General features: G+C 39.8%; 1 protein-coding gene and 1 pseudogene across 4 annotated transcripts; both read left to right on the top strand.

The window, feature by feature from the left end:
• Window positions 1-12347: 12347 nt before the first annotated feature.
• Window positions 12348-62003, top strand: ZNF112 (zinc finger protein 112). 4 transcript variants are annotated; one of them, XM_057314439.1, is made up of 6 exons: window positions 12348-12426; window positions 34326-34379; window positions 38061-38108; window positions 41856-41982; window positions 45735-45830; window positions 58589-62003. In XM_057314439.1, exons 3-6 carry the CDS (start codon window positions 38094-38096, stop codon window positions 61084-61086), a joined length of 2736 nt encoding a protein of 911 aa, XP_057170422.1. In that variant the 5' UTR covers window positions 12348-12426; window positions 34326-34379; window positions 38061-38093; the 3' UTR covers window positions 61087-62003. The 4 variants fall into 4 exon arrangements, with proteins under 4 accessions (XP_057170422.1, XP_044234103.3, XP_048079908.2 ...); XM_048223951.2 differs by lacking the exon at window positions 34326-34379 and adding an exon at window positions 37810-37948 and having other exon boundaries at window positions 12356-12426; XM_044378168.3 differs by lacking the exon at window positions 34326-34379.
• Window positions 34394-36332, top strand: LOC130544136 (60S ribosomal protein L10a-like; annotated as a pseudogene).
• Window positions 62004-105844: the final 43841 nt, after the last annotated feature.

Below are 105844 nucleotides of genomic sequence, written 5' to 3'. Positions count from 1 at the left end.
CCTGAGCCGAAGGCAGACGCTTAACCGCTGTGCCACCCAGGCGCCCCTGCATCATACATTTCTGTTGGGAATTTCTTTGGAAAGAATTTTGACAGTTCCTTAAAGAGCTAAACATGTACTTACCATACACCCCATCTACTGCAGTCCTGGACATTTACCACCGAGAAATAAAAAATTAATGTACAGACACACGTAAAAAATCTGTACATGAATGTTAATATTTATTTATAATAGCAAAAAAGAAACAATCAAAATATTCCTCAATAGGTAAACGGTTAAACAAACTCTGGCACGTCCACATTAGGGAATACCACTCAGCAATAAAAAGCAGTGGATTGTTGATACATGCAACTACTTGGATGGATCTTGAGATCATTTTGCTGAGTGAAAAAGCCAACCTACTGTATCATTTCAATTATATAACATTCTCAAAATGACCAAATTACAGAGGTGGAAAATGGAGTTGCGGCATGCTGCTACCATCCAGCATCCCGAGAGAGTGTCTTATTGCATATTGCTAGCCTGGGAAAAGATCAAAATTCAAAGTATGGTTTCTACTCAGTGGGTACTGCTTTCACACCATTGTAAATGGAACCACTGTAAGTCAGAGCATGTCTGTACTTATTAGGTGAACAGTGGGCTGGCTGGATGGCTACTGTGGGCTCTGCCGCCTCCCATTGCATATAAGAATTCTTTTACTCTGAAAAATCTTTGCTTTTATCTTATTCTAATATATGTGAAACTTCAAAACTGACATTACTAAATATTCTTTTTCCTTTCATGGAGAGAGCATCTGTTATATAAGAGATCATATAGTCTGATTTGTGGTAATGGTTTCCTTGTTTTAAGCCCTGTTTTTACATATTTGCTGTTATTTCTTTTTGTTTCCTTCTCCAAAGGGAAACTAATCCAGGATTTTTGCTGTGGTTTAATTTAAGGGAATATGGTTTCTTGTTCAAATATTTCCAGTCCCTTCTATGAAGTATTCTTGCCCCCCCCATGACCCTGTATCCAACCTAGGCTTCAAATAATAATTCTACTTTACAGGAAATTTAGAAGATTGGGGGAGAAAGTGTAAGAAGGCCATTAGACAAATGCAGACTTGGATACCTAAGGTGACATCTTGACTTCTACAACAGCCCAAGAACATGAAAAGTGATGGTGGTGTGTGTTGGGGAGGGTAGATACGGTTTTAGAATAAATAAGTTTCAGGTAAGATGATCAAATACAATTAATCTGTTTGGATATTGATTGGAATAAACTAGCTGTAAAAAGCATTTTTTTCAATAAACAGGGACTTAAACTGGCATACAGATTAGATAATACTAAGACTTGTTCATTTTGTTTCATAAAGTAATGATTTTTGTGTACATAAGAAAATATTGTTATTTTTTAGTGATATATATATATCACTAAAAAAAATATATATATATAGTGTTTGGAAGGAAATAATAATGTCAAGGACTAGCTTTAAAATACTTAAGAAAAAAAATTAAAAAATGGTAAGTGAAGCCAGTGTGGGAAATATTTTTTAAGTGTTGAATTTAAGGTATATGCATTTGGTGTTTCATGTTACTATCCTCAATACTTTTTTATTATTATTTCAATTAAAAAATTGTTTTCTGCCCAGAAGGAAAGCGGTAAGTAAGTACTTTCTGTTTCACCTGTCACAGTTATCTGGACTCCCATCTCCCACCTCAACCTACCTCTCCTCCTGAATAAAAGAAAAATACTCATAGCAAATATATAATATCAAAGAGCAACACAGGAGTAGTCAAAGCGAAGCCTGAGTTTGAACTAAAAAAATTTAAAGGAAATAGCCTTTTTCCCTATTAAAATATCTTCTCCAACTCCTTGCCAGTGCAGTTCCTTTCACTTGTCAAATACAACACTGCTGTCTCTGTTTTATAGCCTAATCTGTGTTTGGAATTCCTTGTGGATTCTTGGCATCTTGAAATAAACAGTTCATGCCAGATAGCAGTCAGAGGTAGATGAATACAGGCACATGTAAAGAGGCAATCAAGTCAAACCAAGTCTGAGATAAATATTCCTTATGCAGCTCAGACCAAGCCCTTTACAATCTTGTCTTTTGTCATACACATCACTTTTCTGCTAAAAAGGGTTAATTTCTTTTCATATGAAAAGCTTCGCTTTTTTCCCACGTACTAGTTCTTGGGGGAAAAAATTACCCCCCCCAAATAATAATAATAATAATAATAATAATAATAATAATAATAATAATAATAATAATAAATCAAAGACTAATAGCTCCGGAGAAGAGTCTCAGGTAGAATTTAATTAAGGAAAAGAAATATAGGCGGGCCCGCGGAGGATTCTGGGAGTTGTAGTCGGAAGCACTTCCACTCCAGGGAGGCGGGGCTGTAGTTCTAAACCGCTTTAGGATTCTGGGAAGTGTAGTCCAGAAATTCCGCGCAGGGGACGACAGATCCTCTCCAGCAGTGTGGGTTGTGTCCCTCGTGTGAGGCTAGGCGTTCTGGAAAGGGAGTCGCAGGAACTTCCGCTCCAGGGTTGGTCGCGGCCATTAGTCCCCATGTAGTGGTGAGACTTGAGTCCTAGCAGCGATTCTAGGCCTCCTCAGCCTAGGCGAGGGACGAGTGGTGTCCCAGCCTTCTGCCTTAAAGGCGAAAAGTAATGTCGGACGGAGGATAAGGGGTAGAGGTATTTGCGTTTCCCTCTGATTAGGCAGAGCTTCCTAGACTTTGGGGCGGATCGCGCGCCCCAGCTTGGCGGCGGGCTAGGGTTGTGAATCACTGTTTGGTGGTCTCCTGGGTGCTGAGCCCCTGCAGCCCTGTCCTGGACTAGCCAATCAGCGTTGACTTTTCCTAGCGCTGTAATGTTGGGCGAGTTGCTCTCTGTGAATAAGTTTCCTGGGTGTAATTATAGCACTAACCTAGTGGTCTTGTGAGAGTTAAATGAAGTTACTTCTAAAACGCGGGAGAACAGTGATGGCACACAGAAAAGCTTGCTTCTGGTTACGGGTGCACAGTGCTCCAGCCAAAGTAAATGTAACAATTAGCAAGTGTGTATGAAAAATTTTAAATTTCCCTATATTAAAAAGACACCATACATAACGGGTGTAATGGACGTACAGTAAACTGGGCTGAAAATATGAACAACATATATGCTAGAAAGTGGCTCAATAATCTTGGAGATTCATAAGATAATGAAACTCCAAAAGAAATATGGATATGAACACAAAAGATGTGACTAGTCAGCTTGTAGCTCAACACCCTGACTGCACAACCTGTGGTCTCCAAGCTGATACTAGAGTGGAATCTACAATGCTGGCCTTTCCAGTGGAAATCTACAATGGAATCTACAATGCTGGCCTTTCCAGCATTCTGTAAGATCCCTGTGTCTGAAAGACAGGAAGACTAGGAAAATCAGTGGATCCCATTAGGGTTCACTGAACACACTGCTGTTCTTTTCTCAAGTTTATAAGAAGCAGTACAGTATATTTGCATATGAACAAAGAATGCAAGGACAACTTAAATATAAGTAATTAGATGGACTGCCTGGCAGCAGTCCATAGTCTATATGTTGTATAATTGGAGTAAGCATAGTGGGCTGAAAGGTAAATTCAGGTCCAGAGAGACCTACAGATGATTCAAATTGTATTGGGAATGCACACACTTTGCATATTTTTTCTACCCTCTTTTAGAGGTCTGAACACAATATATCCATAGGATAGGATCTGAGTTCTTATCTTCTGCCAATTATTTCATGAAGTGCTTTCTCAGTTTCATTTTTACCATTTAGAAATTGATCTTTAACTAGTTAATTGTCCTATTTAGGAATAAAACCTTTGCCCAAAACACAGATCCTTGGTGCCACTACATTGTCAAGCCACTCAAACTGCTCCCAGCCTTTGGCAACCATGAGTTTGATTTCTTTTCCTATAGTTTTTTTCTTTAGCAGTATACCATACCAGTAGAATTGTAAAATGTACACATTTTTGTCTCAATTCTTACACTTAGCATAATACTTGTGAAATTCATCCTTATTTTTGCATAAATCTAGTAATTACTTCTAGTTTATTTCTTTTTAATGGTTGACTAGTACTTCCATTGTATGGATATACCAAAAAAAAATTTTTTTTTAAGTTATTGATGGGATTTTGATTAGGAAAAAATGAGAAAGTAATCTTTTGCTTTATATTTCCCTGGTGACATATAATGCAGAGTATCTTTTCATATGCTTATTTGTCATGTGTATATCTTCTTTGGTGAGGCGTCACAAAGTCTTTGACCCACTGTTAAAATGGATTGTTTGTCTTCTTGTTGAATGTTGAGAGTTCTTTGTATATTTTGGATAAAGGTCCTTTATCAAACGTCTTTTGCAAATATTTTCTCCCAGTCTGTGGTTTATCTTCCCATTTGTCTTGAGGTTGTCTTTTGCAGAGCAGAAGTTTTAATGAAGTCCAGTTTGTCAACTATTTCTTTCATGGATCATGCCCTTGGTATTGTATCTACAAAGGTACAGCCATCTCCAAGATCATCTAGATTTTCCCCTGTATTATATTCTAGGAGTTTTACATTTGGATTTTACAGTTAAGTTTGATCCATTTTGAGTTAATTTATGTGAAGGATGCAAGGTCTGTCTAGATTCTCCTTTTTTTTTTTTCTTTTTGCATTAGGACACCCGATTGTTCCAGAACATTTGTTGAAGACTATTTCTGAATCATTGTTTTGCCTTTTCTCCCTTGTCAAAGGTCAGTTGAGTGTTTTTGTATGAGTCTATTTCTGGGCTCTCTATTGTGGTTATTGATCTATTTATTCTTTTTTTAAAGATTTATTTATTTATTTATTTATTTGAGAGAGGGAGAGAGAGAGAGAGAACAAGCAGGAGGTGCAGAGGGAGAGAGAATCTCAAGCAGACTCTGCACAGAGCATGGAGCCTGACACAGGGCTTGATCTTATGACCCTGAGATCACAACATGAGCTGAAACCAAGAGTCAGATTCTCAACCAACTGCACCACCCAGGCACCCCTGTCTATTCTTTCGTCAATACTTCCACTGTCTTCATCACTGTAGCTACACTGTAGCATAGTAAGTAAGTCTTGAAGAAAAGCAGTGTCAGTACTCCAACCTTTTTTATTCTTCAATATTGTTTTGGCTATTCTGGGTCTTTTCCTCTCCATATAAAATTTAGAATAAGTTTTTCAATATCCACAAAATAACTTGCTAGGATTGTGACTGATATTGCATTGAATCTACAGATGAAATTGGGAAGAACCGACATCTTGACTATATTGAGTCTTCTTATCCATGAATATGGAATATCTTTCCATTTATTTAGTTATTCTTTGATTTCTTTCATTAGAGTTTTGTAGTTTTCCTTATATAGATCTTGTACACATTTTGTTAGATTTGTAATTAAGTATTTCATTTAGGGGGTTGCTAATGGTATTATGTTTTAATTTCAAATTATACTTCCTCATTGTTGGTATATAGGAAAACGATTGACTTTTGTATTTGTATCCTGCAACCTTGCTATGATGGCTTATTAATTCTGGGAATTTTTTGTCAATTCTTTAGGACTTTCTACATAGATGATCATATCATCTGTGAACAATGACAGTTTTATTTCTTCCTTCCCAACCTGTATATTTTTAATTTCCTTTTCCTGTCTTAATGCTTTAGCTACAACTTCCATTGTGGTGTTGAAAAGAGTGTTGAATGGAAACATCCTTGTCCTATTTCTCATCTTAGTGGGAAACCTTCTAGATTCTCCACATTAAGTATGATATTAGCTGTGGGGTTTTTTCATGGCAGTAAGTGCCTACATCAAGAGACAAGCAAAATCTCAAATAAACAACCTAACTTTACACCTCAAGGAACTAAAAAAAGAAGAACAAAGCCCAAAGTTAGTAGAAGGAAGGAAATAACAAAGATGAGAGCAGAAATAAATGAAATAGAGACTAAAAAGGCAAATAGAAAAGATCAATGAAACTAAGAGCTGGTTCTTTGAAAAAAGGATAGACAAAATTGACAACCTTTAGCTAGGCTCACCAAGACAGAGGGAGGACTCAAATAAAATTATAAATGAAAGAGAAGAAGTTATAACTGATACCACAGAAATATGAAGGATCATAAGAGACTATGAATAATTATATGCCAACAAAATTGACAACCTAGAAAAAATAGATAAATCCTTAGAAACATATAACCTACCAAGACCAAATCACGAGGAAATAGAAAATCTGAATAGACAAATTACTAGGAAGGAGATTGAAATAGTAAACAAAAACCTCCCAACAAACAAACGTCCAGCAGCAGAAGGCTTCATTGGTGAGTTCTACCAAACACTGAAAGTATTAATACTCATCCTTCTCAGACTCTTACCAAAAAAAGAAGATAAGGGAACACTTCCAAACTCATTTTTCAAGGCCAACATTACCCTGATACCAAAACCAGGCAAGGAGGCCACAAAAATAAAATAAAATAAAATAAAAAAATAAAATAAAATAAAATAAAATAAAATAAAATAACAGGCTGATATCCCTGATTAACATAGATGCAAAAATCCTCAACAAAATATTAACAAACCAAATTCAATAATACATTAAAAGGATCACACACTGTAATCAGGTGAGATTTATTCCAGGGATGCAAAGATGGTTTAACATCTGCAAATCAATCGGTGTGATATACCACATTAATAAAATGAAAGATAAAGATCATATAATTTCAATAGATGCAGAAAAGAACATTTGATAAAATTCAAGATGCATTTGTGTTAAAAAGTCTCAACAACATTTCTAAAAGATTTTGCCTGCTGGCTCATTGTCACTTGTCTAACACTATACCTGTCATATAATTCTTGCTCATTTCAGTATCCACATTCACAACCTTGGTTCCTTGACATTCACACCACCTGTGATCTTGTCTTTCATCCTACCTGGGGAACTCACTTCCATGGTCATACTCTAACCCTTAAATCACCAGTAGCTATAATCCTTCCAGGATCTCTGTTCAAAGCATCATCCTCTGACCAACATATCTTCCCAGATTTTTCTATTCTGTTTTACCCTGACTTTGACCTCACCAATTTCTACAATTTATTGATCCTACTACCTTTTCAGTCTCCCTTATTCTCCTCATATCCTAATTTTTGAAGTATACATGGAAATATTAGGGTGAAAATAATGCACTGTGATGGTTTGCTTTAAAGTATTAAAGACAAAAAGAAAGATAAAATTGATAGATCAAAGAAGCGTGGCAAATGCTGATAATAATTGTTGAATCTGGGGGATGAGGGATTAGGTTATGGAATATTTCACCCTCTTCTGTACTTCTGTATATGTTTGAAATTTTTCATAATAAAAAGAAAAGGTGGAAAGCAGAAGTGCATTTTTGTTGTCTTTGGATTTTCTGGATTTGAGTTTAACCCTCACCAGCTCACCTTAATGAAAAATCATGGTCTCACTAGTTTCCATATTTTTAAGACACTTTATTGTATTTACAATATTAAGAGTAGGATGGAGATAGGTTATGTGATGCTTGAACTTGAACAAAAAGTTAATTCAAATTTTATGCAGTATTTATCTGCTCATATTAAAATAATGTCTCTGTATCAATGCAGTTCCTTTCGTTTGACTGACAACCCACATTTCATAATGAGCCATTAAAGTCAAGGAAAAGCCGAAAGTTATTGCTGCTTCTACTTTATACTTCGCTAAAACTTGCATTACTTTGTTACCCCAGACCCTGGGGTGGTTGCTGCTTGCTGCAGTTGTTACCTGCATTATGCCTCAGAGTCCTTTGTTTGCCCTTCCAGTAATCTAGTCACTAACGCTACATGTACAGATTCCTCTTCCAGAAGGCCAAGGACATGTTCCAGCTGACCCTGTGCCAAGAGGGAAGGCACAGCTGCTCACGCCTGACTCGGCTCCCTCGGAGGAAACTCCACCACCGCCACCCTTCTCCGGAGCGGAAGTGACTCTGGCCACAGAGCTTGGAATGTGCTCCCAGAATTCCCGAGGAGACTAGGGTCACGGCCATGCCCCCCGGAACGGAAGCTCCCCGAATACCCGGTGCTCTTAGAAGAACCAGATGGCGTAGAGGAAAGATTTGATGCAGATTTTCCATTCCACCGCCATAAAACAGAGTAAAGAAAGTAGTGAGAGACAATACTTTATTAGATGCGCATATGGCAGTTTTTAAATTATCTTTTTGTTATTGAGTTCTGGCTGAATTACACTCAGAAAGCATGTTCAGTATTTTTTTTTTTTAAGATTTTATTTATTTATTTGACAGAGATAGAGACAGCCACCCAGAGAGGGAACACAAGCAGGGGGAGTGGGAGAGGAAGAAGCAGGCTCATAGCGGAGGAGCCTGATGTGGGGCTCGATCCCATAACGCCGGGATCACGCCCTGAGCCAAAGGCAGACGCTTAACCGCTGTGCCACCCAGGCGCCCCGGGAAAGCATGTTCAGTATTATTTCAGAAATGTGAAATTCACTGTTATCCCTTTATGGCTCATCATGTGATCCCTTTTTGTAAATATTTTATGTGCTTTTGAAAAGATGTGTAGTTTGTAGTTGTTGCCAGAACCTTTTGTTCCCCTACCCTCAAATGGGTGTCAAAAATGGTACAGAGCTTCTAGGCTTTTCGGCTCTTTGACTAGACCATCACCCCAAGAGAAAAGTTGCCCCAAGCGCATGATTCCTCCACTTTTTCTGAATTTTAGCCCACTAATTCATCATCTTGTCTTTTTTTTTTTTTTAAAGATTTTATTTATTCGACAGAGAGAGAGACAGCCAGCGAGAGAGAGAACACAAGCAGGGGGAGTGGGAGAGGGAGAAGCAGGCTTCCAGCAGAGGAGCCTGATGTGGGGCTCGATCCCAGAACGCCGGGATCACGCCCTGAGCCGAAGGCAGATGCTTAACGACTGTGCCATCCAGGTGCCCCCATCTTGTCTTTTGATCCTCTCAACAGTTTTAAAAATGTGTCTACCCATAATCCGCCAGATGTTTATTCCAAATTACCTATTTTGTTATCATTGGAAGTGTATGTGTACTAAAACATTCCTTGTCTATTGCATTTTAAAATTTTCCTGTAATTTTATCCAAAACTACCTTATTATCAGATTGATCCTCCTTAATATATAAACTATTAGATAAGTATTTTAAAAAACATTTCCTTTTGGAAGAGGTTAAGTTAATCACATGGTATGATTCTTTTCTTCCAAGGTTTTATTTAAATTCCAGTTAATTAACAGTCAGTATAATATTAGTTCCAGGTGTAGGATTTAGTGATTCATCACTTACATACCACACCCAGTGCTCATCACAAGTGCCCTCTTTAATACCCATCACCCATTTAACCCATCCCCTGCCCACTCCCCTCCAGAAATCCTCAATTTGTTCTCTATAGTTAAGAGTCTGTTTTATGGTTTGTCTGTCTTTTCCCTCTGCTCATCTGTTTTGTTTCTTAAATTCCCATATGAGTGAAATCTTAGGTATTTGTCTTTCTCTGACTGACTTATTTTGCTTGGCATAATACAGCTTGAATGTTGCAAACATGAACATGAATGTAGCAACATGAATGTTGTAAATGGCAAGATTTTGTTCTTTATAATGGCTGAGTAATATTCCATTGTATATATATATACCAGACCTCTTTATCCATTCATCAGTTGATGGACATTTGGGCTCTTTCCATAATTTGGCTATAATTGGTAATGTTGCTATAAACATTGGGGTGCATGTGTCCCATCGAATCAGTATTTTTGTATTCTTTGGGTAAATACCTAGTAGTGCAATTGCTGGGTCTAGCGTAGTTCTATTTTTAACTTTTTGAATTCTATTTTTAACTTTTTAACTTTTTTTTTCTCCAGAGTGGCTGCACCAGTTTGCATTCCCACCAACACCATAAGAGGGTTCCCCTTTCTCTTCATCATCACCAGCATCTGTTGTTTCTTGTTGTTTCCAGTTTGGCACCCTGTATGATTTCTTAAATTGGTTCTGGTCCTTTAAACCACTGACCATTTTCATATAATGGACTTGATGAGAGAAGAAAGTCTCTAAGGTCCTGAGATAATAAGAGAAGCCAGTTTAGATTTCTTTCTAAGTCAGCATGACAGTACATAAACTTTGTTTAAACCTGAAGCCTGGGGCACCTGGGTGGCTCAGTCATTAAGCGCCTGCCTTCGGCTCAGGGCGTGATCCTGGCGTTCTGGGATCGAGCCCCACGTCAGGCTTCTCCGCTGGGAGCCTGCTTCTTCCTCTCCCACTCCCCTTGCTTGTGTTCCCTCTCTCGCTGGCTGTCTCTCTCTCTCTCTGTCAAATAAATAAATAAAATCTTTTAAAAAAATAAAAAAGTAAACCCAAAGCCTGACTTATGGCCCACTGAGCATACATCGTGCACCAGCTTTCTAAATGAGTGGCTTAAAGGAAAACCATCTTGTCCTTAAGATACCAATCAGTGTTCCTATTCTCTGAATTCCTTGACGTTAAAACTTGTGATTCCTGCATATATGCTATCTATAACCTTTTGAGCTTCCACAAGATGTAAAAAAGTATAATAATCCTCTGAAAACTGTTCATTCTCCAGAACACTTTATTCCCTGTAAAGAGCGTGTTTCCTGGGCAGCTATCCTAATTTGGCCTTAAATAAAACTCTCTTTCTTATCTTTAGAGATTGTAAAGAGTTTCTTCATTTTGTATCAACAGCTGTTACATCATTTTTCTTTCACTCCTGAGAGTACTTGCCCAGCATTTGAGATAGTTTCAGTTGGACATGATACTGGACCTTGTTCAGCTATTTTTAGCACCACATTGTGCTTATTATTACCACAAATCTAGGCTTTGACTTACAGTTTACAGGAAATATTGACATTTCAGGACAATAAATGCCAGAAGAGCCGTCAGACAAATCCAGAATGTGAGCAATCCTACATGACAGCTCAGCTAGTTATTTCAGCAGGTCAAGGGCAAACAAAAAAGGGGAAAGGGAGCTGTTCTAGATTACAAGAGGCTCAAGTGACATAACATCAAATACAGTTAATGTACCAGCATAAAGGAAAACAACATATATTTCTTTCTCAGGAGAAAACCGGGCAATTAAACTTTCTCTTCTCTTTTTCTCTTTCTGCTAATTTTCTGGATGAAGCCATTACCTCATCCCCTGTCCTCCCTGAATCACATCCTCCATAAGACAACTTAGTTTTTATATGAGGGGGAAAATAAGTGATGGGATACTAAAAGTTCAAAAAAGAAAAAAAAAATGTCAAGATCTTATAAAGGTCTTAATTCCTTCCCATATTACAATGTTTTGTCTCTATCAATGCAGTTCCTTCCATTTGCCTTATGACTCACGTTTCATAATCAGCAATTAAAGTGAAGGAAATGTGGGAAACATTTGTGGCTTCTGCTTTAAGGCCTGATCAATGGTTGCATCTGTTTCTTGTGGATTCTTGGCATCCACATCCATTCTTGTGGATCTTGGGATGAACAGTTCAGGAACAGAGCACTGTCAGTTCTAGATGCATGCACGCCCATAAAGAATAAAAAAAAGGCAGTCCAGTCAAAGTAAGGTTGAGGCTCTGTATTTGTCAAATTCAGTACTCAGTACAGGTCAGCACAATTTCCTTGTAGTATCTGCATTCTGGCCCTCCCAAACCCTGCATCCATGGCTTCCTTTCTATAATCTGTTTCCCTTCCCTCCTTCCTCTCTTCCTTTCCTTTCATCTTTCTCATTTCAAGGTTCTCTAGTCTCTATAAAGTAGTTTCTTAGAATAGGTGGATGGTTTGCTTTGGTTGAGGGTTTTTTTGTTTTGCTTTGTTTTTTGTTTTGTGTGTGTCTTAGTTTTTGTCACGTCTGGAAGAACAATATTCAAGAAATCAACGGGGGAGGGGGCGGCCAACCTCGACTAACAGTATAGAATTAATTCAGGCTGACTATCCAAAAGAGAATACCGACTATCTAAATACTGACTATCCCAGGGAGGCTCTCCTGCCTTGAGGAAAAGGCCACTCCACAGGAGATTCCGGGACTTGTAGTCCACAAGATTCACAAGGTCAGACGCATTATGCTCCGGAAGGACGCCCTGAATGCATGGTTGGCTGGAGAAAATACAGAAGTACATAAAAGAGTTCTGTACATTTGGCAGCATGCCCGGGCTGCGGAATTCGCTCCGGACCCGCACGCTGTGAAATACAACCCAGGCTCTCGGTGCAACAGCCGACACGTCCGCCCTAGGAAGGCGGCGGGGTTCCCTGGGAATTCTGGGAAGTGTAGTCCGGGAGCACAGTGCAGCAGGATAACTTCCGCCGCAGGAGGCGGAGGCTGCGTTCCTGCTCCCGGCGGGAATTCTGGGAAGCGTAGTCCAGGAGGTTTCTGTAGGCAGAATCGCTTCCGCTCCAGGTACGCGAGGCCGCGGCCTTCATTCCTCTGCGAAAGGTGAGCCTTCTGTCCCTGGGCGCCGTCTCCGCGGCCGCACTGACCTGGCCTCACTTTGCCGTGGGCCCGTGGTCATCAGGCCCTCGACCCTGGGGGAGAGAATCTGCCTGCGGCGAAGGGCGGGGTTTGTGTTCCCTCTGAATGAGCTCTGTGGACTGCGGGGTGGTGGGTGCATCCCCGGCTCAGGGCTCGGGCCGGGCTCCCACGTCGCTGGGAGTGAGGGTCTCCTGGGTCCTGCCCTTCCCCGGCCCTTTCCCCGACCACCAGCCAGTGGTGCCGCTTCCCAGCTGTATAATAGTCGGAGAGAATCTTCGTGTCTCTGCCTCTTTCATCTTCTTTAAGTTGATACTAGTGTCCACCTGATAAGAGTTATTTTGAGAGTTAAATGAGGATGTAGAAGCGAAAGACTTACAGTCTGGCTTGGGGTGAAAAAAAAAATAGGTCTCTTGATAGCAGTACTTTTTAATTTCTGGAGAAGCGCTCAGTTCCCTGAAAGCATCTGTGAACCTGGGATGGGGTCAGAGCTCCTGCTGCAGTGTCCCTGGCCCTTCTCTGATCCCTGAAGGAAGTGAGGCTGCACCCAGATTCCCAATTTTTTTTTTTAAATCTAAATTTAAGTTTTTGTAGAGGGTCATTCCTGGGTGTTGTCTGGGACGTCCACTGTAATTTATGCGGGAGTTCTAATGAAGTGGTGATTTCTCTCAGCCTCCTTTCCTTCCCCAGCCTGGACTTCTTGAAAAAGGCCGCTGGGAGGAGGGAACGGCACTTTGGCTCCTGGAGGCAGAGCCTCACCTGAGTGGGATTTAGCGTCTCTCTTTCTCTTATGTTACCTCCTCTCAGGGGAGAAGATATTTCCTTAACTCATCTGCAAATTCTTCTACGGTGGAGATGCCCTGACTTTTGTTGCGTAAATAAATACAGGAAGGGATGGGGGAGTACTTGGGCATGGATAATAACGATTATATTTACTTTTTAAAGCTTTTATTTAAATTCCAGTTAGTTAACATAGAGCATAATATTAGTTTCAGGTGTCCAGTGTGGTTGGCGATTCAACCCTTCTATAATATCACCCAGTGCTCATCACAACAAGTGCACTCCTTCGTCCCCATCTCCTGTTTCACCCATCCCTCCACCAACCTCCATTCTGGTAACCGTCAGTTTGTTCTGTATAGTTGAGAGTCTGTTTTTTGGTTTGCCTCTCTCTTTTTTCCTTTGCTCTTTTGTTTCTTTAATTCCACATACGAGTGAGATCATATGGTGTTTATCATTCTCTGACTGACTTATTGCACTTAGCATAATATTCTCTAGCTGCATCCACATCGTTGCAAATGGCAATATTTCATTCTTTTTCATGGCTAAGTAATATTCCATTGTGTATTTACACCATATCTTCCTTATGCATTCATCAGTCGGTGGACACTTGGACTGTTTCCATAATATGGCTGTTGTAGACAATCCTGCCATAAACATCAGGTGCCTGTTCCCCTTTGAATCACTATTTTTTATCCTTTGTGTAAATAGCCAGTAGTGCAATTGCTAGATATAGGGTAGTTCTGTTTTTAACTTTTTGAGGAATCTCCATGTATTTTCCACATTGGCTGCACCAGTCTGCATTCCCACCAACAGTGTAAGAGGGTTCCCCTTTCTCCACTTCCTCACCAACAATTGTTGTTTCTTGTGTTGTTGATTTTAGCCATTCTGACAGATGTGAGGTGGTAGCTCATTGTAGTTTTGATTTGCATTTCCCTGATAATAAGTGATGTTGAGCGTCTTCCCATGTGTCCATTGGGCATCTGGATGTCTTATTTGGAGACAGGTCTGTTCATGTCTTCTGCCCATTTTTAAATTGTATTATTTGTTTTTTGGGTGTTAATTTTGTGTAAGTTCTTTATGTATTTGGATACTAACCTTTTATCAGGTACGTAATTTGCAAATATCTTCTCCCATTCCATAGGTTGCCTTTTAGTTTTGTTGATTGTATCCTTCACTGTGCAGAAGCTTTTTATTTTGTTGTAGTCCCAATAGTTTATTTTTGCTTATGTTTCCCTTGCTTCAGGAGACATATCTAGAAAGAAGTTGCTATGAATGATGTCAAAGACATTACTGCCTGTGTTCTCCTCTAGAATTTTGATGGTTTCCTGTCTCACATTTAGGTCTTTCATCCATTTTGGATTTATTTTTGTGTATGGTGTAAGAAAGTGGTCCAGTTTCATTCTTTTGCATGGTGCTGTCCAGTTTTTCCAACACCATTTGTTGAAAAAAACTTTTCCCCATTGGATATTCTTTCCTACTCTGTCATAGATTAACTGACCATATAATTGTGGCTTCATTTCTGGGTTTTTAATTCTGTTTTATTGACCTGCGTGTCTATTTTTGTGCCAGTACCATACAGTTTTGATGTCTACAGCTTTGTAATGTAACTTGAAGTCTGGAATTGTGATGCCTCCAGCTTTGCTTTCTTTTTCAAGGTTGCTTTGGTTCCATACGAATTTTAGGATCGTTTGTTCTAGCTCTATGAAAAATATTGTTGGTATTTTGATAGGGATTGCATTAAATGTGTAGGTTGCTTTGGGTAGTATAGACATTTTAACAATATTTGTTCTTCCAGTCCGTGAGCATGGAATGTCTTTCCACTTCTTTGTTTCCTCTTCGATTTCTTTCATCATTTTTTTTCTAGTTTTTAGAGTACAGGTCTTTCGCTTCTTTGGTTAGGTTTTTTCCTAGGTATCTTATAGTTTTTGGTGCAGTTGTAAATGGGATTGATTCCTTGATTTCTCTTTCTGCTGTTTCATTGTTGGTGTATAGAACGCAACAGATTTCCATACATTGATTTTGTATCCTGTGACATTACTGAATTCATATGTCTCTTGTAGAAATTTTTCGGTGGGGTCCTTTGGGTTTTCTAGAGAGTATCATGTCATCTGGGAATAGTGAAAGTTTGACTGCTTCCTTACAAATTTGGATCCCTTTTATTTCTTTTTGTTGTTGGATTGCGGAGGCTAGGACTTCCAGGACCATGTTAAATAACAGTGGTGTGAGTGAACATCCCTGTCTTGTTCCTGATCATACAGGAAAAGCCCTCAGGTTTTCTCCATTGAGGATGATATTAGCTGTGGGTTTTTGTATATGACCTTTATTATGTTGAGGTATGTTCCCTCTATCCCTGCTTTGTGGAAGGTTGTTTTTTAATCTTTTTTTTTTTTTATCGTGAATGGATGTTGTACATTGTCAAATGCTTTTTCTGCATCCACTAAGATATCATATGGTTCTTATCTTTTCTTTTATTGATGTGGTGTTTCACATTGGTTGATTTGCAAATATTATACCACCCTTGCAGCCCAGGAGTAAATCCCACTTGATCGTGGTGAATGTTTCTTTTAAGCTGCTGATGGATTTGATTTGCTATTATTTTATTGAGAATTTTTGCATCCCATGTTCGTCAGGGATACTGGCCTGTAATTCTCCTTTTTAATGGATTCATTGTCTGGTTTTGGAATCAAGGTAATGCTGGCTTTGTAGAATGAGTTTGGAAGTTTTCCTTCCTTTTCTATTTTTTGAGAAGAATAGTATTAACTCTTTAAATGTTTGGTAGAATTCCCCTGTGAAGCCATCTGGCCCTGAACTTTTGTTTGTTGGGAGACTTTTGGTTACTGATTCAATTTCTTTGCTGGTTATTGGTCTGTTCAAGTTTTCGATTTCTTCCTGTTTCAGTTTTGGTAGTTAATATGTTTCTAGGAACTCATCCATTTCTTCCAGACTGTCCAATTTGTTGGCATATACTTTTTCATAATGTTCTCTTATAATTATTTGTATTTTTGTGGTGTTGGTTGTTATTTCTCCTCTCTCATTTGTTTATTTATTTGGGTCCCTTCTCTTTTCTTTTTGATAAGTCTGACTGGAGGTTTATCAATTTTATTAATTTTTTCAAAGAAGCACCTCCTGGTTTCATTGATCTGTTCTGTTGTTTTTTAGTTTCTATATCATTTATTTCTGCTTTAATCTTTATTATTTCCTTCTGCTGGCTTTAGGCTTTGTTTGGTTGTTTATTTGACATTTTTCTTGCTCCTTAAGGTAGGCCTGTATTGTTATATACTTCCCTCTTATGACTGCTATTGATGCATCCTGAAGGTTTTGGACCATCATGTTTTCATTTTTATTTGTTTCCATGTATTTTTAAATTTCTTTATTTTCTGGTTGACCCATTCATTGTTTAGTAGCATGTTACTTAACCTCCATGTATTTGTGGTCTCTCAAGATTTTTTCTTGTGGTTGACTTTAAGTTTCATAGCGTTGTGGTCAGAAAGTATGCGTGGTATGATCTCAGTTTTTTGTATTCGTTGATGGCTGATTTGTGACCTAATATGTGATCTCTTCTGGAGAATATTCCATGTGTACTTGTCAGGAATGTGTATTCTGCTGTTTTAGGATGGAATGTTCTGAATATATCTGTTAAGTTCATCTGGTCCAGTGTGTCATTCAAGCCATTGTTTCCTTGTTGATTTTCTGCTTAGATGAGCTGTCCATTGATATAAGTGGGGTGTTAAAGTCCCCTACTATTATTGTATTATTATCAATTAGTTCCTTTATGTTTATTATTGTTTTATATATTTGAGTCATAATTGGGGTCAGACATATTTACAATTGCTGTATCTTCTTGTTGGATTGTCCCCTTTATTATATATGTCCTTCTTTGTCTCTTGTTACAGTCTTTGTTTTAAAGTCTAGTTTGTCTGTTATAAGTATTACTACTCCAGTTTTCTCTTGACATCTATTTGCATGGTAAATGTTTCTCCATCCCCTCACTTTTTTTTTTAAGGTTTTATTTATTTATTTGTCAGAGAGAGAGAGTGCGCACAAGCAGGGGGAGCAGCAGGCAGAGGGAGAAGCAGGCTCCCCACTGAGCAAGGAGCCTGATGCAGGACTCAATCCTAGGACTCTGGGATCGTGAGCTGAGCCAAAGGCAGACATTTAACTGACTGAGCCACCCAGGAAGCCCTTCATCCCCTCACTTTCAATCTACAGGTGTCATTAGGTCAAAAATGGGTCTTTTGTAGGCAACATATAGATGGGTCTTTTTTTTTTTTTTTATCCATTCTGATACCCTTAAGTTTTTTTATTGGAGCATTTAGTCCATTTACATTCAAAGTAATTATTGATAGATACGTATTTATTGCCATTTTATTACTTGTTTTGTGGTTGTTTCTGGAGATTGTCTCTGAGCCATTCTTGTCTTTCTCTCTTTCATGGTTTGCTGATTTTCCTTAGTGATATATTTGGATTTCTTTCTCTTTATTTTTTACTTGTTTATTAGTGGCTTGTGATATATGGTTACCATTAAGTTTGTATATGACCTCTTCTGCATATAGCAGTCTGTATTAACTAGATAGTTGTTTAAATTTGAACACATTCTTTTCTCCTTTCCTCCCCATGTTTTAGGTGTATGTTACTATATTTTTATTTCCTTTTTGTGTATGTGTGAGTTCCTTGACTGATTTTTTATAGAAATATTCATTTTTACTGCTTTTGTTTTTCCTACATTCATATTGTCACTTTTGGTCTCTCCTTTCCTTTTTTTTTTTTTTTATTAATAATGATTTTTTATTATATTATGTTAGTCACCATACAGTACATCCCCGGTTTTCGATGTAAGGCTCGATGATTCATTAGTTGTGTATAACACCCAGTGCACCATGCAATATGTGCCCTCCTTACTACCCATCACCGGTCTATCCCATTCCCCCACCCCCCTCCCCTCTGTAGCCCTCAGTTTGTTTCTCATAGTCCATAGTCTCTCATGTTTCATTCCCCCTTCTGATTACCCCCCCTTTCTTTATCCCTTTCTTCCCCTACTGATCATTCTAGTTCTTATGTTCCATAGATGAGAGAAATCATATGATAGTTGTCTTTCTCTGCTTGACTTATTTCACTAAGCATTATCTCCTCCAGTGCCGTCCATGTTGTAGCAAATGTTGAGAACTCATTCTTTCTGATTGCTGAGTAATATTCCATTGTATATATGGACCACAACTTCTTAATCCAGTCATCTGTTGCAGGGCATCTCGGCTCCTTCCACGATTTAGCTATTGTGGACATTGCTGCTATGAACATTGGGGTGCATATGGCCCTTCTCTTCACTACGTCTGTATCTTTGGGGTAAACACCCAGTAGTGCAATGGCTGGATCATAGGGTAGCTCAATTTTTAACTTTTTAAGGGACCTCCACACGGTTTTCCAGAGTGGCTGTACCAACTTGCATTCCCACCAACAATGTAGGAGGGATCCCCTTTCTCCACATCCTCTCCAACAATTGTTGTTTCTTGCCTTGTCTATTTTTGCCATTCTAACTGGCGTAAGGTGGTATCTCAGTGTGGTTTTGATTTGAATTTCCTTGATGGCTAATGATTTTGAACATTTTTTCATGTGTCTGTTAGCCATTTGTATGTCTTCATTGGAAAAGTGTCTGTTCATATCTTCTGCCCATTTTTTGATTTGTTTATTTGTTTCTCGTGTATTGAGTTTGAGAAGTTCTTTGTAGATCTTGGATACCAGTCCTTTATCTGTAGTGTCATTTGCAAATATATTCTCCCATTCCGTGGGCTGCCTCTTAGTTTTTCTGACTGTTTCCTTGGCTGTGCAGAAACTTTTAATCTTGATGAAGTCCCATAAATTCATTTTATCTTTTGTTTCTCTTGCCTTTGGGGATGTGTCATGAAAAAGGTTGCTTTGGCCAATGTCGTAGAGGTTGCTGCCTATGTTCTCCTCTAGAATTTTGATGGATTCCTGTCTCACATCGAGGTCTTTCATCCATTTGGAGTTTATTTTTGTGTATGGTGTGAGATAGTGGTCAAGTTTCATTCTTTTGCATGTAGCTGTCCAATTTTCCCAGCACCATTTATTGAAGAGACTGTCTTTTTCCCACCGGATGTTTTTTCCTGCTTTATCAAATATTAGTTGCCCAAAGAGCTGAGGGTCCATTTCTGGGCTCTCTATTCTGTTCCATTGGTCTATGTGTCTGTTTTTGTGCCAGTACCATGCTGTCTTTGTGATCACAGCTTTGTAGTACAGCTCGAAATCCGGCATTGTGATGCCCCCAGCTTTGTTTTTCCTTTTCAACAGTTCCTTGGAGATTCGGGGTCTTTTCTGGTTCCATACAAATTTAAGGACTATTTGTTCCAGTTCTTTGAAAAACGTTCTCGGTATTTTGATCGGGATAGCATTGAAAGTGTAGATTGCTCTGGGTAGCATGGACATTTTAACTATGTTAATTCTTCCGATCCATGAGCATGGAATATCTTTCCATCTTTTTATGTCTTCCTCAATGTCTTTTAAGAGTGATTTATAGTTTCTAGAATAAAGATCCTTTACGTCTCTGGTTAAGTTAATTCCAAGGTAACGTATGGTTTTTGGTGCTATTGTAAATGGGATGGATTCCCTGATTTCTCTTTCTTCGTTCTCGTTATTCGTGTACAGAAATGCAACTGATTTCTGAGCATTGATTTTGTATCCCGCCACGTTACTGAATTGCTCTATAACTTCTAATAGTTTGGGAGTGGCTTCTTTTGGGTTTTCCATATAGAGTATCATGTCGTCTGCGAAGAGAGACATTTTGACTTCTTCTTTGCCGATTTGAATACCTTTGATCCCTTTTTGTTGTCTGATTGCTGTTGCAAGGACTTCTAGTACTATGTTGAATAATAGTGGCGAGAGTGGGCATCCTTGTCGTGTTCCTGATCTTAAGGGAAAGGCTTCCAGCTTTTCCCCATTGAGAATAATATTTGCAGTAGGCTTTTCATAGATGGCTTTTATGAGATTGAGAAATGTACCTTCTATTCCTACACTCTGAAGGGTTTTAATCAGGAAAGGATGCTGTATTTTGTCAAATGCTTTTTCGGCATCGATTGAGAGGATCATATGGTTCTTGAGTCTTTTCTTGTTGATATGATGTATCACGCTGATTGATTTGCGAATATTGAACCACGCTTGCATCCCAGGTATGAATCCCACTTGATCGTGGTGGATAATCCTTTTAATGAACTGTTGGATTCTATTAGCAAGTATCTTGTTGAGGATTTTGGCGTCCATATTCATTAGGGAAATCGGTCTGTAATTCTCCTTTTTGAGGGGGTCTTTGCCTGGTTTGGGGATCAAGGTAATATTGGCCTCATAGAATGAGTTTGGTAGCTTTCCTTCTGTTTCTATTTTTTGAAATAGCTTTAGGAGAATAGGTATTATTTCTTCTTTGAATGTTTGGTAGAATTCCCCAGGAAAACCGTCCGGGCCTGGAGTTTTGTTATTTGGAAGGTTGTTTATCACTGACTCAATTTCTTCATAATTAATTGGCCTGTTTAAGAAATCAATTTCTTCCTTTTTCAATCTTGGTAGTTTATAGGTTTCCAGGAAGGATTCCATCTCTTCCAGATTGCTTAGTTTATTGGCATATAGCTGTTGATAAAAATTTCTAATAATCCTTCCAATTTCAATGGTGTTCGTCGTGACCTCTCCTTTTTCTTTTTTTTTTTTTTTTTTAAAGATTTTATTTATTTATTTGACAGAGATAGAGACAGCCAGCGAGAGAGGGAACACAGCAGGGGGAGTGGGAGAGGAAGAAGCAGGCTCATAGCAGAGGAGCCTGATGTGGGACTCGATCCCGGTACGCCGGGATCACGCCCTGAGCCGAAGGCAGACGCTTTAACGACTGCGCTACCCAGGCGCCCCAATGACCTCTCCTTTTTCATTCATAATTTTAATAATCTGGGTCCTTTCTCTTTTCTTTTGGATAAGTCTTGCCAGTGGTCTGTCAATTTTATTGATTCTCTCCAAGAACCAGCTTCTAGTCCTGTTGATCTGCTCTACTGTACTTCTGGTTTCTGCTTGATTGATTTCAGCTTTAATTTTGGTCAACTGCTTCCTTGTGTGTGGATTAGGCCTGTCCCTCTGTTGCTGTTCCAGCTTCTTGAGGTGAGAATATAAAAACTGCATTTTAGATTTTTCTATTCTTTTGAGTGAGGCTTGGATGGCTATGTATTTCCCCCTTAGGACTGCCTTTGCAGTATCCCATAGGTTTTGGACTGTTGTATTTTCATTCTCATTGGTCTCCATAAATTGTTTAATTTGATTTTTGATTTCCTGGTTTATCGAGTCATTCCTGAGCAGGATGGTTCTTAGTCTCCAAGTGTTTGAGTTTCTTCCAAATTTTTCCTTGTGGTTGAGTTCCAATTTCAGAGCGTTGTGGTCTGAGAATATGCAGGGGATAATTTCAATCTTTTGGTATCGGCTGAGACCTGTTTTGTGTCCCAGAACATGGTCTATTCTTGAAAATGTTCCATGGGCATTAGAATAGAATGAGTATTCTTTGGTTCTGGGGTGTAGTGTTCTATATATATCTAAGAGGTCCAACTCGTCGAGTATGGCATTCAAAGCCTTTGATTCTTTGCTTAGTTTTTGCCAGGGTGTTCTGTCTATTTCTGAGAGTGGAGTGTTGAGGTCCCCTACTATTAATGTATTTTTATCTATATGTCTCTTTATTCTGGTTAAGAGTTGGCTTGTGTATCTTGCTGCTCCCCTGTTGGGGGCATATATATTTATAATTGTCATATCCACTTGTTGAATACTTCCTTTAAGAATAATATAGTGCCCTTCTGCATCTCTAACTATAGTCTGTAGTTTAAAATCCAATTTATCTGATATGAGAATTGCTACCCCAGCTTTCTTTTGAGGTCCATTTGCGTGAAAGATGGTACTCCATCCCCTTACTCTCAGTCTGAATGCATCTTTGGGTTCGAAATGAGTCTCTTGTAGACAGCAAATGGATGGGTCATTTCTTTTTATCCAATCTGCAACCCTGTGGCGTTTGAAGCCAGAATTTAAACCATTAATGTTCAGGCTGAGTACTGAGAGATATGCTTTTAATTCTGCCATGTTGTCAGTAAAGTCTTTGTTTGTATTGGCTGTGACTTTCTGTTTTGTATCACTCTTGGGGCCTTTTTACTTTTATAGAACCCCCCGTAATACCTCCTGTAGGGCCGGTTTCGTGGTTACGAAATTGGCTAGTGACTGTCGATTCTGAAATGTCTTTATTTCTCCATCAATTCTGAATGACAGCCTTGCTGGATAAAGGATCCTTGGCTGCATGTTTTTCTCTGAAAGAGCTTTAAAAATGCTCCCCCAACCCTTTCTCTCATTCCAGGTCTGTGTAGACAGGTCTGATGTAATTCTGATGCCTTTGCCTTGGTACGTGAGAAATTTCTTTGCCCTGGCCGCTTTCAATACTGTTTCCTTGGATCTCATATTTGCGAATTGCACTATGACGTGACGTGGTGTAGGTCTGTCATGGTTGAGCTTGGGAGGGGTCCTCTCTGCCTCTTGGACACGAATTTTTGTTTCCCTTGCTAGATTAGGGAAGTTTTCAGCTACAATTTGTTCAAATATCTCTTCTAGACCTCTGTTTTTCTCCACCCCCTCGGGGATGCCGATGATTCTAACATTGGATCGTTTCGTTGAGTCAGTAATCTCCCGTAGCCAACATTCGTGGGCGTGGATTTTTTTAAGACCATCTTCTATTTTTATTTTTTCCTCTATTAACCCATCCTCCAATTCACTAACCCTTTCCTCCACTTCCGTGACCCTGGCCGTCAGAGCCTCTAGTTTTGCCTGCATTTGGCTCATAGAATTTTTAATTTCTGTCAAATCGCTCTCATTTCTGCCCTTAGGGATTGTATATTCTCAGTAATATTTTCCTGAATACTTTTTTCAAGTCTACTCATTATCTTGACCATTGTTACTCTGAATTCCATTTCTGATAATTTGGTTACATCCATATCCGTTACTTCTGTGGCAGAGGCCACTGACTCACTGTCTTTTCTTTGCTGGGGGGGGCTTCTCCTTCTTGTCATTCTGATGAAGAGAGGTTGCGGGGTTTCCAGAGCCCAAAATTATTGACTGGGTCCCAGGCCGTGCCCCTTGTTTTATAGGGATCTTAGAGATGTGGGCTTCTTCTTTAAAGATTTTATTTATTTACTTATCTGAGAGAGGGAGACAGACAGTCAGCAAGAACGAAACAGAAGCAGGGGAGTGAGAGAGGAAGAAGCAGGCTCCCAGCGGAGGAGCCCGATGAGGGACTCCTTTCCGGAACGCTGGGATCACGCCCTAAGCCGAAGACAGGCGCTCAATGACGGCGCCACCCAGGCGCCCCGGGTTGTGGGCTTCTTGATTTTTCAGCCTGCCTTCTGTGTTCTGGGGGAGGGGCCTGCCGCGCCGGTACTCAGGCAACCCTGTTTGGTTAGAGTCTCCGTGTCCCCTGCGAGGGAGGATGGGGATGGGCACTCTCTGAGCCGGTATTTCCAGGCTTTTGTTCTCTGGCGGCTTTCCCTGACGGCCGGCTATGCCTCTTCTGAGGGTCAGAGCAGCAGAGGCTGCATTGTCGCAGAACAGAGGGATTGCGGCCCGTTCTCCACTGATGTTCTGGCCACTTTAACTCTGTTACTGTTGGTGCTGCTCAACCCTGCAGCGTCCGGGGATGTGCGCCCCACACCCGGCGTCCCTGCCCTCACTTCCAGGGCCGGCGCGTCTCTGTCCTTTGTGTTTCTAATGCCGCCAGCCACCGGCCGCCCCGCGCGCTCCCGGGTCTCCCGGTCTCAGTCTATGCCCGGTGAGCACACCTCGATTCCGGAGTTTCGTGAGAAGCCTGGTGGCGCGCGCACCCGGTTCAGGGTCTCAGTCTGCTGTTTTGCGGGTGCCGACCGCGAGTCCGCCCGCTCCCCCGTGCAGGTGGCCCGCCAGCCGCCAGCCGCCCTGCGTGCGCGCTCCGGGAGCTCCCGGTCTCAGTCTGGATCCCGTGAGCACACCGGGATTCCGGTGTTCCGGGAGATGCCTGGTGGCGCGCGCGTTCACGGCTCACCGGTCTCAGTCCGCTCTCTCGCGGGTGCCCTCTGTGAGTCCGCCCGCTCCCCCATGCAGGTGGCTGCCGCTTCCCGGCGCCCAAACGCGGCGGCTCCCTCCCCCTTCCTTTTATCTTCCGATATCCGTGCACGGTTTACAGCTCCCCTCTTCGTACCTCAATACTCAGCGCTGGAGATGTTCATTTGTAGAGATCCAGATGCATCATCCTGCGTCTCAGGCTGATTCCGTGGTTATTTAGGCTGGTCTGGTACCTATCCAGCTCGACTCAGGGGACCGGCTGAAAAAGGGGTCCCCTACTTCTCCGCCATCTTAACTCCTCCCTTGTCCGTTGCTCCTTTGCTCTGTGCCGTGCCTGCACTTGGTCTCTCCTTTCCATTCAAAGAGTCCTCTTTGATATTTCTTGCAGGGCTTGGCACTTCAGGGAGTGTCTCCAGTGTGTGCTGCATGCACTCTGCTGTTGCATTCTAGTTGCTCTATCCTTCAGGCCAGTTGTCTGCAGATGCTCTCCTTGCCTGCTGTGGGCAATGATTGGTCCATGGCCTGAATGTGGCAAGTTTTATCTGGGTGTGCTGTGATCTGCTTGTGAAATGAGACTTTTCATCACCTCCACCAGAACTGAGGGCCTGTAAAACTCCCTGGTTGGAAGATGTGGTGTGGGCAGGTTTTGTGTTGGTCTTCTGGGGGAGGGGCCTGCCATGCTGGGACTGAGGTAAGCATGAATGAGAAAGGCAGTTCTATTGGAGCACAGTGGGGTGGGGCTTGGTGTAAGCAAATTAGGGAGTCAGTGTCTGCATTGCACTGTTTCCCGCAGGTGGTTCTGTGTTTATGCTGAGAGGTGAGGGAGGTAAATGGCACCAGCCAGCTCCTTTGTTCCCAGAGAAGTATCTCCATGAATGCTGCCTCTCAGGGACACACTCTGAGAAGAGCAAATTATCTCCCTACTGTGTGCCGTAGGTGCTCTTCAGATCACTGTTTCCACACTGTATGCCCCCGGGGCTGTTTACCTGCCTTTTCTTCAAGAGCAGCACAGTGCTGCTGGGCTTTATCCCAGCCAAGCCTGCTGACTTTTCAAACTCCAGGCTTTCAAAGTAGAGGGTGCACAGGCCTAGGGAAGTCTTCTAAAGAATTTGTTCCAACCTTATAGGTCACCCCAAGTATTATATTTTGTCATCCAGAAATCCAAGGTACTCATATATTATTATAATCTGGTATTACAGCATTTGAGGTTGTACTTTTATCTTAAGGGCAGTAGTTTGCCCTAAAATTCTTATGTAAGGATCACTGGATAAATGTCTTAGACATGGAATTTATGAATGGCCGTTTATCATTTCCTTAACCCTTTTCTTGGCATCCCAGGCTTGCCTCCAGTTTAGGTCCTTTAGTTTGTTTCTGCAAGCAGAGAGAACACCTACCTGAGGGGGCTCATTTCCCTCACGTACAGTTCAAGGAAAGATCAGGAATTTTTTGTAAAACTATGGAAGTTTACTATGTAAATGCTTGATGGAATATTTCCCTGCTAGTGTAACTTTTGGAAGCTGCTTTCTCCATTTATTTAAAACTACCTGTGCAATTAAAAAGTGCAATGCAAACAAAACAAACAAACAAACCCACCAAAAAACTCCAGGCTTTAAGCTCTGCTGATTGTAAGAACTCAGAAAATTCAGCCCCTCTCACTTTCCAAGCCAATGGCAACGGGGAAATGTTCTTCTTGTGCATTTCTCTGTGTGCTCCCCTCTCTCACCCTTCTCTGCAACCATGGCGTCCTTCCCTCCACAGCAGCCAGGATCTGTTTCTCCCCTAAACCACATCTCCACATTTCCTACTTTCTTCGACGTAGCCTCTTCTCTTTGTTTAGTTGTAGAGTTTGTTCTATCAGTCTTCAGGTCAATTTCTGGGTATTTAAGATGATTTGAATGATTTGATAGTTACCTAGTTGTATTTGTGGGATGAGGCAAGCCTAGGGTACTTCTACTCTGCTGCCATCTTCCTGTCTCTTAGTGATTATATTTAAACATTTAGTGCTAAATATTATTCTAGGGGTTTTACATGAATTAACCTATTCAATCCTAACAAGAGCCCTCTGGGGTCCCATGGATACTGTTATTCCCATGTTGTAGATGAGAAAAGGGAGGCACAGAGTGCATAAGTTGTTTATCCTAGGTTCACACAGCTAGTAAGAGGCTAAGCTGGGATTTAAATTCAGGTTTCAGTCTGTTGCCTTAATTCTTACCGTGTTTAGTATCAGGTTGAGAAGTCATGTTTTAGATTTTTGTAGAAAGCCATGAAAGCTATGTCAATGAGATATTTTCAGTTTTTTTTAAGATATTTTCAGTTATCTGCAATTTAATTGTATTTTATCTGAAATAATATTTATAGTTCAAAGTGAAATAAGTCTGAGAAAGACAGATACCATGATTTCCCCTATATGGGGAATCTAAAAAACAAAAGGAAACAAAAATAACAAAACAGAGAGACTCATAAATACAGAGAACAAACTGGTGGTTGCCAGAGGGGAGAGGGGTGGGGGCAATGGGTGAAATAGGTGAAGGGCATTAAGAGGTACAAACTTCCGGTTATAAATAAGTCACAGGGATGAAAAGTACAGAATAGAGTCAAGAATACTGTATTAATTTTGTGTGGTGACAGATGGTAACTATACTTATGGGGAGCACTGCATAATGTAGAGAATTGTCGAATCATTGTATCATACCTGAAACTAATATGTCAACTATACTTTAATTAAAATAGGCTCAACCCTAGAAAGAAATTTATGGTTCATATTCTGATTATAGAAATGATTATAGATTGCATGTTGTAGAGAATTTAGAAGATATACAAAGTCTAAACAGAAAACGGCCCATAACCACAGGTTGTAGAGTTAACGATATTAATGTTTTAATATTTTCCTGGTCTGTCTCTCTCTCTATATATACTTGGATTTTTTAACTGAAGTTTTACAAAATCCCCCTTAAGCTTTTACTGTGGAAATTTATAAACATAGATGTAATAAAAGTAAACTGATGAACCCCAGTGGAAGCATCGATGATCCACATCTAACCCTTGGTGCCATTTGTCAGTCTTGTACTAACCACACCCCCTGCCGGTCTTTTTGTTTTAGTATTTTAATGCAAATTCCCAACACTGAGTCAGTATGATAGTGCTTGGTTTGTTGTCATAATTGCCGAAAATTGATTATCAAACATTTTTTTTTATATCCAAAACCAAGAAAGGGAGATGTTAGCAGCTACCCTAAGGTTTTTATTGTTTGCAGCTTGGAGAATGGTACTTACTTGAGAAGGCTACAGGACACAAGTGTATTGTATTTTGGAGACGGATGGTGATGAATTTTGTTTTCCCATGTGGAATGTGACTTACCTATGGCTTCTTGTTCTTTGTATGTTATCCCTCTCTTCCCATACACTTGAAGTTCTTGTGTTTCTGGGACCATGTCATATTTTTCTCTGTGTGTCCAGTACTCAGTATAAGATTGGCAAGGATCTGTGTTTAGAATGGCTACTCAGCAGAGAGCTGGCATCGAGCATTTGCAGTGCAGAATTCCTGAAATTGGAGTTAGGTAGCAAAACAGAATAGAAATAGCCCATGGAGATATTCCTTAATCTCAGTTAATATTTTTTTTTAAGATTTTATTTATTTATTTATTTGTTTATTTATTTATTCATTCATTCATTCATTCATTCATTCGACAGAGAGAGAGACAGCCAGCGAGAGAGGGAACACAAGCAGGGGGAGTGGGAGAGGAAGAAGCAGGCTCATAGCGGAAGAGCCTGATGTGGGGCTCGATCCCAGAACGCCAGGATCACTCCCTGAGCTGAAGGCAGACGCTTAACCGCTGTGCCACCCAGGCGCCCCTTAATCTCAATTAATATTGGTGAGCTATCAAATCCACCAGCTGTTTCAGAGTATTGAAAAGTTGATGAGCAATTATTTTGATGATTTAAAACACATTTCCTGGGGCGCCTGGGTGGCACAGCGGTTAAGCGTCAGCTTTCGGCTCAGGGTGTGATCCCGGCGTTATGGGAGTTATGGGATCGAGCCCCACATCAGGCTCCTTCGCTATGAGCCTGCTTCTTCCTCTCCCACTCCCCCTGCTTGTGTTCCCTCTCTCGCTGGCTGTCTCTATCTCTGTCAAATAAATAAATAAAATCTTTAAAAAAAAATAAAAAAAATAAAACACATTTCCTAAGAATCACTATGTTGTACACCTGAAACTCAGTAACATTGTGTGTCAACTGTACTTCAATTAAAAAAAAAAAAACCCACATTTCCTAAGAAATACATTGGTAGAAATGATGATAGGAAATATTTGTAGACTGTTATGACTGGAGGCTGTGTTTCCAATAGTTTATGTATACTAACTTATTTCTCATAACAAGCCTATTACCCTTATTTTACAGATGAGGAAATGGATTTTTAAAAAAACAATGGTTGTATAGTAAAATTTTCTACTTCTTTCTTTTTGGGGTACAATTTTATTAATTTTAATGCAGGTATGGACTTGTATAATCACCACCATCATCAGATGTGGAGAAGTCCCATCAGCCCCCAAAACTTTCCTCCTGTATTCCCTTTATAATCACTCTTCACCACATCTGTAACTACCAGCAACCACTATAACCCTATATAGGTTTGTCTTTTTGAGAATGTCATATAAATGAACTCATACCATAGGTAAACTTTTTTTTCCCCATATGTAAACTGTTGAGGCTCGATTCTTTCACTCAGCATAATGCCTTTGACATTGTATGCATCAATACTTAATCTGTTTTATTGCTGGTTAGTACTACACTTATGGATATACCATAGTTTATCCATTCATCCATTGAAGGATATTTGGGTTGTTTCCAGTTCTTGGCAGTTATGAATAAGCTGCTAGAAACATTTGTGTACAGGCTTTTGTGCTTACTTCCCTGGTGTATATAACCAGGAATGGGAATGTTGGGTCCTATGGAAAGTGTATATTTTACATTGTAAGAAACTACCCAGCTGTTCTCCAGAATATCTACCATCCTACATTTTACTAATGATGTATGAGAGTTCCAGTTGCTCCACATCTCTGTCATCACTTAGCATTGTCTGTATTTTATTTTTAATTTGAGCCGTTCTAATAAGTATGTATTGCTATCTCATTGTGACTTTAATTTACATTTCCCTAAAGACTAATGTTACTCAGCAGATACAGCATTTCTTTAGCTTATTTGCCATCCTTATATCTTCTGTGCTGAAGTGTGTGTTTGTATGTTTTGTTCAGTTCTAATTTGGGTAATTGGGTTGTGTTTTCTTTGTTGATTTTTGAGAGTTATTTATATATTGTGGATAGAAGTCCTTTGTTAAATATGTGATTTGCAGATATTTCTCTTCTGCCTGTAGCTTTGTCTTTTCATGCTCTTTTTTTTTTTTAAGATTTATTTATTTTTTGAGAGAGAGAGAGTGCACTCAGGGTAGGGAAGAGGGAGAGAGAGAATCTCAAGCAGACTCCACATTGAGCGTGGAGCCTGACAGGGGCTCGATCTCACGACCCTGAGATCATGACCTGAGCCAAAACCAAGAGTTGGGTGCCCAACCGACTGCGCCACCCAGGTACCCCTCTTTCATGCTCTTAACAGCATCTTTTGCATAAACTAATGAATCATCGAACTTTACATTGAAAACCAGGGATGTACTGTATGGTGACTAACAATATAATAAAAAAATATCATAATAATAAAAAAAACCCAGCATCTTTTGCAGAGCAAAAGTTTTTAATTTTGGTTTCTCTCAATATTTTGTATTTTGTATCTTTTAAGGAATTAAATAATTTCATCTACCATATTGAATTGATGAATGCAAAGTTTCTTGTAACATTCCCTTATTACTCTTCTAATGTCTGTTGAGTCTATAGTGATATCTCTTCTTTCATTCTTGATTTTGGTAATTTATGACTTTTCTCTTTTGTTCTTTGTCGGTCTGGCAAGAAGTTTAATTTCATTGATCTTTTCAAAGAACTCTGTGGGTTTAATTGGTTTTGTCCAGGGGTTCACAGTCTTTTTCTATGAAGACCCAAATTGTAAATATTTTCAGCTTTTCCAGTCAAGCAGCAGAATCAAGAATACTGTTTAGGTCTGTGTATAACAAGAGAGCAAAATCCACAGAATTTTTATTAACAAAATCCAAAATATAATGATTGAGTACATTTTTTTTGTAATACAGATGTACTAATGAGAAGAATGGAAATTTTTTGGGGGGATAACATTTCACTTAACTGACCCTCAAGATTAGTATTCCCCTGTCATCACAATTGACTACAAATGTTTGTCTGTTTATGCTGCTCTGTAATGAGGTTTTATACATTTTATCACTCACTGGAAATGACCTTTTAAACAAATAAGTGCTACTAAATACTGATATCAGTCCAGAAGCTTGTGATTTTAATTCTGCATTTACATGGTAGAAGAGACTTTGCAGATGTGAGTTATGGATCTTGGGATGGCAAGATTATCCAGGTGGGCACACTGTAATCACAACAGTCCCTATAGGAGGAACGCGGGAGATCAGTGTCAGGAGAAGCAATGGGATGACAGAAGCAGAGACTGGAGTGATTTAACCATGAACCAAGGAATGCAGGTGCCTGTAGAAGTTGGAAAAGGCAGGGAAAGTACAAAGAACTGAGAGTGGCACATACAGTCTCTCTTACAACTACACAACTTTGCTGTTGTGGTATGAAAGCAAATAATACCTAAACAAATGAGCATGCCTGTGTTCCCGTAATACCTTATAGAATTCGTGGAATAATACCATTTGATCATTTTCACATGCCATAAAAGAATAGTCTTTTTTAAAAAGTTTTTCCAACCACACAAAAAAAAATCAGTGTTAGTCCCATTGTTAGGTCACAGCCTAAACAAAAACAAGCAGGGGGCCTGTATTGTGGCCACATTTTGCTAAACCTCTGATTTTCTCTAGTGTTCTTATGTTTTCAATTGCATTGATTTATGCTTTATGTTTATTGGATTTATTGATTTCTGTCTAGTTTTTTATTATTTCCTCTTTTTCTATTTAAGTGTAATTTATTTGCCCTTTCCTAGTTGTTAGCTTCAATTGATTTAAGACTCCTCTTTTCTAACACATGAATACATTTCTCTGTAATACCCGCTTTACCTGTATCTCGCACATTTTGATATGTTGTTTCTTCATTTTGATTCCATTCAAAGTGTGCTCTCTTGGTTGCCTTTTTGTTGCTTAGAAGTATGCTGTTTAATTTCCAAATGGAGATTTCCAAATAGCTTTTTGTTATTCATCTCTAGTTTATCTCTATTATAGTTTGAGAAAAGACATTATACAATTTTATAGCAGACTGGAGATGACAAAGGAAAGAATAATGAACTTGAAGATAAAGGAATAGAAATATTTCCATCTGAGCCACAGAGAGGAAAAAATATTGAAAATATGAGCAGAACCTTAGAGCCTTGTGGGACAATATCAAAAGTCTAGTATTCATGTCATTGGAGTCTCAGGAGAGAAGGAGAGGAATATTTGTGTGGAAGTACTGGGTGAAAACCCCCCAAATTTGGTGAGATACATACATTTACAGATTCAAGAAGCTTGGTGAATACCAAATACAAGAAACTCAGAATCACTTCTGGATACATCATAAAGTTCTGGAAATTACAGATAAAAATTCTTGACTACAGCTAGAGAAAATAGCACATTAAATGTGGCACAACAATGATTCAAATATCTGCGGATTTCTCAGGAGAAACCATGGAGGCCAGAAGACAGAACAACATCTTTCAAGTGCTTAAAGAAAGAAATTGCCTACTCAAAATTATATATCCAGTGACAATTTCCTCTGGGAATGAAGGAGGGAAATGTCACATCTGTGCTAAAATGGAGTACTAAAAGAGGTTCTTTAGGCTGAATAGAAATGATACCAAATGGAAACTAGGAACTTAAGAAATGAAGAAAGAGCAACAGAAATAGTAAGTTTTTTGATAAAGATCGTTTTTCTCCTCTTAAAAATATACATGACTGTTTAAAGTAAAAATTGTAACTTGGTTAGAGTATTTTATATAGAGTAATAGATACAACTGCTACATGATGGGGGTAGAGTTAAGGGAACTATTTGATGGTAAGGCTTCTGCATTTTAGTGGAGGTGGTAAAACAATAACACTGAGTACACTGTGAAAGACTAGATATGTATATTGCAACCCTAGAGGAAAAAAAATCCCAAGAGCTATAGCCATAGGTTAATAGGTAAATTAAAATGAATGGAATCCTAAAATATTTTTTTCAAATAACCCCAAAGAAGGCAGGAAATGGGTAATTGGGGAAGAAAATCAGGGAGGAAATGTTTATAGCAGCAATGTTCACAATAGCCAGACTATGGAAAGAGCCGAGATGTCCATCGACAGATGAATGGATAACGAAGATGTGGTGTATATATAATGGAATATTACTGAGCCATCATAAAGGATGAATACTTATCATTTACCCTGATATGGTTAGAACTGGAGGGTATTCTGTTATGAACGAAATAAGTCAATCAGAAAGACAATGATATGGTTTCACTCATGTGTGGGATATAAGAAACAGCACAGAGGGTCATAGGGGAAGGGAGGGAAAACTGGGAACAAATCAGAGAGGGAGACAAACCTCTTATAGGAAACAAACAGGGTTGCTGGGGGGGAGGTGAGTGGGGGTGGGGAGATGGAGTAATTGGGTGATGGGCATTAAGGAGGGCACATGATGTGATGAGCACTGGGTGTTATATGCAGCTGATGAGTTATTGAACTCTACATCTGAAACGAATGATGTACTATATGTTGGCTAATTGAATCTAAATTTAAAAAAAAAGAAAATCAGGGAGGAAAAACAGGGGAAAATGGTAGACTTAAATCCAACCATATTAAAAATTACATTAAATGCTAATGTCCTAAATGCATTGATTAAGAGATTATAAAATTGGATAAAAAACAAGAGCCAAGTATATGCTATTCTAAAGAGCCCATTTTACATATAAGGACATAGATAGGTTAAAAGTTAAAGGGATTATCCAAAAAAGGTATACCATGGAAACACCAATCAAAAGAAAGCTGGAATGGCTATAGTAATATCAGAGAAAGTAGACTTCAGACCAAGGACTATTACCAGGGACAAAGAGGGACACTTACACCAAGGGTCAGTTTACCAAGTAGACCTAATAGTCCTAAATGTGCATTCATAAGACAACATAGCTTCAAACTACATGAAGAAAACTGGACAGAACGGAAAAAAGAAATGGAGAAATCCCCAATTTCATTAGGATATTTCAATACTCTTCTCAGTAACTGATAAAGCAAGCAGACTTGTTCAATAAGAATACAAAAGACCTGAACATACTATTAACATTTCCAGAACACATCATGAAATAAACAACAGAATGCACATGATTTTCATGAGCTTCAGTTCTGATCATTTCTGTTGACCTGTCTTTGAGTTCACTGGTGTTTCTGCTCTGTCTCTCCCACTCAGTTGCAGGTTTCTAAGTAGTCGGGACTATGTCAAATTCTCTGTGCTTATTGCCAAGTATAGGTATTGGCAGAGAAGAGTTATTCAGTAGCTGTGGTTGATAGAGCTTTCCGAGAGGCATCAAGGAAGGGGACCTTCAGCTCAGTGAGGTTGTATTCACATTTTCTGAAGATGGATGTGGGAGAAACAAACAACATAAATATTTCCTGTCCTTTATCTAAATCAGATTGGGTAGGATGCTGAAGCCACCCACTTTTTCAGAATGTTCAAAGGATGATATACACCTATTGATAATGACTGACCTAAAATAAATATGCTTAAAAGCAAACTAGTGTGTGGCTTCTATATTTATTTCATGGTGACAACAACAAGGATGATTGTAATAACAGCTAACATTTGTTGGGTGCTTATTATGAACTATACTGACTTTCTAACACTTGGATGCATTAACTCATTTGTTCCTCATAATAACCCTACTTTTATCTTCATTTTACAGATGAAGAAACAGAAGCATCAAGAGGTTAATTAACTTGCAAAGTTTACTCTGTTAGTAAGTGGCAGAATCTTGACTGAAGCTTGGCAGCCTGATTTTATAGCCTAGGCTCTTGGCCGAAACACTCTGCTTTCATTGGACTGGCAAAGTGGGTTTTAGGAGTTATAAGGCTGTAGCAAAGCCTGTTACAGGGTATCCTAGAACAGGGGACATATAAGCTGATGTAAAAAGGTAAGAGGATCCAGGATGCAGGTGGGCAAACTGCCCATACTTCTCTTTGTAAATCCTCTCTTCACATACAAAATCCTGGAGGCTTTCCTGTGAGATCAAGTGATTTATACAGCTGGAGTTTACAGAGGAGAGCAGACATGGAAGATTCCTCTATGGATGGCTTGCTAAGAATCTAGACTTTCTTCTAAAGGCACTGGGCAGCCATGCACATGTTTTAACCAAGAAGACATAATCAGACTAACTCTTTCCAACAAATAAAGAAACAAGAACACTCTGTGGGATGACCACTGTTTAAATATCTGTGTAACATGAATTGCTTTACGTTCTGAATTCTTAAAGTCCCTTGGATGATTAGTGACTCCTATTGCTTGATAAATCTGATCAGGCAAGTCGAAACTGGAAGCCTGTATTCATGCTGAGTGCGTGCCTGAAGAAACATCCACAACTCACAATACTGCTCTTGCCCCTTAGAGACAGCTCCAGGAGCACCTTATAATGGGGAGCAGTGGGGCACTGGGAGTCGCAAGGCCTGAGTCCCAGGCCCTGCTCTGCTCCTGGCTTATGTCTCCTCTAGTCATTCCCTGTGCTCATTGAGAGGCTGAATGGTCTAATGGTTGATTGCATAGGCTCAGCTTGCAAACTTCTTCTCTTAATCTCAGAATCTCTGTTTGCAACCTTCTCTGCAAACTGTAGTCACCTGAGGGGAAGGGGTTTAATTTTCATGAAAACTCTTCCTCCACAGATACCAATTTATAGACCCTGGACTGGGGCTGGGCATTGGTTTTGTCGTGTTTCATTTTTTTATTAACTTCCCAACGATAACAAGTGAGCTAGCTGGTAGACTGTGACCCACCATCCTAGTAATTAAGACCATGGACTCTGGGATGATAATCCTGGCTGCTCTGCTGACTGAATGGATAATCATGAATAAATAACTTAAAATCTCGATGCTTCAGCTTTTCCAGTTACTGCAGCGCATGGCAGCATGAGCTGCGACAGCTCCTGGGATGGGCTGTACGAAGCAATGCGGTGGGAAGTCCTGCCCAGCAGCCAGCAGAAAGCACTGGAAGTTTTCAGACACTGTGGAGCTGCAAATCAGCTTGAAGAACTATGACCCTCGGAAGGACAAACGGTCCTTGGGCACCATCAGGCTTAAGTCTCCTCCCTGCCCCAAGTTCTCCATGTGTGACTTAGGGGACCAGCAGTACTGTGATGAGGCCAAAGCTGTGGATATCTCCCACGTGAGCACAGAGGCACTGAAGACTCAACAACAATAAAAAATTAGTCAAGAAGTTGTCCAAGAGGTATGATACTTCTCGGCTTCAGAATCTCTGATCGAGCAGATCCCATGAATTCTGGGCCTGGGCCTGAATATGGCTGGCAAGTTCCCTTGTTGCTGACCCACAATGAGATCATGGTGGCCAAAAGTGGATGAAGTGAAGTCCACAATCGAATTCAAGATGAAGAAGGTGCTGTGTCTGGCAGTGGCCGTTTTCCACGTGAAGATGACAGATAATGGGCTTGTGTACAACATCCACTTAGCTGTCAGTTTCCTGGTGTCATTGCTCAAGAGGAACTGGCAGAACATCCGGGCTTTATACATCAAGAGCATCGTGGGCAAGCCCCAGCGCCTGTACTAAGGCACAGCTTAATAAACCTTAGTGCTACCATTAAAAAAAAACAAGAACAAAAAACCTCAATGCTTCAATATTCTCAACAGTAAAAATTGTCTTAATCCTTTAGGTTGTTGGGAGGATTAAATGGGGCAATTCCTCTAAAGCATGTGATTTGGCTCTTGACTTCTTACCACCTTTGCGGCTTCTTATTTGCCCCAGGTACCCTCCCTTTGAGTACTGTTCTGTTCGAGTACCCTGTTGAGCTTTGAGTGGCTAATACGGCACTGTCATCCTCCAGGGCTAACCTCAGGCCTCATTTTCTTCATTGAGCCCATCTAACTCTCTCCCTTATCCAGTCTAGGTTTGGGGACCCATTCCATGTTCCCCCAAGGGACCCTGTTTACACTCTACTCCGGCATCTGTCAGTGTGTTTTAGCTCATTTCCTAATTGGCCTCCCACACTTAGGCTCTGAGCAACTAGAGATCTAGGAACTATATCCCTTTGAGGAGGTAATCCATAAATATTGGGTACGTGAAAGAAAACTCAGCACTTTGACTGCTAATTATGAAGCCAAGTCAACATTTGTTCTTGGTAGTTGTGCGTACCTTCTGTGGATTCTTCAGCTGGGGGCTGTGTGGGCAGGGACTTGGGAGGAGAGGGGTGCTCTGCTGGAGGAGGAGAAACGCTCTCTCTAAGGTGGTGCAAAAAGGCTCTACCTTATTCACAACCCACGACCAGCCCTTTTTTGAATTCTTTCTCTTCCACAAATGATCTTGAAGTTGCTTGAAAACAGCAAATAACAATAAATACCTGTTGAAAACAATAAATAACCTTGCCCAAGACATTAAACTCCTGGTCCCCAAGACCTTGCAAGTATTGAGTGCTGAGCCAACACTTTACACAGATAGGAGAAATATAGTGGCATCACAGGCCTCTTTGATCTTTCATTATATCCATGTGGGAAGAGGGATGCCTTCTCTGGCTTCGAGAAGAATATGGGGACAGATGGTGGTGAAATAAAATAATGTATAAACTTGTAGAATCACTGTGTTGTACACCTGAAATAAATGTAACGTGTCAACTATACTAAAAAAAAACTAAATAAAATTAAAAATAAATTAATTAAAAAAAGAACATCCATCATTAAACTTTTCAGAAGGGTGGTCTCAATGTCTAATGAAGTGTTATTATTGGGGCAATAGGTTATTAAGAAGCCATCCTTGCCACCCAGGTGTCTTCCAAGACACATTTATAAGGACAGTTTTATGGTAGAGAATAGTACCCAATTTAACATTGGGATGATTACAGGGTTTTTCTGCTATTCACATGTCATCCTAATAGCAATCTCGTAATGTTGGTTCTATTATGGTCCTGATGCTTCAGATGATAGAAATGAAGCCTGGAGAGGTTAATTAATTAACCATGGTTAAATATATGTGTATACGATATGTTATATGTACTATCATATGTTATATATGTCTTATCCCTTATATGTTACATATGTGTGTTCTGTAGCAGTGCCAACATATTGCAAATGTACAGCAAATACACCACAATGCCAGGTTTTGAAACAGTTTTGTGCCCAGAGTCCACTTTTAACCAGCACCTTCCACTGCCTCTCCTTTTCCACATTTTCCAGGATCAGAGTGAGTTCCTTAGGAGCAGAGAGGTGTGTGAGGAGTGCTGAGTATCACTGTGCAGACTGTCCCATGCTTGAGGGCATCCTGCCAGGATAACCTCATGGTAGCTGGACTCCAGCCCACACCCGGCCTGCCAAGGTGTGTGTGGCAGCATGTGCTGGGGCAAGGGACACCTTTGTCTGTTTTACACAAAGCTACATTTCCCTTTCCCTCATGGCTTCTTTCTTATTGCCTTGTTTTGCCTTCTCAGGTCGCTGCCTTTCCCCAGGAAAAGGAGGAGAAAATGATCGAGTTCCAGGTGAGTTGGATTTTTATTTCTGTCACTGAACATTTTATTTCACTTCTCAGTTAGGTGGACACCTTTTTTCCCTTACTTGCCAGGAATAAAGAATTTCAGCAGATGTTAACCGTTTATGTGCCATGCTCTTTGTTTCTCTTTAAAACCTTTTTCCATATATACAATGGAATATTACTCAGCCATCAAAAAGAACGATTTCACAACATTTGCAGCAACATGGACGGGACTGGAGGAGATAATGCTAAGCGAGATAACTCAAGGAGAGAAAGACAGTTATCATATGGTTTCACTCATTTATGGAACATAAGAAGTAGGAAGCTCGGTAGGAGAAGAAAGGGAAGAAGGGGGGGGGTAAAAAGAAGGGGGAATGAACCACGAGAGACTATGGACTCTGGGAAACAAACTGAGGGCTTCAGAGGGGGGAGGTGGGGGAATGGGATAGGCTCGTGATGGGTATTAAGGAGGGCACGTATTGCATGGTGCACTGGGTGTTATACGCAAGTAATGAATCATGGAAATTTACATCAAAAACTTGGGATGTACTGTATGGTGACTAACAGCGTAATAAAAAGATTTTATATTAAAAATAAATAAATAAAACCTTTTTCCTGAGGCGCCTGGGTGGCTCAGTCGTTAAGCGTCTGCCTTTGGCTCAGGTCATGATCCCAGGGTCTTGGGATTGAGCCCTGCATCGGGTTCCCTGCTTGGTGGGGGCCTGCTTCTCCCCGTCCCCTTCCCCCTGCTTGTGTTCCCGCTCTCGCTGTCTCTCTCTCTGTCAAATAAATACAAATTTCCTTTCAGTTTTTGTCTTGTTATCATTTTATTTTTACAAATAATAGTGTAAAAGAGAATAGAAAATTTTTAAATGGGGGCGCCTGGCTGGCTCAGTCAGTGGAGCATATGACTCTTGATCTCGGGGTTCTGAGTTCGAGCCCCACATTGGTGTGAGATTACTTAAAAATAAGATCTTAAAAAAAAAGAAATTTAAAAAATGAAAAAGGCCACACATTACTCTGCTTATAAATTACTTGTTTTTTCACAGTCATTTTATATGTATTATATACAATAATAGATATAATTTTGAATTTTTTTTTATAAAGATTTTATTTATTTATTTGACAGAGAGAGAGACAGCCAGTGAGAGAGGGAACACAGGCAGGGGTAGTGGGAGAGGAAGAAGCAGGCTCCCAGCAGAGGAGCCTGATGTGGGACTCGATCCCAGAACGCCAGGATCACACCCTGAGCCGAAGGCAGACGCTCAACGACTGCGCCACCCAGGCGCCCCTTGATTTTTTTTTACTTAAAATTATAGCACTTAATATTATTTTAGTGGACGCTGTCCCCCCCGCCCCAGTTTTTACTATTCCTCATCAGTTTTGCTACATACAATCTTTACTCAAAAAGCAATTTTTTAAAAAAGATTTATTTATTTGAGAGCAGGGGGAGGAACAGAGGGAGAGGGAGAGAATCTCAAGCAGACCCCACACTGAGTGTGGGGCCCGACGTGGGGCTTGAGCTCATGACCCTGAGAGCAGAACCTGAGCTGAAACCAAGAGTTGGATGCTTAACGAACTGAGCCGCCCAGGTGCCCCACAAAAAGCAATTCTGAGAGAATTCTAATATAATTTGTCCTTCTGTTGTAGGGACTCAAAACTAAAAAAAAATTTTTTTTTCTCCCAAGAGGTGCCTGAAGTACTTTACAAAAAGAATACCTAGAAGATGGTTTTGTCTAACAGGATCATACTGAAAGTGACCTCAGGAAAAAATTGTGAGATGTTTTCAATATAAAGAGCTAGATTTTTTTCTTCCCAAGACCTGAAGCTTTTTGTGTGTGTCTGTGTACGTTTGTGTACTTTTGTGTGTTTCACCCTTAATGTATTAATTTATTTTATTGGAGCGATACAGATACTTAATTTAAAAATTATAGTCATACTGTAGGACATGCAGGCACTTTCCATCTGTCGCTTTATTCACTGCTCCAAGGGGCATTTAGAATAATCTGCACTGTTAACATGAAGCTAAGAGGTTCATGGAAGTTCAAGTCCCGCTCAAGTTCCTGCAGCAGACAAGGGTCCAGCCAACTCCAAAGCCTTTCCCTTCTGGATAAAGAGTATCAGGAAAGAGCTACCGGAGGGAGGAAGTGCAAAACAAAACAAAATCCAAAACCAAGTCAGAGTTTTCATTCAGAAACCAAGGCCTGACGTTGTGCCATTCAGAGCCGCAGCCAGAACAAAGGTCTTTGTGCAAAACATTTACATTTCCCTATAGTAAAAAGTTACAAGACAAATCACCAAGTAGAATGAAAAATATTTGCAACATATTTGGAAGAAAGGACTTAATGTCCCCAAAATGAATATTTTGAATGCAACAAGAGTAAGAGATGGCCAGCAAATACATGAAAAGGGGATGGTCTTCATTACTAATCAACTTTGTGAAAATTTTTCTAGGTAACTGGTTTTTACTTCCCAAATTTACTTCTGAGATTATCAGAGATTTTTTTTTTTTAAGTATTCATATCTGGTGTTGGCCAGGGTGTAGAGGTTTAGGGATTTATACTTGGAAGAAAAATAAGCTGGAAAACTCTTTCGAAGGAAACACCTGTCGTGAAGCAAAATGCTGAAAGTTGTCATTCAGCATTACCATTTCTACTTTTTGGAATTTATTTTAAGGAGATAACCCAAGGTCTATGCAAAACGATTTTTGGGGTCACCTGGGTGGCTCAGTCGTTAAGCGTCTGCCTTCGGCTCAGGGCGTGATCCTAGAGTCCTGGGATCGAGCCCCGCATCGGGCTCCTCCGTTGGGAGCCTGCTTCTTCCTCTCCCACTCCCCCTGCTTGTGTTCCCTCTCTCGCTGGCTGTCTTTCTTTCTGTCAAATAAATAAATAAAATCTTTTTAAAAAACAACAAAACAAAAAAAACAATTTTTTTGCGACATCGTTTATGATAGATAATCTAAAACAGAGCATGCATTATTTGGATGAGTTAATCATCTCCTAGATCATTGACTTACTTTACAGCACTGCAGTGGGATGACGGACACGATCACAGTAATAATCGTAATAATAGCTAACATTTACTGGGTACTGTGTGCCAGGCACTGCTTCGAAGTGCTTTACTTACAGTCGCTCACGTTGTTATCATACCCTATGGTACAGATATCCGCAGGCCAAGGAGAGAATGAAGAACTTCTCCAAGGTCACGTAGCTAGCACAAGGCAGAACATTCCAGGTTATGTACAGGCAGCCAGGCTCTGGAGCTGTGCCCACGCCACAGCTGCACACCCCAGATGGGGCACAGAGCGTGAACTACATACTCCAAGAGTATGTAGAAGAGCGATACCTGTAAGTCTGGCAAATTACAGAAGTGGAATGTGTGTGTATGTGTAAAAGGGAGAACAGCGACGCCATCACACACTATTGGAACGAAAGCAATGGGGCAAATGGCGTTCTTAATAAAAAAAGATAAAATAAAATTTAAAATTATAGTGGCCTATGATGCAGCAAGAGTTGCAGGGACTTACCTATAGGAGTGCTAACAAAAAGCAGCCATTTATTTATTTGTTTGTTTGACAACAATATAACGTGCAAGAATTTCTTCTCTTGCAGCCCTTTTGGTGGATGGAATGAGTGGTGTAGAGGGCAGCACTTCGATTGGGTCCCCCAGATTCTAGAACAGCTTCCCATCCTTGGCACTTTCTCAGCGCTGCCGCTCTTCCATAAACATAGTCTGCCTGTGCTTGGTGTTGTAGGAGCCGGTGACGTTCAAGGACGTGGCGGTGGTCTTCAGTGAGGAGGAGCTGGGGCTGCTGGACTCCACCCAGAGGAAGCTGTACCGAGACGTGATGCTGGAGAACTTCGGGAACCTGGTCTCTGTGGGTGAGGACAGGCGCTCGGTGACTGAAAGTCAGCCCCCTGGGGTGGCTCAGCTGTTTGAAGCTCTGAGACTCTTGAAATCATCCCCTGAGCTTGGGCAAATAAGAGTCCTAATAATCCCCGTACAACAGCAAGATGTTTCTGTCCTTCGATCTATGGAACTGGGCAAATTGTGGTCCTGCCCTGTGTTTGTCATGAAGTCAGTTTAGGGAGTTGCTCCAGCTTTTTTTTTTTTTTCCCCAGAGTGCCAGTAACAGTAACTGTTTATTAACTTGATTTTTCAGAGGTATTTTGTTTTTTGCTTTAACAGTGTATTTGTAAATAACTTCAAACTTACAGAACATTTGCAAAAGTAAAGAATAAGAACACCCCTATAGCTTTTACCTCGATTCACCTACAGTAATATTTTTCCCCATTTATTTTTTTTATTTATGTGCATCTTCTTTCTCTCTCCATATATATTTGTGTGTATATATGAAAACATGTATATTCATAATATTTTTTTCTGAACCATTTGAGAGTAATATATGTACAACATGGCCCTTTATCTCTAAATACTTCAGTGTGTATGCAGAGTTTGGGAGTCCCCCAGACTGCTCTTACTGTGACACCAGTTGTAAGCTCAGGGGTCCCCAAGATAACCCTCAGCCTCAATAATTCACTAGAAGGACTCCCAGAAGGCACTGAAAGCTGTTATACTCATGGTTACACTTCATTACATGAAAAGCGTACAAGTTAAAATCAGCCAAGGGAAGAGGCACCTGGGGCAGAATCCAGGGAATTTCCAGCACCAACTTCTAGTTGTCTCTCCCAGAGGAGTCGTAGACAGCACTGACTCTTCCCAGCAATGACGAGTCATAGTACACATGGAGTATTGCCAACCAGGGAGGCTCACACGAGCCCTGGTGTCCAGAGCTTTTACTGTGGTTTGGCTATATAGATATGGTTGGACACCTGTGTGTCTGACCTTAGTTTCCAGCCCCTCTGGAAATCCGGCTGATAGCAGGTGGCCCAAAGGCCCCACCATAAATCACATTGGTAAGCAATCTGGTGTGGTCCAAAGCCTCTACGTGAGAAGGACGCTCTTACCAGACAGGAAATGCCAAGGACTTAGAGATCACTTCCCAAGAGCTGAGGACAAAGGCCAGACCTCTCTTCAAGCAAGCTTAATTCTTCACTGAAGAAATAGGAATGTAGGAATAGGAATATTCTCTTACATATTCCCAGTGCAAATATCATACTTTTATCCAGTCTTTCATTTATGCTCTGATTTTATCAGTAGAGCCAGTTATATTTCTAAAAGCATATTTTTCTTTCTCCAGAGTAAGGCCTAGTCTTGAGTCTAGTCTAACTGTCATGTCTGTTTGGCCTCCTTTCATTCGGAGCATTTCCGCAGCAATTTCTTTTCTTTTAGGACAGTGACATTTGGGAAGAATACTGTTCTTCCCCTCCCCACCCCCACATCTACTTCCTTGTAATTAGGTTCAGATGATCCATTCTGGCTGGAACTCCGCATCGGTAGTCCTTCTGAGCATTTCACACGCACAGGCACGCCATCTGTCCCGCATTGGTGGTGCTGATGTTGATCACCCAATCAAGATGTCCGCTTTGTCCACTATAAAATTACTGCTTTGTTTCTCTTGCAATCATAGGGCAACACTCTTTAAGACCACGCAAATATTTCCCTATAGATTTAGCATCTAGTGACGATCCTTGCCTTATGCGGTCTTTACCATGGTCATTACAAAATGATTTTCTGACTTAGTACCTCCTTCACAGTTAGCAGTCAGCTCTTGGCATTCTACAGTGAGCAAGAGCCCCACATGCCTTGGTCGTTTATTTATTTATTTGTAGGGACTTGTGAATTCTTCTTCTTCTTCTTCTTCTTCTTCTTCTTCTTCTTCTTCTTCTCCTTTTTCTTCTTCTTCTTTAAAGATTTTATTTATTTATTCGACAGAGATAGAGACAGCCAGCGAGAGAGGGAACACAAGCAGGGGGAGTGGGAGAGGAAGAAGCAGGCTCATAGCGGAGGAGCCTGATGTGGGGCTTGATCCCATAACGCCAGGATCACGCCCTGAGCCAAAGGCAGATGCTTAACTGCTGTGCCACCCAGGCGCCCCTCTTCTTCTTCTTTTTAAATGGCTTCTAATATTACTGTAATTATTTTGGTACTAAAATTCTTCCAGATTTGGCTTTTTGTAATATGCCTCCACCATTTTTTTTTTTTTTTTTTTGAGCATTTCCTTACTTCATGGCATAGATGCCGTTCTGTGTTCATCTTTTACTTCATACCCCAGCTCTGGAATCATCCATTTCTTGGAGAATGGTATTTAACAACAAGGTCTGAATGCTAGGTACTGTCAATACCACTGTGGTGGCTTTGTATCCCCTTTGTATCTCAAGGGATAGAACTAGCAGGTGGGCGTGTGTGTGCGCGTGCGCATATATTCACATACATATACGTACACACATGTGAGTAGATGTTCAGTTTCATTAAATATAAGGCAGATGTTAAGTAAAATTATGCTGAAATACTATTTCTCACCCGTGAGATTAGCAAAAATTCAAACACTCAACACCGTACTTTTTTGGGCAAAGTTGAGGGAAATAAAGCACTCTCATGCATTGAAAGTAGGAAAGCAAAATGAAACAGTCCTAAAGGAGGGGAATTTGCCAATTATCCAGCAAAGTTCCCAGCAATTCCCTTCTAGGAATTTTTCCCTAAAGATAGCAAAGTGCAAAAGAGCGTTAGTTGTATACTACAACTCATGTAAGAAAGAAGGGAAATAAGGAAACCTACGTATATCTGCTTGTCTTTTAAGAAGAAACCCAAAAAGGATTAATTAGAGATTCATGAAGTTAGTCTCATACAGTGGGTGGGAGGTAAGAGTGTGGAAGGTATGTGTCACACTCCTTTGAGTGTGCCTTTCTGTCTGGTTTGGACTTTTGAAAATCCATTAGTTCAATGCATTATACAAATTAAATAAGAAGAAAAAAGTAAGAGGGCTACTGGGTGATGGACATTAAGGAGGGTACTTGGTGTAATGAGCGCTGGGTGTTACCTGCAACCGATGAATCACTAATTCTACCCCGAAACTACTACTACACTATATGTTCACTAAGTAGAATTTAAACAAAATCTTGAAAGAAAAAAAAAGAAGAATGCAGAAGTATGGCAATCTAAAACTAAAAGAAAAATGAAACAAATGAAATTGATTATATTTGAAACTAATACCATAACCTCACTGAAGAGAGAAAAGAAAGAACGAACTTACGGAAATAGCTAGGGAACACAGCACGTAACTATATCCCCTTAAGTGTTAGGTACGGTGGGGGGGGGGGGTGGGAAAACAAACTGCAATCCTGAACAATTTTCAGTGGGTTTGTTTATTGTGGTGAGATGGAAGAAGCCATCCTGAAACTATTTTAGATGTATTACAGGTGCCACGGCAATTTACTGGAGAAAGTATAGTCTTTTCACCCTTTTATAGAGGGTGCTGGAACATTTAGACTTCTGTATGCATCTATACCCATGCCTCGCATCTCACTAAGTAATTGACTCAAAATGGATAATAGACCTAATGGAAAATGTAAAAGTAGGAAACTTCTAGAAGGAAGCACAGGAGAAAATCTTCATGACCTTGGGTTAGGCAAACAGTTCTTAGATACCAAAAGCATGATTCAGAAAAGAAAAAAAAAAGATCAGTTGGACTTCATCAAAACTTAAAACTTCTGCCCTCTTTGCCTTTCTGCAGGGAATCAGCCCTTCAAACCAGAGCTTATATTCCAGCTGGAGAGAGAAGAAAAGCTTTTGATGATGGAGGCAGAAACCCAGAGAGAAGGGTATTTAGGTAAGAACCGTCCTGCAGTAACACGGCAGCTAGAGAGCCTCTCCTAAGACGTGAGTCAGAACATTCCAGGCCCTAAGTGTCTAACCCCTTAGCCTCCTCTGGCTGTCCATATTTATCTGTAATTGTTTGTTTCTGCCCGTTCATTCAGTTCTGTACTGCCCATGGCTGCCCATCAGACCCGTCAGAGTTATGCTTCTGCTTCAGGTTCCTTGACTCGCTTTTCTCTTTGCCTTGAATGAACGAATTGCTTAATAGACTGTCTTCAGTCATCCGTGGGACAGCTGGTAGTCACAGAGTAAATCAGCACAATGGAAGGATACTCTAGAATGTTGTTTGTTTTCTGATGAAGGCCTGTCCTAATTCTAATTGTGTAGGGGTCCTTGAGCATAGATAGGCAGCCATTGTTCTCAAAAGATTAAGAATAGCCAGTCAACTAAAGTCAGTATCAAAAGTGCTGAGTGCCAACATCATACGTAATTGGTCCTTCCCATGCAGCAATTTCAACTGAGACATTCTTACATTAACTTCCTTATTCAGATGCCCGGCTCTTCATCTTCCCATTCTGTCCTCTCTTTTCATCCTCTTATCCTCTAACACCTGAAGGGTCTCTTGACCTAGCTACAGTTTTCTTAAAATTCTTATTCAATTTCTTTAAACTTAAAAAAAAAAAGGCCAACAACACCAAAACCATCAGTTCACCCATTTCTCCCACCCCAACCCCTTCCTCTCGAAACCACCAGTCTGTTCTCTGTATCTGTAAGCTTGGTATCTTGTTGTATTTTAATCTACATATAAGAGAGATCATGTGGTGTTTGTCTTTCTCTGTCTGACTTGTTTCACGTAACATAATGCCCTTGAGGTCCATCCTTGTTGTTGCAAATGGCAAGATTTCATTCTTGTGGCAAATAATATTACACTATATATATATATATATATATATATATACACACACACACACACATACATACACACATATATATACATGTATATATATATACGTATGTATGTACTATATATACTAGATACGTATATATATATGCATACACACACTATATACAGTTTTATATATATAAATATATATATATAGTTTTATATATAAAACCTATATATACTATATATACACATAGTACATATATACCAGTGTATGTGTGTATATATATGTGTGTGTATATATATATATATACTACAGTTTCTTTATCCATTCATCTATTGATGGACACTTAGGTTGTTTCCGTATCTTGGCTATTGTAAATAATGCTGCAATGAACATGAGGGTGTGTATATCTTTTTGAATTAATGTTTTCATTTTCTTCAGATAAGTACCCAGAAGTGGAATCACTAGATCATATGGTAGTTCTCTTTTTAATTTTTTGAGGAACCTCCTTACTGTTTTCTGTAGTGGTGGCACAAATTTCCCTTCCCACCAACAGTGCACGAGGGTTCCCTTTACTCTGCATCCTGGCCAACACTTTTTCTCTTTTGTCTTTTTGATACTGGCCGTTGTGACAGGTGTGAGGGGATATCTCATTATGGTTTTGATTTGCACTTCCCTGATTATGAGTGATGTTGCATATCTTCTCGTGTCTGTTGGCCATCTGGATGTCTTTTTTGAAAAATGTCTATTCAGTTCGTCTGCCCATTTTCTATTTGGATTGTGTGGGGGGTTTTGCTATTGAGTTGTAGGCGTTATTCATATATTTTGTATATTAGCCCCTTATCAGCTATATGATTTACAATTATTTTCTTCCATTCAGTAGGTGGCCTTTTTATTTTGTTGATGGTTTACTTTGCTGTGCAGAAGCTTTTTAGTTTGATGCAGTCCCACTTTTTATTTTTGCTTTTGTTGCTTTTCCTTTTGGTGTCAGGTAAAAAAAATAATCACCAAGACCGATGTCAAGGAGCTTACTCCCTGTGTTTCCTTCTGGGAGTTTTATGGTTTTAATCTATGGTCAAGTCTTTAATCCATTTTGAGTTAATTTTTGTTTGTGGTATAAGAAAGGGGTCCAGTTTTATTCTTTTGCATGTGGCTGTCCAGTTTTCCCAGCACCACTTGTTGAGGAGACTTCTTTTCCTCACTGTATATTCTTGCTCCTTTGTTGTAAATTAATTGGCCATATAAGCATGGATTTATTTCTGGGCTCTATTCTGTTCCATTGATCTATGTGTCTGTTTTTATGCCAATACCGTACTATTATTTATTTATTTAAATTCAATTAGCCAACGTATAGTACATCATTAGTTTCAGATGTAATGTTCAATAATTTATCAGTTATGTATAACACCCAGTGCTCATCACTATTTTAATTACTGTTGTGTTGTAATATTGTTTGAGATAAGGGAGTATGATACATCTAGCTTTGTTCTTTCTCAAGATTGCTTTAGCTATTTGGGGTCTTTTGCCATACAAATTTGAGGGTTGTTTGTTCTATTTCTGTGGAAAATTGGAATTTTGATAGGGATTGCATTGAATTTATAGATCGCTTTGGGTAGTATGGACATTTTAACAATATTAATTCTTCCAATCCATGAGCATGAATATATTTCCATTTATTTGTGTCTTCTTCAATTTCTTTCATTAATTCTTGTTTTCATTAATTTTGTGTCTTTTAATTTTTCCAACATATAGGTCTTTCACTTCCTTGGTTAAGTTTATTCCTAGATATTTTATTCTTTTTGATGCAATTGTAAATGGGATTGTGTTCTTAATTTCTCTTAGTTTGTTGTTAGATTGAAGAAATGCCCAGATTTTTGTGTATTGGTATTTTATTCTGCAACTTTACTGAATTCATTTATTCTAACAGTGTGTGTGTGTGTGTGGGTGTGGGTGTGTGTGTGTGTGGTCTTTAGGCTTCTATACATAATATGTCATCTGCAAGTAGTGACAGCCTTACTTCTTCTTTTCCAATTTGGATGCCTTTTCTTTCTTTTTCTTGCCTAATTTCTCTAAATCTGTATGAAATGGGTGAGAGTGGACATCCTTGTCTTGTTCCTGAGTTTTGTTTCACCATCTGATTTTATCTATGGGCTTTTTATATAAATGGCTTTTATTATGTTGAGGTACATTCCCTTTATACTCACTGAGAATTTTTATAATGAATGGATGTTGAATTTTGTTAGATTCTTGTTCTGCATCCATTAAGATGATCATATGATTTTTGTCCTTTATTTTGTTAATGTGGTGTATCATACTGATTTTTGAGAATGTCAAACCATCCTTGCATTCCTGGAATAAATCCTGCTTGATCATGGTGTATGATCCTTTTAATGTATTGTTGAATTCAGTTTGATAATATTTTGTTAAGGATATTTGCATCTATGTTCATCAGGGATATTGGCCTGTATATTTTCTCTTTTTTTATTTAGCCAACGTATAGTCCATCATTCATTTTTGGTGTAATGTTCAATGATTCATCAGTTGCATATAACACCCTGTGGCCTGTAATTTTCTTTTCGAAGTAGAATTTTCAAGTTAGACATTTATGTGAATCCAAACATGTTAGTAATATTTCTGGAGTCCATAAGACTCTGACAACTGTGTAGCTAAGGGTGCTCCTGGGTAGGCAAGAGTCAGTAAAAATTTTCAAAGGAAACTCTTTCACTTCTATAATGTTTTGCTGCCATCTCAGTTAAGATTCAAGGTCACACATGATACAATATATTCTTTAGATATGATACATTCTTTAGATACAACATGTTCTTTGTATTTTTAATATATTAATGTTTAATTTAATTTAATTAACTAATATTAATACACTGATTTTTCTCTTCAATGATACCTTGGAGAAATCCCACCTACTCAGAGATTATAACTTTTTTTAAAGTCATGGCTATATAATACAATATGTGGCTATAACATGCATCATTTTGCCATTTTTTAATTGATGGGCATTAGTTTATCCCCTTCTTTTTTTACTAATATGAAAGTACAGCAATAAAAACCCCAATCTAAATGTCTTTGGATACTAGTGATTTTATTTCTGTGGAATAAATTACCTAGTGATTCAGAGATTCAAAGAGAAAACCCATCCCTTACTAAGCTTTAACTTTGGAATTATAACCCAAAGAGACATAATTATCCTCCATTGGCTTTCTTGCAGCCTGTAGCGACTGATTTAATTGATTTGGGTAAAGAAACATTTTTAAAATTAGTATTCTTACAACCACTCTCTTGGCAGGTCCCTCATAGAAGAAATCTCTCCATTTACAGTAGGAAAGAGAAAGATGTCAATAAATAACAGTTTCTAAACTATTCATTTCCTTGCAAGATTTTCTAACTTACAAACCATCCATCTTGTCCAAAGTTGGCATCCACACAGATTCCCTAGATTCCCTTTTTCTGTGTCAGGCAACGAATATTCAAGATGAGAAAAACTATACTTATAAAATGAGTATGTATTCAAAATGCATTCAAAGATGAGTATGTATTTCCTCATCTTTACTCCCTCCAGGTTAACCATTAAATAAACAACTGTTAAAGTAGATATCAGACGGTTTTCAAATCTTCATTCTCTTGAGGATCTAATGTATAACTTCCACGGGTGACCACTGTAAACTGAGAAAAAGAAGAAGTGGTAGTCTCAGGGTTCACGTATCCTGAGGGAGAGAAAGAATCTGTTTCAGGTGGTAATTTGTTCCTTGTATTTTGAAACTTTAGCCCATGTAGGCATGAAACCTACCCGTTGATATTTTTCCACGTTTCTTTGAACTTTGCATCTGAGCCTTGCTGTTGTTTCATTTTGAAGTTAATACCTTCCTCAAATACTTAGACAAGTGGTTTTTCATACTTTCTCAGTCACGGCCCCCAGTCTGTAATGTGACCCAGTACAGACGTATGTATACTCGCATATCTGCACATCTGAAATAAGCATTTCACGCAGTGATATCTGGACATGCAGTGCACCTCTGATATTTTCTGGGTTTTTTTTTTTAATTGCATGCGTAATCTACTAAATTGATTTTAAGCCTCACAAATGGTGTCTCACCATCAGTGTTCTCATGCTCTTCGAGGTCATACGTTCTAATTATATCCAACAGTATCTCATAATCTATTTTCAAAAGTACAGCCTTCCCTGCTGGTCACCAGATTGTGTCTTCTATATGGAAAGTTGATAAGCATAAATACTTAGAGTAAAACCAGTGATTTGTGATCCATGTCTACATAAAGTCAACTTATCAACCCACATAAGTAAACAAAATCTGTTTCATGGAATTGCCTGGTTAATTCTGTCAGAGGTAGAGAGTCAGCGGCCTGTTAGAGCCACCTGCAGCCCTTGCTGCCGTGAGGCGCCAGTCCCCAGGGGCTCTGAAAGATGACCTTTAACCAGCCCTGTGCCTTAGCAGTGCTAATGAAATCTGAAACTCCCAACAGGGATGGAAAGAAGTTTCTGGTCTGTAGGGCCAGGCAGGCATCATGGTTCCACAAACCAAGGGCTTCTGGGCTTTTCTTTCTTCCTTTCCTTTCCTTTTCTTTTCTTTTTTTTCTTTTCTTTTCTTTCTTTGATTTGCAGTGTCATCTCTAATAATATCCAAACCATTCACTTCACTAACCATGAGATCCTTACTTTTAGTAATCTCCATCTTTTTTTTTTTTATTTTTACATTTTATTTATTTGAAAGAGTGAGAGAGAGAGAGCACCATCAGGGGTGGGGGCAGAGAGAGAGGCAGACTCCCCGCTGAGCAGGGAGCCTGACGTGGGGCTCGATCCCAGGACCCTGGAATCATGACCTGAGCTGAAGGCAGACGCTTGACTGAGCCAACCAGGCGCCCCTTCATCTTTCAAGTGATAAGGTGCTCCCTGAAAATTATCTTGCTCTTCTCTCTCCTTTTGGTAATTTGCTGGCTACAGCTAGATCTGAATCCACTAAACTTTTCAGAAAAATATTTGGCAATTTTTATTTTCTCTGTGGGAAGAGACTGGAAGGCAGCAACTCTGTGCATCAATGAGCACAATACCTGGCAAGGGGCCACACCAAATCCACAGGGAAGCAGTGCTCCCTCTCACCAGGGATACATTTTCATGTTCTTGATAGCAAATTCTTGTGGCCCAACTTTTCTTATTTCTCAAAGGCACTAAACATACCTCAGTCCTTCCCAGTTTATATTCCTAGCTACTGTCCAGCCTCCTAGAAAGTCTGGGGATGGAATGACAAACTCCATAGCACACGTCAAGGATGTCAGATACACCAGGAGGAGTGTTGTGAGATTTTTATATCTGTCGACAACTGGAGAGAAACTTCCATGTACGCATTACCAGGAGCAGCTTGGGCATGAGTGTACATGTGTGTGTTTTATACACACACACACACACACACACACACACACACCAAAGGGGCACAACTCTTTTGGTTCTAATGACTCTTCTGGTGTCCTAAGGGACCCTGGGGCCAGAACCAGCATTTGAGCACCTTGAGGAAACCCAGAAACAAACTTCCCCATCAGTTAAGACCACAGTATTTTCAGAATACATATTAAGCTCTTTCAGTATTGAAGCTTCTCTGGCTTCATAGCACTAATTCATTTTTTTTAATTTTTAATTTTTATTTATTTAAAAAAATTTTTAATAATATTTTTTATTATGTTAGTCACCATACAGTACGTCCCTAGTTTTGATGTAAAGTTCCATGATTGATTACTTGCGTATAACACCAGGTGCACCATGCAATACGTGCCCTCCTTACTACCCATCGCCAGCCTATCCTTCCTTTTTTTAAAAAATTAAGTTCAGTTAGCCAACGTATAGTACGTTATTAGTTTTTGATGCAGTGTTCAACGGTTGATTAGTTTTGTATAACACCCGGTGCTCTTCAGATCACGTGCCCTCCTTAATGCCCATCACCCAGTTACCCCATCCCCTCCCCTGTTCTGCAACCCTCAGTTTGTTTCCTGGGGTCCAGAGTCTCTCATGGTTTGTCTCCCTCTCTGATTTCTTCCCTTTTTTTTTTTTTTTTTTTAATGCCATGAGGGGCGCCTGGGTGGCTCAGTTGGTGAAGCATCTGCCTTTGGCTCAGGTCATGATCCCGGGGTCCTGGGATTGAGCCCCTCGTTGAGCTCCCTGCTCAGTGGGGAGTCTACTTTTCCCTCTGCCCCTCCCCCTACTCTCTCTCTCTCTCTCAAAGAAATAAATAAAATTTAAAAATAAAAATAAAATGCCATGCGTCTACTGATGGGCCAGATTTCTTCAGCATTATCTTTAAATAATCTCTTATAGATATTTTCTTGCACTCTAATCTCCTTCTCTGTCCCAACCTGATTGTCACTCCCACAGTGAAAAAGAACAGCTGAGAAGTTGGTGCTTTTCTTGAGACAGTCCCTAAGAATTCCTCATCTTTAATTCTGCTTCAGTTTATTATTATCTGGTACTGAACAAAGACACTTCCCATTCCTGTCAGTGGGTCTCAGCTGTTCTCAGCGTTTGCTTCAATGATTTTCATTCCCTTACGGCGTACTAGGGTATCACACATCACTGCGTTAATAATCGCGGCAACTGTAGTTTAACTTCACGTGTTAACCTTAACTAAACCTCAAGGGTTTTTTTTAAAGATTTCATTTATTTGGGAAAGAGGAGAGCACACAAGCAGGGTGAGGGGCCGAGGGGAGAGGGAGAAGCAGACTCCCCACTGAGTGCTGAGCCCAATGCGGGGATCAATCCCAGCACCCTGAGATCATGGTCTGAGCCAAAGTCAGATGCTTAACTGACAGAGCCACCCAGACGCCCCTAAACCTCAAGTTTTGTGGTTTTTTTAAAATAATTTTTTATTATGTTAGTCACCATACAGTACATCATTAGTTTTTTTTTTTTTTTTAAAGATTTTATTTATTTATTTGACAGAGATAGAGACAGCTAGCGAGAGAGGGAACACAAGCAGGGGGAGTGGGAGAGGAAGAAGCAGGCTCATAGCAGAGGAGCCTGATGTGGGTGGGGCTCGATCCCATAACGCCGGGATCACGCCCTGAGCCGAAGGCAGACGCTCAACTGCTGTGCCACCCAGGCGCCCCCATCATTAGTTTTTGATGTAATGTTCCATGATTCATTGTTTGCGTATAACAGCCAGTGCTCCATGCAATACGTGCCCTCCTTACTACCCATCACCAGTCTATCCCATTCCCCCACCCCCTCCCCCCTGAAGCCCTCAGTTTGTTTCCCAGAGTCCACAGTCTGTCGTGGTTCATTCCCCCTTCTGTTTACCCTCCCTTCATTCCTCTTTCCTTCTCCTACCGATCCAGTTTTAACACAACCTTTCATAAATATTTAGTGACACCAAACAGATGCTTATCTGGAATTACAATTCCCGGCCAAAATTTACATTTGCCTTACCTAACTTCAGACATAAGGAAGATGTGGAGAAAATGGCCTGTTGCTAATAAAATATACAAATCTGCTTTTTAAATTACACGTATGTTTAGTCTGTTTTTCCTTATAACTTTTTTGATCGTTAATAGTGGTTCTGATATCAGATCTCAGGTTGTGATAGGCCGGCCAGTTTTATGCTCTAATATAAAGGGGTGTGTTTGTTTTCTGCATTTTGCCCCTCTGCTCCCACTCTATATAACCTGTTCTTGTTTTCATACATTATATGTTTCCCCCTGCAGACTGAATTGAAACTGTGATTCTAAAATTATAGCCTCCTGGCATGGAGTAGGGGTGGCAGAGCCATTTTTAACATGGATGATTAGAAAGTTAGAATTCTTCTCAAGCTCACATGGGACTTTCACCAAGAGAGACCGCAGTCTGAGCCGTAAGACACACCTTACCAAATTTAAAAGAATAGAAATCATACAATGTCTCTCTCAGACCACCATTGAATTATACTAGAAATCAATAAACTAAATAACTGGAAAATCTTAAAATATATGGAGATTCAACAACACATGTCTAAATAACACATCGATTAAAGTAGAATCTCGAGAGAAATTTAAAGATATTTTGAACTAAATGAAAATTAAAACACAACTTACCAAAATTTGTGGGATGCAGAGAAAGCGGTGCTAGGAGGGAAATTTAAAGCACTAAAGGTATATATATTAGAAGAGAAGAAAGATCTAAAATCAACCATCTAAGCTCCTACCTTAGAAAATAGAAAAAGAAGAGCAAATTAAATCCAAAGTCAGCAGAAGAAAAGAAATAATAAAAATTAGAGCAGAAATCATATTGAAAACAGGGAAGCAATAGAGAAAAAAAATGAAAACAAGGTCTGGTTCTTTGAAAAATTAAAATCAGTAAAGCATCTAGCCAGGCCAACTAAGAAAAGAGAGGATACAAATTACTAATACAAAACATGGAAGAGGGGACATCACCCAGGTCCTATGGGCATTAAAAGGATAATAAAGGAATACTGTGGACTAACTCTAAGCCCACAGATTTGATAACCAAGATGAAATGGACCAATTCCGTGAAAAGCCTAATTTGCCAAAATTTAAACAAGAAGAAATCGACCATCTGTTAAGGAAATTGAATGGATGACTGATAACCTTCCAAAACAGAAAGATAGAACTCTTTCAATTGTGAGGAAAAGCAGTGGAGACACAAGAAATCCTCCAAAGTTTAAATATACTCTCCCAGAGCTAAGTCTCAGTTGTGGTGAGGAGAGGAGCCAGCTGTGTATTTGTCTGTATCCTCTACTGCCCGCAAGTGCCTTCTTCTCTCTTACTATCTAAAAGGTCAGTAAGACTCCGGGAAACAAGCTGAGGGTTGTGGAAAGGGAGGTGGGTGAGGGATGGGGTAACTGGGTGACGGGCATGGAGGAGGACACGTGATGTGATGAGCTCTGGGTGTTATATGCAATTAATGAATCGTTGACTACTACACCAAAAAAAAAAAAAATGTCAGTAAGAATGAAGGGTCATCTCAGCCTGGGTCACCTGAATTGATATTCTCGACTAACTTCTATCAAAAGAGGAGAGAAAAAGAAAATATAAATTGAGATTTTTTTCCCTCTTAATTCATTATTATTAACTATTACTAACTAGCTAACTATTAAATTTAAAGGACTTGGGGCGCCTGGGTGGCACAGCGGTTAAGCATCTGCCTTCGGCTCAGGGCGTGATCCTGGCGTTATGGGATCGAGCCCCACATCAGGCTCTTCCGCTATGAGCCTGCTTCTTCCACTCCCACTCCCCCTGCTTGTGTTCCCTCTCTCTCTGGCTGTCTCTATCTCTGTCGAATAAATAAATAAATAAATAAATAAATAAATAAATAAATAAATTTAAAGGACTTGTTTGGTATTTACAACACCTATAACATTTTTGTTGTTGAATTCGTTCATAGAGGATGCTGGCATGATTGACTTTCTCCAGCTCTAAAGCAGAATAACTAAGAAGATGAGATAAATTCTCAGCTTTCCTACTTGAAATGAGGTCTTTTAGTGCTCTTTTGCAGTGCATATTTTCTCCATCAGATAAGTTCATTTATGAATTTGACTTAACACAATTTCTCATCAGCACCCTGCTTTTGGTACTAAGATAGAACTTAAATGTTGAGAGAAGGAAAGGAAGTGTCGAGGTGTTTAGGTACGCACCACTGGCTAAAGGAAGTTCAGGTTGCTCTTGTTAAATGTGTGATTTTTCCATAGAGCCTGAAACTAAGTGAAATTACTTTTTTTCCCCTTCCTGTATTGCTTTAGCATTGTAAAGCCACTGGTCAAAAGGGAATTTTAATCTCTTAAATATTTGAGAGGGGGTCATGTCATAAATGATGTACAAATTCTGTTGAAACTGGGTTTTGACCAGCAAGCCGCCATCATGTCCTCAAGCACCATGTCAGTCCCAAAAGATAGAACATATTAAACTGTATCTCTATGGACGTATACTGAGTGTTTCTGAGGATACCAAACAAAACTGTAAGCATTATGATGAACTCTAGCTGGAGGCCAAACTTCTCATGCATAAGCTATTTACTTTATCTACCTCCTGTAGTATGGCCCTTCACTTCATCTTTAGGTGATAAAATATTAATGTAATAATTGGAAGCTTGGCTTTTGAGAATCCAGAGACATCACTAAGTGGTTTGTTGTTGTTGTTTGTTTGTTGGTTTTTGGCGAGGGAGGAGATTGACAAGGGTGGGGAGAGAGACAGAGAGAGAGAGAGACTCTTAAGCAGACTCCAGCGCCCAGCCTGGAGCTGACTCGGGGCTCGATCTCACAACCCTGAGATCATGACCTGAGGTGAAATCAAGAGTTGGACACTTGGGGCGCCTGGGTGGCGCAGTCGTTAGGTGTCTGCCTTTGGCTCAGGGCGTGATCCCGGCGTTCTGGGATCGAGCCCCACATCAGGCTTCTCCGCTAGAAGCCTGCTTCTTCCTCTCCCACTCTCCCTGCCTGTGTTCCCTCTCTTGCTGGCTGTCTCTCTCTGTCAAATAAATAAAATATTAAGAAAAAAAAAGAGTTGGACACTTAACCAACTGAGCCACTCAGGCACCCCACTAGCATTTTCTTTTAAAGTACCGAGAGGAACACGTATGGATGTGCCATCAAGTGTTACCCTGCAGTCACTGCAGTGCCCTGGAGCCTAGTGCCACCCAGTCATCAGTGGCATTTTCTTTTTTTCTTTTTTCTTTTTTTTAAGTTGGGGATAATAGGGGGTTACCCATAAGATTTTATACAAGAAAAAATACAGTATTTTAGGTTATTTTAAAAATTAAAAAGACTCAATCCACAAGAGATTCCTGTGACCTTGGCTTTTCCCATCAGCAGGTGATCCCCTAAGTGTAGCCCTGCCTCTTATACAGCTTTTCAACTTTGTGGCAAAACTGCCATCACCAGTTTCTTTCCCATGAATAACACATATACGTGCCCTTTTAGTTCTGAGAGTGAGAATGACTCACCCTGGGATCTATTCATTATATGCTGTCTGCTTGTAAGCTGAGTGTTAATAACTAAGTGACAGACCATTTCCACCCAAATATGCCTGTCCTCAACTCTTCTGGTACTTCAGATTTCCTAAACATCGAAGTATTTTTCCAGTAAAAGGACACAAGCCAAAGTCAGTGTTCATTGAGTTTTGGTTTTTGATGATTTGCCTCAAAGGACACCTAAAGGTGCTAGGGAACTTTGCTGTGCTCCCTCCCTCCACCTCCATTTTTTTTTCTGTCTTTGGAGTTGAATTCTGTCACAGTGTTTCACATTCTGACCAAACAATGGCCTTTACTAATTGTGAAATACCTTTTTTTTTTTTAGATCAGTTGAAACTTATGGCATACAGTGACTTAGAAGAGTTTATTATTCTCATGAAGATAAATAGCTTATTAGAGAGAGGCCATATGATGCCTCGGGCATAGAGATCTGTGCTTACTTTCCTCTGCACAGCATTTAACGCTTTCTCCTAACACAAACTAAAACATTGCCATACCCACATGCCAGAGAAAACAAAAGTTATTATCAGAATAAAAAGCATTTGTCCACTTGAATCCTATTCTTTCTAATTTCAGAATACCCCCTTCTATTTTGTCCTTGGGATCTCCAGGCAACCCATGATAAAACTTACATGGTTTTACTAGGCCTTTTGAATAGGGCTACCATGTTTGATGTTTCCAGGTTGTGTTGCAAAGCCCTGATTTTGAGGCATACAGATAGCCTGAATTATGTGGAACCCGGAATATGATACAACCAAAGAAGAGCCATTTTCTAAGTACTCTTAGAAGTAGTAACATGAATTTTCCCGTAGTTCATCGAAGTTTCATGTCATGACCTAAGTGCCAAATCTTGAAATCTCTGAATAAAAACATTCACTTGTGCACATGTCTAAATTTTCTTTATCATTATAGGAACCAAGAGTCAACACAATATGGATAGGAATCAAGAAGTGGGATTAGGCTACATTTCTCCCAAAGAGCTTTCTTCCCAGAAGACCTGGCAACAAGGTGCAGGAGGGTTAACCAGGTGTCAAGATTCCATGAAAAATTTTCAAGGGAATATTTCTCAGTTGCACAAACAAGGTGATTTCCCCTGCCAGCTTTGGGCAGGAGTACCAATTCATATTTCTGAAGATGAGAACTGTATATTGACTCATACAGAGGATGTTTCCAATTGCCTAAAAAGTCAAGAATTTCCATCTTGGAGATCCCAGCATTCTTGGAGGAAAATGTATCTGACCGAGTCACATAATTATCAATGTAGATGTCAGCAAATTTTGATGAAGAATAATTTCTGTAAGTGTGACCGCACCAGTTGGATATCACATCACAATGATAATGTGAGAGTACACAGAAAAGAAAAAAACTACAGCTGCCATGACTGTGGAGGGAACATGAAGGTTTCATTGCTTAATCAAGACTTAATTCAAACAGGGCAAAAGCCCTACCCCTGTAATGAGTACAGAAGAGCCTTCAGTGATGATTCCAGCTCAGAAGTTTATCAGCAGTTACACTTAGAAGGGAAGACCTATTCCTACAGTCCATGTAGAAAGGGCTGTAGTTATAGTTCAGCTCTTCATACTCATCAGAGTGTTCATAGAGGAGATGATTGTGCTTTTGAGAGTTCACATCTGCAATCCCATCAGAGAGAACATACAGAGGAGAAGCCATGTAAATGTGGATATGGTGAGAACTTCGATCAGTGCTCCTCTCTCAACACTTGTGAACTTAATCACACAGGGGCGGCATCCTATAGATGCAATATTTATGAGAAAGACTTCAGTCATAGCTTAGACCTTAATAGTATTTTTAGAGTCTGTACTGTGGAGAAACCCCATGAATATGAGGAGAATGGGAATGTCTTTAATCAGAGTTCTTGTCTTCAAGTCCACCAGAAGATCCACACTGAAGAGAAACTATACACAGATGTGGAATATGAGAAGGGTTTTATTTGTAGCTCAAATCTTAACATTCAGCATAGAGTTCGCATGGAAGAGATTCCTTATAATTCCAAGGAATGTGGTAATGACTTCAGTCTGGTCTCACATTTTCAGGACCTTCAGATAGTCCACACTAGGGAACAACCGTATAAACATTATGCATGTGGTAAGAGCTTCAGCCAAAATTCATATCTTCAAGATCATCAGAAAATTCACATTGGAGAGAAAGCTTACAAGGACTGTGGGAATGGCTTCAATTGGAGTTCAAAACTTAAAGATCGTCAGAGAGTCCACGCTGGAGAGAAGCCATACAAATGCAATGCATGTGGTAAAGGCTTCAGTCATAGATCAGTTCTTAATGTTCATCAGAGAGTCCACACAGGAGAGAAACCTTATAAATGTGAGGAGTGTGACAAGGGATTTAGTCGGAGTTCATACCTTCAAGCCCATCAGAGAGTCCACACTGGAGAAAAACCATACAAATGTGAAGAGTGTGGGAAGGGCTTTAGTCGCAATTCATACCTTCAAGGCCATCAGAGAGTTCACACTGGAGAGAAACCATACAAGTGTGAGGAGTGTGGGAAGGGCTTCAGTCGAAGTTCACACCTTCAAGGCCATCAGAGAGTCCACACTGGCGAAAAACCATTCAAATGTGAAGAGTGTGGGAAGGGCTTTAGTTGGAGCTTTAATCTTCAAATTCATCAGCGAGTTCACACAGGAGAGAAACCCTATAAATGTGGAGAATGTGGTAAGGGCTTCAGTAAGGCTTCAACTCTTCTGGCCCATCAGAGAGTCCACACAGGAGAGAAGCCATACCAATGTGACGAGTGTGGTAAGAGCTTCAGTCAGCGATCATACCTTCAAAGCCATCAGAGTGTCCACACTGGAGAGAGACCATATATATGTGAGGTATGTGGGAAGGGCTTCAGTCAGAGAGCATATCTTCAAGGTCATCAGAGAGTCCACACTAGAGTGAAACCATACAAATGTGAGATGTGTGGGAAGGGCTTTAGTCAGAGTTCACGCCTTGAAGCACATCGGAGGGTCCACACAGGAGGGAAACCGTACAAATGTGAGGTATGCACAAAGGGCTTCAGTGAGAGTTCACGCCTTCAAGCACATCAGAGGGTTCACACCGAAGGGAGGCCCTATAAATGTGAGCAGTGTGGTAAGGGTTTCAGTGGGTTTTCAAGTCTTCAAGCTCATCACAGAGTCCACACTGGGGAAAAACCATACAAATGTGAGGTGTGTGGAAAGGGCTTCAGTCAGAGATCAAACCTTCAAGCTCATCAGAGAGTCCACACAGGAGAGAAACCATACAAATGTGATGCGTGTGGTAAGGGTTTCCGTTGGAGCTCAGGTCTACTTATTCATCAGAGAGTCCACAGTAGTGATAAATTCTATAAAAGTGAAGAGTACGGTAAGGATTATCCTTCATCAGAGAATCCATACAGAAATGAAGTTCTATAAAATATTTCTATTTGTTTTGAAGTCCTCAAATAGGAACTGAAATTTTCCATTCACTAGAGTTATTATAGTAGAAAAAATTTCTTTAATGAAAATTTAATGTTTCTGCCCAGCCTCAACATGCACAATAGTCAGACCACACAGCAGAGACATCTAACAAGAGAGTTTCCATAAGGGATTCTGTCATAACAGGCATTGCACGTAACTTTTAACTATCATTGTACTAGCGCTTATAAAAGGTAAGAGTAACAAAGGTACAATGATGAGTGTGCCTAAATCCATGTCCACTATCATGTAAGCTTAGTGAGGGAAGGGGCTTCATTCATTGCTGAGTTTACAGAACCATGACATTGCATAACTCAGTGTAGGTGTTCAGTATGTTTTGCCTAATGACTAAAAATGTATAAAAGTATCATGCTTAAAATTTTTATGAAGCTCATTCCCCCCCCCCAAGAAAAACCCATTTAAAAATGTATTTGGAGGAGGAATCCTGCAAGTAACCTTAATATAAGCACTTCAAGTGGGAAAATATTCCTTGAAATGTAGGATATCAAGCAATATTGCCATCTGAAATTACATGAATTTGGCTGTAACTCTGTGGGGATTGGTTCCCATCCTTTGTCCTGTCTTAAATAGGATGAGCTGAATTCTTACCATTTGGTCTCTTTCTATACAGTATACCATCAGTTTAAGTTTAGCACTGTGTGTGTGTGTGTGTGTGTGTGTGTGTGTGTATACACGTATGTGCACTTTAAATGACAATACAAACTGATAAACAATGTTTTTGGTTAAACTACATTTTACACAATTGACTTTTTACTCCTGCCTTGTGTGTTAAGGCAGTTTTACTGTAATATTTGCAAAGTGTCAGAAATGGTTACTAATGAAAAATACTTTCTTAATAAATGTCGAAATCACAATACTTTGGTTCATTAGTCTCCATATTAATGTCAAAGTTCTTTTGATCTGACTGATTTCTAAGAGTTATAGCCTTTGTCCAATTCAAACCTCCTTAGGCAGAATCTTTGATGCTTTTGTAGGGCTTTAATTTTATCAGGTTCTCCATCCCTGTCCTCCCACTCACACAAAGAAAGGAAAAATCTTGAGTTTTTCTAAACATCTTGTCAAATGTATTGGTTATTAAGATAGAAGTGTCTTTTACTTGCTAGTCTCTATCTTCCAAAAACAATGCATTCTGTTGGTGGGATTAAAAAATACACAAGTTTGTTAGAGTATATATATAGTGTACACGTACTATATATAGTATGTATAGTATTTCTAGGTGGGTATGCATATTTTACTGTATACATATGTATGGAAATTATATATATAAAATATGCATAGCCCCCTGGAAACATAGAATAATACATACATACATATATATGTAAAATGTGCATACCCACCTGGAAACAGATTAATAATTTATGATAAAACAGTTTTAATAGAAATAATTTGTACAATGAGGGTAATTTTTTAAACTGGAAATAAATAGGGGTTTGAATAAATTTCTCCAAGTTCCTATAAAATGGAGTTACAGAAAGTAAGGAAACAATCTAAAATGACAAGAATCGTGCCTATTGTGTAGTGAAAATGTGGATTGTACCCTCATAATATCCAGTTAATTTAAGTCTGTATACATATATGTTCAAATACATGCTTCATAGATGATGTATGAAAGATTATTCATCATCATATATACAACAGTTTTCTCTGAGAAGCAGGATCTTGGCTTAGTCTTTTCTTTTTTGTACTTCATTTAAAGTTTTTTTCAACTAACATTTACCAATTTTATTGAAGTAGTAAAGTACTGGGATATCATCCTCTATAGTTAGGAACTCATAATGTGATTGCTCTATTTCACTAGATAGCATTATGGCCAAAACTAAAGAATAAAATTCCTGAAGTTAATTTTCAAAATTCCCTGGGTTTTTGAGGATAAAGATAAATTAGGTGTCAGCACCTTTATCTTTCTGTGAAATTTCTTTAGGTCTCAAAAACCATGCAGCCTAGAATGCCCTAGTACAATTCGGTAGTGTTATAAATTGGTGCATTATCATTTTTCTATTTCCCTCCTTGGATGATCAAGGTGACCAAAGTACCCACTTAACCTGGCTTCCAAGGTGCTATTTCAAGTTGCACAGTATCATCAGAAATCAGGGCTTTTAGTGCATTTCTTTACTGTCATCACCTACAAGGGAAGATCATGAGAGCTCCTGGTGGTTTTATCATTTAGGGTGCTTTTAGTTGTAAGTGATAACAAATGTAACTTAGAGTTGCTTGAACCAAACATATTTCTCCAGTTCATATAAATGAAAAGATACAGGTAGGTAAGACTTGGGTCTGGGTCAGCCAAGGAGGTTTTGTATTGCTTTTCTTGAATTCTCTCACATCTGTTCTTTTGTGTGAACTCTTGTCTTTAGATTGGTCACAAGATGGCAGTATCACCTTTTTTGCTCACAGATGAGGGAAGAGGACTCTGTCTCATTTTTAGGGTTATGTAGTCCTACTCCCCCAAATGTATAAGATCTCTGTCCTCTCCAGTCCCCACTCAAAACTGAGACTGATCCAAGACAATAAAGAATATCCCTCTTTCCCGTAAATAGGCTAGCTTGCTCCTAGTATTAAGCAATAGCAGGCTACATCAGGAAAATGGCAAGAACATGGACAGAGAATCCTGTGGCACAGGTACACAGGGATGGGCAAAAGCTGAGGGTGAAGAAGGAATATTGAGAAAAATCCTCCAGCACTCCAGCCCCTATGCTAAGCACCAGGTAACATTATAAAAATTTGAAGTGGTGTACTGAAGATAAACTATTGCAACAACAGAATTTAATTCCAACTTCATTCCTGACCAGATTGGTTCACCCTAACATCCATGCAGAATAGCAGTACCCAGTTGCAAGCAAAAAAAAAAAAAAAAAAAAAAAAAAAGTATTTACTTTCAGTCCCCACTGTTTCATACATGTTGTTTGGCATGCAATCAAAAAATTACAAGATGAAAAGAACAAACAATCCTCTGCCAAGCAACAGCAGACTAATTAATAAACCACACATTAAGATGAGCATATTTTGGAAATATTAGAGAATTTTACATAACTGATTGATGTGTTGAGTGCTTTTGTGAGAAGGGGAGATAATATACATGAATAGGTGGGGGATTTCAGTGGAAATTAACAAAGATTCAAATAGGAAACGCTGGAAAAGAAAATTTGTCACAAAGGATGCTTTGAAGTACTCGTGAGTAGGCTCAACAAAGCTGGGAAAAGCATCAGAACTTGAATATAGGTCAATTGAAATCATCCAAACTAAAGCAAAAAATGAAGAACACAGACTATCAAAGAACTGTGGGAAAACTTTTGTATGGTCTAATATATATAATTGGGAATCTAGGAAGAGAGGAGAGAAAGAATGAGAAGAAAAATATTTGCAGAGGTAATAGCTGAGAATTTTCTGAAAATAATAAAAGACCTCTACCAGATTCAAGAACCTCAAGAGTACCCAAGCAGGATTTAAAAACAAACAAAAACTTGATCTATTATTGCCAAATAGCTGAAAATGAACAAGGCAAAGGAAATATTGACAGCAGAGAAAAAGGACACATTACATACAAGGAACAGAGATGAGTAAGAAAGCAGACTTCTTATCAAAAACCATTCAAGCCAGAAGTCAACGGAGTGATATCTTTAACATTCTGAAACAAAATACTGTTAATCAAAAATTCCTAGCCCAATGAAAATGTTTTTCAAAAAAAATGCAAAATAAAGATTTTCAGATTAATAAAAGCTAATAGATTTCACTACCAGCAGATCAGCACTATAAAAAATATTAAAGGAATTTTTATAGACAGAAAGTATATACCAGAAGTAAATCTGGACCAAGAGACGGAAGAAAGAAAAAAAAAAGAAAAGAGAAAAGGAAAAGAAAGAAGGAGAAAGAAAGGAAAGAAGAGGGAGGGAGGGAGAAGGAAGGAAGGAAAGAAGGAAGGAAAAGAGAAAACAAGAAAGAAGGAAAGAAAAAGGCGGGAGAGAGGAAGGAAGAAAGAAGGAAGGAGGAAGTAATGGAAAGAAATGGAAAGAAAGAGAATGAACGAACTTGGAAAATGCTTAAAATTGAGGCAAATATAAAATAGTTTTTCTTATTTTTAATCACTTGAAAATACTCATTAAAGCAAAAATGTGAGCAAAGTTCTGTGAGTTTATAGCATATATAAGAAGTAAAATTTAACAATACCATAAAACAGCAGAGAGAAATTGGAAGTATGCTGTTCTACACTACATGAATCGGCATAATATTAGAAGGTAGACTGTGAAAAATTACAGGTGCATATTATAAGCCCCAGAGCGACCATTAAAAAAATTTAAACTGGTATATGGCTAATAAGGCAATAGTAGAGACAAAATGGAATTATTAAAAAAAAAACAAACCTCAATCCAAAAGCAGGAAAATTAAATAAATAAGACATGGTAGAAATAGTAAACATTAGCATGATGGTAGGTTCAAATCCTGTGATATCAATAATTACATTAAATGTAAATGTTCTAAATATACCACTTAAAACAGAGATTGTCAGATTGGATAAAAAAGCAAAACCTAACATATGCCATATGTTTTCTGTAAGAAACACTTTTTAAATATAAAGAGGTAAGTAGGCTAAAAGACTAAGGATGAAAAAAGGTATGCCATGCTAAAACTAATCAGAAGAAAGCTGGACTATCTATATTCATATCAACAAAGAATTCATACAAGGATTATTACCAAGTTTACAGCAGGTAACGTACAATTCTAAATGTGTATGCACCTAACAACAGAGTTTCAAGATTCATGATGCAAAAACTGATAGACAACCAGAAGTATATTTGGAAAACTAAATAGTTCTCTTAGTAACTGACAAAACAAGATGACAGAAAATCATTAAGGATGTAGGAGACTTGACCAACACTACCACCCAGCTTGACTTCTTTGCCATTTAGAGAAGACTTCATCCAACAGTGGTTGAATACACTTTACTTTCAAGTGCATTTGGAACATTTGCCAAGATAAATCATATTCTGGGACATAAAGCAAACTATTCCAAATTTAAAAGTAAAATCATGCAAAGTACGTTCTCTAAACCAAATGGAATTAAACTGTATCAAGCAAGTGATACCTGTTGCCAACCATGAAGAGCAGCAGTTCCAGAATGTCAACCCATTGCATGGCTTGCAGGTGTCAAGGTCCCTGTAAATATTAGGGACAACTTCACGAGAAGATTAGGGACACCTTTATGCCTATAAAATTAACAATTTCAGCAAAATGTATGAATTCCTTGAAAGACACAAATTACCAAAGCATACACAAGAAATGGACAGCCTGGATAGTCCTATATCTCCTAAACAAGTTGAATGTGTAGATAAAAACCATCTAGCGCTGAGTGTTACATGCTACTGATGAATCACTAAATTCTACCCCTGAAACTAATAATACAGTATACGTTAATAAAATTGAATTTAAATTTTAAAACAGTCTAGCAAAGAAAATCTAGGGGCAAATGACCTTACTGGCAAATTCTAGCCAAAGGGCATGAGGGAAATTTTTGGACTGATGAAGTGTCTCGTATCTTGATTTCAGTGACGTATATGTTAGTCAAAATTCACAGAACTGTATACTAAAAAGAATAAATACCATATGTAAATTCACCTCAATAAACTGCCTTGAAATGAATGCCTGGACATTGCAAATAAAATTGTATAGAAAAACTCAATGTGTAAGTGAAAATATTTGAAAATTCAAACTCACCACTCAAATACATACTGTGAATACTTTGATCTATGCCTCATGTTACACAGGTAAATACCTCTGTATAATATTTTTCAAAACTACAATTACAACATGCATACTACTTTTTAACTTTTTTTTAAAAGATTTTATTTATTTATTTGACAGAGAGAGAGAGACAGCCAGCGAGAGAGGGAACACAAGCAGGGAGAGTGGGAGAGGAAGAAGCAGGCTCTCAGCAGAGGAGCCTGACGTGGGGCTCGATCCCAGAACGCTGGGATCACGCCCTGAGCCGAAGGCAGACGCTCAACGATTGAGCCACCCAGGCGCCCCTACTTTTTAACTTTTAAAAATTCATCAATATACTAAAAACATTTACCCTATCAACAAATTAATCTACACATCCTTTTATTGGCTACACAGTATTCCACTATGCTTATGTATCAATTTTGACTTATTTCTTACTGATGAATATTTTTCACTCTCCAAAAAGTCAATGGAAAATTGAGAACCACAAAATTTATATTCTTTCAATTCTCCTATTAACTCCTGCAGTCACACAAAGTAATCAGTTGTCATAGCAGACTCACATGAATCATAGTCCTTACACAACAATATTATTAATGATTCAAAGCATATACAAAAAATCACATCCAAATGCAGCTTTCCTTTAGGAGGGCCTCAAAAACATGTAACATACAGCTTCCTCACAAGTCCTGTTTCTTGCACAGGAAAGCATTTTGGGTAATAACAGAGGAACACTAAAAATGTGTGTCAATATTTGCCCATATCAGGCCCAGATGTAGCGTTGCTTTTTTGAACAGCCTGGAATGATGAAGCACAGCTTGTAATTATGCATGAGGTAGCATCTTGGCTTCATAGTAACAGCTGAACATCAACAATGTGTGTGATGCATGTCAGCTCAGAGGAAGCTGTTTGGTTTGGGAACTCCTAGATTTTATATTTGACTACTCATTCATGTAAGGATAAAGAGATTGCATTATGGACTTTATTTCTGCAGCAAACCATATTCCAAATAAACATAAATTCTGAGTTTATTTGCAATAGGCAATTTGGATAGACCAGGTATACCCAGTTAAAACCTTACTTTTAAATTAGAATTTAAATTTATTGATTATCTTCATGCTAGTAAATACTACTAGCATTTTTACATGGTGGTCTGATTGAAGTCACCATTCCTCGGATATTCCAGGGAGAGGTGGTACGTTACTGGACCAATATTAATTATTTTCATTTTTGTGGGAGGAATTTTTAAGAGAAAGATTGGGCCTAAAGATATATATTTTAAGTTTGATTCCCAAACACCTTCCTTCCAAAAAGTGTATAAAAGTATCCACTTTCCCCACACCCTCATGAACAATGGATATCCATTCCCCATCAAATAAAGGTGATCTGCTTTACCCACCTGCGCCCAGAAAATTAATTCTTTATGAAACATGATAAAATCATCCAGAACCTTCATAATTGTTCATACAAAATATCTGGCATTCAAAAAATTATCAGGTTTGCTAGGAATCAGGACCAGATGAACAAAAACAATTTGGGTGATCTCGATATTAGAGTCATCTGACAGACTTAAAAATAATATTGATTAAAACATTCAAGAAGACAGATGAAAGGATGGAAAGTTTCACCAGAGAATTTGAACTCCTATGGAAACCCTAGAACCAAAAAATGCAATAACTAAAACTAACAAATGATAACTAAACTTATTGTGGTGATCATTTTGCAATATATACAAATACTGAATCATCATGTTGTACACCTGAAGCAAATATAGTATGTCAATTATGCATCATTGTTTTAAAAATGTGGTTCTTCATCACCCAAAGAAACCTGGATTCCATGGAACATCTCAGTCTCCATGCAGGGGCTTCAGAGAGCCAGGGAATCTTCCAAAATTACCTGTAAAATTGTTTGAGTATGTTTATTTGGGGGAGGAAAAGGGTCTATAACTTTCATCAGCTGCTAGAAAGGGATTTCTGACTCCAAACCCCCCAGAAGCTTCAGAATCAGTGAAAGTCCTTGCTTTCTTAGCATGGCTTCTGCTGTACTCATGACCTAGCCTGTTCCCACTTCTGGACATCTTCCAAAAATAAAAATAAATATAAAAACAAACAAAAGCTACCTTCTTTATTGCCTACCTGTATTAGTGGGGATAGGCCAGCTGCTGTAAATCAACCCCCACATCTCAGGAGCTTAACACAATAGGATTTTTTTTTCTGGCTCATTGTCCAGTAGAGAACAACTGGTTAATGGGAAGCTTCCCTGTGATGAATCTGAGACCCAGGATCTGTCATCCTTTTGGCTCCAGCCTCCTCAGTGCCCTTTTCATTCTGTTGCAAACATGGGAAGAACAAAGAGGATCAAGCATTGGGGTTTCCCTGGACCAGGCTTGCAAATGGTGTCCAAGGCTTCCCTTCACACTCCACTAGCCTGAACCCAGTCATGTGACCACATCTAACTGTAAGGGAACCTGGGAGATGTGGTCCAGCCCCAAAGGAATAAGTGGGTGTGGGGAGCAGACAGCAATCTCTGCCACACCTGTCAAAAAAAGAAAAAAGAGGGCGCCTGGGTGGCACAGCGGTTAAGCGTCTGCCTTCAGCTCAGGGCGTGATCCCAGCGTTCTGGGATCGAGTCCCACATCGGGCTCCTCCGTTATGAGCCTGCTTCTTCCTCTCCCACTCCCCCTGCTTGTGTTCCCTCTCTCGCTGGCTGTCTCTATCTCTGTCAAATAAATAAAAACAAAAATCTTTAAAAAAAAAAAGAAAAAAGAAATTGGTGCACTTAATAGTACGTTAAGTACAGTTTACACTCTTGTCGTTGTGAGTGTAAACATTTCTAGGAAGTTAATAGCTCAGTAACTCAAGCTTCTCCAGGCCAGACAATCTACCTCAAATGCACTATGTATGTAGTCAGTGTTTCCAGAACAAATGGGCAAAACAAATCATATTTTTGGTGGAGAGAGACTTTTGGAAACCAAGATTTAAGATTTCAACTAACTTAAGCAATAGTAGAGTTCTAGAAAATGAAAACAGGAGAAGCCCCCCGCTCCTCGATAATAGGAATTTTCCCTAAGATATCCCCGAGGAAGCAGTTATGTAGCCTCCTATTCCAGTCAGTAAGGACCTACGTGATGTCATTGCATTTAGGAAATTGAGAAAAAGGAAAACTGCATGATGTGTGAAGAAATCATGCAGGTGAGAGAGACTCAATAGTCACAGCTAGTTAAATGTTATCATCCTGGGGCCCTGTACACCCCACCAAACTTATCCATGTAGAGCAGGCAACAGTGATGTCATGGGCTTTTCCTTCTCCCTCAACTATGGCTTGTTATTACACTGCTTTTCTTCAAAAATAGGATATATTATCTAGGTTCCACATAATTTGAGATTTCCATTATTTCTCCTAAAAGTTGTGTTTCTATTCTGATGAAGTGGACACATCCTAATTGCAGAAATGAAAAAAAAAAAAAAGAGGCTCAGGGAGGTTAAGGTGCTGCTTTATTTCACAAAAATAGCAGAAACTGAAATGATTAGGCTATGATTACTTTTGGATTTTGCTGTAAAATTTTCAAATACTCAAAAAGAGTAGTAAAATGGACTCCTCTGCTCCCATCTGATTCCACGACAATAAAGATTTTGCCGTATTTGCTTTATTTGTTTATTCATTTTTGCTGAGGTATGTTAAGTTCCTTTTTTTCAGCTCCCTCCTCTCTGAAATCTGTCTCCCATTCTCTAGTTGGGGTGGGGTGCAGTGCTGCCTCTTTGCTGACATTCACTCAGTTCAAGGGGCAGGGATAGTCAATAGGGCTCCTCCTCACAGTCCCTGAAGCTCCTGGGAGAAGAAGGCAGCCCCTCATTGGTCAGGGGAGGAATGGACAGCAAGGCTCTGCCCACAGCCTCCCAGACAGCCAGGCTGAATGAGGTGGGGGAGAAGTTTGGCTTTTTTGTGGCATTATAGGAGAAAGGATTTAGTTAAAAGGGCTCTGTCCAGCAAGGCACACACATACATCAGGGAGCTCACCTTTAGATTATGCCTCAAGTTCTGATGTCTTAGTTTACCTGCCATCTTCTTTCCACTTTTCAGAATTTTATTAGTTTCCCTATGTTTTGTGTGTGTGTAGGAGTTTTTCTTGTAAATAACAGGAGGAATAGGCTAGAATGTGCTTAGTGCATCTTGTTCAGAACTGGAAGCCCACAGCTATCTTTTTTAAATTTCTTGAGATGGATATGTGTCTTACTGGTTTTCAGCATTTATTCTTTTCCAATATACGTATTTAATTATTTATATTTCCTTTAAAGTATGGCTCTGGTTGCATTCCATAAATGTTTATATGTGTTATTTTTATTACCACTTAGTTTAAAATATATTCCAGATTCCACTGAGCCCATCCACTGAGCTCTCAAGGATGGAGAATCCATGGTTAAGATTGATTTTCTTAATTTTCAGACATGCTATAATTGTCTAATAAGGATTTTATTAGTGATTTTTAGCTTTATTGAATTTTGGCCCGAGAATATGCTTACATCATTCAAGTGTTTTGAAATCTTCTGCTATTGCTTTATGCTCCAGCATGTGGTCAAATTTTGTAAACATCCTATATACGCCCAACTAGATGTGTACTCTGCATAAAAGTATTAGATCAGATTTCCTGATAATGCCAGTTCTTCCATATACTTAATGTTTTTACTGTTTTTATGCATGTATTTATTCTATTAGGTATTTGGAGAGTATTTCTCCGTGTAGTTGTGCCAATTATTTTTAAAAAATATTTGAAGATATTTATTACATGTATAAAATACACATTTGTGTGATGTTCTTGGAAGGTTTAATCTCTTTATCATTATGATGAATCCATTAGTAATTCCAGCATAGTGCTTTTGCCTTAAAGTTTATTTTGCCTGTTATTTATATTGTAGTTTTAAATGTAGTAATAATTCGTAGCCAAGGATTATAATGTCTTTCTTCCACAGAAAATTTTATTTGCTTCTGCCAGTTAGCTGTGAGGCCATCAGCAATCCAAGATCAGCTCAAAACACTCTTGTGGATAGAGATGACTTGGAACCGGGCTCAAGGTCTACTTCCCTTTCACTATGACTCTCAGTGTGTATCGCTTTGGAGACCTCTACATAAAACAACAATTGAGGGAAAAGTTAAATGCCAGATTTGTCAGGAAACTGTCAGACAAATCCAGTATATGGGACTCCTATATGACAATTGATATAGATTCTTCAGCAGGTCAAGAGGATTACGAAAAGGAGGGACAGAGGTCAGTTCTAGATTGCAACAGACTCATGAGACATATACAATGATCATGCAATGAACAGACAGGTTTCGATATTGATTCAAGCAAACCAAGTGTAAAGGACTTTAGAGAGAATCTGGAACTTCAAATAAGGATTATTTGAAATTAATATTAAGGAAGCATGCTTAATTTTCATTCAGTGCATTATGGTTGTGTAAGGAAGTGCCCTTATATTTTTTGAGAAATATATGACAAAAAAATTTGATGAAATGTTATGGATTTGTATTTAATTTAATTTGGTAATTAAAAAAGAAGAAAATTAAATGAGATAAAGCAAGTGGGGCAATGTGTCAATAATTATTGAATATGGAAGATGAATTTACAGACATTTAATTATTTTTTCCTCAATGTGTTTTTTAAAGCTTTCATAATAGAAGAATATTGCATTGTCTGAAAAAAAGCAGGCAAGACAATCTTTCTGGGTTTTGTGTGTGTGTGTGTGTGTGTATGTGTGTGTCTGTGTGTGTTTTCTTTTAGTGGTGATTGTTCTACAATTTTTCTGGACTTCAGTCCATATGTCACAAAATAAATCATGGCCACTCTGATTTCAATTGGTTTGTGGAATAATTAGGCATGGTATTGATTTATTGTATTTATTATTAAGAATTGATTAGAAATAGGTGATGTTAGGGCACCTGGGTGGCTCAGTTGGTTAAATCTCTGCCTTTGGCTCAGGTCATGATCCCAGGGTCCTGGGATAGAGTCCTGCATAGGGCTCTCTGCTCAGCGGGGAGCCTGCTTCTCCCTCTTCCTCTCCCCCTGCTCATGCTCTCTCTTTGTCTCTCTCTCACAAAAATAAATAAAATCTTTTTTTTTTAAAAAAGAAGTAGGTGATGTGATACCTAAAGATGAACTCAAAGAAGAAATATTTTCAAGGTTTTATATAGGATTTACTCCTTTAGATACTGCAATGCTTTCTCCAATCCTCTGCCAGTGAAGCTTTCATTCATTTAAAGAGACCATATTTCTTTAGAGCAAATAAAACCAAGAACATTCAAGAAGTTTTTGCTGCTTCCACATTATGACCTGATTAACATTTGTATTTTTGTCATTTCTTGGTACCTTCGAATCCACAACTCATGCCAGCTAACGTTATTAGAGTTCCAGATGCATCCAGGTACACATGGAACAAAGAAAGTCCAGGTGAGATTGACACTGCGTTCCTTAAATTTGTTGTCCAGTGCAGTTCAGGCCAATCCTCCTTCAAGATCCCCATTTTTAACTCACATATGGCTTCCACCTTATCATCATTTTATTTTCTTTGTGTATTTCAAACTTCACTTTTCTCTCCTATACAAGAGATTTTCTTGACCATTGCTAATTAGTATAGTTACATGTGTACTTTTAAAAAAGTGAGAAAAAGGAAAGACTGAGCTTGACTGGGGGCGTAGAATTCATCCAAAATGAACCTGATTATAGGTTCCCACTATCTAAAAGTACAGCGTTCCTTCGAAACCTTTCCTAAGCTAAAATGGCAAGGCAGGAGAGTATCCCCCACTTTCTGAACATTGGAATTGCTTAGTTTTTATGAAAGACTTACATTAGTATGGTAATGGCTCTTTTCGTGAAAAATGAAAGTGAAAATGCTCTTTGGATTTCTTCTGGGTAGCAGAGCCAGTACTCATGTCAGTCTTTTATAAAAGCAAAGTGGGGTAAAGCGAACTTTAGGAAATAAGGGATATCTGTATTCAAAATACCAAAGGGCCACCTGGCAGGAAGCACTTCTGCGCCAGGCAAGCGTCTCATTGGCGCTCAGTCCAGCAGAGCTCTGGGTTTTTGGAGACCTTTCGGCTCCAGAAAGACGTGTCTGTGGGACATTTTCCCCTCCAAGATTCTGGGAAATTTAATCCAAGTACTCAGTGTGGTAATCCACATGTCTGCCAGAGTGTCGGAACTGTAGTCATCGTTGCCCTAGGGCATTGCAGGAAACAGAGTCCAGACGCTCCCAGTGGCCCCGAGCACTTGTGACCCTGGGAAGCAGGGCCCGTGGCCTTGCTCTCTTCGGACACTCTGGGAAGCGGAGTTCAGGAGCTCCAGGTAGTGGGAGGAACTTCTGTCCCCAAGGGCGGGCCGGTGGCTCGTGACCTCCTAGGCATTCTGGGAAGTGTAGTACCGGAACTCCATGTAGTCTCAGGCACTTCCGTTCCCAAGAAGCCCGTGCTGGGGAATTCTGGGAAGCGTTGATCTAGACCTGCTGGTGGGGGCGGGCACTTCCGGCCCAGGTGGGCGAGGTTGTGGCCGTCTTTCCCCTCCCACTGGTTGTCCTATGGGGATCCCGCAACACTTGGAACTTTGTAAACCTACTCTTGAGGCCCCAACAACTCAGTAGTCTGGTTGGGGCGGGGGGTTGGGGAGGGAGGAAGAGTTGATGCTTGAGGTATGGGGAGAACCGCTGTAGTTCACTTAGACGGAGCCTTCTCGAGTTTGGGAAGTTTCTTGCCTCCCTGGGGTGGGTGCAGCTTGGGTTGCAATTATTTCCGTGTTCCACTCCCCACCGCCTCGCCCACCTGCCAGCCATTTAACAGTATAGCATTGGGAAGAGTTACTTAATCTTACTGTGCCTTTGCGCATCTAAAATAAACTGAGAATAGTAACTTGCTAATAGTGTTGGAATGGCTAGTGTGGTTTGTTCCGGCAATGGTGATATTTCATAGCCTCCTTTCCTTCCCCAGCCCTGATTTCTCAAGAGGGACTGCGTGGAAGTGGAGGCAGTGACTCGCTCCTCGCAGCAGGGCCCCGTGTGAGTAGGATTTAGCATTCTTCTTCTACGAAGATATTCACGCAAGTTGGAGAACATGGAATGTGTACTTCGTAATGACCAATGCCAGTAAGTTAATTAAGCCTTAGTTTTTAAGTTCCAGTCTAAGGGCTTTCTTTATACCATGAAAAATAATAAAAGGAAACCTTATTTAAAATGGAGTGCAGGGTGGTGGCAGGGTGGTGGCAGGGTGGTGGTGGTGGGGGGCCTGGGTGGTTCAGTCAGTTAAGCGTCTGCCTTCCACTCTGGTGGTGATCCCAGGGTTTTGGGATCGAGCCCCGCATCCGGCTCCCTTCTTGGTGGGGAGTCTGCTTCTCCCTCTGCCTGCTGCTCCCCCTGCTTGTGCGCTCTCTCTCTCAAACAAATAAAATCTTTTTTAAAAAAATGGAGTGGGGATACCAGAAAGGGGAACTTTCACCCCCTATAGCAGTTAAGGTCAATCATAGGAAGAATTGTCAGTTACAGACCCCCACAGAAGAACCCCCAACAGGAAAGAATGAATTAAGGGCCACAACAGGAAAAGAGGTACATTGCATCTCCTACAAGAAATTGCCCAGCACCTTAGCCAGTGAGAAACCTCATCACTCTGAACTGTTGCTTTTCTCCAATGGACTTTCATTGGAAACAACCCCTTCCAATTTCCTCCTTCTCCATAAAATAACGTTCCTCTCCTTTGTTTGTTGGATTGACTATGGTTTTGCCATAGCTTCCATGTCCCAAATTGCACTTCTCTGCTATTCCAAAATAAACCCATTTTTCCAAGTGAAATAACTGTCTTATTATTTTTTAAACTTATTTATTATGTTCAATTAGCTCTTTTGTTTTTAAGGTCAACAATACAAATTACATTTAGAGTGGCGCTATGAAATGTATTTTGCTATTTAGGAATTAGTACTTAAGCTTTTAATTTATTAATTTATTTTAACAAACAAACAAACCTATAACATGAGACCATAAGTAACAGCATTCACGAGGAAACTACATTTCCAAAAACAAATTTAATGAGAAAGGTGGTAAGGTTTTACATTTTTGTAAATCTCTGTAATTTTTCTGCCTTTAAGAAAAACAGCTGCATTTTCTTATCTTCTGTGTTCTATCTATTGTGATGATTGTTTTGGTTGAAGTAATGAAGAAAATCCAGCTTCCCACAGTTACAATTGGAAAATAATTACTTTATTTTTTTCAAAGCTTTATTTATTCTCGGGGAGGGGGGCAGAGGGAGAGAATCTCAAGGAGACTCCGCACTGAGCATGGAGCCCGACTGGGCGCTTAGTCTTACGACCCTGAGATCATGACCTAAGCCAGAATCAAGAGCCAGCCATTTAACCAGCTGAGCCACCCAGGCACCCCGGAAAATAATTACTTTAATAGCCTACAGTATCTTCTTCGATACTGCACCAACATTCCACAAGTGATAGTTTCTTCTTCTTTTTTTTTTTAAGTAGCCTCCATGCCCAGCATGGAGATTGACAAATGATAGTTTCTTAAAGGTTATTGCAATGTAGAATCTAAAACCATATCAGTGTACTTTTTGTACTTTGTTACATTAAAATCCTTTAGTCTGCCTTGTACTTTTATACATTCATTGTTTTGTGACATTATGCATTGCTCATTTAGAAAATATTAAATGGCTGAGTTTTGCAGATCTTTCAAATATTGACACATTTGATTTTACAATATTTTTAAAAATTACAGTCATCAATATCACCACTCATATCATCAGAAAAGTTTTGTTTCTAAAGACCTTATGTCTTTAAATAGTGGGAACTTGTCAAGCTCCCAATGATGCAGTTTTTTTAAAGTTCTGATAATTGCATTACAGCTTAAATTTTGTCATTGACAGCAAATGCTGTCAGTAATTTTCTCTCAAGTGACAGTCTTGTTTTGCTCATTTCCAAAAGTCCTGTCAAATACCTAGGTGTGAGCAACTGTAGTTTATCAGTTCTTTCAAGAGAGGAGTGTCCTATGGGAAAAGATGCCTAATTCACCTCATTGCACAAAGAATGGCACAACTGCTTTTCCTATGAACAATCATTGTATGCACAGTCCTTTATGCTTATCTGATAAGTAAGTAAACATAAATTTTACCACAGAATATTACAAGGACATATACTCAAGGGTTGAGATGCAATAAAATTTATAAGTTTACTATTTCATCAAATAATTCTTAAGTGAAACTTGGGGCGCCTGGGTGGCTCAGTCAGTTAAGCATCTGTCTTCAGCTCGGGTCATGATCCCAGCATCCTGGGATTGAGCCCTGCATTGAGATCCTTGCACAGTGGGGAGTCTGTTTCTCCCTCTCCCTCTAACCCTCACTCATGCTTGTTTTCTCTCTCTGGTGCTCTCTTTCTCTCAAACAAATAAATACATAAAATCTTTTTTTTAAAAAAGTTCATAATAGTTGCTGCCTTACAAGTGGTTATAAATCTAGAAAATATGATTAGGAGTGCATGTTGTGCAAAGACATAAACTCTATGAGAGCAGAGACCTTGTTCACTGCTGAAGCTAGTCTTTTTTGCCCAAAAAGCTTATATTTTATTTTTTAATATTTATTTTATTGCTTTAATTCCAGTACAATTAATTTACAGTTTTATATGAGTGTCAGGTGTACAATACAGTGATTCAACAATTCTATACATTACTCAGTGCTCATCATGGTAGGCATTCTCTTAATCCCTTTCCCCTATTTCACCCATCCTCCACCCACCTCCCCTCTGGTCACCACGAGTTAGATCTCTATAGTTAAAGAGTCAGCTTTTTTGTTTGTCTCTTTTTTCTTGGTTTGTTTTGTTTCTTAAATTCCACATGAGTGAAATCATATGGTATTTGTCTTTCTATGAATGACTTATTTCACATAGCATCCTACTCTTTCGCTCCATCCATGTTGTTGCAAATGGTAAGATTTCATTCTTTTTTATGGAGGAGTAATATTCCATATATATCAGTCACATCTTCTTTATCCATTCATCTATGGGTGGACACTTGGGCTGCTTCCATAACTTGGCTATTGTAAATAATGCTGCAATAAACGTTTTGAATTAGTGTTTTTGTATTCTTTGGGTAAATAACCTGTGCTGGAATTACTGGGTCATATGGTAATTCTATTTTTAATTTCTTGAGGAACCTCTGTTCCGTTTTCCATGGTGGCTGCATGAGTTTACATTCCCACCAACAGTGCAGGAGGGTTCCTTTTTCTCTACATCCTTGCCAACATTTTTTGTTTCTTGTGTTTTTTATGTTAGCCCTTCTGGCAGGTGTGAAGTGGTATCTCATCGTAGTTTTGATTTGAATTTCCCTGATGATAAGTGATGTTGAGCATCTTTTCATGTGTCTGTTGGCCACCTGTGGGTTTATTTCTGGCTTCTCTATTTGGTTCCATTGATCTATGTTTATTTTTGTGTCAGTTTTGTACTGTTTTGATTACCATAGCTTTGTAGTATATCTTTTAATCTGGGATTGTGATCCTTCCAGTTTTGTCCTTTTTCAGTATTGCTTTGGCTATTTGGGGTCTTTTGTATTTCCATACAAATTTTAGGATTATGGGGCACCTGGGTGGCTCAGTCATTAAGCGTCTGCCTTTGGCTCAGGTCATGATCCCAGCATTCTGGGATCGAGCCCCGCATCGGGCTCCCTGCTCAGTGGGAAGCCTGCTTCTCCCTCTCCCACTCCCCCTGCTTGTGTTCCCTCTCCCTCTATCAAATAAATAAATAAAAATATTTGAAGAAATTATAATAAAAAAGAATAAAGTAATGCATATAAGAAATTATTTTAAAAAACAATTTTTAAGATTATTTGTTCTAGTTCTGTGAAAAATGCTTTTGGTATTTTGATAGGGATTGCATTAATCTGTAGGTTGCTTTGGGTACTGTGGACATTTTAACAATATTCATTCTCCCACTCCATGAGCATGGAGTGTCTTTCCATTTGTTTGTGTGCTCTCTTCCATTTCTTGGAAATCACTGTTTCATTGTTTTCAAAGTACAGGTCTTCTTTCACTTCCACGGTTAAATTTATTCCTAGGTATTTTTAAAAATACCTTGTAAAATAGGATTGTTTTCTTAATTTCTCTTTCTGCCACTTCATTCTTAGTGTATAGAAATTCAACAGATTTCTTTATATTAATTTTGGATCCTGTGACCTAACTGAATTCATTTATCAGTTCTAGAAGTTTTTTGGTGGGGTCTTCAGGATTTTCTATGTATAGTACCATGTCGTCCACAGATAGTGAAAGTTTTACTTTTTCCTAGCTGATCTGGATGCTTGTCATTTCTTTTTCTTGTCTGATTACTGTGGCAAAGGCTTCCAGTACTGTGTTGAATAAAAGTGGTGAGAGTGGACATCCTTGTCTTTTCCTGAACTTAGGGGAAAAGCTCTCAATTTTTAACCATTGAGTAGGAGGTACGTTCCCTCTAAACCTACTTTGTTGAGAGTTTTAGTCTTGAATGGATGGTGAACTTTGTCAAATGCTTTTTCTGCATCTTCTGAAATGATCATTTGGTTTTTATCCTTTCTGTTATTGATGTAAGGTTTATTTGTGAATATTGAACCACCCTCACACTTCAGGAATAAATCCCACTTGCTTCTGGTGAATGATTTTTTTAACATATTGTTTGATTCAGCTTGCTAATATTTTTTGAGGATTTTTGCATCTATGTTCATCAGAGATATTGGCTTGTAGGGTTTTTTGGTAGTGTATGTATCTGGTTTTGGTATCAGGGTAATGCTGGCCTCATAGAATGAATTTAGAAGCTTTCCTTTCTCTTCTATTTTTTGGAATAGTTTGAGAATAGGTACTAACTCTTCTTTAAATGTTTAGTAGAATTCACCTGTTAATCTGCCTGGTCCTGTACTTTTGTTTGGTGGGAGTTTTTTATTACTTATTCAATTTCATTGCTGGTAGTTGGTCTGTTCACATGTTCCAATGCTTCTTGATTCAGTTTTGGGAGGTTATATTTTTCAGGGAATTTATCCATTTCTTCTAGGTTGTCCAATTTGTTGGCATATAATTTTTCATAATATTGTCTTATAATTGTTTTTATTTCTGTGGTGTCAGTTGTTATTTCTCCTCTTTCATTTCTGATCTTGTTTTGAGTCCTCTCTCTCTCTCTCTCTCTTTATCTCTGATGAGTCTGGCTTAAGGATTATCAATTCTGTTGATCTTTTCAAAGAACCGGCTCCTGGTTTCATTGATCTGTTCTACTGTTTGTTTTTTAGTTTCTATTTCATTCACTTCTGCTCCAATCTTTATTTCCTTCCTTCTTCTGATTTGAGGTTTTGTTTGTTTTTTTTTTCTAGTTCCATTAGGTGTAAGGTTAGGTTGTTTATTTGAGACTTTTCTTGCTTCTGGAGTTAGGCCTGTATTGATAAACTTCCATCTTGGAACAGCTTTTCCTGCATCCCTAAAATTTGGGACTCTTGAGTTTTCATTTTCATTTGTCTCCATGTATTTTTTTATTTCCTCTTTGTTATTGTTGACTTTTTTTTTGAGCAATACATGGAGGAAAGTTTATTAAAGTGAGAGTATATTTTTGAGATGTGAGAGCAGGCAAGTTCATGGGAAAGTGGTGCCTGGGGTTTGGGTCTCTATCTTTTATCTTCTACTTTTTTCAAATTTAAATTCAATTAGCCAACATATAGAACATAATTAGTTTCAGATGTAGAGTTTGGTAATTCATCAGTTGCATATAACACCCAGTGCTCATCACATCACATGCCCTCCTTAATGATTTCCTTTTGGATTTCTTGGTTGACCCATTCATTGTTTAGTAGCATGTTATTTAACCTCCATGTATTTGGGTTCTTTCCAGACTTTTTCTTGTGGTTGATTTTTAGTTTCACAGTGTTGCGGTTGGAAAGATGTATGACTTCAGTCTTTTTGAATTTGTTGAGACTTGTTTTGTGGCCTAACATGTGATGTACTCTGGAGAATTTTCCATGTGCATTTGAAAAGACTGTGTATTTTGCTGTTTCAGCATGGAATGTTCTGAATATATGTTAGATCCATCTGGTCCAATGTGTCATTCAAAGCCACTGTCCCCTTGTTGATTTTCTGTTTGGATGATCTGTCCATTGATGTAAGTGGGATGTTAAAGTCCCGTACTATTATGTATTACTATTGATTAGTTCCTTTATGTTTGTTATTAGCTGCTTTATGTATTTGGGTGCTCCCATGTTGGGTGTGTAAATATTTACAATGTTATATTTTCTTTTTTTAAATTTTTTTTATTATATTATGTTAGTCACCATACAGTACATCCCTGGTTTCTGATGCAAAGTTTGATGATTCATTAGTTACGTATAACACCCAGTGCACCGTGCAATACGTGCCCTCCTTACTACCCATCACCAGTCTATCTCATTCCCCCACCCCCCTCCCCTCTGAAGCCCTCAGTTTGTTTCTCATAGTCCATAGTCTCTCATGCTTCATTCCCCCTTCTGATTACCCCCCCCTTTCTTTATCCCTTTCTTCCCCTACCGATCTTCCTAGTTCTTATGTTCCATAGATGAGAGAAATCATATGATAATTGTCTTTCTCTGCTTGACTTATTTCATTTAGCATTATCTCCTCCAGTGCCATCCATGTTGCAGCAAATGTTGAGAACTCGTTCTTTCTGATAGCTGAGTAATATTCCATCGTATAAATGGACCACAGCTTCTTAATCCAGTCATCTGTTGAAGGGCAGCTTGGTTCCTTCCACGATTTAGCTATTGTGGACAATGCTGCTATGAACGTTGGGGTGCATATGGCTCTCCTCTTCACTACGTCTGTATCTTTGGGGTAAATACCCAGTATTGCAATGGCTGGGTCATAGGGTAGCTCAATTTTTAACTTTTTAAGGGACCTCCACACTGTTTTCCAGAGTGGCTGCACCAAACTGCATTCCCACCAACAATGTAGGAGGGAATCCCCTTTCTCCACATCCTCTCCAGCAATTGCTGTTTCCTGCCTTGTTAATTTTTGCCATTCTAACTGGTGGTATCTTAGTGTGGTTTTGATTTGAATTTCCCTGATGGCTAATGATTTTGAAAATTTTTTCATGTGTCTGTTGGCCATTTGTATGTCCTCATTGGAAAAGTGTCTGTTCATGTCTTCTGCCCATTTTATGATTTATTTGTTTCTCGCGTATTGAGTTTGAGAAGTTCTTTGTAGATCTTGGATACCAGTCTTTTATCTGTAGCATCATTTGCAAATATATTCTCCTATTCCGTGGGCTGCCTCTTAGTTTTTTTGATTGTTTCCTTGGCTGTGCAGAAGCTTTTTATCTTTAAGAAGTCCCACATGTTTATTTTATCCTTTGTTTCTCTTGCCTTTGGAGATGTGTCATTAAAAAGGTTGCTTTGGGGGCGCCTGGGTGGCACAGTGGTTAAGCGTCTGCCTTCGGCTCAGGGCGTGATCCCAGCATTATGGGATCGAGCCCCACATCAGGCTCTTCTGCTATGAGCCTGTTTCTTCCTCTCCTACTCCCCCTGCTGTGTTCCCTCTCTCGCTGGCTGTCTCTATCTCTGTCGAATAAATAAATAAAATCTTTAAAAAAAAAAAAAAGGTTGCTTTGGCCGATGTCGCAGAGGTTGTTGCCTATGTTCTCCTCTAGGATTTTGATGGATTCCTGTCTCACATCAAGGTCTTTCATCCATTTGGAGTTTATCTTTGTGTATGGTGTGAGAGAGTGGTCAAGTTTCATTCTTTTGCATGTAGCTGTTCAATTTTCCCAGCACCATTTACTGAAGAGACTGTCTTTTCTCCACCGGATGTTTTCTCCTGCTTTATCAAAGATGAGTTGCCCAAAGAGCCGAGGGTCCATTTCTGTGTTCTCTATTCTGTTCCATTGGTCTATGTGTCTGTTTTTGTGCCAGTTCCATGCTGTCTTTGTGATCACACCTTTGTAGTACAGCTCGAAATCTGGCATTGTGATGCCCCCAGCTTTGTTTTTCCTTTTCAACAGTTCCTTGGCGATTCGGGGCCTTTTCTGGTTCCATACAAATTTAAGGACTATTGGTTCCAGTTCCTTGAAAATATGTCATCGGTATTTTGATTGGGATAACATTGAAAGTGTAGATTGCTCTGGGTAGCATGGACATTTTAACTATGTTAATTCTTCCATCCATGAGCATGGAATATTTTTCCATCTTTTTGTGTCTTCCTCAATGTCTTTCAAGAGTGATTTATAGTTTCTAGAATATAGGTCCTTTACGTCTCTGGTTAAGTTAATTCCAAGGTAACGTATGGTTTTTGGTGCTATTGTAAATGGGATGGATTCCCTAATTTCTCTTTCTTCAGTCTCATTATTCGTGTATAGAAATGCAACTGATTTCTGAGCATTGATTTTGTATCCCGCCACGTTACTGAATTGCTCTATAACTTCTAATAGTTTGGGAGTGGCTTCTTTTGGGTTTTCATATAGAGTAGCATGTCATCTGCGAAGAGAGACATTTTGACTTCTTCTCTGCCAATCTGGATACCTTTGATCCCTTTTTGTTGTCTGATTGCTGTTGCAAGGACTTCTAGTACTATGTTGAATAATAGTGGTGAGAGTGGGCATCCTTGTTGTGTTCCTGATCTTAAGGGAAAGGCTTCCAGCTTTTCCCCATTGAGAATAATATTTGCTGTAGGTTTTTCAGAGATGGCTTTTATGATCTTGAGAAATGTACCATCTATTCCTACACTCTGAAGGGTTTTAATCAGGAAAGGATGCTGTATTTTGTCAAATGCTTTTTCTGCATCTATTGAGAGAATCATATGATTTCTGAATTTTTCTTTCTGAATAAAATCTAAGACACTGATAGATTTGCGAATGTTGAACCACCCTTGCATCCCAGGGATGAATCCCACTTTGTCATGACGGATAATCCTTTTAATGTACAGTTGGATTCTATTAGCCAGGATCTTGTTGAGGATTTTGGCATCCATATTCATTAGGGAAATCGGTCTGTAATTCTCTTTTTTTGATGGGGTCTTTGCCTGGTTTGGGGATCAAGGTAATATTGGCCTCATAGAATGAGTTTGGTAGCTTTCCTTCTGTTTCTATTTTTTGAAATAGCTTTAGGAGAATAGGTATTATTTCTTCTTTGAATGTTTGGTAGAATTCCCCAGGAAAACCATCCAGGCCTGGAGTTTTATTTTTTGGAAGATTGTTTATCACTGACTCAATCTCTTCATAATTAATTGGCCTGTTTAAAAAATCAATTTCTTCCTGTTTCAGTCTTGGTAGTTTATGGGTTTCCAGGAAGGCCTCCATCTCTTCCAGATTGCTTAATTTATTGGCATAAAGCTGTTGATAAAAGTTTCTAATAATCCTTCCAATTTCATTGGTGTTGGTTGTGACCTCTCCTTTTTCATTCATAATTTTATTAATTTGGGTCCTTTCTGTATTCTTTTGGATAAGTCTTGCCAGAGGTCTGTCGATTTTATTAATTCTCTCAAAGAACCAGCTTCTAGTTCTGTTGATCTGCTCTACTGTACTCCTGGTTTCTAATTCGTTGATTTCTGCTCTAATCTTGGTCAACTGCTTCCTCATGCGTGGATTAGGCCTGTCCCTCTCTTGCTGTTCCAGCTTCTTTAGGTGAGAATATAAAAACTGCATTTTAGATTTTACTATTCTTTTGAGTGAGGCTTGGATGGCTATGTATTTTCCCCTTAGGACTGCCTTTGCAGTATCCCATAGGTTTTGGACCGTTGTGTTTTCATTCTCATTGGTCTCCATAAATTGTTTAAATTGATTTTTGATTTCCTGGTTTATCGAATCATTCTTGAGCAGGATGGTTCTTAGTCTCCAAGTGTTTGAGTTTCTTCCAAAATTTTCCTTGTGGTTGAGTTCCAGTTTCAAAGCATTGTGGTCTGAGAATATGCAGGGAATAATTTCAGTCTTTTGGTATCGGTTGAGACCTGTTTTGTGTCCCAGAATATGGTCTATTCTTGAGAATGTTCCATGGACATTAGAATAGAATGAGTATTCTTTGGTTCTGGGATGTAGTGTTCTATATATATCTATGAGGTCCAACTCGTCAGGTATGGCATTCAAAGCCCTTGTTCCTTTACTGAGTTTTTGCAAAGGTGTTGTGTCTATTTCTGATAGTGGGGTGTTGAGGTCCCCTACTATTAATGTATTTTTATCTATATGTCTCTTTATTCTGGTTAAGAGTTGGCTTGTGTATCTTGCTGCTCCCCTTTTGGGGGCATAGATATTTATAATTGTCATCTCCACTTGTTGGATACATCCTTTAAGAACAATATAGTGCCCTTCTGTGTCCCTAACTATAGTCTTTAGTTTAAAATCCAATCTGATATGAGAATTGCTACCCCAACTTTCTTTTGAGGTCCATTTGCGTGAAAGATAGTATTCCATCCCTTTACTTTCAGTCTGAATGTATCTTTGGGTTCAAAATGAGTCTCTTGTAGACAGCAAATGGATGGGTCATGTCTTTTTATCCAATCTGCAACCCTGTGGTGTTTCATGGGAGCATTCAGGCCATTTACATTGAGACCGAGTAGTGAGAGAGATGATTTTAATGATGCCATGTTGCCAGTAAAGTCTTTGTTTCTTTACATTGTGACTTTCTGTTCTGTATCACTCTTGGGGCCTTTTTACCTTTATAGAACCCCCCTTAATATCTCCTGTAGGGCTGGTTTCATGGTTACGAAATTGGTTAATGACTGGCGATTCTGGAAAGTCTTTATCTCTCCATCAATTCTGAATGAAAGCCTTGCTGGATAAAGGATCCTTGGCTGCATGTTCTTCTCTGAAAGAGCTTTAAAAATGCCCCCCAACTCTTTCTCTCATTCCAGGTCTGTGTAGACAGGTCTGACGTAATTCTGATACCTTTGCCTTGGTATGTGAGAGATTTCTTTGCCCTGGCCGCTTTCAATACTGTATCCTTGCATCTGATATTTGCGAATTACACTATGACGTGACGTGGCGTAGGTTTGTCGTGGTTGAGCTTGGGAGGGGTCCTCTCTGCCTCTTAGACACGAATACTTGTTTCCCTTGCTAGATTAGGAAAGTTTTCAGCTACAATTTGTTCACATATCTCTTCTAGACCTCTGTTTTTCTCCACCCTCTTGGGGATGCCAATGATTCTGACATTGGAACGTTTCATTGAGTCAGTAATCTCCCGTAACCTACATTCGTGGGCGTGGATTTTTTTAAGTCCAGATTCTATTTTCGCTTTTTCTTCTACTAACCCATCCTCCAATTCGCTAATACATTCTTCTGCCTCAGTGACCCTGGCCATCAGAGCCTCTAGTTTTGACTGCATTTGGCTCAGAATTTTTAATTTCTGCCAGATTTGCTCTCATTTCCGCCCTTAGAGATTCTATATTCTCATTAACATTTTCGTTAATACTTTTTTCAAGTCTACACATCATCTTGACCATTGTTACTCTGAATTCCATTTCTGATAATTTGGTTATATCCATATCCATTAGTTCTGTGGCAGAGGCCACAGACTCACTCTCTTTTCTTTGCTGGGGGGGGACTTCTCCTTCTCGTCATTCTGATGAGGAGAGGTCGTGGGGTTGTCCGGAGCCCAAATTATTGACCGGGACCCAGGCCGTGCACCCTTGTTTTATAGGGATCTTAGGGATGTGGGCATCTTGATTTTTCAGCCTGCCTTCTGGGGGAGGGGCCTGCCGCGCCGGTCCTCAGGCAACCCTGTTTGGGTTGAGTCTCCGTGTCTCCTGTGAGGGGGGATGGGGGTGGGCACGCTGTGAGCCGGTGTTTCCAGGCTTTTGTTCTCTGGCGGCTTTCCCTGGTGGTTTGCTCTGCCTCTTCTGAGAGTCAGAGCAGCAGTGGCCGAATCTCAGCCTCTGTCTCAGGACAGAGGGATCGTGGACCGTCTCCACTGATGTTGTGGCCACTTTAACTCTGTTTCTGTTGGTGCTGCTCAACCCTGCAGCGTCCCGGGATGTGCACCCCACACCCGGTGTCCCAGCCCTCACTCCAGGGCCGGCGTGTGTCTGTCCTTTGTGTTTCTAACACCGCCAGCCGCCAGCCGCCCCGCGCGCTCCCGGAGCTCCCGGTCTCAGTCTGGTTCCAGTGAGCGCACCGGAGCTCCGTTTCAGTCTGGTGGCGCGTGTTCCAGGCTCATGGTCTCAGTCTGTTCTCTCGCAGGTGCCGGTCCACGAGTCTGCCCGCTCCCCCGTGCAGGTGGCTACAGCTTCCTGGCGCCCGAACGCGGTGGCTCCCTCCCCCTTCCGTTTATCTTCCGATATCTGTGCGCGGTTTCACGGCTCCCCGCTTCGTACCTCAATACTCAGCGCTGGAGATGTTCATTTGTAGAGATCCAGATGTATCTTCCTGCATCTCAGGCTGATTCCGTGGATGTTCAGGCTGGTCTGGTACCTCTCCAACTCGACTCAGGGGACTGGCTGAAAAAGGGGTCCCCTATCCTCTGCCATCTTCCCAACCTTTTCCTCCAATGTTATATTTTCTTTTTTGGATTCTTCCCTTTATGATTATGTAGTATCCTTCTTTGTCTATTGTTATAATCTCCTTTAAAGTTTATTTTGTCCAGCTACCCTGGCTTTCTTTTCACTTCCATTTGCATGATAAATGCTTTTCCACCCTTTCACTTTCAACCTGCATGTGTCTTTAGGTCTGAAACGTATCTCTTATAAGCAGCATATAGATGGGTCTTTTTTTTTTTTTAATCCATTGTGCCATACCTTGTCTTTGACTAGAGTATTTAGTCCATTTACATTCAAAGTAATTATTTTTTTATTATTTTCGGTTAGCCAGGATATAGTACATCATAAGTTTTTGATGTAGTGTTCAATGATTCATTAGTCGCATATAACACCCTGGGCATATCACAACACGTGCCCTCCCTAATACCCATTCAAAGTAATTATTGGTAAGTACATAGTTATTGTCATTTTGTTACTTGTTTTATGGTACTTTCCCTAGTTCTCTGTTCCTTTCTTCTCTTGCTCTCTTCTCTCATGGTTTGCTGGTTTTCTTTAGTGGCATACGTGGATTCCTGTTTCTTTATTCTTTGCATATTTGTTAGTGATTTTTGATTTACGGTTACCATTAGGCTTGTATGTAACATCTTCATATAGCAGTCTATATTAAGTTGATGGTCGTTTAAGTTTGAACCCATTCTTTACTCCCCCCTCTCCCCACATGTTTTAGGTATATGGTGTCATACTTTACAGTACTTTATTTTGTGAATCCCTTGACTTATTGTTATAGATATGCTTAATTTTACTGCTTTTTTGCTTCCTGCTTTTCTTACTCTTGCTTGTGGTCCTTTCCACTCAGCGTCCCCTTTAACATTTCTTGTAGGGTTGGTTTAGTAGTGACGAATTCCTTAACTTTTGCTTGTCTTGCTTGGAAATTCTGTATCTCTCCTCCTATTCTGAATGATAGCATTGCTGAGTAGAGTTTTCTTTGCTGCAGGTTTATTTCTCTTTCAGTACTTTGAAAATATCATGCCCCTCTCTTCTGGCCTGCAAATTTTCTGCTGAATGATCAGCTTATAGCCTTATGGGGTTTCCTTGGTATGAAACTGTTTTCTCTTGCTGCTTTTAAACTTCTCTGTCATTACTTATTACCATTTTAATTACTGTATGTGTTGGTGTGGACTTCCTTGGGTTGATTGGGGGGGTGCTGTCTGTGCCTACTGGATTTGAATTTCTGTTTCTTTCCCCAGATTCAGGAACTTTTCAGCTATTATTTCTTCAAATAAATTTTCTTCCCCCTTTTCTCTCTCTTCTCCTTCTGGGATCCCCATAATATGAATGTTGTTATGCTTGATGGTGTTGTTGAGTTCCCTTAGTCTATTTTCATTTTGTTATTCTTTTTTCTTATTTTCAGCTTGATTGCTGTCCATTACTCCATCCTCCAGGTCACTGATCCATTCTTCTACCTCCACTAGTCTACTATTTATTCCCCCTAGAGCATTTTTAACTTCAGTTATTGAGTTCTTCATCTCTGATTGGTCCTTTTTTATGTTTTCTCTTTGTTGACAGTCTCACTGAGTTCCTCCACTCTTTACTCAAGCCCAGTGAGTATCTTTATGACCATTACTTTAAATTATCTATCAGCCATACTTATCTCCATTTCATTTAGCTCTCTTGCTGTGATTTTGTCTTGTTCTTTCATTTGGGACATATTCCTCTGTCTCCTCATTTTGTCTAACTCTCTGTGTCTGTTTTTATGGGTTAGGAAAGTCAGATATATCTCTTGATCTTGAGAGTAGTGGCCATATGAAGAAGAGATATTGTAGTGTCCTGCAGTGCAATACCCCCCTGTTCACAAGAACCTGGCACTTCAACTGTGTCTCCTCTGTGTGTTGTGTGCACCCAGCTGTTGTGGCCGAGCTGCATTTGCCTTTAGTCTAGTCATTTGCAATACCTCTCTTTGCCTACTGTGGGCCGGTTTTGGTCCCTGTGTTGTTAGTGGGAGGTCTGGGGCCACCTTGGGCTTGAGTTGGGTCAGACCAGGCATTTGCCAGAGATGCAGTAGCACTGAACTGTACGGCACTCTCCCTGTGTTGTCTCCTGAGAAGCTTTCATTGGTTGGCAGGGCCTGCGATCAGACCACATGTCTGCCCCCAGCCCATTGCTAGGACCATAGATGGACTGATGTGTGTGCTTATCTTCCCTTCCCCCTGGAAAAGGAGTTACTTTGGAGTGGTACTGGCGTCTGTTGCAGCTACTTGCACACAACCATGCTTGTGTCACCACTTTGGATAGACTCCTACTGAGGGTGTGGGAGGGGTTGGTCTGCAGGAGAGTGCAGGGGAAGGCACATGATGTTAGCCAGGTTTGCACAGGTCCACTGAGGGGGACCTGTAGCTACTTTGGAGTACTGCTGAGGGTGGGTTAGAGAGGGTCTTTTGCAGGAGATGTGGTGGTGAGCATGCCATTAGCAAGCTAGATGGAGAGTGTTCACACTGCATTTGTTCCTGCAGATGTCTATGTATCAGACCAGGGTAGTGGAGGGAAATCATGCCTGCCATTTCTTTTGTTCTTGGAGAAGTCTCCTAAAGATCCCTGCCCCTCTAGCACATGTTCTGAGATTAGTAAATAAATCTCCCTCCCATATACCCCTGGCATTTTTAAACTGCCTCTATGCTGTATCTCAGTGGGGCTGTTTGTTATGCTCTTTTTAAGGGAGGGGACTCAGTTTCCTATCACCCTTCAGTTCTCCCAGAGCCAAGCCCCACTGATTTTTAAAAATTCTAGGTGTTATATCCCACTGATTGTAAGAACTCACGAAGTTAAGCCTCTCTGGGTTTCACAGCCAAATGTTATTGAGATTTGTCTTCCCAATGTGGGTCCCCCATTCCTAGGGTGCCTGGTATGGTCTGCTCCTCTCCCTTGTCTGTACCTGAGGCATCCTCTCTCTTGTGTACAGTCCTGGCAGTTTGGTTCCTGTCCACATCTTCACCCTTCCTACCCTTCTTGTTGTGTCCTCGTCTCTACAGTTAGCTGTGGAGAGACTGTTCTGCCAGTCTACGAATCATTTTCTGGGTCATTTACACTGATATGGGTGTTATCTAGACGTATCTGTGGGACAAGGGGAGCTTAGGATCCTCCTATTCCCCGCGTCCTGATGCTACACAGTCTTACCACCGCTCAACGCTTTGTAGCTGTGCCCAGAACTTATTTGCTAAATAGGTAAAAGGGTGAAAATTATATTGAGTTAATCTCAAAAAATTCGTATAAAATTTATTCAGAAGAATCCTGCAAAAGGTCCTAATAAAACGAATTCAGGTAAATAGCCAAAATGAAGACCAGTGATACTGCAGTCTGTGATAGTAATTTGGCATGACACTGTTGTGATCGGCTCCTGTCCTCTCCAAGGCCTCTGTTCTTGTAGCTCAAGGATTTGGAGGGGTGCTCAAAGAAAAAGACATGGCCACAAATTGGCAGTAGCACACAATGAGGTTTATTTGAGTGGTGCTTTGATGGGTATTTATGTGATGGGGAAGTTTCTCACAACACAAGAGCTTCCCGAGATGACAGGGTATGCCCCCAACCTGGAAGAGAAAGAGGCAAGGGGACTCGAAAGGGAAACAGAATTGGAAAGGGGGTTTACAGGTCCAAGTGATGTTGCTAAGTAGTGCAGTGAGGAGCCTCTGGGGCAAAGCCTCCAAAAGGTGGCAGCAGTTTAGGGTCTGTTACCGCTGTAAGGTTTGCTTTAGTTATGGCTGGCAGATATTAGATGCAGTTTTGCAGAATATACAAAGGAAGCATGCCCTAAAGGATTAAAAATGTGCTTATTTGGGCTATAATTAAAACAATTGAATGTGTTTAACTGGATTTGAGTGTGGCCCCAGCAGGCTTCTAAGCTAATGGTCCCAGCCTGCTATGAAGAAGTAAACAATATCAGGCCAATATACAGCAACCATCTTTGCCTAATTTATAAAACAGTTTTCAACTTGGGTTCTTATCATTTGCGACTCTGTCTAGTGTTCCACGGCTTATATACAATATGAGTTTATCCTTTGTGATTCTTATGACCATACAGCCTAACTGAAAATTATTTTTGTTAGCCTTTCAGTAACAGGATACTACATAACACTTGACTCTTTTGTCCCCACTACAGTGTTAAAGTAGAATTTTAATGTAACACTTAGAAAGTGTCAGAAGTAGTTACTAATGACAAAAATTGTCATAGTAAACTCTGAATTGGTAATTGATTTTTTTATTCTGTGTATTTTCATTGAGGCTTTGATATGATTCTATTCAGAGTATGGTAGCATTTCCTCTATTAACATTTCACATAGGGTTATGCTGAATTTAAAGGATATTAGTGGGTGTTATATGCAAGCAATGGATTGTGGAACATTACATCAAAAACCAATGAAGTACCGTATGGTGACTAACATAACATAATAAAAAAAAAACAGAAAAAAATATTTCATGGGAGAAAAAATATAAAGAATAGTCGTTTTCTCAAGTTCCCTATCCAATATTCTCCCTCCCAATCCCCAAATGAAAAGTTTTTTTTAATTGTTGGCATTTGGTCATCTAATTTTTCTTTTAAAAGTAGGCCCTATGCCCAGCATGGAGCCTAACATGGGGTTTGAATTCACAACCCTGAGATCAAGACCTGAGCTGAGATCAAGAGTTGGACACTTAGGGGCGCCTGGGTGGCACAGCGGTTAAGCGTCTGCCTTCAGCTCAGGGCGTGATCCCGGCGTTCTGGGATCGAGCCCCACATCAGGCTCCTCTGCTCTGAGCCTGCTTCTCCCTCTCCCACTCCCCCTGCTTGTGTTCCCTCTCTCGCTGGCTGTCTCTATCTCTGTCGAATAAATAAATAAAATCTTAAAAAAAAAAAAGAGTTGGACACTTAACCAACTGAGCCATCCAGGCACTCCTATCATTTAATTTTCAAATGTATTCATTATTGGGGTAGGGTTGACATTTTTACACATTTTTCTCTATGGGTGCCAGTAAAAACATGCACAGATGTCGGACAGGAATTGGCCAGTATAGCTTAAACTGTCTAATGTGTATCTCTTAGATCTACTAATCTTAGAATAGGAAATTTACAACGTAAAAAAGATAAGTGTCATATCAATGATGTCATTGAGTTTTTACAAATGGATATAACAAGTGTGCATCAATAGGATTATGGAAAGATTTGATATATTCCTGTAACAACATGGAATTGTTAAAATGATGGCATAAACATGACAAAACATGGGGCACCTGGCTGGCTCAGTCAGTGGAGCATGTGACTCTTGATCTCGGGTTGTAAATTTGAGCCCCATGTTGGGTGTGGAGATTACTTAAAAATAAAATCATAAAAAGAACCATGACAAAACATAATGTAATTTACAGAAAACAGGTTTTGGTCTTCACAGATTAATATAAAAAAATGTGTGTGTGTCTGTATACATGCATCAGATAACATGTGCAGGATACCTCACATAAATAATTACTTGTTCTGATAAGGATGATTTTATGTGGTTTCTTCTGTCTTAGATTTTGCAGCAAATGTCGCTTTACTAAAGTGAATCTATGTGAAATGGGATATCCTAAATTATTAAGTAAATAGTAATCCTTTCTTAATTTCAGTTTGGGATTGTCCATTGCTAGTGAATAGAAATTAATTTTTTATGTTGATCTTCTACAGTCTTGCTGAGCTTACTTCCTAGTTCTAATAATATTAAGTCAACTTAATAGGATTTTCAATATACAAGATTGTCATATGAAAATATAGTTTTACTTCTTCCCTATCAATCTGAATGCCTTTTCTTCTTCTTCTTGCCTACTGGCCCTGGCTGGAAACTCCAGTGCAGTGCTAAAGTAGTGAGAGCAGATATCCTTGAATTATTCCTGAAAAGATTCAGTGTTGGCTGAATGTGGGTTTTTCACAGATGTCTTTTATGAAATTGAGGAAGTTTCTTCTATTCCTAGTTTATAGACTGTCTTTCTTAAAATGGTTTTGGATATTGTCAACTGCTTTTTCTGTGTTTCAGGAGTTCAAAGTGAGTTTTGTCCTTTATTCTGTTGCTATGATATATTGCATTGATAATACTCAGATGTTAAACCAACCTTGGATTCCTGAGATAAATTCCACTGGTCATGCTATATAATCCCTTTTATGTACTGCTGGATTGAATTAGCCAGCATTTTATTGAAGATTTTTACATCTATATTCACAAGGGATATTAGTCTTTAGTTTTCTTGTGATGTCTTTAATTTTGGTGTCAGAGTAATACAGGCCTTGTAGAATGAGTTGAGAAGTGTCCCTTGCCTTCTGTGTTCTGGAAGAGTTTGTGAAGAACTGGTGTTAATTCTTCTTCAGATATTTGGTGGAATTCTCTAGTAAATCCATGGGCCCTTTTGTAGGCCTTTGAGGCTTGCCCCCACCTGAGGAGGGCTCTTCTTAGCCATTGCTCTCTATGGTTCTCCCTGTTGAGCCTCTAGGAGGTATTCTGTTTTTGTTGTTGCTACCATGGAGGTACTAACCTCCTCTTAATTCCTCTTCTCCAAAATCTCCCTTGTTTTGAACAATGATCTTAGGCTTGAACTCACCCACACCCTTTCAAACAAAGTCATTCCCTTTAGGGAGAGCTACAGAGCTCTCTGTTCTTACGGTCTGCCTCTCCTCCTGGGCAGAATCTTTCACATTCGTCTGGGGCTAGGGGCTGGGACAGTGACTCTCCTTTCTATAAGCAGGGTATTACTATACAGGAATAGTAGCCCTTGGTTTATTAGCGAGCCTCTCCTGAGATAAGACTTCTGTCCTGTGAGCAAGCTGGGACAGGGTCAATCAGGGTCCATTTTTTTCTGGTCTGCCACACCTGGAGTAGAACTTCCACTACAGGTGAGGACTGAGTGTGGAAAGGAGTCCCAGACCTCTCAGCCATGCCTACCTGGAATAGAGCTTCTGCGACACCAAGCTGGCGGGGAAGACAAATGATGTTAGCCTGTCTCTTCTGGGTAGAAACCATAGCCCTATACTGGGAAATGGAGGGAGAGGATCTTTTCTTCTTGGCCCTGCTTGCCCAGAGCAGAGCTTATGTCACCCTGTACTGGGGGATTCAGTTAGAGGAAGTGATTCAAGGCTGACATAGCATGGACTCATTGGTCTTACTGAGATTTAGTGGATTTTCTTGAATAAATGTTTCTCCATTTCCTGTATGCCTTTGGGACGATTTCCAGAGACTCTAAATGATTGTGGTTGTTTTTCAAATTTTCACTTTGGTGAAAATTTTGGTGGTTTTGGGGGGAGAGATTCCATGGAGCTCCTCACATTGCTATTCCAGAAATACTTCTCCTGAAAAACTTCATGAAAGACAGGGAATTAGATGCTTACACAACTGTAGGCAGGGCTAAGGAGAATAAAGATCAGCATCAAAATGGGTGGTTTTCAAGAGCTTCCCCTGAGACTTCTGTCAATCTTAAGACTTTCTGGGATGACTCCACCAACAATCTGAAAAGCAGCAGGAAAGTGGGTAATCTGGAAATTGTTTTATACCTTAATTCTTCCTCCAACCACCTCCAGAGAATAATTCCTCTCTTCTTCCACCTTCTGAATATTACACAAGGGCCTCCTTAATTGTTGTTTGTAACTTAGAACCATGTTGGGGAGGAGTCACTGGCTTTTTCTCTTCAATGTAGAGTAGTCCTTAGAAGGGATTGGTGAGAGTGCCAGGTCAACAACAGTCAATCCAACACAGGACTTTAAGGACTTTGCATGCAGCACAATCTCAAGATACAACAGAATCCACACATCTGTGTCCAAGCCATATAAAGGCATGCCTCAGCGATATCACAGGTTTGGTTCCAGACCAACACAATAAAGTGACTATCACAATAAAGCAACTCAAATGGATTCTTTGGTTTCCCAGTGCATGTAAAAGGCATGTTTACACTATACTGTAGTCTATTAAATGTGCAGTAGCATTATGTCTAAAAAAAAAAGTACATACCTTAATTTAAAAGTATTTTCTATTTTTGAGAGAAAGAGACAGTGTAAGCAGGGGAGGGGCAGAGGGAGAGAGAGAGAGAGAGAGAGAGAGAGAGAATCTCAAGCAGGCTCCATGTCCAGCATGGAGCCCAATGCGGGGCTTGATCCCACAACCTCCTGAGATCATGACCTGAGCCAAAATCAAGAGTCCGATGCCCAACCAACTGAGCCACTCAGGTGCTCCTAAAAGTATTTCAATGCTGAAAAATATTAACCATCATCTGAGCTTTTAGCAAGTCATAATCTTTTTGCTGGGGGAGGGTCTTACCTCCATCTTGATGGCTGCTGACTGATTAGGGTGATGGAGTGGCTGTGGCAATTTCTTAAAATCAGACCACGCTGAAGCATCCCCCATCAATTGACTCCTCCTTTTACTTGAACACTTAGAGGCCATTGTAGGGTTACTGATTCTTCTATTTTCAGGGTTATTGTGTCAGGGAAGAAGGGGCCCCAGGAGAGGGAGGGAGACGGGACCAGCTGCTTAGTGGAGTAGTCAGAACACATTTATTGACGAAATTTGCCATCTTATAAAGGTACGGTTCTTGGTGCCCCCAAACCATTACAATGGTAACATCTAAGGTCACCCATCACAGATAACCATAAGAAATATAATAATGAAAAAGTTTGAAATATTGTGAGAATTACCAAAATGTGACACAGAGACATGAAGCAAGCAGATGCTTTTGGACAAATGGTGCCAATAGACTTGCTTGACACAGGGTTGCCACAAACCTTCAAATATCTGTGAAGCATAATGTGACATGCAACAAAACAATGTATGCCTATGTGTGATGCTGCGAGGAGAGCTCTAAGTTCTCACCTGCTTGCAGACATCAAAGTGGTTGACCATCCCTATCAGTGATGTGTGAGGCAAGGGTTTTAATGATAGCTCAGATGGAATATTTTCAGTGTGTCAAAAAAAGACAAAGGATTAGAAATCAGAAAAGGAAAACCAACAGCACACATATTAAAAACATCAAAAGGAGGGGCGCCTGGGTGGCACAGCGGTTGGGCGTCTGCCTTCGGCTCAGGGCGTGATCGCGGCATTGCGGGATCGAGCCCCACATCGGGCTCTTCCGCTATGAGCCTGCTTCTTCCTCTCCCACTCCCCCTGTTTGTGTTCCCTCTCTCGCTGGCTGTCTCTATCTCTGTCGAATAAATAAATGAAATCTTTGGAAAAAAAATAAATAAAAACATCAAAAGGAAAAATTAATAGAAGAAAATTGTCACAAGAAATCAACAGGCAAGTCACTGAAATAAAAGTCCAAATTGTCAGTGAAGATTTGAAAGAATAGTCAAACATCTTTGAAATTAGAGAAATCAAAATCACAACCAGATCCATCCCCCCAAAGTTATAAAAATTGAGTTTGGTGTCAACTACTAAAGAAAGGAGAAGGAGCTAAGGAAAGGAATGGAAGTGTGAGTTAGTGCAGTCACTTTGAAGGATTACTCAGCAGTAGCTATGAAATATTTAAATGCACAGACCACATGACCTTACAATTCCATTCCTCGGCCTCTTCCATGGAGAATGCTCATACTTGAATGATCACAAGAGTGCATGAACAAGATGTTTTCTGCAGCTGTGTCGTAATAGTGAAAAACTGTAAACGATTTCAGTATCTTCCATCAGCGGGAAGATTAAATAAACCATATGAGCACATTTGCAAAATATCATGCAGCATGTAAAATGAATTATGTTGTTTTCATCTTGTAACAACACAATCTACACATTTAAATAGATAGAAAGTAGTCTTAAAGGATAGATACTAAACCGATGTTGGCTTCTTTTTTTTTTTTTTTTAAGATTTTATTTATTTATTTGACAGAGAGACAGCCAGCGAGAGAGGGAACACAGCAGGGGGAGTGGGAGAGGAAGAAGCAGGCTCCCAGCGGAGGAGCCCGATATGGGACTCTATCCCAGATCGCCAGGATCACGCCCTGAGCCGAAGACAGACGCTTAACGACTGCGCCACCCAGGCGCCCCCCGATGTTGGCTTCTACCTCAGGGAGTGGAAATAAGAGAGAGTCCTGGGAAGCTATGGTGGTCAAAGGAGAATTTTGCTTTATCTCTAATGTTATGTTTACAAGAAAATAGTTGATTATTATTTTTATAATTAAAATCAGTAATATGAACATCACTACTAACAATAATGGAAATTAAACAAATGGCCCAATGACATCATAGGAATAGAAAATGCAGTTTCTCAAGCTTGAGTGAATGGAAGAAATATTTCTCAAAGTTTAGCTAAACATGCTATCAACAAAAGTGGGTACTGGGTGATATGCCAGATTGGCATCCTTTCAGGGAGAGCAGCCTTTTTGCCCCACAGAGAGCCATCGTTGCAAGTTGGGTTCTTTGGGAAGAGGCTCTGAAATGGACAAGATAGTTAATTGATGCAAGTACTCTTGAGATCACCACCTGAGGAAGGGCCAGGAAGAAAGCAGGATTGGGCAGGGGGAGACACTGACCTGCAGTTCAGTCTAATTAAAGCTTCATCAGACCCCTGGGGGAACATGAAGATACAGTTGCCCTTCAGAGTTGTCCCAAGTTGGAGCAAAGGGCTAGGTCATTATACAGCCATTTCAGTTACTCACTGGATGTGGGCGACCCCGAGAAAGAGATGTGGCTTAGGAGAGGTGTCTCTTTAGCTGAGGCAGTTACAAATGCACTTAAAAATATTTGTTGAATGGGGGCCCCTGGGTGGCTCAGTTGGTTGAGTATCTGACCCTTGATTTCAGCTCAGGTCTTGACCTCAGGGTCATGAGTTCAAGCCCTGTGTTGGGCTCCACACTGGGCATGGAGCCTACTTAAAAAAATATTTGTAGGGGTACCTGGGTGGCTCAGTCAGTTAAGCATCTGACTTGTGGTTTTGACTGAGGTCATTATCTCATGGGTCTTGAGATCAAGCCCCAAGTCAGGCTTCATGCTCAGCCGGGAGTCTGCTTGAGATTCTCACCCTCTGCCCCTCTTTACCTCAAATAAATAAATCTTAAAAAAATATATTTGTTGAATGAAGGAATGAATGGGAAAAAGTAAAGTATCTCAGTGCCCCAAGTTTATAATTCTTGCCAGACTCCCTTATTCTGGATATTTACTTCCTTTTTTCTTTATTTCTTCCTTGCTTCCTTTCAAGCAATTGATTTAAATTTAGTGATTACATAATCACAATCACAACTGGAATGTGTGCACATCTTGGGCACAAAACTTCTCAAACCCTGACATCAGATTGGATGCTGACATCCTCACTTCCTCACTCTGGAGACACCCACTGAAGCCTTTTCCAATAAAGAGGAAGAAAGCTCTGTCTCCCTCACCTGGACTACGGGGAAGCCCACAGTGTTATTCACCTACAGGTCCCAGCAGCAGTGGGCTGCCTCAAAAGGTACAGGTAACTGGGAATTAGAAGTAGAGAGGAAGGGGGGCCCATTCAGGACATCTTGTTCCTGTAGTATGCCTTTCAAGTGTCTTGACTGTTTTTCTATTGGCTTGTGCCTCTTCTTATTGACTTGTAAGAGTTTTTTATATTTTTAATATAAACCCTCTGTCAGATATATGTACTGTGCATATCTTCTCCCACCCTGTGATTGACCTCTTCACTGTCTTATGACCTGTTTGTTTTTTTAAAGAAAAAATTTAAATGCATCTAATATAATGAACCATATACTTATTACTGAGTTTCAACAAATAATTACTCATGGCCAATCTTATTTTATCTCTATCTCCACCTACTCTTCCCAGCCTGTATTATTTTGAAGCAATTTCCAGACATTTCATTTGCAGGTATCTCTAAGAGATAAGAATTTTATTTTTAAAACATAACCACAATACATTCTCTCTTCCTCTCTCTTTCTTTTACCCCTTCTTCCCCTTCTCTCTCCCCCAACACATAAAACATTCCTTAACATCATCAAATATCCAGTCAGTATTCCTACTTTCCCAAATGTCTTAGAAATGGGATTTTAGGGGCGCCTGGGTGGCTCAGTCAGTTAAGCGTCTGCCTTCGGCTCAGATTGTGATCCCAGGGTCCCAGGATCGAGCCCCACATCGTGCTCCCTGCTCAGCAGGGAGCCTGCTTCTCCCTCTCCTCCCCTGCTCCTGCTCTCTTGCTCACTCTATCTCAAATAAATAATCTTTAAAAAAAAGAAAGGGGATTTTAAAAGTATTTTTGTTCACTGTTAAAATGAGGTCTAATAATGGTGTTTTGTGATGAACAGATTCTTTTTTTAAGATTTTAATTTATTTATTTGAGAGAGAGAGAGAGAGAGAGCATGAGCAGGGGGAGGGGCAGAGGGAGAGGGAGTAGACTCCCCTGTTGAGCAGAGAGCCTGATGTGGGGCTCGATCCCAGGATCCTGGGATTGTGACCTGAGCCAAAGGCAGACAGACGCTCAACCAACTGAGCCACCCAGGCACCCCTGAACAGATGCGTTCTTAATTTGAATAAGGTCTAATACAGAAATCTTTCCTTTTATTATTAGTAGACTTTATGTACTTATTAATTTCTCCTACCCTGAGATCATCAGAGTTTTCCCCTGTGTTATTAGGTGGTGCAATGACTTCTGATTCTAAGTACCCGGAGGTAGGTCAGACTGCACATTTGAAGGGCACAGTCCCCATAAGACTTCACGTCCTCACCAGAGCTCCAAGTTCCGGAGCTCCAAAGCCACCATTGCTTTTGACCACCAACCCGTCAGTTTTGATAATTCACTATAACAACTCATGGAACTCAGGAAAGCACTATATTTACAAATTATAGTTTTATTTTTAACAAAAGGATATAAACAGAACCAGCCAAAGGGAGAGGCAGGTAAGCTGAGGTCTGGGAGGGTCACGTTTCTATCGCAGCACACACATATATGACAATACACAGAATACTGTCAACGCGGAAAGCTCACCTAAGCTTCAGTGTCTGTAGACTTTATTATGTAGGCATGATCGATTGAGTCATCAATATCCAGCCTTCTTTCCCCCTATAGATTGATAACACCCAGTTCAAAGTCCCAACCCTCAAATCACATGGTTAGTTTCCCTGGTGTGTTCACCCCCCATCCTGAGTCATCCCATCATCATAAACTATCTAGGGGTCCCCCATAACTCATCTTTCCAGCATAAGCTAGCAGGTGTAGTCTGAGGGACCCCCCATGAATAAGAAAGACTCCTATCACTCAGCAGATTCTAAGGATTTAATGGCTATCTTCCAGGACCTGGGGACAAAGTTCAGCCAAACTATTTATTATACAAGTACATACAATTTAGAATTGTTCTATGTTCTTAGTGAATTTAACATTTCATCATTATGGAAGTTCTCTCTAGGAGTGCTTTTAAAATGGCTGTATTGATATAATTCATGTATTATAAAATTCACCCTTCTAAAGTACACAATTCAGTGGGTTTTCAGTATATTCATAGAATGTGCAACCATTATTCTCACTCCAGAACATTTCCATCACTCCAAAATGAAACCCTATACCCACACATAGTCACTCCCCATTCTGCCTTCCTCCCAGCCTCTGGCAACTACTGGTCTACCTTCTCTCTCTATGGATTTGTCCTTTCTGGACATTTCATATAAATGGAATCATATACTATGTAGCCTTTTGGGCTGGTTTCTTTTATTCAGCATAACGTTTTCCAGGTTCATCCATGTATCAGTACTTCATTCCTTTTTTTGTGGCGAAGTTATATTCCATTGTGTGGATAGACCACATTTTATTTACCCATCCATCAGTTGATAGACACTAGTTTCCACCTTTTGAATATTGTGAATAATAGGCTATGAACATCCATGTGCAACTTTTGTGTGGTCTATCACTGCTTTTTGCCTTAAAATATATTTTGTCTGTTATTAACATTGTGTTTAAAATTTTGTCAAAATAATTTCATGCTTCAGGTGAAACCTTTTTCCAGAGAGGATATTCACTTGACCCTCAGGTAGCCAAGGGCATTAGCAAATTCAGGATTCTTTTTATATGGTTTCAAGGATATGGCTGATTTGGATTTGGGCCTCAGACCCCTGCCAGGGCAGATCTGTGTGCTATTTACTCTTTCCCCTAGGTGCAGTGGATCCTGGTATCCAACACAAAATACAGGAGTTTTAGCAGTGACCTACTTTTGGCAAGTCCTGGACTCAAACTCTTACAACCCTATGCCCATGCCCATGTCAACGCTAAGGGTCTTGCTTCTTAGCCTTACTGTTTCCAGAGCTGGCCTGAGCCCCTGAGGGGAAAAGTAGCTCCAAGTAACCAGCTTTCTCTCTAGGTTTCCCTGTTCTCCTGAATTTCAGGCTTACTCGTTCTGTACGCATTGTTAGCTTACTGATGCTTACAAATAGACTATGTGTGTGTGTGTGTGTGTGTGTGTGTGTGTGTGTGTGTGTGTGTGTGTGTGTCTAGTGAATGAGAATTCCCTAGTTTTCCATTACTCAAAACAGAAGCCTCTGTTATATTTTTGAATTTGGCAGTCATTTTTGTCTTTCCTATTATCAGATTGATCCTGTTTAATATGAGACTCTGCAAAACAAATATTACCAAACATTTTTACTTTGGGGAGGAATCCTTTGATCTTAAAATGGTTCATCCTTAAAACAGTTCTTCTCATTATTTTTTCACATATTTACTGTTATTGATTTTCCTGTTCAGAGGAACATTGCTCAGGATGTGACTTGGCTTCACTTGGTCTTGTTCAGATATTTCCAGGATCATCCATGGCTTTTTTGTCAAAAGAGATTAATGTAAATCTAATCAGGACTTTAGATTTAAACGTTACAGGAATTGAATCACTACACTGTATACCTGAAACTAATGTAACACTGTATGTTAACTAATGCCATTAAAGACTTGAAGGGGTATCTAGGTGGCTCAGTAGGTTAAGGGTCTGCCTTCAGCTCAGATCATGAGCCGGCATCAGGCTCCCCGCTCAGCAGGAAGTCTGCTTCTCCATCTGCCCCTCACCCTGCTAATTCTCTCTCTCTTTCTCTCTCTCTGTCTCTCAAATAACATCTTTAAAAGAAATAAAATAAAAACTTCAAAAAATAGGGGTGCCTGGCTGGCTCAGTCAGAAGAGCATGCAACTCTTGATCTCAGGGTCATGAGTTTGAGCCCCAAGTTGGGTGTAGAGATTACTAAAAAAAAAAAAAACCTCAAAATAATAAACTTTACAGGAAACACACAGAAGAACAAATTATTTAATGACACAAAACATAACTGGAGAGATCCAGGATGTGGGACACAATGGACCTGATTCCTCCACAGGTCAAAGGGCTGAAAAAAGGAACAGAAGGGTAGTAGTCAAGAAAAATGTGCTTGAGTAGATAAATAGAATGAATGGACTCTGTTTGGACATTGACTTGAACAACGCAGTTATGAGAGATTTTGGAGGTAACTGAAAAATTTGAATAGGGGTTGGGTATGTCAAAAAGCAATTTCTGCATACTGAATAAAACAAAGCAGAAGGATGAGTTTACCGCAAGGCTTTTGACCTACAAACCAGGAAACTCAAGGCTACAGAAACAATGAGTTCTGAGTTGTTCACAGGCTAAGGGATATTTATGGCATAAATATGAAAGTCATTTGGCTTTTTTAGTTCATTGGTTGCCTCGTGGTCTTCTTTCTTATTTGGATCGGGGTAGCTGAGTCAAGGAAACAATGTCCAGAAACGGCCATGAACAGACTTGGCATTTGGGAATTGGCTGGTGTCTTCTGCTGATTTCTGAGAAGAGATGTAAATTACTTGGAGGTTAGGTTATAGGTTTCCTTTTTTTGCACCTGCATTAACCATCTCCATTTTGTCCCTGACATAAGAGACTCCATTTTAGTTTGTTTCTGAAACCAAACTAATGTGAGTTTGCTCCTTGGTGAGTTACAGATAGAGACCACACCAGCTGCAGTTGTCACGCAAAGGAAATGTTATTTGCAGCCAATAAGGAGATCACAGGGAGTAACTTCCAAAGCTGTGACACCCCCTAGGGGGGATGAGGGGCTTTCTTTTTAGGGGTTAGGCTGAATATTCAGCAAAGGGAGCTTTGTCATTGTATGCAAAGGTGGGCATTACGTTGTGCATACTGTTTAGAAAACATGCCTATCCAGGCAGCCTATATTACGTAAATGAATTTTGTGCCCCTCCTGGGGTGAGGATTTTTGTAGTATAATGAAGCAGAGGTAACTGTCCGACAAGGGTAAGGGGCTGTGGATGAGGTCTTAGGCTCCTTATCTTGGGTAAGGAACACAGGGTCTTTGCTTACTTTTTTGAAACAGCACTGGGAGTTTTACCACTGATTTATTGTCTCTGATGTAGTTAGGCTAGACCCTGCACTCCTGGAGACCTAGTTTTTGCATTCTCTTTGTTCCCTTAAAATCCACAACTACTGAGGTTTTTTTACATTTCTTTGTAATTCTGACACCTGCTAGGAAGTTCTGCAAGAGGTGTGCTAAGGCAAGTTGAGCCAGTAGGGCGTGGATAACGGAAAATAACTGGGGGCCTAAAGTAACTTTTGGTGTTATACGCAACTAAGGAATCGTTGAACACTACAACAAAAACGTATGATATACTATATGTTGGCTAACTGAACATAATGAAAAATTAAAAAAAATAAAGGACGAAGGAAGGAAGGGAGGGAGGAAGGGAGGAAGGAAGGAAGGAAGGACAGAGGGACGGACAGGACTAAGGCGGACTCCCTTGCCCCCAGGACGGTAAACTAAGACTTATTTCCCAGGAGTGGAATTTTAAGCCCATCAGCTTGGAATTCCCTGGTCATCACTAGTGAGGTAATTTGCCTGATAAGACTGCCTGCCTTCCCCTAAGACATGGTAACCTGGCCTGAAATAATCCTTCCTTCTTCTTCTTCTTCTTCTTTTTCCCCCTGCTAATAGCCTCCTAGTATGGACCATTTGTGCAGCTCCTGGGAGCTCCCTTCCGTTTACTAGAAGGGATGCAGCTCAATTCATGAATCATTAAACAAAGCCAATTAGATCTTCAAATGTACTTGAATTTTTTTTTAAACACAACTCATTTTTGTCAATGAAATTCAAGATATTTCTCTTTGGAGCATAATCAATGTTTGTATCAACTTTTTGTAAATTCTCACCTTATTGGAATTGATGAGGTTTGGGGATATAGGTGAGGTTCAGTGGGGTGGAGTCCGGAGCCGACGACCAAGAAAGAATTCTTGAGACGTCTTTGGTGCAAAATGGTGGTTTATTAAAGCATGGGGACGGGACCCGTGGGCGGAAAGAGCTGCTGCCCAGGTTGTGAGGGGTGGCTGATTATATACTATGGCGTTGGGGGAAGTAAGGAAAAAGGGAGGTTTCAAGAGGATTTTCACGTGTTAAGATTCACAAGAGGCCTTGCCATTGTCGAGTTAAGTTGTTTTTCCCTCTAGCAAGGTATTAACATTGAGATAGTTGGGAACTTCCTGGATTCCTAAAAGTATCTGTCTATGGTCTGCAGGTTATAAGACATTTAGTTCTATTTACATTCCCTCCTGGAAACTAGGTTAGTGGTAGAAATGCTTTGTTCTTGTAAACTGCTAAGACATTTGCAAACTGAGGGAGACTCAAGTCTTGCAGGATTGTGGTCTCTGTAGGTTAACTGTTTCTTAGTCCTTTAGGGCAGCCAGGAGTGCCAGAGGAATGTCACATACATCCCAGGGGGAGGGGGTTGCAGGGTGTCAGCTTCTGCTTTGTCCTCAGCTTGCCTTCCGTTCCCTCATCAGAATAAGTAACTCATGCCACAAAACAACATCAAGAGCCCTTAAGCGCTTAGGTGCCTTATGGAGTAAAGGAGACAGAGGAGTCTAACACATTCCCCTTACCTCTGTTCCCTTCCCTTCCCCCAAGACACACAGGATGGACAGCTTGGACACTGAAGACAGCTGGGACCCTTCCTACCTACCTCCCTCTCTTCGCACAATTTACCGTCTACATTAACGTAACTGTTCAGTTGTCATTAGCACTCCTTTACTATTCCAGGAGATTCCTGTCCAAGCAAATTGCTTGACTATTCATCACAAGAACTTCCACAAGTTCCATCAACTCTTCAATCTCTTGGAAAGAAAGCAACGACAGGTGGCAGCTACAAACCTTTGCTGTGCCCCCCAATCCTGGACTGTAGTACCATGATCCTTACGCAAACCTAATCAGGTCCGTCGCATTGAAACCAAACTTGCAATTCTCAGTGAATTCCAACCTTCACTTCGTGGGCCTATCGAGGTGCAGTGTCTGTGGCGGTGGTGTTCTCCCTCACCGCAATTAGCAATAAACTCCGTTTATTATCGGCGGTTGTATTGGTGTTATTGGAGGAGTCAACATTGGATGCAGGTTTGAGATCAATGTTCCCTAAGTTCGGCGTTAGGCGGTTTAGCCTAAGTCGCTTTTACGTTTCCCATATTTAACCTACCCCTTGCTCCCGCTAAAAATTTTGGTTAACTTCACAGTGCAAGCTTCGTTTTTCTCTCTTATACGACCGAATTTTTTTAGTTCGCAATTACTTTCT

Source organism: Ursus arctos, unplaced genomic scaffold (genome assembly GCF_023065955.2).
Source record: "Ursus arctos isolate Adak ecotype North America unplaced genomic scaffold, UrsArc2.0 scaffold_19, whole genome shotgun sequence".
NCBI classification, from domain to species: Eukaryota; Metazoa; Chordata; class Mammalia; order Carnivora; family Ursidae; genus Ursus; species Ursus arctos.
This window is presented reverse-complemented; position numbering and strand designations above follow the sequence as displayed.

What these genes read in the sequence shown, in the direction of transcription:
- ZNF112 (XM_044378168.3), top strand. An exon ending in CGGGAACCTGGTCTCTGTGG is followed by an intron (nt 41,983 to 45,734) that starts GTGAGGACAGGC and finishes GCCTTTCTGCAG; the next exon opens with GGAATCAGCCCTTCAAACCA. An exon ending in CCAGAGAGAAGGGTATTTAG is followed by an intron (nt 45,831 to 58,588) that starts GTAAGAACCGTC and finishes TTATCATTATAG; the next exon opens with GAACCAAGAGTCAACACAAT.